General features: G+C 36.6%; 10 protein-coding genes and 1 pseudogene across 11 annotated transcripts; 3 read left to right on the forward strand and 8 right to left on the reverse strand.

Moving 5' to 3' along the window:
* The first annotated feature begins 12,531 nt into the window (after positions 1 to 12,531).
* On the forward strand, positions 12,532 to 24,384 carry LOC110727932 (guanylate-binding protein 2-like). Its single transcript, XM_021907524.1, has 14 exons — positions 12,532 to 12,864; positions 14,569 to 14,730; positions 14,925 to 14,990; positions 15,126 to 15,269; positions 15,338 to 15,451; positions 15,649 to 15,750; positions 15,845 to 16,030; positions 18,876 to 18,965; positions 19,049 to 19,183; positions 19,351 to 19,473; positions 20,253 to 20,338; positions 20,413 to 21,025; positions 21,675 to 21,752; positions 22,680 to 24,384. The coding sequence occupies exons 1-14, from the start codon at positions 12,610 to 12,612 to the stop codon at positions 23,712 to 23,714; spliced, it is 3,189 nt and encodes a 1,062-aa protein (XP_021763216.1). The 5' UTR covers positions 12,532 to 12,609; the 3' UTR covers positions 23,715 to 24,384.
* Positions 24,385 to 24,707: 323 nt separating this feature from the next.
* LOC110727652 lies at positions 24,708 to 25,500 on the reverse strand. The gene is made up of 2 exons (XM_021907231.1): positions 25,311 to 25,500; positions 24,708 to 24,970 (listed from the first exon to the last, which is right to left on the reverse strand). The coding sequence occupies exons 1-2, from the start codon at positions 25,498 to 25,500 to the stop codon at positions 24,708 to 24,710; spliced, it is 453 nt and encodes a 150-aa protein (XP_021762923.1).
* An 8,526-nt stretch (positions 25,501 to 34,026) lies between these two features.
* Positions 34,027 to 37,346, reverse strand: LOC110727653. The gene is made up of 3 exons (XM_021907232.1): positions 36,652 to 37,346; positions 34,855 to 36,564; positions 34,027 to 34,756 (listed from the first exon to the last, which is right to left on the reverse strand). The coding sequence occupies exons 1-3, from the start codon at positions 37,344 to 37,346 to the stop codon at positions 34,027 to 34,029; spliced, it is 3,135 nt and encodes a 1,044-aa protein (XP_021762924.1).
* A 4,298-nt stretch (positions 37,347 to 41,644) lies between these two features.
* Positions 41,645 to 42,634, forward strand: LOC110727764. The gene is made up of 3 exons (XM_021907341.1): positions 41,645 to 41,870; positions 41,950 to 42,366; positions 42,451 to 42,634. The coding sequence occupies exons 1-3, from the start codon at positions 41,856 to 41,858 to the stop codon at positions 42,589 to 42,591; spliced, it is 573 nt and encodes a 190-aa protein (XP_021763033.1). The 5' UTR covers positions 41,645 to 41,855; the 3' UTR covers positions 42,592 to 42,634.
* Positions 42,635 to 42,712: 78 nt separating this feature from the next.
* Positions 42,713 to 43,876, reverse strand: LOC110727933. The gene is made up of 2 exons (XM_021907526.1): positions 43,514 to 43,876; positions 42,713 to 43,425 (listed from the first exon to the last, which is right to left on the reverse strand). The coding sequence occupies exons 1-2, from the start codon at positions 43,761 to 43,763 to the stop codon at positions 42,809 to 42,811; spliced, it is 867 nt and encodes a 288-aa protein (XP_021763218.1). The 5' UTR covers positions 43,764 to 43,876; the 3' UTR covers positions 42,713 to 42,808.
* A 3,536-nt stretch (positions 43,877 to 47,412) lies between these two features.
* On the reverse strand, positions 47,413 to 57,006 carry LOC110727934. The gene is made up of 2 exons (XM_021907527.1): positions 56,540 to 57,006; positions 47,413 to 48,164 (listed from the first exon to the last, which is right to left on the reverse strand). The coding sequence occupies exons 1-2, from the start codon at positions 56,736 to 56,738 to the stop codon at positions 47,899 to 47,901; spliced, it is 465 nt and encodes a 154-aa protein (XP_021763219.1). The 5' UTR covers positions 56,739 to 57,006; the 3' UTR covers positions 47,413 to 47,898.
* Positions 57,007 to 64,219: 7,213 nt separating this feature from the next.
* On the reverse strand, positions 64,220 to 65,722 carry LOC110727935 (proline-rich protein 1-like). Its single transcript, XM_021907528.1, has 2 exons — positions 65,444 to 65,722; positions 64,220 to 64,693 (listed from the first exon to the last, which is right to left on the reverse strand). Exons 1-2 carry the CDS (start codon positions 65,637 to 65,639, stop codon positions 64,407 to 64,409), a joined length of 483 nt encoding a protein of 160 aa, XP_021763220.1. The 5' UTR covers positions 65,640 to 65,722; the 3' UTR covers positions 64,220 to 64,406.
* Positions 65,723 to 68,535: 2,813 nt separating this feature from the next.
* Positions 68,536 to 72,711, reverse strand: LOC110727936 (cell division protein FtsY homolog, chloroplastic-like). Of its 2 annotated transcripts, none has more exons than XR_002512602.1 (4): positions 72,601 to 72,711; positions 69,740 to 71,739; positions 69,344 to 69,381; positions 68,536 to 69,045 (listed from the first exon to the last, which is right to left on the reverse strand). XR_002512602.1 is itself a non-coding variant. In XM_021907529.1 (4 exons), exons 2-4 carry the CDS (start codon positions 71,726 to 71,728, stop codon positions 68,911 to 68,913), a joined length of 306 nt encoding a protein of 101 aa, XP_021763221.1. In that variant the 5' UTR covers positions 71,729 to 71,739; positions 72,601 to 72,711; the 3' UTR covers positions 68,536 to 68,910. The 2 variants fall into 2 exon arrangements, 1 of the variants encoding a protein (XP_021763221.1); XM_021907529.1 differs by having other exon boundaries at positions 71,596 to 71,739.
* Positions 72,712 to 75,518: 2,807 nt separating this feature from the next.
* Positions 75,519 to 77,794, reverse strand: LOC110727654 (transcription termination factor MTERF9, chloroplastic-like). The gene is made up of 2 exons (XM_021907234.1): positions 77,623 to 77,794; positions 75,519 to 76,000 (listed from the first exon to the last, which is right to left on the reverse strand). Exons 1-2 carry the CDS (start codon positions 77,792 to 77,794, stop codon positions 75,519 to 75,521), a joined length of 654 nt encoding a protein of 217 aa, XP_021762926.1.
* A 7,073-nt stretch (positions 77,795 to 84,867) lies between these two features.
* LOC110727655 lies at positions 84,868 to 93,606 on the forward strand (annotated as a pseudogene).
* Positions 93,607 to 101,900: 8,294 nt separating this feature from the next.
* On the reverse strand, positions 101,901 to 102,732 carry LOC110727656 (proline-rich protein 1-like). Its single transcript, XM_021907235.1, has 2 exons — positions 102,438 to 102,732; positions 101,901 to 102,214 (listed from the first exon to the last, which is right to left on the reverse strand). The coding sequence occupies exons 1-2, from the start codon at positions 102,730 to 102,732 to the stop codon at positions 101,901 to 101,903; spliced, it is 609 nt and encodes a 202-aa protein (XP_021762927.1).
* Between the last annotated feature and the right edge of the window lie 2,789 nt (positions 102,733 to 105,521).

Below are 105,521 nucleotides of genomic sequence, written 5' to 3' on the forward strand. Positions count from 1 at the left end.
TTTTTGATGGGGATATTTATGGGATCATGCAATGTCTTGTGTTAGGATTGTGGGTATTAAGCATCGGCATAACATTATTCGTGACACCCTGGTTGATATATGTTTTCGGTATGGGATTTCTGCTCGAAAGGAGGTTAACGTTGGGTTGACTGGAGGGAACGACGGGGCTCTTCGACCAGCAGATGTGTTGCTTTATTCCTGGGATAGAGGCCTTGATGTATGTGTTGACTTGACGGGGTATTCACCTTCAACGCAATTGGGGTTGTCTGACTTCGTTTCTGGTCGTGTTGTGTCGGCAGCGGCTCAGCGGAAGCGGGACAAGTATGGGGCGCGTTGCAGAGCTATTGACTATGGTTTTCTTCCTTTCTCCTTTTCTTCGTTGGGGGAATTAGAGAAGGATGTTATTGCGTTGCTGAAGCGGGTTCAGGCGTTTGCTAAGGCTCAAGATATTGGTGCTCGTGCAGCTGCTCACATCTTAGAGGGGTGGGGGCCCAGATTGTATCTCGGCTCCCCACCAATTTCTTGTAAATTTATTGACTTTGTAGGCTTTTTGCAATTTTTATAATAATAATAATAATAATAATAATAATAATAATAATAATAATAATAATAATAATAATAATAATAATTTTCCAATTACTACCGCGAGTTAATACCACTTTGTAAATTACTACCGCAAATTAAAAAAGTTGTGGATTACTACCGCAAAAAATTTTAAGATGTTGCGATTACTACCAAACCCCCATTAAACCCAACTTTGGCGTCATTATATCCCTTTAACCCGTGTTTGACCATGGTTAAGGGCTTTAACCAGCCCCTCCCCCCCCCCCCAAAAAAAAAAAGAAAATGGATTAGGGATATAATGACGTCATGGTTAAGGGCTTTAACCATGGGTTAAAGTGATATAATGACGTCATAGTTGGGTTTAATGGAGGTTTGGTAGTAATCGCAATATCTTAAAATTTTTTGCGGTAGTAATTCACAACTTTTTTTAATTTGCGGTAGTAATTTACAAAGTAGTATTAACTTGCGGTAGTAATTGGCAAATTTTAATAATAATAATAGTAGTAATAATAAACATATTTTACAAACTTTAATAATAATTAAGTGTGTAAATAAGAGAGAGAATATATGGTGGGGTATATGTAAATAGGAGAGAGTAAATGGGAAAGGATACTCATTGATGTTGGAAATATTTAAGAAAGAGGATAAGTAAAAGGATGGAGATAGTAGGAAGTGATGTGAAAGAAAGAGAGTGTGATGTGTCAAGTGGAGGAAAGGAGAGAGAAATTGGGAAATGATTCTAGCTTTCTCTTGAATGTTGGTGCTCTTATACTTATTAAAGAAAGAGGAAAAATAGATCCCTCCCTCTCCTTTTCCTTCCTTCCCTCAATCCTTTACCCAAACAAGAGAGTTTGTCCCCCTCTCTTTCGCTTCCCTTCTTTCTATCCAAACAATGTATAAATAGAAACGAAGGAAGTATAATATCCTATTAAAACAAAATTAAATTCCATTACACATCTGTACTATTATTTTAAAGTAGGAATCCGGAAGGACACATTCCTTTTTTTTTTAGAATATTTAACAAAATAATAATAATTATAATAATCTCATGCCTTTACAAAGATCTTAATTTTCAAACTAACTTTATACATGAAAATTGATCATGCCTTTACAAAACAAAACAAAAAAAAAAAAAAAAGTACACTTTTATTTTAAAAAAAAATTGTGTGGAAAAATAAAGTGTCATCTAACCTACAAAGTGTCACTTCAGTTCGTTTTAAAAATGTAAATATGGGGATGTTAAGCCTAAAATTAGTTTTTTATTATTATTATTATTATTATTATTATTATTATTATTATTATTATTATTATTATTTTTTAATGAAAGATTAATGTTTTTTTATAAAGCGAAGTTAATTGTTTATAAACTGACCCTATTGAAATAGTAAGTTCCTTTCTATTTTTCATTCCACTATATATGTATGCATATTTTAAGACTCTTTATGTTATTATGTATGATCAATTTATCAAATTTAACAAAATTGTTTTTTTTTTAATTTTCATAAATGTGATTGTGGTTCAACAATGAAAGTGAATATTAAAGCAGGCTACAAATTATGTGAAAATTATACCCTACATCCTAGTGTAGGATGGTCTACCTACACCCCCTGATGCTACGTCGTTTTGTAGCTTGCGGGGAATACTCACGAGCTACTTCATGCTTCAATTCTTTCCTTTTTTTTAATTTTTTAATTATTTCCTTGTTTCTTATTATTCAAGCTATGTATATAAATGATTTTAAACCCAATATTTTCTCTCTCCTCAATTGATCAATTTCCATTTTTGTACCTACATTCTCTCTGGTTAATTGATCTTCTTCATTTGATTTTATAATAATTTTGCAGTTTATTTTTCCTACGATTTTGATAATTGTTGTTGATCATCAATGGCTGATTCTTCCTCTGCTAATTTCGATCGTGATTACGAAAGTGTGTTTCCATCTTCTAGAGTTCGATTGATTGATTCGTTTGTTCATCAACAATGTGAGTAATTACCATCATAATTTTGTAATTTTTATCATCAATACATTGTTGTGTTATAATGCTCTGTTTTTTTTTTGAAAGAAACGGGGTAGTGGCATTTTATTAATATAGCAAAAATTACATAACATCGATATCCGCCAAGGCTAGAAAACCTTGCGGAATATAGTCCAGGAAAATCTGATCATAACCATTACTAGGCTCTAATCTAGCTGCTAAATGTGCCACTGTATTCCCACATCTCTTAACATGATAGAAATTGAAGGCATCAAAACTCTTGCCAACATCGCGAACATCATCAATTATAAGGTCGAGAGGAGCCCTTCCACCTGCTGCCTGCTTGATCAACTTAACCACTCCACTAGCGTCACATTCCAGTTCCACATTGTGGTACCCCAGTGTCTTTGCCATATCAACCCCAAACCTTGCTGCCATTGCTTCCCCTTCCTTCACCGACAAACCACCAGCAACACGGCATACACCTGCTGCCATAATCTTCCCCTCATTGTTGCGCGCTACAACCCCCAGTCCAATCATAAACTCCGATAACATAGCCACATCCGTGTTAACCCGCATCCACCCAGCCCTTGGTTTTTGCCACGAGCTACGTGATCCCACCTCTCTACGCGTAATCAAACCCCCTGTAGCAGCATTGTACAATTTATAATCTTCCACCAGCTTAACATAGCCCATAGTACTCACCACACAACAGCTCCACGGTTGATCAAACACAACTGAATTTCTATATGCCCACGCTGCCCATGCAATAGCTGCAAATTTGCACAAATCACTCTTGTCAATCTTCGATTTCATCCATAGAAGAAGCTCAGCAAAGGATGTAAGTGGTGCATCCTTCAAAATATCCTTGAAAGGAGAGCAGCTCCAGATTTGCTCGACATTGGGGCATCCAATGATTGCGTGGCAGATGGTTTCAGGGCCAGCATTGCATAAAGAGCATCTATTCTCATCACGAATATGCCTATTGTACAATCTCTCCAGAGAAGCTAAAGATCCAGAACAGGCTCTCCAGAGAAACTGGCGCAGCTTCGGAAGGCCTTCCATGCTCCACACCGTCCTCCAAACCTCTTCACCTTCTCCCCCAAAACGTTCCTCCCACCCTCGAACATGGCCTAACTGTCCTAGCCAGTACCCTAACTTGGTGGTGTAATTACCATCATCTGCAAGCCACCAGTAACGGATGTCTTCTGGGCGTCTAGAGCTGAGAGGGATCCCACCAATACGGTTAGCATCCCCCTCACTTAAGTGCAGCCGGATCTGATCCCAGTCCCATTCACCCCTATCATTGTGCATTAAATCCGATAGCCTCATAGGCTCTGTACTCTCCAAATTAGGATTATGAACCGCCATGGAATAGCTTCCCGGCAGCCACACATCGTCCCAAACACTAATACTCTCACCATTACCCACCCTCCACTTCAACCCCTCTAAAAGAAGAGATTTTGCTCCCCAAATGCTTCTCCATACATAGCTTGGGTCATGGCCTCTCAGAGAAGAAACAAAATCACCATTTTTAAAATACCGCGCTTTCAAAATATGGTGTGCCAGGGAATTAGTGTCACAAAGCAACCTCCAACCTTGCTTGGCAAGTAGTGCTTGGTTAAAAATTTTTAGGTCCCGAAAACCCATCCCCCCAAGAGATTTAGGGAGACATAGCTTCTCCCAACTTAGCCAATGCATCTTCCTCCTATCCCCATTCGAACCCCACCAAAACCGGGCAAACATTGAGTGAATTTCATCCAAAATCCCATCAGGAATTCTAAATACACCCATCATATATGTCGGTATTGCTTGAGCTACCGATTTGATCAACACCTCGCGACCCGCTTGTGACAAGAGTTTCCCCTTCCACCCTTGCATTTTCTTCCAAATCCTCTCTTTAATGCAATTAAACACCACTCTCTTCGACCTCCCAATAATTGCCGGCAACCCAAGGTATTTTTCATGTTTATCGACCTCTCGAACATCCAAGATAGCCAAAATGTCATCACGTCGTCCCTGTTCCACACTCTTGCTAAAAGCAACCTCAGATTTCTCAAAATTAATCTTTTGTCCCGATGCTCTCTCATAAACACTAATTATGTTAGCAATTTTAGAGCATTCCTGAGTCGTCGCCCTAGCAAACAGAATACTGTCATCCGCAAAAAACAAGTGTGAAACCCGTGGAGCTCCTCTACATACTCTAGCCCCATGGATCTACCGTTCATCCGCAGCTTTCCTCAATAGGCTAGAAAAAGCCTCCGCACATAACAAAAACAGGTACGGGGAGATAGGATCTCCTTGTCTGAGCCCCCTAGACGGCACAACACAACCATCAACAACCCCATTCCATTTGTAAGTGTATTCAACACTCGATAGACACATCATAATTCTCCTCACCTAATCATCACAAAAACCAAACTTACGCATCACCACATCAACAAAGCTCCATTCCACCCTATCATAGGCCTTGCTCATATCAAGTTTGAGCGCCAGAGTCCCCATTTTGCCTTCCCCTCTACGTTTCATGGCATGAAAGATTTCAAACGCAACAATAGAATTATCTGTAATTAATCTACCCGGTACAAAAGCACTCTGGTGATGGGAAATAATGTCTTGAAAAATTATTTTGAGCCTATTTGCAAGCATTTTCGAAATAATTTTATAGGCAACATTACAGAGACTAATGGGGCGGAACTCACTCAAACGACGCGGTTCATTGCATTTGGGAATGAGAACTATGCAAGTCTTATTGATATTTGATATATCAACATTGCCATGCCACCATCCTTGCACAAATCTGACAAGATCCGGACCTACTATACTCCAGCATTTTTGGTAGAAGAGTGCGTGCATTCCATCGATCCCAGAGCCTTGTTTGGGTGCATATTTGAAAGGGCGTCAAAAATTTCCTCTAAGCTAGGCACTCTAGTCAGCTCGACATTCATTTCATCCGACACAACATTCTCAATGCCAGACATCGCCTCTTCAAATTCCGTGGGCTGACTTGAAGTAAAAATATTCTGGAAATACTCACAAATGACCTCTTGAATCTCATCATCATTATCCCGCACCACCCCGTCCGAATTTTCCAGGCTATCGATCCGGTTTCGTTGCTTTCTCTGACTAGCTTTGTGCTGAAAATAGGATGTATTTTTGTCACCATCCTTCAGTTCATTAGCTCTCGCACGAGCATGCCAAAAGGTCTCATCCAGACGGTGTAATTCGTCTAGCTCAGCAACAATCTTCTTACACGCATTAAGCATAGCCACATCAGGTTCACAACACTGCCACTCACCCAGCTCTTTCTCCTTCTCACCTATTTTCTTTCTTATATCTCCAAAGGATTTTCTTGCCCAAACCCGCAAATTTGACACACAACCCTCAATCCTGTCTTCCATCATAAGACCCGCACTTTCCTCCCACGCTTTCTTAATAACCATATGGCACTCCGGCTTAGCTAGCCATAACGCTTCAAAGTGAAATCTTTTTTTCCTCCCTCTTCTACGAATTTCATCCCTCTCTTGCAACAAAATGGGAGCGTGATCTGACAGATACAGCGGTAGGACCTGCACATAGTGATTTGGGAAAAGATCCAACCATCCTTCACAAGCAAAAAACCTGTCCAGCCTTTCTCTAATTACCCTCCCCGGTTCATTACCCCGCTGCCATGTGAACCTACATCCTTTGTACCCCAAGTCAAGAATATTACAAGTATCCACCGCCTCACAAAATAAATCCATTTTCCTTTCACTTCGAACCGCACCACCATACTTCTCTTCCTCGGTCAATATCTCATTGAAATCACCAAAAAATTGATAGGCACATTAATACTCTCCTTTAACGACTGCATTAACTCAAAGGTAAGATGTTTTTATCCATTCTCCGGCCACCCATACACCCCCGCCGCTGCCCAAAGAGGCACATCTAATTCATTCCGAATAACTACTGCAATGTGATGATTAGAATAAGAAGATATATGAGCATACACACCACTCCACCAAAGACCCACACCTCACGAATTACCATTGCTACTCACACACAAACCATCCTCAAAACCACACCTTCCTCGTATCGTCTCAAGTCTATTCGAATCTATCATGGTTTCCATCACAAAAACTATATTTGGGCGGTCTCTCCAACACCATGATTGGAGTTTACGAACTTTCCGGGGATTGCCCAAGCCCTGGCAGTTCCAACTTAAGATTTTCATCTTTATTCGCGGGGTTGGGTGTTGCCAACCTCTGCTACTTTAAGATTTGTGAACATGTCCTTCCCATCTCCCTCCACCCTTAATCTCTTACTGCCCTCTGACATCATATCCCCCTCTTCCCCCTCTCCTTCCTTTCTTTTTTCCCCCAACCGAGTATAATTTGAGACATCCCCAATCATAGCAGCATCCTCATTGTGACGAATAGTCACTTTCTTTAACTTCCTCATCAGTTTCCCCACCTCTTTACTCTTAGTATTACTCCCCTTCGCACCCACCACAAAGCTGCCAGGGCCACTCCCCTCCACATCCCCAAGATGAAACACACCACCTTGCAAAGCTGCCTCCAATGCAGGTAGTATCGGCATATTCAACCCTTCATCACACACCACACTCCGCACCGTCCCTACACTCAAAGTCTCCTCATCTGCACCAGGGATATTTGCTGTCATGTCTCAACATTATCCTCCACAGGGTTAGCTCTCGGTTCCCTCTTCGTCATGGTTTTTGCAATAAAAAGTTTTCGTGCACAGGATTTACTTCCCCCTTTCTCCCCCTCACTCGCTAACCCTTGCACCTTCCACTGAGAAGCCACTCGCACAACATCACTTAACCTTCTCTGAGCCGTCACCTCACCCACATTTTCATCACAAACTTTCTCACCATGACCAAGCATACCACAACAATAACAGAACAGTGGCAATTTTTCATATCTCACAGTCACCTGCTCCTTAACACCACCCCTCATCTTCAATAAAATTTTATCCTTTAACGGCTTTCGGGCATCCAACAACACCCTAAGCCTTAAAGATTTGGTAATTCCTTCAGTAACATCATCACCTAGGCTCATAAAAGTGCCTAATTTGTTTCCAATTGCTTTCGCATTCTCAGCATTACTCCTCCCACTAAAAGGCAGATCATAAATCCTAACCCAGAAGGGGATGAAATTCAGCGGTATCTCAGACGGTTTTACATCCCCCTGCGCATCATTAAGAATAAGGGCATGTCTATCAAAGTGCCATGGTTATGCGTCCATAACCTGTGCTTTGTCTCTCCAATGGTGAAATTGGAAAAAGAAAATATTTTTGTCAATACAATTCGCCTCCATACCATGCTTAGGGTTCCAAACTTGTCTCATCATAGTCATAAGGGCGTTCGCATTCACATGTCTATCAGTCCACACTCGACCAACCACACCAAGCGCAACCTTTGCCTCCTCTTCATCCCCACCATCAACCACCCAGTCGACCTCATCTCCATCATCAGAATCTAGTATCTCGTTGACAATTTTATCATTATTATCATTAATTTGAGCCATAGTTAGCCTCGGAAAATCAAGATCACAACCCCCTAAAGAGGAAGAAACCCTAGCAGAAAACTAGAAGAACCCTCCCAAGATTCGGCGCTCTAGAGGGAAAAAAGCTATATTGTATGGCTTTTTTATAATGCTCTGTTTATTTCAACTTAATTTATGTATTATTATTCTTTTCGTTGCTTCAATTTTCAAATTTTGATTATGATTATGATGAACGTTTTTGGACTGTTCATACTTTGTTATGAATATTTCGTTGCTTCAATTTATTTCATTGCTCTATGTTTGAAAATTGCGTGATTTTGTTTGTATGCTTTTAATTTTTTTTATTTTTTTGGATCATTTTTATATTTTAAATTAATCAATTATGTTTTATCATTTGTACTTATTAATTTTTTATGTCATATATGATTATTTGTTTTTACCATTTTTTCTTGATAATATTATGATTGTTATGTGTCAAAAATTTCCATATTGATCATGTGTAGTTTTGTTATTGAACATTGTATTTGTTAATTATTGTTCAATTTTGAAACTTGTTATGTTCATTTATAATTGAATATTAAAACTTTGTGCAGTGGGAAAAAAAGTTGATATTTCATATCTTGCTAAGGTTTTGATCTTATCTGTTTATTTAAGTGTTTGTAATTGAACATTTATATAATTTAATATGATCATTTAACTTTTATTTGGAGGCGAAGGATTTAGTGTTTAAAGGATTTAGTATGATCATTTTTTAAACTTGTTATGTTCATCTATAATTGTATATTAAAACTTTGTGTAGTGGGAAAAAAAGCTGATATTTCATATCTTGCTAAAGTTTTGTTTTTCTTATCTGTTTATTTAAGTGTTGGTAATTGAACATTTATATATTTTAATATGATCATTTAATTTTTTTTGCAGTCGAAGGATTTAAACATTCCTATAAATAAAAGTGTTGCTGGTGTTTCTGCTGCTCAAGCTCAATGTAATGTTCCTATAAATAATGGTGGTACTGGTGTTAAAAATGATGCTCAAGTTAATCCAAGAGTACTAGTGCGTCTACAAAATCTCAAACTAGATATTTTGTTCCACCCGTAGTTCTTGGCATTGTTCAAACTTCAACTCAGGATTGTTCAAACTTCGATCCAGAAATGTTTAAACCCCATTCCAGAAATGTTCAATCAACTAATGTTTAAGTTATTCCTCCCACAATTCCAATAAATGATCAAGGTGCTCTTGTTCAAAGTTCTTCAAGTGTTAAAGACATAAGAATTTGTTTCTATATAGTACCTTTTTTAGTATATTGTTTTTTTAAAATTCAACATATGTAAATGATTATTTATCAATTTGAAAATGAACAAAAGTAAAGAACCAACAACCAATTTATAAAATCTAAAAAATATATATTTTTTTTCATACAAATAAAGATTAAAATGAAATATCAATTACAATAATTTTTTTAACAAATAAAATCTATAAGTCTATTTTCCTCCAAAAAAAAACATCTATAAAACTATATATAAGATATGATCATATACACATTCATAAATGAACATATACACATTCATAAATGAACATATAACATGTACTATTCCTTTGCAAACTTCCTTGCTTATCTTCTATTTAACCTATATTTAGTGTTTTCCTTCAAATAGCATCAGTTCCGCATCCTTGCTTCCCAATTTGGTCCACCTGTTGAACAAAATGAATTAACAAATGTTAATTATTATATACAGTACTTTATAAATGAACAACATATCTTACATTATTGAACATTTATCACTTTTACACTATTTGGTTTCAAATCACAAATCTAACTCTCATTAAGTTTAGTAGTGAAGGTTTCTATATGCTTCATAATGTATACTCTGCAGTTTGTATAATCAGCGTTGTTAAGCCATTTTATCTTCTCCAAAACAACTACATATTCTTCAATTCCATGTGCAAATTTATATCAAATGTGTAACTTTGGACATCACTACAATATAGCTAGATTGGTTGTAAGATATTAGTTTTAATGCATACAAATGAACATTATCAATATTATACATGAGCATAGTGTATAAAAGAAATGAACATTTGTTATTTAGGCATATAAATATATATGTAAACTGAAATGAACCAATATTAACATATATTTTAAAATGAACATTACTTTATATGTAAATGAACATTATGAATTTCATAAATGATCAAAAGATTTGATAGAATGAATAAGTCAGTTTCTCAACTCAAATGAATGATTATTTATGCATTTCATAAATGTGCATAACGTATCATAAAAATGAACATTTTTTATTTAGGCATATAAAGTCAAATATAAAGTCAAATAAATTCAAATATACAAATGAACATTTATAATTTTATATATGTTCATATATTAACTCGGAATCGTAGAAATGTTAACATTTATACCATAAGACTAATTTTTAATATCTTTTAAAAGTTCTAGATCTACAACTTGAGACTTTTGTTCGCTGTTTTTTTTTTAAAAAAAATTTCTACTCTTGTTTAAATAGGTTTTTGAAATAATACTTACGTTTCTTTAGAATCTGCCTTGTTGTGTTCAACGAACAAGATTCTTCTCTGAATCATCATTCTCTTTATCTCTCTACTTCAAAACATATTTTTCGATTCTACAAAAACAACACAAAACATAGTAGATTTTAATGATTTTTGCATAAAATAGTTCTAATCAAGTTAGATTATGTTTCTGAACATGTAATTTCAAAATGAAATACGTAGTAGAAAAAATAGGGTTCGTACAAAAAATTGTAGTAAAATTACTTACTCTTTCTGTGAATGTTGTTGCGATTGTTGAATTTCTTCACAAATGTAGACTTTTGAAGCAATTTCGTAGTATTTTGAAGCAATTTCGTAGTATTTTGAAGCAATTTTGGTTCATATTTTCTGGTTTTGATGAGAGAGAAAGTCTAGAGCAATGAAGAAGAAGGTTTTAAAGAGAATGGTGGGTAGTTACCGCAGGTTAGTGGGTTATGGGATGTGGGTAACATAATAAACGCATCGTTTAGGGGGAGGGGGTGTAGGTATCCCTACCTACCCTAGGGTCTAGTGTATACCAATTAATTATGTTTAGGTGGGCTTGTTTCTTTAATTTGAAGTAATTTTTTTTTGAAATTTTTTAATTTGTAGCCCTCTTAGGTATATTGTACTAGGGTATACATGTTTGTTAATTTATTTATTTTTGCATGGTGTAGAAGAACGATATAGTTAGAGGCTCGAAACTTATATGCCCTTATAAGTCACAATATTGCTTATGATAGAAGAAAAAGAAAGTTAAAAGAAACGTTACATATATGCAATGCATATTATACGATACTAATAATTAGAAAAACTTAAAGAATGTTACTATTGAAAAATAAAATTTGCAATAATTTGCAATTTTGGCTAAACAGCTAGAAGATGCAGTTTTAAAATATTGAATAATTATTTAACACTACTATTAAAATATTTTTTTACAAGTACTATTCTTGTATGAAATTGAAAAAAAAAACAATTATTATAAAATGTTAAATAAATGTGCATCACACGGGTTTAAAGCTAGTTTTTTTTTTTTTTTTTTTTTAAAAAAAAAAAAAAAAATCCCTAAATAGCCATGTAGGAATGTAGGATTGGTGTTGGGCTTTAATTTTTATTTATTTATTTTCTAAACCGCTAAGACCATTATTGTTTTAGACCGCACCTAACTAATAATAGATCTCTTTGCGTCCTTGGTTGATTAATAAGTTTTAGCCTAGAGCAAGAAAAGTGAGCATTGACAATTATACTAACAAGTTCAAAGAGACTGCCTAAAATTGCAGATTCGCTAATGTTGTAAGCGGTTATAAGCTGAACCTAAAAACAAATCTTACTTCCTACATGAGAGAGGTTGTTATATACATTCAGGTGTACCGTACACCCCTAAATATTTGTTCTCATTTTGATGATTGTTTTTCATTTTATTATCAAATAAAGATAAAAAAAACTAACCTTAGGTGAGGTGGGTGTACGATACACCCGAGTATACATAATAAATTCTGCTCACGGTATTGAAAATTTTAAGTAATTTTTCCAAAAAAAAAAAAAAAAATTAAAAAAATCCCAATTGATTAGTTTAGGGAGTTGTACACTTGTACTTCCATAACCGCAATGTTGAGACCCCACAAAAGTGTCTATGCTAGAGTCTCTCTTATTATAACAAGCTAAGAGACGCACACAATGCGTGCGTGTGCAACATAAATAATCTATCAAGCTCTATATTGATGGTGTCATGTAGGCTAAATAATAAAATTAGATTTTCCTTGAAAAATATTTAAAAAAAAAAAGATGGAAGATTTTTATTTTTTTTTAAACTAAGATGGTAGTTACATTTAAAAAAAAAATTGATCTTTTTCCCTCCTCAAAATACTTATTTAATTCCTTCTTTTTCTTATTCTCCATTTCCAAAAAGCGACTTATAAAAAGCACCAAAAACAATCATTATTTACTCTTTAATTCCACCACACCAATTCTAAGTTTCTAACCCCCCAAACTCCAAAATACGCTCCATTTCTAAATCCCAAATTATGAGATTATTCCGAGGCAAAGAAACCGCCGATTCCTCCCCGTCGCCGGAAAATCCTCCACAACCGTCGCCACCACCGCCGGCGCCGTCGGTTACCGGACCAGCGCGGCCGATTAGGTTCGTTTACAGCGATGAAGATGGCAAGTTTCGCATTGATCCAGAAGCTTTGGCTGTTCTTCAGCTTGTTAAGGAACCAATTGGAGTCGTCGCAGTTTGTGGTCGTGCTCGTCAGGGCAAGAGCTTTATTCTTAATCAGGTTTCACTTTCTCTCTCCTCTTGAATTTTGGATTGTTAAAGTGGTCTGAAAATTTGAGCTTTTTATTTTGAAGTGGATTTTACTAGGGTTTTGTAATTGTTGTTGGTTGAATTTTTGTTGACCTTTTCTTTTTTGTGAGTGATTTGATTATTGATGTAGAATGTAGTTTGTAAATTGTGATTTAGTAGCATGCAATTTGACAATGTGATAGTTTATATGTGCTTTAAGAACTGAATTCGACAGTTAGTTGTAGACTAATTTTCTTGAATTGATGCTGTGGATTTCTAGTTTAATTCACGCGATTATAATGGATTGATTTTGACTAAATGCTATGTACCTTGACACCGTTTGACTTTTACACTATTCACACACTTTGACTCGCTTTGTGATTTATAAATATGATAACTATAATCATGTATGATCTTGTTTGAATCGTATCCACTTTTTATAATTTTACAATGTTGATAATTAGAGATATTAAGCGTTAAAAATATGCGTTGGAAAGTATGATAATAGAAAGGTATCAACTAAAAATAACAGAGCTAGTATATGTTAGCAATATAGGATCTTGAAATTGAAATTCTAGATTATTTTTTTAGCTTGGAATCAATGTTCACTGTTCAGGGTCTTGCTACCAATATATCACAATTTTCTGTACTTTACAAAAGAACTTATAATTATAGGTTTTCCCCAGACCTGATTATTGGGCGTGTCGCGTCAGGTCACGTCAGTGGCGTATTCAGGAATTCAGAAGTGTGGGTTCGGAATCGTCAAAAAATAACATATAGGTTTGCGTTTGTTTTAATTACAATATTGGTGATTTCACGCTTGCCAATACACATTCTAGAAGCTAAATATCTTAAGTTGTATCAATTTTGTAAAAATTATAAATAGTTGATATTATAAAAATACTTTTTGAGACGAATCTGATAGGATCCCACTTGACTCTATATATTTTTTCCAATGTATGAATCACAAAAAAAAAAAAAAAAAAAAAAAAAAAAAAAAAAAAAACAATCAAAGGAGTATGTGTATATATTATAAAATTATAAACGTTGCCAAAAAAAAAAAAAATGAAGTATAAATTAAATTTTAATAGATACTTTTGAACTTCTGATTACAATGGATGACATATAACTTAATACAATACAATACAATTAGAAAAAGGATGTATAAAAGCATTTGGATTTTTATATACTTTGGAGAAGAAAGTTAGGGGAAAATAAGTTAGGGTAAAGGGGTTTGATGTTTGAGTCTTTGAATGAGTGTTTGGGATATTGGGAGTTTGGAGGAGAAATTTAAACAAAAGGGAGAAAAAAAAAAAGGCTAAAATAAAATTAATGTTGCTGGGATTCGAACCCACGACCTTGAAGGTCAAGCGCACAAAGTAAACTCCATCCTACCACTGGGCTATGCTACTTGTCCTATCTTCACTTATGCGGACAAATTGGTTTTATACATTTTTTTTTTTGCTTTTTTGTTTTTTAAATTTTTTTTTCAAAAGATCAGTGGGTTCAATGAACTCACTTGAACCCACAGTGGATCTGCCACTGGTCAAGTCAGGTCAATGTTGGTCATAAGTGGCAGAGAATGGTCCTGTTTCTTGTTAATAAAAATCTTTTGAAAGAATGATTTCTTCATATGTGTGGTGCTGTATTATGATACTGTATAAGTGAAGCTTACAGTATTTATAAATGGTTCTAGCTTCTTGGGAGGAGCAGTGGATTTCAAGTTGCATCAACGCATCGGCCATGTACAAAAGGACTTTGGTTGTGGAGTACGCCTTTGAAGAAGACTGCTCTTGATGGAACAGAATATAATCTTATACTGCTGGATACTGAAGGAATTGATGCTTATGATCAGACTGTCAGTGCTACTTCTGTTTTTGATTCATTCTCTATATTTATTTTACTTAACCATTACTGCATGGCATCTTTTTTGCTGTCTGCATGTTCCATGCTTTTCAGTGAGGGTGTCAATAATGGATGACTTATTTATGATTTATGAGTAATTGTGTTTAGTTCACTTCCTTGCATTTTATTTACACAATATTTGTACAGGGAACATACAGCACACAAATATTTTCTTTGGCTGTTCTCTTATCCAGCCTGTTCATCTTCAACCAGGTAGGAAAACTTTTTAGAGATTGGTCGTTGTTCTTGGATTGCATTATCAATGTTTATGCAGCTTTATTTGTTTTTTGAGTATTGTGTTAGCGTCGTTGTAATAGTGGCTATTGGTGATTTCTTTTCTTAATATAGATGGGTGGAATTGATGAGGCTGCATTGGATCAACTTTCCCTTGTGACTGAAATGACTAAACATATACGTGTTAGGGCCCCTGGAGGAAGGACCACAGCTTCTGAACTTGGGCAATTTTCGCCAATATTTGTTTGGCTGTTGAGGGTAAATTGCTTTGTGTCCTTGAACGTAGGCTCTTGGTTTCTTTGATTTACATGTATATTATCATGCAGGACTTCTATCTGGATTTGGTTGAGGATGGTCGAAAGATAACACCTCGTGATTATTTGGAGCTTGCGCTGAGGCCAGTTCAAGGTAGTGGGAAGGATATAGTTGCAAAAAATGAGGTATGTGTGGCAAGGTTCTTCTTGTTGGCAGTGAAAAATGGTTGATATTTTATTTTTCTATTCTAGAGAATAAAAAATGATATTTGCTTTAATATATTTATGTCAACTTAATCATTAGAGAATTGGTTTATCATGTTTATGATGCAAATTATACTAGTGTATTTGGCTGCACTGATATAATACCTCATGACTATTAGATTCGGGAATCAATTCGTGCTCTTTTCCCTGATCGTGAATGTTTCACCCTTGTTCGGCCATTGAATAGTGAGACTGAACTTCAGCATCTTGATCAAACACCAGTAAGTATCTTTTTTTTTCCAATAAACTTTTGAGTGGACTATTCTTGCTCTCTCTCTCTCACTAACATTTGCAGATTATGTTTATTGTACACAGCTGCACAACTTTAGACCAGAATTTAGATCTGGTTTGGATGCATTAACGAGGTTTGCATTTGAAAGAACGAGGCCCAAGCAAATTGGCGCAACTGTAATGAATGGACCGATGCTTGCTGGTTTGACACAATCATTTCTTGATGCATTGAATAATGGTGCAGTTCCAACAATAAGTTCCTCTTGGCAGGCAAGTCTTCCACAGGATACTCTTGAGCAATTATCTTATAATTTTAGTTATGATGCTTGTTAAATTGATGATGCATTGATGTGTAAGAGGGGAGAGGATCCTCTTAAGGAGAGGAAATGGTAGTTTCCTCGTAATGGAAAGGATCCTCTTCTTTGGCTCTTGTGCAAAAAGTTTTATTATTTTTAGTTTTTGTTTTTAAAAAACCACTATATTAAAAACTAATCATATTTATAGGAAAGAGAATATGTGGTGGGGTATATGTAAATAAGAGAAAGAAAATGGGAAAGGATCCTCGTTGTTGTTGGAAAAATTAAAGAAAGAGAAGGAGGGAAAGGATAGAGATAGTGGGAAGTGATATGGAAAAAAGAGAACATGATGTGTCAATTGGAGGAAAAAAAGAAAGAAAATGGGAAAGGATATATTCATCCTCTCCATTGCTGATGCTCTTAACCCACCATACACACTAAGGATTTTAATTTATTATTTATTACGTGATTAAGATTACAGTGTAGTGTAATTACCAAAGTATTGTTCTCAGTTTACATCCTATCTAGTAGCACACAGCCACTAAGACTATAGAACTAAAATGCTGAGCCTAAAGCTTGCCAACCATTATAAATGCATCAGTATGTCAAGATCTCCACCATACAAGAAGAATTAAAGCAAGGCACCCTTCATGTGCTCAGGTTCAGCTTAACACAAAAGAGACAGCTCCTTTCGTCAATACCTCCAAGCCTTCCTTCCCTAATTTTGTTGACTCAATTTGAATGACACAAAGATTTAGGCAATTCTAATGTTGTTGTGTGTTGTGTCAAAAAAAAAAAAATGTTGTGTGATGAATAGTAGTGGTATCTTTATTATTATAGTTAGTGGGTATCGGGAATTCTTTATTATAGTTATTAAGTAGTGGGTAAAAACTAAAAAGTGAGGTGAGAGAAATATTTTTACAACAAGTGTGGATCCATGCCATTTTTATGAAAAAAAAAGAGAGCAATTTGTCAATTAAACAGGGATTATTTTTATAAGGAAAGTGTGACAACTTAAGGGACGGAAGGAATATGTTTTCTTTAGATTTACATTTCTAAATTGTTTTCCCTCCCTCCACCCCCGCCCCCCCTGAAAGAAGTCACTGAGCATCTTAATAGCAAAAGAAATTACTAAGACATGGAAGGATACAGGAAATTAAATAACTACTTCTTTTTTGTATAAAGTTTTTCATCAGTCTGTAATGCTCTGTGAAATTCTATTAGACACTTTTGTTGCGCCAATAACCAACCCCATGAAGTTTGTATACTACACAGTAAACCCCCACTCAACAATTAAGTAGAATTTTGATAGTTTACGGAGTTTTACCCAATGTGAAGTTACTTTGAGCATTTCCTCATGGTAGTTAACATTAGGTTTAGCCTATAACACAAGTCCAGTTTGTCAAATATATTACAAAATTATCATCATCATAAAGAAGATTTATAATGTGATTCCAATCCTTATGGCAGCTGCTATAGTGGTTTTTCAACACATGACAATTTGTGTATCAAGACTATCAACTTCAGGTTTCTAGAGTTAAGACCTTTCCCAATCAACTTTGAGTTGGTAAAGAAAGTAGCCTATTGATTACACTAATTGCCCCCATCATTAGAAGTTAATGAATAAGTTAAATCACAGATTGAGCTTTAAGAACACCAATGCAAGTAGGGCTTTTTTATTTATTTATTTATTTAATTTTTTTTTTTTTTGTGAGGGAGTAGGCCTATTGGTTAGAATCCCTCAAGTAATCTTTTTTGTCTTTTGTGCCCTGTATGCATACTTGTTGGGTACCTCATGCATTTTAGGTTTTTAGGATGCTTGCTTGCGCTTCTCTCAACTCTGATTCTTCTTCCTTCCCATTTTGTAAAGATGGTGCACTATAGCAAATAATAATTTGCAATGCACCTAAAATTGTGTCCCTATTGCTATGGAAGAAAGCTTTCTTATTTGGATAATTTGAAAAAAATGGTCTATATAAGCTACGTTGTCTGTCTGTCTGTGTGTCTGTCTTTTTTTTTAAAATTTTTTTTTAAATAGAGGACACAATTTCCTTAAACCTCTCTTTTTTTCTTTTTTTATTATTATAAGAAAAGTGATACTTTCCATTTTTGGAAGCGTCCTACTATTTTTATTTTATTTTATTTATTATATCTGTCTCTCTTTTGGTCCCTACAGCTACATATCAAATATTTTCTCCACATGGCCCCCATTCCTACACGCTTTATTATTTCTCTCATCTAACATCTAAATTTTTAATTCTCTAACAAACAACCCTACCTTTATATCCTATACATATCTCATTAAACTCTGCATAGAAGCTAGTTTTTCACTTAAAAAATCCGGAGGGAGTACTTAGTAGTTGCATTGCTACCATTAATTTTTAATCAGCATATATTGAATAGTAATAATGCATTAATGCATATAACTAGGAATAATAATATTGGGTTAAGCCGAAGGACGTTGAGGAATGGTGAAAGTAATAACAAGAAACTGAATGAAATTTCATTTGTGTTCAGGCTGATAAAAATGGTAATGGCCTGGACTCGGTATACACACTATATTCTTTGTTGGTGAGAATTGGGTAAAATCCAGAATAGATACTCGTTTATCTCAAGATATATGCTTTAGGAACAAGGAAATTGGGGAATTATCTAAAGTTCTTTTCCTGTCTTTGAGTTGCCTGGTTTAGTTACATTTCTGCTGGATTTAAACCTTTATAATTCGACTTTGTTTCGTGCGAAAGATTAATTTCTTTCTTTCTTTTTTTCTTTTTTTATTTATTTATTTATTTTATTTAAATTTTTTCCCTTTTTTTCAGAGTGTTGAAGAAACTGAATGCAGAAAAGCATTCAACAGAGCTTCTGAAGAATATACATCTTCCTTTGACAAGTCAAAGCCACCTGAGGAAGTAAGGGTCTTTCCTGTATTGTACTTTTGTATTATTGTTTTATTTCTATTTATATTCTTATGCCTCATTGCCTTGTTTTGTAGGCAGCACTTAGAGAGGCCCATGAAGATACAGTGCAAAATGCTTTGAGCATATATAATTCAAATGCTGTAGGAGCTGGTTCAGCTAGGCAGAAATATGAGATGCTTCTGCAGAATTATTGTAGGAAGGAATTTGAGGTAGTTAACGTTTGTTTTGGTTCATTGATATTTGCAGAATTAAAGTTTTACTCCGTTGAATGCAGGGTTTGAGTTCTCAATGTTTTAATATTTCTCAGTTTTCAGTTACTAACTTACCAGGATTGCTTTCCTTCACATAGCTCTTTGTTATATATTTTCTAATGCAGAATTATAGGAAAAATACTTACATGGAGGCAGATATACAATGTTCAACTGCAATTCAAAATATGGAAAAACAACTTAGAACAGCTTGCCTTGTCCCTAATGCAGAACTAGTTCAAGTGCTTAAGGTTAGAAATCTTTCCTTAAATTCTTGTTATTGTAAGGTCCATTTGCAAATTTCCAGAGCTTTAGGAACAAGGATATTGGGAAAATTTCCAGAAAGATGTTTCTTTGAGACTTTGACCATAGATGCCATTTCTGAACTGTGGTCATAGAAACATCTTTCCGTAAAAGGAGTTACAATGACATGAATATAGTGGCTTTGCGAGAGCATGTAGAATTGGTTAGACGTAAATGGAGGAAGAAATTCTTTGTGGATGATCATAGCAGACCTCCTCCCCCCCCCCCCCCCCCCTACATACCTAGGTTACTGAGTAATTGATTGACTTGAGGAGAGAAGCTTATGGGAGAAGCACTAGCAATTATAGGGCTTCCATCTAGCAATTTTTTTTTTTTTTGGCTATGGATGCTGACAGTTATTCTGTTTTAAGAATTGCTAAACAGAAAACAATGACATAATGGTCAACAGTAATACCTAGTATTTGTGTCTCTTCAGTATTAATTGTGATCTGAACTGATATATATAACCAATATTATCATAAATACTCTAATCTTGTTCAACGTATCTTTCTTTATATTTAAATTGGTATATGATAGGCATTGCTTGTTCTGACTAATGCTTAACTAATAAATGTTAATGTACACGAATCACTATGCGACAAATCAACAAATATCTTGGGCAATGTACTCCTTTTCATGGTAGATATATATGGATAACTCAATAAATCCAAAATAAACAGAACTGCAAGTCCGGTTATTTCTTGAACATTGTGGCTTATGGGCGCAGGTGCTTGATGATCTTTTGTCTGAGTATGAAGCATCATGTTATGGCCCTGGGAAGGAAGAAAAGAAGGCTGTTTTTCTTCAGAGAAGGTCAGTGTTGGTTTTTGGTTATGCTTTCTTCTCCCGTGGTAATGATTTATCTAATGGTGTGTAAATTTTCCCAGTTTTGAAGATCTAATAGCTGAAGTTGCTAGAAAGCAACTTGATAAGGTTGGAACGGAGCGAAGTGCCCTTAAACTGAAGTGCCAGTCCCTTGAAGAAAATGTGGTTTTGCTCACCAAGAAATTAGAAGCAAGTGAGAAGCAAAAGTCTGAGTACCTGAAGCGCTATGATGATGCTCTAAGTGACAAGAGGAAAATTGCTGATGATTATGCAAACCAAGTATCTAACTTACAAAGTAAATATAGCTCTTTGGACGAGAGGTATTCCAGCGTATCAAAAACGCTGGATTCAGTCAAGAAGGAATCTTCTGGATGGAAAAAGAAATATGAAGATATCTTATTGAAGCAGAAGGCTGAAGAGGATGAAGCTTCTGCAGAAATAGGTGTTCTTAAGTCTAGGGCTAGCGCTGCTGAAGCAAGTCTGGCTGCTCTTCGGGAACAAGCTCAGTCTGCAAAAGAAGAAGCTGAGGAGTGGAAACGGAAGTATGATATTGCTGCCAAAGACGCAAAATCAGCCCTTGGAAAGACAGCTGTTGTGCAAGAAACAACAAATAAGAATATGCAATTAAGGGAAGATATGTTAAGAGCTGAATTTGTCAAGACTTTGGCTGTAAAGGTATGAGATACTCTGCAACTCTTTATTTAAATTTGTTAACCTCCTTTCTATCTTAGCTCTGGCTTTAGAGTCTGTCACATAGGAGTTGTCACAAATTCCTTTGCTCATAGTTATGAGCTATGTTACTTGGACTCGGATGAAGTGTCAAATTAGACACGGGTGTCCAAGCATCGGACTCGTCCATTTTCTTGGAAAAAGTTGTGTTTTTAGTTAAAAATGAAGTGTCCAAGTGGCGGTGTCGGTGTCCAAGTGTCGTGTCGACACGGACACATGAGGTAAATGAAAGAGTCCGAGTAACATAGGTTATGAGATTCCTGTACTAGAGATATACTACCTCACCTCTGTTCCCAAAGGATCTTTAACATTACTATTTCCAAACAAATCAAGGTAATTGGAGAAACAGTGTTGATATGGTGAGTGGTTGGAAGCAAAAAGTGGATAAAGTAAGTGTTAGGGTAAGGAAATAGTAGGAAAAAACTAGGAAAGAGATGGAATCGTGTAAATATGGTTATGTTGTTTAAAGCAGAAGTGTAAACAACTGTCGGGAACGAACTAGAATGGAAAGCCTAAAGGTTTTGCAGGAATGGAGGTAGTGCAAAGGAGGTTTTTTGTTATTTTATTTATTTATTTATTTGCAAATAAAATTCAGGAGGAAGAGCTCAAGGAAAAGATGGCGAAGGTGGACCAGGTTGAACAACAGCTAACAACTTTACAGCTGGGGTTAAAGGTGAGTATCTGCCTTGCTGTGTGATCATAGAAATTTTTTCAGCCTTCAGTAGATATCAAGTATAAGTGGCCACAATAATAGAATCAATTAATACTCGTGCAGTTTCAATGTGTAGTGTTAGCATTTCAAACCTTGATATTCTTGTTTGTTTTGCTTTCATATTTAGCATATTATTTGTGAATGATGATGGGCCATGGATTTAAACCTAATGATTGAAGTATTATTATTGTACCTAAATAAGGTTTTAATTTTCATTACTACTATGAAAAGAGTACTGATAGCTGTTTAAGTTTTACATCCCAGATATCACCTCTTTACTTTGTTTGTTTGTGTTGACTTTTTCCTTCAAGGGATTGATAATGGACTAAATCTGGCTTGTAATGAAGCTAATTTCTATTGACCAAGACTCACTTTAAATTTGAAGTGAAGGATGAGTGAAAATTACAAGAATCAGAGCAACAAATACCTTTCTGCTGGCTTTTCTTTGTCAGATACAGTCTAACTTCACATGAATAGTTAGAAGAAATTTTATAGTGAAGCAAAAATAAGTCGCTGATAAGTAGGTTTTTTTTTTCTTTTTTCTTTTTCTCTTTTGGTAGAAAGAGCTGCAAGGGCAACAATGTAGATTGGATTTGATCTCAAGTCTTGGGTATCACCCCCCCAAGACTTTTACCAACTAAGCTATTTGATATCCACGCTTAGCTTGTGAAACACAATGCTCATTAAAAACCTACCATTGTGATGATTTATAAAGTGTAATGGAGCACTTGATGAATCCTCTGTTCTAGACTGAACTGGGCACGCCTTTCATGGCCTCAATCTTTCTTTTCTCCTTTAAATTATTGTAATTTTGTGCAATTGTATTGACATGTAGCTTACATTTTTAATTTTTAATAGTTTGATTTATTGTTTTCTCAACTTTTGTAGGCTGCTGAGTCAAGAGTCATCAACTATGATATGGAAGTATCAGATTTAAAAAACAAGATAAAGGTGCTGGAAGAGGAGTTAGAAGCTGCAAATGCGAGAGCAAAGTCATTTGAGAGACAGTCAAAGATACTTGAGCAGGAAAAAACTTATCTGGAGGAGAAATATCAACCTGAATTCATGATGATTGATGAGCTACAAGAGAGATGTAAAGCTGCTGAAATAGAATCGAGGAAAGCTGTTGAGGTTGCTGATCAAGCACGTGCAGAAGCAGAAATTGCTCTAAAGGAAAAAAGTGATATTCAGAAAATGTACATGGAAAGATTGGCTCATATTGAGAAGGCAGAGAGGCAGATTGAGAATTTGGAGAGGCAGAAAAAGGATCTAGCTGATGAACTTAGTAGAATACGTGCATCAGAAATGGATGCAAAATCTAAAGTGATATTGCTGGAGGCTAGAGTTGAAGAAAGAGAGAAGGAGATAGAATCTCGAATGAAATTAAACAATGCTGAAAGATCCAGCACTGTTCAAGTACTTAATGAATTACTTGAAACAGAGCGTAGTGCTCGAGCAGAAGCCAATCGTAGGGCTGAAGCTCTCTCTGTTCAGCTGCAGACCACCCAGGGTAAGCTTGATCTAGTACAACAGGAATTGGCTTCTGTTCGTTTTAATGAATCAGCCTTGGAAGCTAAGCTTGAGGCTAGTAAATCTAATGGAAAACGTTCAAATGTGGAGGCCACTGAAATGAAGGTTGATTCTGCTGAGGATGATAGACTTATTACTCGAGTCAAGAAGAAGCTTAAGAGCATTGGCAGCCCTTTTCGGCAAACAGCATCACCAGAAGATGTCCATCTGGTTTTTGGGAGTGATGAAGATGTTGAACAAATAAATTCAGAAGATTATACCAAGTTCACCGTTCAGAAACTAAAGCAAGAACTAGTAAAACATAATTTTGGTGCTGAGCTGCTGAAGCTGGCAAATCCTAGCAAGAACCAAGTCCTTGCATTATATGAACGATGTGTCCTTCATAAGTATTGATCAGCTGGCTCACTGACAAGTAGTTATGGTAGCTTATGATTTACATGCCCTCAGCTACCATGTTCAAAAGGCAACTACATGACTTACCTTGCATATTAATCTTCATTTTGATTGGTTGGTTCATTGTCTCAGTGTCCTGGAGTTGGATGCCGTTCTACTGGGACTGGGTTTTTCGGTAACATAATCCTTTCTTGAATTTCTTGCTGTGAATATAATTTGGTAGGCTTGCCATAAAGAATCTTCTGCAACTTTTTTGGCAGTTTGTTCCTTCAATGGCATAGGTGAAATGCTATTTAAGTCTAGCTGTGTGAATGTGAGTTTGAATTGTCTAATCTCTGTCAACTGTATAAATATTCTTGCAAGGGTGTTAATCTTTTGAAGGTCATGTTTTGGGATTGCATATTGATTTAGGATTTTAAGATAGATCGGAGAGATTTATATAAAATCGTGCTAATAGCTTGTTGGTGTGGAAGTTCTTCCTGTACCGTACATCTACTTTCTAACAATGTGGAGTTTTGTGAAGGCTTTGTATTTGCCTCTAACACGATGTTTGTATTAGCTTTATTTGAGTTTGCTCTCTTGTATAAAATTTTAATCAAGTCTTGTCATATCACCAAATTAGGTACAATATTTCATTATAAATATTACAGTGATATTTTATTTATTTCAACCAAGCTAGTAGGAAAGATTGTATTGTCCAACCTTGACGTTAAGGTTTAATCCCCTCGCTTTCGAAGTGTCTAACTTGCAAATACCGTCAAGGTTGAGGATGAGGTACATTATGGAATAGAACATTTGTCTCACATTCTTGATAGGTGCCTAGAATGCCTCATTGAAACATTGTCCAAAAAAGTACAATCCAAGAAACAGGAAGATAAACTTCATTAATCTCAATATATTAAAAGGGATGATCATTGGAAGAACGGACTTAAAATCGGGATCATAATCCCTATTAGAAATCTTGTTGCAATTACTTGAGCCAATAAATTAAACTTATAGGGTGTTTACGTAGACAAAAGGTCCAACTTCGAAGAGGCCAGGGTGCTCATTAGATTTAGCTATAGGAGCACCAGAGGTGCCATTGTTAGTATCAGTTGGGAAGATACAGTCATGTACGCCACGACCGGGGCTGTCAAGGTACACTTTGCAGTCATCGCTGAAACGTTTGTATGGCAAGTCGACGAGAAAGAAACCTTCATTATCTGTCACTGTTGACTTGATACGGAACCAGGGACAGTAGACCTCTACTCTAGCCCCTGTCAATTTTCCACAATTCTTATGTATCATCAATTTTAATAATTGGAAATCTATCTTACAACGTTATGTGTTGAAGTATAGCGTTCTCAAACAACACATTCGAGTGTCTAGCTCCCATTAAGATTTTGAGATGGACCTCCTCGGACTAGTGAAATGACTTGAATATTATTAATTAGCAAACAATAGAATTGATTTTAAAAATACTTTTTCATATAACGTGCATCAAATAAGAATAAACATATCGATTATTGTTAACGCTACATGCATATATATAGTAAGAAGATTAACATAAACATTGTGAATAAGTTATGGCGTTATGCAAGAATTCGCGTTATTTACCTTGAAGCGGAATCCAATGATTCCAATCATTGTTATTTACGCAGAAGATGGTGCCTCGAACCTTAATATCATCTCTTTCTGGGGCAAATACAGGCATATCTACGCTAATGTCGCCGTTAATAGACGCAATAATACCTAGAAATGCAATAACAACAATGGTGTCTAAGAAGATATTAGAATAAGAAGTCATTGCATGCTGTGAGATTTTTAAACCCTTGTTTTTCAACCTTAAAAATTTTATATACTTCGTTTATTTCGTACACTACATACAATATTCTTTGACTTGTTATTTATAAGACTTGTACAAAGCTAATATGTTAACGTTTTTTCGGGTTATACGTGTATTTTATGATGTGCATGTTTACATTTTATTTAATAATAATGTACTTTTGTATGTGCTGGATTTTTTTTTTTTTTTTTTTTTTTTTGCTGCTCTTAGCCACGGCCTGCGGGCGACTAGTTAAGTTCACGTTTGTTGCCGGCGCAACTAAATTATTTGCACAGCACTGAATTTTCATGCCAACTCTGATCACGTACTCATCGACCAACTAATATGCTAAAGTTGTCGCTTTAATACTATGAACGATGTGTCCTTCAGAAGTACCGATCAATAATAGATGGTTATGGACACGTAGTTAGTCGTCGTAGCAAACAAAAATTATGCTTAGGCCCGGCCTCTCAAGGAGTAAGGTGAGGCGCGTAACTGTGATAGAAATATCACAGTACCAAACAAGCACATTTTTATATCAAAGTTACATATTTTGGTGTAAATCTATCATATTTTGGTGTAAATCTTAAAAAAAAAATAGTAATAATAATAATAATGATCTTAGACATCAACTATCTCCTTAAACTTTTGATTGAGTTAGTATTTTAACACAAAGGTCACGGGTTCAAGTCTCATTAATCCCACACTTTAAAGTAGGATATTTTGCGCTGGGAATGAAGGGGGTCATGATGCATTCACACTTCAAGCCCAAAGGGCTCTCATGTAGGGAGGAGGGAGGAGGCGTGATAGAGTATATATATCGATCATGGCTTAAACCATCAGCTTAACTTTTGGTTGAGCGGTTGCTCTGCCTTTAACATACACGTCTTTCTTTATTAAATATTCTTTACTCGAAGCATAACAAACTTCTAAGGGAATAATATCATAATTCCTCTGTTGTTGTTTTTTTATTTGACTTGTTTCATTTATCACAGTTGTCAACGCAAAACTTTAACCATCAATAACTTTAATTATTTATAAGTAAAAATTATAAAAGTTATATATTATGATAATATTTAATGAGACGATTCTAACAAAATCTCACGTGAATAAGTTTTTCCTTATATATAATTTACAAAAGATGACAAATAAGGGATACGGAGTAGTGAATAGTGTAAAAGTCAAATTAAGTCAAGTAAAAAAGAATGGAGGAAATATGTGACATAACTATTATGATACTAGGAGAGAGCCAGACCCATGCAATCAGGTTGATCGACTAAATTTTGTCAATCACTCGGTTAAGTGGGCCATACTTCGTACCTGATATTATTATGACATTCATGTGTACGTGTTTTGCTAACGGATGGAATTGTGCCGTTATTGTGCCATACAACTAGCAATTAACGTCGTTAGGATCATAAAGAAACGGAAAATTGGCTACTTTTTCTTTATCGTTTAGCTAAAGAGTGGACGCCATTGTCATCCCATTTCTAATTTCATTCTTTATCGTTGATGTTTCTGTCTGGATCTGATTCCCCAAGAACTCGGACCTGAGATCCTGATACTCCTATCGGCAAGCTGAGAACCTACACAATGAGAAGAAGTTAGCTAACCCCGGGGTGGTCCGGGGATAACCACTCCGATGACAAAGTCAGAAAATGTTTTAGAGAAGAAGATAAGTATGAGAGAGAAAGTAGAGAGAGAGAGAGTAATTAATGCCCTCATAAATGAGGTTTTACCTACTATTTATAATGATCCACTTTGACAGGTGGCTCTCATCCATGCAAAGCCTCCTGCGCCAAGTGTCGAGCTTCTGTTGCCACGTGCCGAATTCCGACAAGCCGATATGTCTGCTTTCTGGTGCATATCGGCGCCTTTTCACAATTATTCAGAGTTTGGTCACGTGCTTTTACAAGATATCGGTCCTACCTTGATATCATCCCATACAATTAGCCCCCCAAGTGAGGACGCATGATCACACATCATCGTTCTCAGTTAATGTAGCCGACAAACCTAACCTAACTAAACAAACTTTGGGTTCCACTTCTCATTCTTCGAATTTTACCTCATCTTGGAAGTTTCATGTGATAACGTTTCTTGTACTCTGTCAACAAAACTTTATTGTTATCCCTGCCGTTGCTGCAGTTCATTATACCCGTTTGGCTTATGCTCAAACAATCTTTTGCTGAGAAGATTTGCTTCTATGTTCTTTTAAGCTCTATATTCTTTTGCTGGGAAGATTTATTTTTATTATTTATTTATTATTATTATTATTATTTATTTATTTTTGCAATTTTCAGGACAACTTTTGTATAGTGTTATAATCCCATAGTGTATTCATTTGCATTATCTTTGGTGTTATCTCCCAAATTTATACTTTTATACTTCCTCGACACATTAATCTATTGACTCCTTTTTTCCCCCCAAGTGACCTTGTGTGCCGATAGCAGACAAGGTTCACTTACTACAAAATATATGGGAGCGAAAAACTCCGTTTTCCTCCCCAAGTGACCTTGTGTGCCGATAGCAGACAAGGTTCACTTATTACAACATGGAAATGTAACCTTTTTTTTTTTTTGAAGCGGGAAAATTAGTACACGTGTCGCAAATCCTACCGCTGCTTTTGAAATTGATTGTCGATTCAGGGCCGTTGGATCTCTGAACCGTCTTTCACTTCAACTGACTTTTCAGTTTCTTCTTTTAGATCAAAATTCCGCTATTTTTCATTTTATTTTTCATTTTCCCAAAGTTTTCTCTCAGTGTTAATTTTTAATTTTTTTTTTAATCAAAGGTTTACTCTTCTTACTTTTCTCGATTTCGGTCTGCGCTTCTCAGTATATTCGGCGTGTTTTTTAAGTACATCGTATCAGCGACTTTCGTCGAAGGTATTGACGCTCCTTAACCCCTGATTTTGAATGTTTGTTTTATTTTCTCATTTTTAAATTAAATGTCTGAAAATAGTATCGAAGAGAATTTCTCTAATTTTAGTACTGCCAGGCGTCGTTTAATTAGGCAATCCTTATGCAAAGAAACCGGTAGTAATCAGGGTAATTCATCTTCCCTTTCTGATAATATTGATTATCCATTTGAGTCGTTATCTTCTGAAGAAGAAAAACGTGCTTTTATGCTACATAGGACTATTGCGTACTGCGAACGTGCCTATTATCCCACTAATCCTGATATTCTTGCCGATACTGAAATTCTTGACGTTGATCCTGTTAGTGTTCGTTATCAATTACGCGGCTTTGCTGGGAAACGCTATTTTAATCAATATGGCACTAACGTTGGCAATATAGGTATAAACACCATGCCGAGGGTAAAGAGTACCAGTTATCAGCCTCGAGCTGCTGCCCGTGAGGCTGCTGAGGCCGCTAAAGCAGCTAAGGCAGCCGAGGCTGCTAAGGCAGCTGAATCCAGCAAAAGACCTGGGCAAGGTCAAGTTGTGAGTTCTTCTGAAGAAGAACAAGTTGCTGATATCCCTGTAAACCCCCAGGAAGGTCCGTCATCTCCCGTTCATGATTCAGCCGTCAATTTAGGTCCCGTTTGCTGTCTTCCAGAGCGCGAATGCGGCGCTGGATCCGTAGCATGGCTGCAGCCACAAGCGCTGGATCGATGAGAGGCAGGTGCTCCCAGATTTTGGCCTTTCGTTGATGGATCGTTTCCTTGCCCCCCTCCATTTTTCCCTTCTTATGATGGCAAAACAATGAATCTCAACCCATCTTATACTTCATGGGTTCGGTCTTAGGAGATGACGAGACTCAAGAAGGTAGTATTAACAATGAGAGTAGGGAAGACATTGTTGACATGACGGCAGAGGTTATCCAGGAAGAGAACCTGGACGAGGGCTATAACTCTGAAACTGACGGAGCTGAATTCCGACAACCTATTACTCTTCCCAGAGGTGGAAAAGTGGCTAAGGCAAAAATAAATGACGATTTTAGGAAAATGGCAATTGAAAAAGATTATTGCCGTCGTGCTAAGAAATTTTTCAACTTACCTGACGGGTATGAGCTGTCAATTCCCCTTTCTGGAACCTCGGTATTAGATTGCCCGGCAGGTTCCGTGGCCGTTTATATGAAGCATTTAGACTTCGGCCTCCGCTTTCCTTTACATCCCTTTGTGGCAAAAATTCTGAAGGCCTGGAACGTCTGTTTAGTTCAGGTGACTCCTCCCACTATTCGGGCCGTTATTGCCACCATCTGGGTTATGCTGTATCGAAACTATCCCCTAACCCTTAACGTTTTTAGACGACTGATTACTCTGAAGAGAGATGGTCAGTCAGATGGGTGGTGGTCTTTGTATACCCAACCTCGCAAATATACCGTCCACCCTAAACTAACAAGTTGCAAGGGTTGGCAAGTCAGGTTCTTTTTCATGTCGGTTCCTGAGGACTTTCCTTTGAGACGAACCTTTTTCCAGCCTCATCCTCGTTTTGACTCAATTCCCGAGAGAGATCTCGGTAAACATGAGGAGAGAGCCGTCAATCATTTTGACGTCTCAGAATTTGATGAAGGTGACGGCAAGGTCCGCATAGTTCCTAAGGTGTGGGTGCCGAATGTGAGTTACATTCTAGGTAACGCGCTGTTATCTCGTGTCGGTCTCTGTTGGACTGACCATTATGGTACTGTTTATTTTATCGACCTCTTTCTTTTGTTGTTTTGTTTTTTTTTTTTTTTTACAAAATTGTTTGCACCTGGCTGATTGAATTTTCATTTTTTACTCTCAGGTATTGATAAGTTGGACAACAGGCAACTTGGCTTATCTTCTGACGGGAAAAGGGTTCTCAGACGTTGCCTAAAGCTTCAATCCCCTACGATACTCTTGCTACCGTTTGCGGCCGCGCTCCGGCTATCAGTGCCAAAAGAAGAGCTGAGATCATGGCTGATGATAATGCAAAAAAGAGAAAGACGACATCCCTGGCCAATCGGCGAGGTGGAGTCGTTGTGATCTCCAGCCCCAGACAATCTGAAGGGCGCGGTGGGAAGAAGAAGGACCAGTCGGAGTCCGAGAAGACTCCGCCCACCACCAAAACTAAGAGCCCTGAGGCCATTGTAAAGAAGGTTATTCAGGGGATTGAGATTGAAGATCTCACTACTGCCGAGTCCCCTCGTCAGCTTCAGCCAACCGTCACAATTGCCCCTACTACGGTTGGCTCTGATTCAAGAATTTCGGCCCTGACTTATCGGTCCAATCAATGGATTGAACGAGTCTGTGGAAGGTTTCCAGACGAAGTTCTGAAGGGTTTCGCTGTCCCTGCTGGCCATTCCGGAGACCGTTGGCAACCCAGGATGGATGTCGGCCGGAATGAATCTATGATTACCGATGACCCAATGCAAGGTGGGAATCTTGGTTATCGGCTTATGAGAAATCTTACTCTGCCGATGGACAGACCTGCTGGTCCAATCGGTCCCCTTGCTGCTATTCACATGCACAACATGATGAAGGTATTCTAACTTTTCCTTTACATATTTTTATGTTTGGCATACAGCTTTGCTATAGACTTATAATGTTTATCTTATTCTTAACTATGCATATATTTATTTATTTACATTTTTTTTAGGCCATCATGTCTGGTACAGAGCTCATTGAGATGTACCGTTATTATCAAGAGAAGCATTATCAAGCCTCCTCCAGCCAAAGTGTCATGCAGGAAATCATCAATAATGCTGAAAGAGACTTAGATGACTTGAAGAAAATAAAAGAAAGAGACGACAAGGAGATGTCAGAACTGAAAGTTAAGGCTGAGAAGGTTGCTGGTCTAGAATTGGAAGTGCAGAGTCTGAAGACTCAAATTGCTGAAAAAGATAAAGCCATTGAGCGCCTTCCTTCAGTTGAAAAGGATCTCGGCGACGCCAGAGCTAAAATAAAAAACCTTGAGGAGAAGGTTAAACAAATGGAAGCTGATAAGCTTGGTATTTGTCAGAGAGCCGTGGGCCGTTATTTAGCGTCGAACGAGTTCTGCTCCAAACTCCAAGATTGTTTCGATGGAGGTTGGACTGCTGCTCAGAGATGTGTTGCCCATGCTGCCGGTTGGAAGAAGGAAGATTGGGCCAAAGTTGAAAAAGCTTTCAACGAGGAAGCTTACAAGATCCCTTCCGGCTTCGAGACACAGCAATTCTCTAAAGAGGACTTGTATAATTTGGTGCCCAGCGCTGATGACGACCCTAAATATCCCAGCATTTTAAACTCTCCAGTGTCTGAGAACGCACAAGCTTGAAGGGGCGGGCAGTCATCACCGACATCTTCTTGTGGGTCTTGTATTATTGGGCCTTATCAGCCGTAACTCTCTTTTTATTGCCTTTTGTATGTCTTAACATTTATTTTGACAATGCTGTTTTATCGGCATATACCCCTTTTTTGTGGTGATGCCTATCGATTGTCAACTTTACTGTCATGTAAACCTAACTCATTTTCATTTTCGTTGTTTATCAACTACTTGCAAATTTAAACACCTCTTATCGTAACTAAGTTGTTTTTGCTTATCACTTGCTAATTTGCTTAATTAAACAATGTTATCGTAACTACATTGCCTTGTAATTCACAATATGCAAAAGACAGAGATATGCAAAAGACAGTTCACAAAAAACAAAGATTTATCTAATGATTTGTCTGATATCCGACAACTTTCAACAATTATCAAATTATGAAGATATCATATCATAACAACCTGTCATTTAAAAACTATCAATGCACGATATTTATCTCATTCTTTACTCCCCCCAGTGTACATAGTTCGTGTTAGAACTATGTATACTTGGCAATTATCATTCGTTGCTGGTCCAGATTATAACATTGGTCACCTACTGCTTTGTTGTTTCAGCCAGTTAGGTACCCTCTCGGCGATCACTCTCTAAGCTACGCCTCATATCGGCGTATACTCGAATTGATTTGGCCGGTATTATATTTTGAACCAGCAACCTCGTGAGTTAACGTATACAGATAATCAGGTTGTATATCTATTAACTTCACGGAAGCGGTTTTGAGTTGTCCGTCCCATTTAACGGTGTTCCGTTAAATGGAGGATGCCTATTCCAATATACGTTGTCTGAATATTTCTTTATTCATCACTGATACCCTTTTTCAATATCAGCTTCACATGAAAATTGTACATTATACGTAGTATTTCTTCAGCACAGCCGTGTTCCATACATTCTTTAGGGGTGTCCCATCCAAAGTTTCCAGATAATACGATCCTTGGATGACGACATCTCTAATCCGATAAGGTCCTTCCCAACTTGCAGTCAGCTTTCCATCTTCATTTCCCTTACCGGTCGCCGCTGTTCTTCGCAGTACTAAATCCCCCACACTTAACGGCCGATGAGATACTCTTCTGTTGTAGGCCCTCGACATTCTTTCCTTATATACATCTGACTTAACTGCTGCTTTTTCTCTGAGCTCTGGCAAAAATTCTAACTGTTGTCGTAGGAGTAAATCGTTTTGGTCTTCACAGTAATGCTGAATCCTAAATGTCGGCAACCCAACCTCTGCTGGTATGACTGCCTCTGTTCCAAACACTAAAGTATAAGGTGATTCACCTGTGGCCTCTCTAATCGTCGTCCTGTTTGCCCACAATATCTCCAGTATCAAATCTGCCCACAAACCTTTTGCATCTTCGATCTTCTTTTTAATTGCCGTTATAATTTGCTTATTTGCTGCTTCTGCCTGGCCGTTAGACTGTGGATGGCATACTGCTGCATAAGCAAATTTCACCTTGTACATCGTTAAGAGATCTTTGACTGGCTTACAATCAAATTAGGTTCCTTGATCAAAAATCATCGCCATCGGCAACCCAAATCTTGTGAAGATACCCTTCCATATAAACTTCTTCACTTCTGATGTCGTTATCTTCATTACTAGTTCTGCCTCAATCCATTTTGTGAAATAGTCTATCCCCACTATCATAAATTTCCTTCCACCCGTGGCCGATGGGAACGGGCCAACTATATCCATTCCCCATTGGGCAAAAGGAATTGGATTTAATATCGGAGTCAGATCATTAGGAGGAAAGTTGATAACTGGGGCAAACTTTTGACACTTCTCGCATCTTTTAACATAAGCTATTGCATCTGCATTCATCGTCGGCCAGTAATATCCCCTTCTCATTGCTTCTCTGGACAAGGCTCTTGCTCTGAGATGGTTACCACAGCTACCTTCATGCAATTCTTCTAACAACCTTGCTGACTCAAAATCCGTTATACACCTTTGCAATGGCAATGAAAACCCCCTTTTGTATAACTGACCTTGGTACATGACAAACTACACGCTATCTTTCCTTAATCTTTTCAACTCCCCCTTATCTGCCGGCCCTGCACCATGGATGAGGTATGCCAGTATTTTATCATACCACTGGTTCCCAACATCAATACACAAAACCTCTGTCGACATCTCATCTATACTTCTCTGCTTTAAATACTCCACCATGACCGTCCTTTCCAAGTTATTAAAACTTGAACTTGCTAATCTTGCCAACGCATCTGCTTGAGCATTTTTCAGTCTCGGAACCAGTTTTTATTCAAAATATTGTAACTGCGCTGCTAACTGTTTCATCTTCTCCAAATACTTCACCATTGCTGGCTCTCGAGTTTCATACTCTCCACTATACTGACTTGATACCAGTTGGGAGTCAGTTGTTAAAACCAGCCGCTTTGCTTCTGCTGCGATTGACAATTGCATTCCGGCTATTGCAGCTTCATACTCGGCTTCATTATTTGTTGCCTTAAACTTAAACTTCATGGCATATTCAAACATTTTCCCATCTGGAGCCGTTATCACAATTCCAGCCCCTGCCCCCGTTGCCGTAGCTGAACCATCAACTGATACCCGCCATGTGCCCAATTCTTCCTCTTCGTCCGTGTATGTGGTTTCAACAATGAAATCCGACATTGCTTGAGCCTTAATTGACGTTATCGGCCTGTAGCTTATTTCATACTCCGACAACTCAACTGCCCATGCCAATAATCTACCAGATGTATCCATTTTATGCAATGATTTCTCCAAAGGGTGGTTGGTTAACACCTCTATTGGATGTGCATCAAAGTAAGGCCTTAACTTTCTAGCCGCCACTACTACTATTAACGCCATCTTCTCTATCACTGGATATTTGCGTTCTGGCGCATTCAATACATGACTGACAAAGTATATCGGCTTCTGCTGTTTCTTCCTTTCCACTATCAAAACGGCCGCTACCGTTTTTGGTGATGCTGAAATATACAACTGTATCACTTCTCCCTTCTTGGGCCTGGCAATCGTGGGAAGAGATCTGAGATGATTCCTTACTACTTCCAAGGCATCACTCTGTTCCTTTCCCCACTCGAATGCCTTGTTCTTTCTTAGTACCATGAAAACGGAAGCGCCTTGTCGGCTGACTTGCTGATAAATCTGGTCAATCCTGCCATCCTTCCAGTCAATCTCTGTATATCACGAATGGTTTTTGGTTGTTTCATTTGGAGTACCGCATTCACCTTATCTGGATTTGCATCTATCCCCCGTTTACTGACCATAAAGCCCAAGAATTTCCCTGATCTGACCCCAAACATACACTTCTCCGTATTCAACTTCATCTGATATCTCCTTAACGTCTCAAATGTTTCCCTCAGATCCGCTATATGGTCCTCTTTTTCTTTACTCTTTACTATCGTATCATCTACATATACCTCGACATTCCGGCCTTTCTGATTCTTAAATATCTTGTCCACCAACTTTTGATATGTTGCTCCTGCATTTTTCAACCCAAACGGCATTGCCTTATAACAGTACACACCGACATATGTTATAAAAGTCGTTTTCTTCCTGTCAGCCTTATGCATGCTGACCTGATGATATCCCGAAAACGCATCCAGAAAACTGAGCATAGCATGACCAGAGGTTGAGTCTACCAGCCTATCTATCCGGGGTAATGGGTAGCAATCCTTAGGGCAAGCCTTATTTAGATCTGTTAAATCCACACACATTCGCCACTTCCCTGTCGGCTTTCTCATCATTACTACATTCGCCAACCATTCCGGATATGTGCAAGGCTCAATGAACCCTACCGCTAAGAGCTTATTTACCTCAGCCTGAATTGCTTCTATTTTCTCAGTTGAGAAATTGCGCTTCTTTTGCCTTATCGGCCTGAATTTTCTATCAACATTCAACTTATGCTCCATCACCTCTGGATGTATCCCCGGCATCTCACTTGCCGAAAATGAAAAGACATCTGCATTCTCACGCAATAGGCTTATCAGATTACACCTTGTATCCACATCCATATCAGTTCCAACCTTCACTGTTCTACTCGGGTCGCCTGGTTGCAATTCAACTTGGACGGTTTCTCCCCCTGGTAACGACCTTGGTGTTTCCTCAGGCCTTGAATCAAAGTTTTTCATGGTTAAATCTTGAACTGTTGGCTCACCTTCCCTTATCGGATTGCATGGTATTGGAGCACTGCCAACTGGGTTCTTCAAAGCTGTCACGTAACAAGCTTTTGACATCACCTGACCTCCATATACCTTCTCCACAGCTCCTAAATTTGACACATAAGCTATTGCCAGATGGTAAGTTGATACGACGGCCTGCATATCATGTATTATCGGTATGCCGATAATTGCGTTGTAGGCTGACTTAACATCCACCACCAGAAACTCTGCCATCACATCTCTTGCTTGTGGCCCATCACCCAGCTTAACCGGTAACACAATGCTCCCTTCCGGCCTCACTGTTGATCCATTGAACTCGATTACGGGATATGATACCGGTTTCAGGTACTGCCTTCCTATATTCATCTCATTAAAAGCTTGCACAAACAACACATTTGCTGAACTACCTCCATCCACCAGCACTCTTTTGATGTCAGCCCCGTTTATCTTAGTTATTAGGACTAACGGGTCATCATGCGGGAACACTACACCCCTTGCATCTTCTTCTGTGAACACTACCTGAGGTATTGATGCTGGCCGAGGACGATTGTCCACATCCAAGGCGCAAACTAGGTGACGATGCTCAGCCAAATGCTTCTTTGCTCCACTAATCGTCCCTCCATGAATCGGTCCCCCTGTTATCACATCTACCCTTCCAGTAGACAGCGGTGGTATTCCTACATCCCCTTATCCGACTATTCCTCCTTGAGTCCTTTCAGGCCTTGCCTATATCCGTTGCCTCTCAACTGTTTGTGCCGATTGTTGATTCCTGCTTGTGTTCAGCCGATATTGTGTCAAATACCCTTTCCTGATCAACTCCTCAATGTTATCCTTCAATTGCGTACACTCCTCTGTATAATGTCCCACATCCCTATGGAACATACAATACTTCTTCACATCCCTTGGCCTTGCCTTCATGGGAATCGACCTTGACCAATCTTCTCTATTCTGATTCACTGAGTAGATTTCTGCCCTTGGTGTATTCAGGGGAGTGTAAGTGTTATATCTCATTGGCAGCCTTGTTGGCCTTGAATCTTGCCGGCTTCCTCCTCCCCTTCCTGGGGCAGGAGCTCTCAGCCTACTTCCTCCAGACGATGTCCCTTCATACTGGCTTTGCCCCTTTCCGGCAACGACATGTGTGCTACTTGTCTTCATCAATTCTTCACTCTTAATGTAATCATGAGCTTTACTAAATGCCGCTGCTAACGTGGGCATGTTTTTCCTTGTAAGGTATCGTTTGAAATCAGAATCAACCAAGCCATTCATTAAAGCCATCACAGCTATTTCTTGTTGCAGTTTTGGGATTGTATTTGCCTCATTGTTAAATCGTCTAATATAATCCCTCAAGGATTCATCCGGTTTCTGCTCCACGGCCATCAATTCTCCAGAGGTTCTCTGCCTCACACTATTGCTGACATACTGACCCACAAACATCTCGGTCAATCCTTCAAAACTATCTACTGACCCAACTTCAAGGTTGTTGAACCAATCGGCTGCAGCCCCAATCAGAGTAGTCGGAAAGACCTTACACTAGACTGCATCTGAGTTGGTATACAACATCATGTGCCCCTCATAGGACGTTATAAATCTTTCCGGATCCCCTCTTCCATCATACCTGCAAGTCGGCATTTTCACCTTTTCCATTAGCTGTTCCAAGATATGCTGGGCAAAAGGAGATGCCCTTAACTGCACCACTGCCCGCACTACCTGCCCATCCACTTGCGAACTCCTCTGCTGTTGGGTTCTCGTACTCACAGTGTGACTTGAGGATTGTTCAACCCGCCGTGACATTGTGTGCGATCTTATCGGCGACTCATGTCGGGATCTCCTAGGCGAGTTCATCAACTGATTATGTTGCTCTTCCCGGTTACGGTGCGGTGTTCCTCTATCGGCCTGAGCGGCCCCCCTTTCAGCCTGTGCCGCCTCAGCCTCCTTTCTCTTCCTACTCATTGCACTCATCACCCTTGCTGCTGTCTCCAATTCATCTGGTGTGAATGCCGCCATAGGATCCTCTGTCTCCCCTCCGCCTGCAGGGGAGGTTATCGGCATGTGAAACTGATTATCCTCTAAGGTGTGGGTTTCATCCACTATCTCCACCTGAGGCTGTTCTACCAAATTGTTTCCGGCCATGATTGTTTTTATTATGTATATATTTTTTTTTTGTGTGAGGTTCTTAGGCGATAGAAGTGATCAAGGCCCCCTCCTTCTAGCGCCAAATTGTTTCTGTCTGGATCTGATTCCCCAAGAATTCGGACCTGAGATCCTGATACTCCTATCGGCAAGCTAAGAACCTACACAATGAGAAGAAGTTAGCTAACCCCGGGGTGGTCCGGGGATAACCACTCCGATGACAAAGTCAGAAAATGTTTTAGAGAAGAAGATAAGTATGAGAGAGAAAGTAGAGAGAGAGAGAGTAATTAATGCCCTCATAAATGAGGTCTTACCTACTATTTATAATGATCCACTTTGACAGGTGGCTCTCATCCATGCAAAGCCTCCTGCGCCAAGTGTCGAGCTTCTGTTGCCACGTGCCGAATTCCGACAAGCCGATATGTCTGCTTTCTGGTGCATATCGGCGCCTTTTCACAATTATTCAGAGTTTGGTCACGTGCTTTTACAAGATATCGGTCCTACCTTGATATCATCCCATACAGTTGCAATTGGGATCGCAGACATCGCAGAAAATGAAAATAAACATAATCGTTAAGAGCCAACAACTTACACTGATTCCACCCCGGCAAATACGCAGCAGAGATGGCTGGGAGTTTATTTCTGACTCAATAGGTCGGAGAAGATCGATATTGCAGTGTTGCGATCCCAATTGCAGTTTAAATGCGAAATTTAATTGACTTCAGCAAAGTGCGACTCCGTAACTGCAATGAAGACAATATTCAATTGGAAATTGGGTCCGAGAAGAACCCAATTGCATGAAACGGCAGCTTAATTTGTCGTGTATAATCAAAATCTGAAATTCCAAATTTTGGTTATGTTGGAGAAGATGATCCTAGGTCAAAATGTAAATGGGGGATATTCAGATTGGGAAAGTGAAGTAAAGAAACGGCAGGACTTTACGTTAGAGCTTTGACTAAGTTCACCGTTAGTCAACAAATTTACGTATAAACTACCGTGTGAGACCCATCCACGTATATTTACACATATTCCCCAACCCGTTTCAAGTTTTTACCGAAAATGCCACCTGATGTACATAATAAGTTTGATTGACTAGTATTTGCTCTACTAGGAGATATCTAGAATCATAGACTTTCTTTGTTCCTTATTTTTTAAGTTTTGAATTTAACGATTTCCAAGAGGATACCCCCATTTATCCCACGGATAAACAAAATGGGTTTATCTCAAGAGACAAGAGTGAAATATTAATAAAAAAAATCTAGTAAGCTTAAAAAAGTAAGCTAATGGTGGGCCTTGTGCTGTTAGGTAACGCCGTTTACTATGACCATCTTTCATCTTCCTCCTTAGTAATAGTGAACTGTTAAACATCGCCCGCAAATTCCTACATAAAGCCCACAAAATAAGAGTGAAATTACACTTTTGCCCTCATACTAAAAAACACACAATTTCTCTCTCTACTCTCTACTTCCACTTTCTCTCTCTAAATTATTTCCAGAGCTATGTCAAGGCGGCCCGGCAAGGAAGTGGCGGCACCGGCGGTGGGCGGAAGGCGGTTTGCCGGCCAGAAGGTAATTTTTTTAATTTTTATAATTTTTTTTAAAAAAAAAAAAACCTCCGGCGACGGTGGGGCGCCAAGGCGAGACGCCACCACCACGGAGGAAGCGCCTAGGCAAGACGCCCGTACGGTGGTGGCGGCGCCTAGCCCAGACGCCACTACCACGGCGGCGGCGCAGAGGCTAGGCGCCACGGCCGTGGTATTGGCGTCTGGGCTAGGCGCCGCCACCACCGTACGGGCGTCTTGCCTAGGCGCCTCCTTCCTTTTTATTTTTTTTTAATTTTTTTTTTGTTTTTTTTTAATTTTAAATTTTATTTTCGAATTTTTTTTTTTTTTTTTTTAAAAAATTTGTTTTTCTTTTTTTTAAATTGTATGTTCCCTTTTTTTTTTTATCTTTTTTTTTTAAATTTTGTTTTTTTATTTGTTTTAATTTTATGTTCTATTTTTTTTTAAAAAAAAAAAAATTGTATCTGGTTTTAATTTTTAATTTTATGTTCCTATGTATTTTTTTTTTTTTTGAATTATATTTTATAAATTTTCTTTAAAATTTTGATGTTCTTCTTTTTTTAAGTTTTTGCAATTTTAAATTTTTTAAGTTTTGTTAGTTTTTTGTTTTTGGTTTTTTCTTTGCATTTTTGATTTTTTGTTTTTGTTTATGTTTTTCATTTTTTAGTTTGTTGTTTATATTTTTTTTTTTTGGTTATATATTTTGTTTTTGGTATATTGTTTTGTTCATATTTATATTTTGTTTTTATGTTTATATGTATATTGTCTTGTATATATTTATATTTTTTATGTTTATAATTTTATTTCCGTGACTTGTTTATTTGCTTTTGTGTTTATTTTCGACTTTTTTTAATTTGTTTTCGTTATTATGTTTCGTTATTTACTTGGAGTTAGGCATCGCAATTTAGACCTGGTGCGGGGAAGAGTATTGACGTCGTGAGGAGTACGATCTACTCAATGGAGAGCTCGGGGCCCAGACACGTTAGATCCCGTGGTATTTCGGCCTCGGCCCGCAGAGAACGGGTGCACTGTTCTGCGGACGATCAAGATGATGATGATGATGAGGAGGAGGAGGAGGAGGAGGTCGAGGAGGAGGAGGTCGAGGACGAGGATGATGCAGATGAGGATGTCGACGATCAGAGTGGACCATATGATGATTACGGTCCATTCAGTCAGAGGCTTGATGATACGTATGAGACGCATAGGGTAGATGTGCGTAAGGGTCGAGATGGTAGGTTTGTTAGTAGATCTGGCACATCATCTGCGTCCACTGTGTCTGCGGGTAGCAGAAAACGGTCGAGAGGGCCTTTAATGATTCTTGGATGGTGAGGGGTGAGGTGGCCGGGGGACCTATAGACGGGAGTGTGATTCCTAGCTTTTTAGGACACATCGCTACCCGTATTTGGGAGGACCAGGAGAGGGCTTTGGATACAGGCATTTTGAAATGCCAAACCCGGGAAAAGACTTGTAGGTTTTTGTGTAGCTGGGCTGATGCTTGGCCGGAGGAGAGCGAGATGGTCGGGCGATTGAGGGCCACTAGAGTGAGTCACCTTCCTGCCACCATGCACGACAGGATTGACTGGACGCTGATCACGGCTTTCGTTGAGCGATGGCAGCCGGATACGAACTCGTTCCACCTTCCGTTCGGTGAGATGACGATCATGTTGCATGACGTCGAGGCCATCCTTGGGATTCCCGTGGAGGGAAACCGAGCATCTGTCGTCACTGATGCGGATCAGGCAGATTTACTAGCGGAGCTGTTGGCGGTGGATAGGGCTGCGCTGTACACATCGGCACTTGGTGTGTGGGATCACGGCGGCGTTAAGATCGCAACCGTCTTGCAGCGATGTTTGCACCCTACGGCACGTAGGACGCAGGACACACAGCTGGCTGCATATGTTTTTCTTCTTCTCGGGTGTACCTTGTTTCCGGATAAGAGCGGGAACAAGCTCAGGCCACGCGACATAGTTGACGCGTGTGAGCCCGACAGAGTAGGCCAGTTTTCTTGGGGGTCGGCTACGCTGGCGTATCTGTATCGCCAGTTAGGATTCTCGAGCCGGGCTGATGCAGCAGGTATCACTGGATGTCTGACGTTGTTACAGACCTGGATATACGAGTATTTTCCTGCGTTTCGACCACACCGCGACCCGGTTCCCATTGGTGATGGCCAGCCACGTGCCTGTGCGTGGAGTCCGCGTGTCGAGAAGAAGTCCGTTGACCGCCAGCGCTCCATACGGTTATCGCTTGACAGGATGTCCCCCTTAGAGGTACAGTGATTAAATTATTTCTACTTTTACAATCTGATGCTTTATTTTATGACTGTTACTGATTTTAAATAATGTGCAGGTGAACTGGATGCCTTTCGGCCAGAACCCTAGTAATAGGGTACCCAGGACCCTCTACACTGGACTGATTCAGTATCGCGAGATCGTAGACGCGTACATGCCGCAGCGCTGTCTTCGCCAGCTTGGATTTGTCCAAGTTGTCCCACCTCCACCGGCATGGCCCAGTAAGGCGGTACGATCTGCGTCGTCGAAGGAGTACGTCGTCCAATGGCCGTCAAACATGATATCCATGTGGGAGCAGTTTCCGATGGTTGCCCGCCTATGGACGGCGGAGCTGCAGCGGCCGCCAAGTGGGGTGACTGCCATGTGTGACCAGCACTACATGGAATGGTACATCCGGCACTCGCACCCGAGGTTGATCAAAGACATCGACGACGCAGATGATGACGATGTGCCACCTGCCACTGCCTCTTATGCGGTACGTCTCATCTTTTATTTGTTGTTCTCTTATTTTAATATATATATGTATAATACGTCGTATCATGTTTTTTGTTTTGTGTAGTGGATGGGCAAGATTATGCAGTTGGGACACCGACTTTTTGAGGAAAGGGACTGCATGACGAGTGCATCAGGCAGAGCTGTTATAGACGATCTGGAACGGACCCTTGAGCAGTGGCAGTGGGCGTCACAGAGGGATTACTGATATTTGAAATTAGACATTATCTTTTTAGTTTGTAATATTTGAAATTATTGTTCTTAGTTTTTAAAATTCAATATTATCTTTTTAGTTTGTAATATTTGAAATTATTGTTGTTAGTTTTTAGAATGAAACATTATCTTTTAAAAATGAACACATAGAAATGACATAGTATTGACAATACAAGGCCTCATAGTAAAAGGTAGGTGTACATCAACAAAAACTACATGGCAATTAAATTGTTCCACTGTTGCACGCGAGCATGGTACAAAGCATCCCAACCCTCCACGCTTGCTCTACGAATTTCATACCACTTCGGTATGATATTTGGGACCGGAAAATCGGGTGACATGTCTAATCGGATAAAATGTCTGTATGACGGCCCAAGAAATCCAATAGCAACGTCCCTTACCGGTCTGGTGACGGTCTCGCGCGAACACCAGGGCAGAACCGTTGTACATGGATAATAGGCTCGACTATGTAAACCAAGGCCGAAATGCATGACTGCACACTTGTAGATGTTTGCAACGGCAAAAAGATCAAGTGGCGCATCGAACCAATGATTTTGACCGCAAGGTCCCCCTCCCCACCGGATACGCTGCAGAGACCTATCCAAGTCCTCGCCGTACACATGGCCATACACATCTCGGTTTGATGCGATTTCACTGTACATCAACTGCCGCACTAAACCGTAGTTGTCTTCACCCATTTGAAACACATCCGCCACAACCCGAAATCCGCAGTTACCATCTGCAATGACATCATTCCACCCGTCCAAGAATGGCATCATGATATTAGGGATCCTGTCCTTATATGGAAAATGTTCAATGTCCATTCTCCCTGTTACACACATCAATAAACACAATAAACAAGTCAACAGTAAACTAATCAAACAGTCAACAAAAGAAATTGAAGTCGAATGTCTTACCGGTGCCGGGCATATTCACCGACGACGATGATTGGCTGCCACTTGATGAGGATGTACGACCACGGCCACGGCCACGACCGCGAATGTACTCAAACGCACTCTTGTTCCGCCGTGGTTGTCGACCCCTAGGTCGCTCGACCCCTTCCGGTTCCTCGGTATCCAAACACGATGTATTGAACATGTCATGAAGTATGTGTGTAGCACTACGAATGATCGAAGGGTGACTGGAGGACACTTGGTCAAACATCATCTGAAACTGCTCCAACTCCTCCTGTTCACGGTGAACCGTATGCGGAACAGCATGCTCTCCGATAACGAGCGTCCGCCAGAATGGATGAACCTGATCGACATGTAACGACGCCTTGTCTTGCGTAATTACGCGGTGAATGGTGCATGCACAAGGTAATCCATGAGTCATTGATATAGCACATCCGCACCGAATAGCCACTTCATCGCCCAACTCCCTCATCCTGGTATACTCGCTCAGAATCAACCCCAAACAGTGGTGTGACACACGACCGTGGAGAATCTTAAATATGAAATGGCCATACAACATGCCATGTCGTCGTCTGGAGTCCTCGAGATAGTTCTTGATGCCGTTCCTCTGAGTATCAATAGCCTTATTTATTCTCTCGAACAGTGTATCCAGAGCAGCCGTGGAAGAATCAATCCAGTCCTTCAAAGCTCTATGAGCGCCCTCGACTCTGCATGTCGTAATGTTCCCAAAATGAAGAACTTGGTTCGTCCAATATTTGACAAACTTTTCCCTCTGAGGTACCCACTGATGCATCACATAGTCTACGATTGGCGGGCACCACTTGTACGCATCCTTGAAGTTTTCCAAGGCTCGATCGTATTTTGCCTCTGTGGTAGCTTGCATGATCTTCCGCCACTTACCATTTACCAATGTCTCTGCTGTTACTAAATTCTTGTTGAAAAGATTGTAGGCTTTGACTTTCACGCAGTTGTTGATGTGCCATGTGCACAGTAAATGGCTCGACTCCGGAAACAGCTCCGCTATAGGGGCAAAAAGACCTCCCTCACAATCACTTACGATGGCCGATGGCTGTACATTTGGGCCGATGTAGTTTCTCAACTTTTCCAACACCCAATGGTAACTCGCAGCCGTCTCATCCTTCATGACTGCATAACCAATCAGAAAGTTCTGGTTCGTTGGAGCCATCCCAACCATCTCAACCAGTGGGAACTTGTACTTGTTTGTCTTGTACGTTGAATCGATCTAAATCACAGATGGCCAAGACGAAATCATATCAGCACAATCAGGATGGACAAGGAACAAATGAGTTACCTCCGATGTGTCTTCGTCAGATTCAAACCAGTAAAGGTAACCACGTGCTTGTGCCTGGTGCAGAAGCTGCTGTATAGGGTTCCTTCCCTCTGACCGTTCAAACCTCAATTTCTGTCTGACGTTGTAGATGTGTCTTCGGTTTGGCTGGTCTTCGGGGAATTTCTCTAACACAGACGCTAATATTTTAGCGGGCTTCACTTGAGCATCACTCATTTCTTTTACAACTAGTTTCGCAGCTGGACTTAGGCCGCTTAACTGCCGATGCCCCACTTTGTATGCTATCAGCTCATGGTTGTGATATCCCCATTTGCCGTAACCCTTCACTTCCCAACCGTCACGCCTTTGATGTTGTCGAACCTTAACTCGGAACTGACACCCACAACCTTTCCGCTTTGAGTCAAACCGAATCGCTTTACTGAAATCTCGTTCTTCTCTTTTGCGATAACGGTCGCATCTCAAAATGCGATCCATTCTACCATCCCGTTGAGATTTATGAGTTGCTACTACTAAACAAAAGCCTGATCTAATTGCAACCTGTTTTGCCCAATCAATCGCTTGTTGAGCATCTTCGAACAGGCCATCATGTACAAAAATCCCACTGTAATCATTTCCGTCTCCACCATAATCCTGTAACAATAACATATAACGTATAAATATAATTACATTAAGATTAAATTAACAAAAAAAAAAAAAAAAAAAAAAGGGGATTAAATTAAAAAATAAAAAAAAAAAATAAAAAAAAAAAAATATTCCCCTACTGGCGCCTGGCCAGGACGCCGGAGCCACGGCCGGGGCGCCTGGTCAGGACGCCGGAGCCACGGCCGGGGCGCCTTGACCGTGGCTGCGGCGTCCTGGCCACGCGCCACTACTATGGTCGAGGCTTCTCCACCAGGCGCCGTGACCACGGTGGCGGCGTCCTGGCTAGGCGCCACAACCACGGCATGGCCTTTTGGCTAGGCGCCAGCCACCATTTCGTCCTTACGATGCGTTACGAACCTCGTTTTCCGATGACGACGGCGATTCTCCGGTGATCCTCGGCGATCCGGTGCTGCTCCACATTTTTTTAGTGCGAAAAATTTATCTTCGGTTAAAATTATAAAAAGGGCAAATTTGTCAAAAAATTATAAAATGTGGGCTTTATGTAGAGATTTGCGGGCGATGAATAACAAGTCCCTAGTAATAAGCCTGATAGGAGCTGAAAGAGGAAGATTAAAAGACGAAGACGCATCAGTGCATCACCATTAACGGAACCAAAAACCATCACCAACTTCCTCTTTCATCTCCTTACTCCTTTAATTAACAACCGGAATTCAATCATCATCTTATCTTCTTCTTCTACGAACTATACAACCACCGTACCAACACCGACATCAACCCTAACAGAAATTGAGTAATACATGGCACGGTGAACCCCAAAGGCTAAGTTTGCTTCCCCTCTTCCATTATTTTGTCCATTGAAAGCTTAAAATTGAGCTTTGATTTCCCTCTGCCATTGAAGCTACGAGATTTCCATTTTCCACCATTGAAGCTACAATAGTTAACTCACGAATTGACATAATTCTCCATTGTGAAGGTGTGGACTCACAAATCTACCTAAGGTTAACCAACCCATGGTTACCAACCATTAATTGACGTCAAGTAATAATTAATTGAAAAATACAATTATACCCTCTCATTTAAGTGGTAAAATTACGAAATTAACTCGAGATAAACGCATCTTGTTTATCTAGGGATAAACTTGAATTTCCTCGATTTCCAATACACATCTTTGATGATGAATTTATTTGATATGATTTGAGTAAAATAACTAAAATAATTATTAGGAAAATTTGTAAATATTAACTCAATTTTTTGACCGTCTGTTTTTATATATTGTGTCACAACCTTCTGCTTAATTCTGAACACGTCAACCTTATAAACGCATTAATTTTTATTATGTTAAAATAAAAAATGACTAGTAAAAACAGGTTAAATACTTATGTGGACTATTACCTGGGTTTGCTAGTGTGAAGTGTGAGCATGTGTTGTAACGACTAACGAGTAAGCAGTGGTGGAGGCTGGGCCGTAGTTTTAGAGTAAGAGGAAGAAATCAGTATGTTTAATGGAGTTAGGAGTATGAAGATGAAAGGAAGAATGGAGACAAGAAGGCCGGAGATGATTTACCTGGTTATCCTGTTTTCGAAAAAAAAAAAAAAAAAAAGAACGTAATGAAAATTATTGTTATGGAGTAATACAAGATTGACGTGTTTAGAAATAATTAAAAGGCTGACTTAATATTAACAAATTTTCCTAATTAATTATATATTATTTTGAAAATATATTTCAAGTCGAGTCTAATAAGATCCCACGTGATATGGTTTGATGTTTATAATAATGGTGAGTATTTATGGTCAAAGTTTTAAAAGTTGGCTCTAAAAGTTGTAACGTAAAGAATGAAAAGAAATTGAAGGAAGGACATAATCGACATTATTAAGGAATACACCCTTCATTCTCTTTTATCCATCGTTTTTTTTTTTCGATTTTCACAATTGCTAATGTACTCTAATTATAATTTTAAGCGTTTTATATCTCTAATTATATATAGAAAAAAAAAAAAAAAAAAACTTGGCTAGAAGCCTAGAATCATAGACCGTCTTTGTTCCTATTTAGTACTTTCCATGTCAGTGTTCATTATGACATTCATTGTAGTTGTCATGATGTCATCGTCTATTTCAATAAAACACAAGTTCGAGAATTTGGGGAATGTAACCAAATATAAAAAATCAATCAAATTATACGGAGTATTACTTTATATATATGATCTCCATCAAATGACAAAAATACAGGGTAATTAATTGATCAAATGACACTTTGACGAACTAAGCATCATCCTAAAACGATAAAAAAAAAAAAAAAAAAAAAAAAAAAAAAAAAAAAAAAACAGAACTTCAAACCCAAAAAAAAAAGTTGCAACTACCCACAACACTCAATTTTAATCATTATTAATCTCAGCATATTGAAAGAGATAAATGATCATCAAAACTCGAAAGAACAGGCTGAAAATTGCGATCAAATCCTTTCCCAATAAAGAAACACATCAAAGTTGAGGATTTGTGTAGAAGAAAGGTCCAACTTGGTAGAGTTCAGGGTGCTCTTTAGTTGGAGTTATAGGATCACCAAAGATGCCATGGTTTTCATCACTTGGCACAATGCAGTCGTTTGCGTCAGGGCCGGGGCTGTCAAGGTACACTCTGCAGTCATTGCTGAAACGATCGGATGGCAATTTGACGAGGAAGAAACCATTTTTATCTGCAAATGTTGACTTTGTCTGGAACAAGGGGCAGTACAGCTTTGCTGTTGCACCTGTCATTTTTATTGTCCACAATCTTATGCATCATTATTTTTTTTTCTTTTATGATCACATTAATAGGAAGTATAATTCAATAATAAATTAGGAAAAACAATGAAAAAAGTTTTTAAAAAATAGTGAGGGTATAATGATCTTTACATACTATCTAAAAATAGAAACAGGAACAATATTATGGGATAGAGAGAGTATTACATATAGCACTGTCAAAACGGTTTGACAGTTCGGTTTCGGTTCGGTTTGAAATCGGTTCGGTTTGAAATCGGGTCGGTTTGAAATCGGTTCAAATGTCTTACGGGTCGGTTTCGGTTCGGTTTAAATAATTATCGGTTCGGTTCGGTTTCGGTTTATTCTTGAACGGTTTAAATTCGGTTCGGGTTATAAACGGTTCGGTTAGTAAACGATTCGGTGCAAACGGGTTGCGGTTTGTTAACGGTTCGGTGTAAACGGTTTTTAACCCGGTTTAAATTCGGTTCGGGTTGTAAACGGTCCGGGTTGTAAACGGTCCGGGTAGTAAATGGTTCGGTGCAAACGGGTTGCGGTTTGTTAACGGTTCGGTGTAAACGGTTTTTAACCCGGTTTAAATTTGGTTCGGGTTGTAAACGGTTCGGTGCAGACGGGTTGCGGTTTGTTAACGGTTCGGTGTAAATGGTTTTTAACCCGGTTTAAATTCGGTTCGGTTTGTAAACGGTGCGGGTTGTAAAAATTCCAGGTAGTAAACGGTTCGGTGCAGACGGGTTGCGGTTTGTTAACGGTTCGGTGTAAATGGTTATTATCCCGGTTCAAACAGTTTCAGGTTGGAAACGGTTCGGTTGTTTTTTGGTTTAGTTTTATTTTAGTTCGGTTATAACTGGTTCGGTTCGTTCACGGGTTTGGTTCTTCTACGATTTAACATTATTTAGATCGGTTTTATTTCAGATTTACTAAATTACGGTTCGAGTCTGTTTTTGATTTCAAAAAATTTTGTACTACTTTCTAACTTTTTGCTAGTTAACAAGTTTTATATCAAGCCGAGACTTCATCACTTCATATTGAGGCATCATATTATATGCAAATTCTCATTAATTTTATAAATACATATCATGTTATGATTTAAGTTTAGCTATACTGATCTTACTAGTTTATTATGAAGTAGATTATAAAAGTTTAGTGCATTAATGTATTATTGTTTTACTATCAGATTATTATCTGCTTCTGATTTGATCATTTAGTTAATAGTGTCATAATCATGATTTGATGAGTTGTTGTGACATCGAAATTTGCAATTTGGTATTCGATACTTAATTAGTCAACAAGACTGATAATTAAGACTCGTTTATCATTATATATTTGCATAAAGTTATACATGAAGATATTACAGAGTAGTTTGATTTGTATAATGAAAGAAAACATTAATGAAGAATAAGGTAATGTTGATTCCTTCAATCGATTATACAGATACATAACATATAACCATCTCATATTCTCATAGTTAGATATTATTAGTATAAAGGGATGAGAAACATAAGATTATTATATTTTTGTATATCCTTTACTGGTTTACCCTTAAGGCTTAAGTCACTAATTAGTAATTAGTAATTACTTAATTAGACTAACAAGTTAATCAGAAAGAGTAACTTTTAACTTGAGTCTAGTAGATCAAATACTGAAATGGTATTAGTATATTACCGAGTATGATAGTCTAGTACGCTGCTAATCTGTTATGCAGCTATGCTAAATTGACAATTGCTCATATAGTCATATTAGTCAATCACTCATGTAGACATAACTCATATCTAATTAAGTAATTTGTATTTATGTACTAATCTACTAGTCAACTATATCATTTATAAGTTTACACGATTACAAGTGTATTGCTTATAGGTACAGCTAAACTGATATAAATATAACCATATAACAAATCCGTAGTACTTCTAACTCTCTAAGATATGACATCATTATTTATTGAACAATTTTCGATTTTTTATTAATCGCAACGCCTAGAAATTACACGCTAACCGATTCACATTTTATAATTTAAAGAACTTAATATTTTAATGTGTGTGTTAAAAAAAATTATAAAAGCTGATATTATGAAGGTGAATATCGTTTTATCGGGATCCGAGAAATGTAATTATTTTTTTTTAAGTCATGTAATTAATTAATTGTATAAAAGTTTGTTTAATGTTATTAAAATAAAATTAAAAATTTTGATTTTTACAAAGTGGAAAATTAATTTCATTTTTTTGGTTGACAATTTCAACAAAATATGGTGGGAAATTTCCCTCCAAAAACCAAAAGGAAAACCACATTTTAGATTTAGAATTTAGATATTTTGATTCTTTAATAATTAAATAAACATGTGGTTCATATATTATGCAAAAGAGAAAAAAAAAAAAAAGTGAAACGTGAAACTGTGAAAGACTGAAAGGCAATTAGGTTCTTCATTCATCCTCTTCATTCATCCTCTTCATTCCACAGCATTCACCGTTCTTCTTCTTCATCCTCAAATCGAAGCGTTGAATCCTCACTCACTCTCAAGTTCTCAACTCTCAAGCTCTGAACTCTTAGCCTTCAATAGCTCAAAGGTAAATTTTAGTTAATTGTTTTTGTTTTCGTTTCGTTTTTTTCGATTTTTTTTTCGATCTCTCCATTCTCGTTTTTTTTTTCATTCTCCAGTTCTCCATCTTCAAATCTTCCTCTCCTTCAAGCCGTCACTGCTCAAAGGTAATTTTATGTTAATTTTTTTGTTTTCATTTCGGTTTTATGTTGCTGATTCGTTGTTTGCAGGATTTGCATGTCTTTATTTTTTGATTTTTAATTCTGATTTGTTCATATAATTTCATATAATTTCTGATTTGTTCATATAATTTCTGATTTTTTGATGTTGTTCATGTAATTTTTAATTTTATTGTTCTTGTTGTTCATTTAATTTCTGATTTTTTAATTTTATTGTTCTTGTTGTTCATTTTTTGTTATATCTATTTGTGAGGTGTTCTGGCCTTACCAGCTTTGGCTATGCTCAGTTCTGATCAGGGTTGTGGTTGTAGTACCATGAGCAACAATTGAGTTGATTTGGTTACCTTATTCATGCTCGTGGTTTCTTTTCGTGTTATTAATTGTGCTTGGTTTTTTTCAGGCTGTTGTGTTGTTGCTGGTCTGCCTTTGTGACTGTTTGCTGTTTGTTGAGCATTTAAAATGTATGGCTTTGTCTATAATGCTCTATTAGTCTTCAAATATACTGAATGCTATCCTTTGTTCTATCAGCTGCATTGTTCTCTCATTAGTGTTTCTGTTTATGTGGGTTAATGCTGAATGCTAGCAGGATTTTTTGATTTAAGTTTGGGTTTTGTTTTGTTGCAAAAGTGCAAGTGCATTCAGATAGGAGTTGTCTAATAGTGTTTAGTATATTTTAGGACTGAATTGTAGATGGACTACCTCAGCTTAGAGCATGTAGTACTAGCTAGGGTCTGTCCTGTGCTGCTGCTGTTCTAATGTCTGGCCAGATCTGCTAGATGTACAAGGCTAGATTGTAGGATCTGCTGGGTGTTTTCTGCCCTGTTCAGAGCAGAGTCTTTCTGGCCATGGTTTGTGCTGTCCTAGTTGATGTCTCTGCTGCAGGCTGGGTGCTGGGGTTGGTTGCTGCTGGTTTTCTAGGGTATTGCAGCTGTGGTTTTGCTGTCGTCTTGTGTTAGCTGGGCTGTATTGTCTGTCTGTTGCTGGGCTAGGTTGCTGGTGTGCTTTGCTTGAAGCAAGCAGGTCCGGAGCTGCTGTGTTAATTTGCCTATTTTTTTTTATTTCCCCTTAATTTGCCTTTTTTTTCACTTGATTTATACTGTTGTGTTTTTGTTTTTTCAGCAATGGAGCAAGAGTTTATTGGTTTTGATGAGGATTCTACTGTAAAGAATCAAGATTCTACTGTTCAGAATCAAGATTCTACTCAACGTACCACTAGTGGTAGTAAGCGTGGACGAACATCAGATGTTTGGAGGTATTACACCTTTTTTGATAAGATGGTTGGTCTTGCTCCGATAAAATATGCTCGATGCAATGTTTGCGGTAATGAATATAAAACTCCAGGTAATGCTGGTACTTCAACTTGTAAAGCTCATACTAAGACATGCATGAATAAAAATCCACACCATCCTGGAAATCATGAAAGTGGTGTTGAGCTCCTGTTTAATCAAACACGTCATTTACAATTGCTTGCTAGAGCTATAATTTTGCATTCCTATCCTTTAAGTATTGTGGAGCATCATGGCCTTAGGGAAGTTTTTACGAATTTGAACCCCAACGTGAATCATGTGTGTAGAAACACTATTTTGAAACATTGTATTGATGAGCATGATAAGTTTAAGTCTTTGTTGTTGCAATCTTTTTCGGGAATTGAAGGTAAAGTTAGCTTCACTTGTGACTTGTGGACAGCATGTACTAATCGAGGTTATCTTACTTTAACGGCACATTATGTTGATAAAAATTGGTGTCTTAGGTCTAAAATTCTGAATTTTAGATATTGTGGTCCTCCTCATACTGGTGTTGAGGTAGAAAAATTTGTGTTAAAACTTATTGGGGAGTGGAACCTTCAGGGTAAAGCTTTTGCAATGACTGTTGATAATGCTCGATCCATGGATGTTATGGTTAACCTTTTGAAGAAAGATTTAATGTTGACTTCTCCTCTTCCTTGTAATGGTAAATTTTTTCATATTCGATGTTCAGCTCATGTCTTGAACATTATTGTTCAAAGAGGTTTAAAAGAAGTTGATAGTAGTGTTCAAAAATTGCGTGAGGTTTGTAAATATATTGATTCTTCAGATTCTAGACTCACTCAATTTGAGCATGCTCTTCATGAGGTTAACTGTGTGTTTAATGGAAAGTTACGTCTTGATGTTGTGACTCGTTGGAATGCCACATATACGATGATTCGAAAAGCTTTGGAAGCAAAGGAAGCCTTGAAATTGATATTGATAGGTTTATAGGTTATGAATTCAAACTTTCGAATGATGAATGGGATACCCTTACTAAAATATGTAATTTCCTAAAGCCATTTCATGAAATCACTGTGTTATTTTCTGGTTCAGAATATCCTACTGCAAATTTGTATTTTGCTAGTGTTTTAAAAATTGAGCACACAATAAGTAAAGCCCATATAGATCCTAAACTTGCACCCATGGAAAAAGTTATGCTTGAAAAGTTTGAGGGCTATTGGGATGAATATAGTTTGATCCTATCAATTGCTATTGTTCTTGATCCTCGTTATAAGCTTGTTCGAGTGATGAAGATGTTAAAAGTGCTATATGTTGATGAGGCATGTGTTGAAAAGGCGAAGGTGATTAAAGATGCTCTTTTGGAGTTGTATAACTTTTATTCTTCTTTGTCTTCCGGTTTTACATCAAGTACAAATGCTCCACCCTCCATCCCAGCTGTTATCGAAAATTCAAATAGTCACTTGGATGATGATATATTCAAGGTAATCAATTTCTGATTATTGTGGTTTACAAAATTAATAATTTTATGTTTTAATTTTATTATTTAATAAAAGCATTTTGTTTGAACTTTTCTAGTATGTTGATAATGATGATGATGAGGAGGATGACACATCAAATCGGCCATCGATGGAGATTGATTCTTATTTGTGTACTCCTCGACAACCAATTTATGAAGGGCAGAAGTACGATGTTCTTAAGTATTGGGAATCTCAAAGTAGTGTGTACCCCATATTAGCTGTTATGGCTAGGGATGTTTTGGCCATTCCTATTACATCGGTAGCCTCAGAGTCTTCTTTTAGCATGGGTGGTCGTATTTTAAACAAGTATAGGAGTGCGCTTTTGCCTAAGAATGTTGAGGCGTTGGTGACTACACAAAATTGGTTACGTGGTTATGATTGTGATATTGAAGAAGACGTCCTTGAAATTGGTAAAGAAGTTATAGATGAAAGTTTTGCATCTAATTAAGAAGACATGGATGTTGTATTGTAGTGAACTAGTGATGCTTAATATATATTGTGTTGCTTCATTGCTAAAATGTTTTAATCTCATAGAACAAGTATTAATAGTTTTAGTCACATTACATATTGATATGTTGTTCCTTTTTTTATCTCGAGTTATTGGTTATTATTTATGTCCCGCTAAATATTCATCTTGACCTGCAACCGACTCACTTCGTAAATGATCTGCATCAACCCACACTGACCCACCCAATAACCACTCCTAGTAGTAAGTAGTTTGTAAACGGTTCGATTTATAAGGATTCGGTTCATAAACAGTTCGGTTTATAAATGGTTCGGTTTATAAACGGTCCGGTTTATAAACGGTTCGGTTTGTAAACGGTTCGGTTTGTAAACGGTTCGGTTTGTAAACGGTTCGGTTTATAACGGTTTTTATGCCAGTTTAAACGGTTTCGGGTTAGAAACGGTTCGATTTATTTTCGGTTCGGTTTCTTTTCCAGTTCGGTTTAGATTTGGTTCGGTTCTAAAACAGTTTAACATTACTCGGATCGGTTCGGTTTCGGGTTTACTAAAATGCGGTTCGGGTCGGTTTTCGGTTTTAAAAAATCGGTTTTTAATCGGTTCGGTTCTCATTCGGATCAGTTTGAATCGGTTCGGTTCGGTTTTTGACAGTGCTAATTACATATGTCAATGTCTGTTATTTTGAAAACTTAACACCTCCTCACTATGCTACGTCACTAACTCAATTCATTTTTATGTCATGTAATCTACTCAATTAGTACTTCCTCCGTTATGTGTACCAAATGTTGCACGTTTCCCAAGACAAATTTTGTTAATAGGTGATTAATAAAGTAAAGGGTTTGTGATTAAGGGTATGAGAGAGAAAGAGGAAAAATTAATCAACCACCACTACCACCCACAAGTAGCGACATCCACCACGCCCACCACCCACCAGCAGCAACATCCACCACGCCCAACGCCCACCACCCACCACGCCCAATACCCAACAGCAGCAACATCCACCACCACTCACATCTACCCACACCCCGAAACCACCACCACCTCATCTCGTAATCACCATCTCACCACCACCACCCTATCCCGTCTCATCACCATAACCACCCAAAACCCACTCCAGACAACTCGTATCAACACCGCAACTCGTAACCCAGTCACCACCGCCAAGATCCGAAACCCCAACCCACCCAAATCGCAGCAACAACTAAGATCTGAAACCCCTCCATAACCAACCTCAACAAATTCGCAGCCACAACCTCCATAACCACCGAAAACCAACCTCAATCGATTTTTAGGTTTCAATTTTGAGGATGATCGGCGGCTATAAAAAGGGGGAAAAGAGTCGGCGACGACTTTGACGGGGGAAAAGAAGCCTAGTGACTCGATCGGTGGTGGTTTTCGAAGAAGAATAAAGAAAGAGAAGCAGCTTTTGGGTTCCGTGTGGCTGGTCGAAAATTTTCTAGGAATTTCAGGGTAGCAGCGATGGACCCGTTCAAGGTTATAGGTGGCTGGCTGGGTGGGAGATTTCGGCCAGGGGCTGGGGTCGTGGCAGTGAGAGAAGAGAGTGAAAAGTAGTTGTGGTTGTACGTGGTGGTGATGGTTGCTGTGGTGGTGGTTGTGGTGGAGGTGAGAGAACACTTGGTGATGATGGCAGTGGATAGGTTGTGAGGGAGGAGAGAGATTAAGATTAGGGATTAAATCATAAATAAATTAATTTGGTTTAATATAATAATAACATATAATCTTATTAATTTAATGTGTGTTATTGAACTTAAGTAAGGGTACATGGGTCATTTTACACAAAAATATTTACCATAAATGGAAATTTTTACTTTGTTGCACATAATGTGTAACATCCGTTTTTGGAAATTGTTGCACATAATGCGTAACGGAGAAAGTACTTTGGATGAGAAGGTTTAAACACTTGAGCTCTTGGAAAGAGCGTTATTATTTGACCAGTTAGGCTAATAGCTAATTATGATTTAATGTTGCACACTAAATAATATTATACTGTACGTAAAAGAATTGAAAATATATACTACATAAATACTATTAAATGCTTTTAAAAATTAACAGTTTCACAACTATATAAAGTAGTATTTTGGGCAACGTTCGGACTACTCACTAGTTGTTTTCAAAAAGTTGTGACATAGTGGTAAAGCATTGTCTTTGGAAATTGAACAAAGTTAGGAGATCAAACTTTGGTCCCTAACTTTTTGGCCCAATATTCGTCATTGGCTATAGAATCACAATTTTTCTCTCAAAAACAGTATTTTAGACCCATCATTATTATCTACAATTCACCTCATGCAGCCAAAATTAATTAAGTATAGTAAACATACACTTACCGGAGCTATAGGGCAAAAATAAGGGGACGGAGGGAGTAGTATATATTATAAAATATGCAATACAAGAAATTGTGTTGTTTACCTTCCAATGGAATCCATTTACTCTTATCATTATCCCTTATGCAGGAGATGAGACCTCGAACAACAATATCACTTTTCTTTTGGGTTACAAATGGTACAGTTACGCTAATGTCGACGGTAACGGGGTTGTTAACAGCAGACGCAATACCAAGAAATGCAATAACAACAATGGTGGCTAATAAGACTTTAGAATAAGCCATTGCTGTAAAATTAAAATTTTTGTTTTTCAACCTTAATATTTTATAAAATCTTCTCTATTTTTTTTTTTTTTTTTTGGGTGCTAAAAATGTTATATCTGTCTTGTTATTTATACTACGAAGTAGTATGCATGTATTCTCTTATTTGCATGATTAGTTATTAGTATAACAATTATTTAATATACTTGGTATTTGCTGGATTTATTTTGACGGCCTGCGGGCGTTTTAGTTAAGCTCACGTTTTATAGCCGGCCCAAATATATGATTTGCACAGCACTAAATATAATTAGGGGTGGGACTTTTCAAACCGAACCGTAAAACCGTCCGTTACCGAACCGAACCATCACGGACCGAACCGTTTATAACCCGCTAATTTTAAACCGAAAACCGAACTGAACCGTATAATGTCAAACCGAAACCGAACCGAACCAATTAATGTTAACCCGTTACGAACCGTAAACCAATAACAAACCAAACCGTTTATAAACCGAAACCGTTTGAACCGATTAATGTTAACCCGCTAACTAATTAAACCGAACCGTTTATAAACCGAAACTGTTTAAACCGTAGGAAAAAACCGTTTAAATCGAATCATTTACAACCCGCTAACCGTTTTAAACCGAACTGTTATAACCCATTAAACCGTTTAAACCGAACTATTTTCAAACCGCAACCCGTTTAAACCGATCCGATTACAAACTATTTAAACCGAACCGTTTACAACCCGTTCCATTCAAATTGAACTATTTACAGCCTTTAACAATTTGTTAGAATTCCACGAAATATATTTGATGTTTAATGTAATTTAACAGTACAATTTTTTTTACATATAATTATTGATTTAAATTTGTAAATTTTTTTGCTATTATAAAATTAAAATTATATTCTTGTATAACTAAATTAGGAGTTATAAATTAAATAAAAAAATGAAAAAATTTGGCCACCCACCCAATCCAACCACCCTCCACCCACCCACCACCGTAACCCACCCTAACACCACCCCCGCCGTCACCCCAGACCCACCCTAACACTACCCCCACCCACCACCGTTACCGTAACCCACCCCCACCCCACCACCGTTACCGTAACCCACCCCCACCCCACCAACGTCAACCCAGACCCACCCTAACACCACCCCCGCACCCACCATAATTACCGTAACCCACCCCACCCCACCCCACCACCCACCGTAAATAAAAAAACCCAGACCCAAACCTTACCCAACCCCATCCACCACCGTCACCGTAAATAATAAAAACCCAGACCCATACCCCACCCCACCTACCACCATCACCAAAACGTACTCCACCCCACCCCCTTAACAAACCCCACCCCACCCCACCCACCACCGTCACTGTAAAAAAAAAAAAAAAAAAAAAAGACCCAACCCCAACCACACCTACCACCGTCACCGTAACACACCCCACCCCACCCCATACAAAAAAATCGAAAAAAAAACCCAAACCCACCATAACCCCACCCCACCCACCCCCACGAAACCCAACATCCTCGAAACCCCCCAACTCACTCTAATTGCTCACCCACCATAAAACTCCCTCCCTCGAAAAATCCTCCCTCCCCACCCACCCGAACCCAGTCTAACCGCCGCCGCACCCACCCTAACTCGGCCCCCTCCGTTGCCCACAACTTGAAAAAAAATTAAAAAGAAAAACAGAAAATAAAAAAAGGAAGAACGAAAACACCTTATATATTAATCCTGAATTTGGCCTCGAATTTGGTTTGAAAAGGCCAAATTCGATCATGAAACAACTAGATCTAGAGTTTCGTGGTCGAATTTGACCATAAAAACCGTCGTGCGTGGTGCCGGTGGACGGAGACAGAGAAACGAGATGGAAGAAAGGAGAACATAGACGGAAGAAGGGAGAAGAAGGAAGAATAAGAAAGGAAGAAGGAAGAGGAGATGAGAGAGAAAACGAGAGAGCAGTGAGCATATTATCAGCCATGGCTTCAAAAAATTGATAATATTACAGAAGAGGATTAAGAAAACGAGAGAGAAATCAAAAAGAGTACTAAAGAGACGATTGTAAGAGTGATCTGATTGGTGAAAAAGAAAACACACGGATCGTGAATTGGAATGTGTGCGATGATAGGTCGTTAGATGACATGCAAATCAATGGCTGATATTTAATATAAGACGGTGACACGGATCATGGGATAATGGATTTGGATAATATGTTTTTTTTTATTCATAGCTACGTACTAATAAAAACACTACTGTACTCTTAACTTTATGTAACTTATAAATTGTAAGAAACACAAATGTTTGGAAATTGGAATTGATTCAATATGACATATTTAATGTATATTAGTTATATGTATATCAGTATATGTAATAAATAATAATGTATGGTACGATTGGTATCATACTATCATTGGTATGTATAGATAATCGATAAATGTATCTGATTATTAAAACTTAAAACAGTTGATGATCGATCTAATTGAATACTTCTACTTCCCCACCCGTTTTCTTTAACTTGCAAGTTGCAACATATATATGTTGCAGCCTTGTAGGCACGTAATCTTAAAAGGTGATTAGAGAGGGTAAGACAACAAAGTAATTCAACAATATAACTTTAACACCAAAATTATGGAATAGTTACAAACAATTGTCAATTATTACTTTATTAGACTAATGGGAAATTGAATAATCGTGATTTTAATTAAACATCCAAATATAGTTCCGTAACATTAAATTATTAGTTTATTACAATATCAATTATCGATTTATCGTATTCAAAGTACCAATTCATCAAATCATGGTTATGACGCGATCTTTAAAACAAGAAGCTGATAGCCTGATAATATTTGATAATGAAACAATAATACATTAATACCTTATAAATTTGTAATAGACTAATATTTAATAAACAACAACAAGACTATAACCAAATTTGAAACATAACACATTAACATGATATAGAATGAATGAGAATTTCTGTAATTCTATATAATCTGATATCTGAATCGATTTATCGTATTCAAAGTAGCAACTCATCAAAACATGGTCATGACACGATATCTAAAACAATCCAACAAGAAGCTGATAACCTAAAAATATATATTTAATAATGAAACAATAATACATTATAAATTTGTAATAGACTAATATGATAATATCGAATAAACAACAACAAGAGTATAACCAAACTTGAAACATAACATATTAACATGATATAGAATAATTGAATAAATGAAGATTTGTGTAATTGTATATAATCCGATGTCTGAAAATAAAGTGACGAAGTCCCAACTTTATATAAAACGAAAATAGCTAACCGGTCAAAAATCTCTTAAAACCCAATTTCTACTCGATCCATTATTTTTTTCACCAACCTATGCCGACCCGCTAATGAAATGGAAATACTAGTCCCAACTTGATATAAAACAAAACGCGCTAACCGGTCAAAACCACTTTTTAGAACTCGATTTCAATCCGATCCAATTTAACCGATTACCAAACTAACCCGAACGATTTTAGCACCAAACCGAGTATAAACCGAACCGATATGAATCGAACTAGCATTAAACCGGGTAAACCCGCCCCTGAACCGACCCATTTTAAAATAATCCGTTCATGACCCGAACCGATATGAACCCGGACCGACGTTGACCCGGTAAAACCGCCCCTGAACCGATCCGTTTCAAACCGGTCAGATCATGACCCGATCCGTTTCAAACCGGTCAGATCATGACCCGAACCGTTTATAAACCGAACGGGCATTGACCCGGGTAAACCCGCCCCTGAACCGACTTGTTTCAAACCGACCCGATTATTAACCGAACCGTTTAAAAACCGAACCGGCATTGACCCGAGTAAATCCGCCCCTGAAGCAACCCGTTTCTAACCAATCTGATTATGACCCGAACTGTTTATAAACCGAACCGTTTATGACCCGAACCGAATTGAAATCGTACAAAAATAAACCGAAACCGAACCGACCTGTGACTAATCAAAACCGAACTGAACCGACCCGCCGTCTAAATGAAACCGTTTTAACCCGAACCGTTTCAAACCGAAACCGTATCAAACTGAGGTCAAACCGAACTGCCAGACCGAAGTCCCACCCCTAAATATAATACTTAATACTCGTATGTGTATGCCTGCTAATTTTCCAACTAAAAAATTTCATTTGAATCAGTGATTTGCTGATTAACATACTCTATCTCTATGTTTCAGGGTTTGACTTGTTTATTATCAGTTTAATTTCTAGGATTATTTATCATTAAGGGTCTGTTTTGATTTGTTAAATTAAATTGAATTGGACTGGACTAAATTAGACTAAATTGAGTTAAACTGAATTGTTTATGAGAGAAGGAAATTAGGAACATAACTGAATTGCTGAAGAGAACAAACCTTAAGTGGTTTTAAGGAATAAATGGATAAAGTAAGAAAGATTGTGAAAAAATTGAGTGAGTGTAATTAAGAAAAATGGTATGGTTGAAGGAAGTACTAATTTAAATAGGTTTTAAATCGCCAATGCTAACTCTATCTTCAATCATTAGTCTTTCAAGACAGAGGATATATATATATATATATATATATATATATATATATATATATATATATATATATATATATATATATATATATATATATATATATATATATATATATATATATATATATATATATATATATAGAACCAAGTTATAATGAGAATCAAGGCTAAAATAAGAACTAGGAACTAATCTAGGTCCTTAGATCATGTTAATCTGACGGCTCACATGCTTCTCGTGTCATTAATGACACTTTCGTAATATTTGAATGTTACAAACTTATTTACAGTTTTATTTCTAAAAAGTAAGTGAAAAGTTAGTAAAAATAAATTAAATCAGTCATAAAGTAAATGAAATTACCTTTAAAGTTAAAAAACTGGAAAAAAGTTTGAAAATCCGCAAAATTACGAAAATGTCATTAATGAAAGCGGGTGAGATGTGAGCCGTCAGATGGAGCACGATTAAAGGCTGAGATTGGTTCTTAGTTCCTATTATTCACCTTGGTTCTCACATGATCTCAACTATATATATATATATATATATATATATATATATAAATATATATATATATATATATATATATATATATATATATGTATGTATGTATGTATGTATGTATGTATGTATGTATGTATGTATGTATGTATGTATGTATATATATATATAAAGAAAACATTGGATCTATCTCCTTGTCTTATGCTACTAGAAGGTTTAAAACTTTCATAATTCTCTCCATTCCATAATTAAAACAAAAAACCGACTTTTATATGTGGACGACTATACTGTGTGGCCATCCATTTACGAAGTTACTTCGTTAGTATTATAAGAGTTACCCGATCAGCAGTGCTACACTGGTTACTTCGTCGGTGTTATGGGGGTTTACTCAGTCAATGTTACAAGAGTTATTATTTGAATCAGTATTATATATAAGGATTATTCGATCAGTATGATAAGTGTTACTTTGTTCTTCAGAAACGGTCACATGTATAACTAGCCGTACACTAAACACATTGACAATAATGACATTATCCTCGATCCCTCTACCCTTAATAAAACTCGATTGAATTAAAGAGGGTTATTAATGAGCTTGCTTAAGAAGGGTTTGAATTTATTAGAGATGAGCTTGGTGATAAATTTATAGAAGGTATTACACAACCCTATAAGCATGAATTCAAAAATTTTGCTAGGCACATCCATCTTAATTAGGTATGAGGGGGGATGAAAGAATTATTGATGGTCAAAAGAATTTTGTAATTCGTACAATACTGAATAATACATTCACCAACCTCGTATTTTAAATCCTCCCAAAAATTCTTGAAAAACTTTGGATATAATCAAGGAATACAAAGCCATTCAATTCTCTCTATCACCCTAAATTTTCATGTTAAATACGGATTTAGGCCATACCCGCAAACCTCATATTTATTTCCCTCCAATTACTCTCTCTCTCCTTTGTCACTGTTGTTTCCCCCTTCCCACATTAAACACAAAAACATCCTCTCCTCATTAACTCCTTCTCTGCCATGGCAGGAACGAATTGGATGCTTCAATTCGCGGTTCATTGCTGACCAAAGGTGAAAGTAAGCTCTGAGTTTCGCTCTCCTTTCATTTGTTATTGCATTAATACAAAATTTTAATTTTTCGAACAAAACCCTATGTTTCGCAATTTTAAGCAAATAACATCAATTATGTGCCAATTACCTAGCTCAATTGAAGTTCCTTGGAGAATTCACTGGGAAATTAAATATGGCCAACAATGGCTTCGATTTCGAGCAAGGAGGAAAGGGAAGAGAGTAGAGAGGGTAAAGAGGAGAGAGAAACATATAGAAAGAGAGAGTAATTGGAGGGAAAAGAGAGGGTGAGTGGTTTAAAGATGTCACGTGCGAGGCACGAGGTCAGGTCAACACTGGATTACAGGGTCAAACCCTCTTTTTCGGCCAAAGGTGTTGCCTTGCCAAAATAAAAAGATTAAAGTGTGTCATTGCACAAAAAAATTTCACAAACTTTTTATTAAATCGGGTGTTCACTATTTTAGTGAAAATCGAAAGGAAGCGTGAGTTTGGTGGCCCAATTTTGGCAAGTAAAAAATGAAATCTTATTTTCTCTCTCCTCTTTATTCTACAGATTCTCTTTCTTCTTCAATCTTCTTTTTCTCTGTTTTTTTCTCTCTCCTCTAGTTCTTATCTTCTTTTGTTTTTTCTCTCTCCTCTACTTCTCATCTTCTTTTGTTTTTCTCTCTCCTCTAATTTCTAGTGATAATCGATAATGTTGATGTTTCTGCTCTAGGTTAGTATTTGTACTTTTTTTTGTAAATTTTTCGTCGCTTTGCTTGGTGAGATGGTCGGAAATGGTAGAATCAACAATGGTTTCAACGCGATCGGCGTCGCTAACGGTGGTTCCGGCGGTGACTTTTGATTTGTTTGAGTGATTGTATAGATTTTTTTTCATGACTATTAATTTTTGTGTTTATTTCGTTAATTTTGATACTCTGTTTTGCATATGTAGTTTAATTACTTTTGTGAAAAAAGGTCACTTTTATGAAAAAAAGGTAACTTTTGTGAAAAAAGGGTCACTTTTGTGAAAAACAAAATCACTTTTGTGAAAAAAGGGTTATTTTTATGTAAAAAAGGGTCACTTTTGTGAAAATATGGAGCACTTTTGTACAAACAAAAAGGGTCACTTTTTGCAAAATGTTCGATGTGTAATAAAATTATTGTAAACCAGGGGCATGCAAAAGTTTTTGTAAAAATTTATAAGGTGGTTTGTTGTAAAAAAAAAATATTATAAATGGCAGTTTAATGCAAAATTTCCTTAAAAAAACAAGTAAGGTTAATAGAGGCAAATATACAAATATTTTAGAGGATATAATTATCAAACAGACAAACACTATTTATAAGTCTCATTTTTTAAAATTTATGGAATATCAAAGTTACTTATCTAAACCCAAGACTAAACCAAAAAAATGCTTGAAATCTAAAGAGAAATGTGCTTCATTTCTTCATTCTTAACGCATTTAACAGTAATTACATTCACAAATCATCAAACCAAAATCCTAACAAAAAGATCATACTCAATATCACGATCAATTCCTTTTCTCAAATCCAACTACAATTGCACAAACCCTTTTGTAAGCATAAATACAATTCATATTCATATATCCGATTCCAATATAGGTAAAACCGGATTGAAAACAAAAGGTCCGTAGGAGTAGAGGTTAACATTGTCCGGTTGGCGGACCGGGTTTACAAGAGGAGCACCGGCGAGGCCTTGATTGGTGTTTGTCGGTACACTGCAGTTGTTACCGTCGCCAGGTCTATCAAGGAACACCTTACAATCGCTGTAACGTTTAGCAGGCAAACTGATTGTGTAGTAACCATTTTCATTTGTCATTGTTGACTCTACTAAGTACCTTAGGCATGATACCCTTGCATATGCCCCTGCCAATTTTCAACAATTTTATGCTTCATTAATTTTACTAATCCATTTCTCAAAAAAAAAAAAAAAAAAAAAAAAAAAAAAAAAAAAAACTAATCCAAATCTTAACTTAGATTAAGCATTAAGGGCAACATAATATGTAGTTGTGTACATGAAAATATGTACTTCAATTACTTAATAGAATAACAAAAAAAAAAATGATTTATCATTGACAATTAATATAATTAGATGCCGTATTTTTAAAGGAACTATAAAAGGTTAATCTATATGAAACAATAAATCAAACAAAAATCCACATATATAAATAATAATCATCATCTTTTTTTGAAGAAAAATAATAATCATCATCTAAAACAAGAATTTTCATGGATAGTGAATTGAAACAAATGGATTACTTCTCTGTTCTTTATTCATCTAGTTTGACTTTTGTTTGTTTTTGGGAAAATAATTCAATTTCATCACTGATATTATGATATTATTGAATATTAAAATGATTTAAGCTGCAGAGATATTGTATTTGAAATTGTATCTCAAAAGCACTTAATTTTATAAATAATTAAAAATTCCATGATTTTGAATATTATGACAAATCTTAGTAGCGAAAAAGGAGTAAAAAAGAACGAAGGAAGTATTAATTAATCGACGATCTATTGGGTAAATAGCATCAAATACCAATAAATCTAAAAAATTATCATTACTACCAATTAATACTACTGCTAAATATAAAGAAATTAATGAAATCTAAATCTTACCTTTCATGGGAGTCCAATCATTTCCATCATAACTAACGCAGAAGATGGTGCCTTGTACCGTTGAAGGAACAATATTTTCTTGGGTGGTATTTTTGGATACATAGTTTTGTCGGTTAACATTTACTCTGTTTTTTGCAGAAGCAAAACCCAGAAATGCAAGAACAACAATAGTTGTTAAGATCTGAGATTGAGACATTTTACAACATAACAAATTATTGATTTTCAAGGTTACAACTTTAAGAAAACCTTTGGTCCAACAATAATAATATAATATAATATTATATAATATATGCTAATTGTATGATTTATAGTATTGATTATTTAACTAAAGTAGTTGCTTTAGGAAGGGGCAGTGGGGATAACTCGGTTAATTGCATGTTATTGTACAGCTCAGCACTAATTTTTAATGCCAAATTGCAAGCAAAGTTTAAAAAAGGCAGTGATTTTGATACTAACCAGCCAACCAATTCGGAATAAATCAAATTCATTTGACTTGTAGAATATTGGAACACTATTATAGAAATTTCACAAGATAATAAATGTGTTAGTTATGTGCATATTTAGGATCTGTTCAGAATTACTGAACTGAGCTAAACTAAACTAATTGGAGCTGAACTGAGCTGAACCGAACTGAGTAGAGGAAAACTGAACTGAAATGAAATTAAGCTGAAGAGAATCGGCCCTAAGTGAATAAGTTTATATTAATACTAGTTTTGTGCCCCGGCAATGCCCGGGTAGTTATGGACTTTTTTTTAAGATAAAATTATACTATTATAATTCAATTTGATTGAAAATAGAATTATAAATTAACTTTTTTTGCTACAAAGTCAATCTATATTTATCCAACTTGGTACGATACTTGGCGAAAAATTAAAACGCTAAATGATGTTGTCTTGTGGCCTAATTATAAATTTATTACTAGATGTAAGCCGTGCGATGCACGGTTCTAATAAATTATTTTATTTAATTTAAAATTTTGTATATTTATGAATATCATTCATTAAATATATGGATAAAATTTCTAATATCATAAGATAATTTTTTAATTTTAACACTAAAGTTATATTTTGTTATTTTATTAATTTTATGTGACACTTGAATTTAAAATCTCAAATCTTATTCACTAATTTTGCTTATGTGACAATTTAAATTTTTAATTCATAAAATAAATGACAAATCTAGTTTTTTTTATTGATCAAAATAAGTTTTTTGCCTATGTGTTTATGTAATATACTCATTCTGTTTAAAATGGTAGTCTCATTTATAATTGTTTAACTATTAAAAATTATGGGAAATTAGTCATGTGAGATTTAGTTTTATTCGTCTCGATGGGTACATTATTAAAATCAAACTTTTATAATATTTGCTAGGAAAAGATTAAAAATATTTGCGATAAAAAAATTGCATCCATATAGATAATTATTACTTAGTGTTTTTTTTTTGTTTTTTTTAAGAGAAGATAATTATTGGTTTTTTAAAATAATTTAAATTTTAATTATTCTCTATTCGTTGTTTTTACGTATGTGTCAAAATTCTTAAATATTATTCGTCACTTTTGCTTAGGTGGCGAGTAAATTTTTTAATTCTAAAATAAATTATTAATCTAATTTTTCATTGGACAAAATAATACCTTTTCTTATGTGGCGCGCCAAATGCTCCCGAAAAATGCCTACTTTATTTATATATATTAGATTTGGTATTTTATCGAAGAAATAACTCTAAACTAATAATCTTATTCTAAAATTCTATCCTAATTTGATTGAAAATAGGATTTTTATCTAATTTTTTTTTATCTTATGAAATCTATCCAAGGTGGCACGACACTTGATGGTTTTTTTTTTTTTTTTTTAATCATATGAAGTCTATCTAAGTATATTCAAGGTGGCGCGACACTCGACAAAAAGTTGGAATGCCAAGTGTTGTCGTCTCGTGGCCTGGCTAAAAGTTTAGCTTTATATATTAGTTATATGATTCAGGAATACAAATTATATAGGTTAGATTAAGAAATGGATTAATGTTCATATGAGGAGGTTATATATTACTTCCTCAAACAAATGGATTGGGCCTCTAAACTGATAATTGTAGCCCAACATTATAGACATCATAAGTTGAGGTCTCGAACTCCCAAATTGAGGCACATCGTTTCTAGGAACACCGACAGGGCACAAATTAGGCAATGAAACCCTCAATGATGGATCGTCACTTAAAGCAATAAACTGAATTACTGATTCAATACATGTACAAATCAAACAACCTCAGCTTTGTTCATAAGAAATTTTCACCAACACATAGACTCAAGTCAATGTGACTTATGTAAATCAAATGTAAGAAGAGTCCAAGTGTTTACCATAATATTCTCTATTATATATACAAAAAATGTCCATTTAAAATACTGTTGATTTTTACTTACTCTTTAAACATGAATGTAGTATAATTTAAAATAAGCACGCATCACGTGCACATAAATCTAGTAATAACATGATGCTAATGTTAAGTATTTATAGAGAATTGTGAGCAATGAGAAAAGGTGTGCACGAGCTATATCGTGTCAACATCCCTTTAATACTTCCTCCATTCTTTTATAGTTGACACTTTTGAATTTTAACAATATTTACAAACTCTACTTAAACTAACTTTGTGATTAATTAGTTATGATAAAACATAGTTATGTGGGGCTTTGTTATAACCATTTCAATGTTTATCTTTACAATATCAAACTTGACAAAAAAAATTTAGTAGATAGAGATATTAATTATTTGTCTTCAATTCCTTAATTAAGGGCACTTCAAGTCTTCAATACTAGGGAGTCATATATGGTAGTTGCTCGTTTTAAGCACGAACAAGGTTTAGATGAATCGGATACTAAATAGGACACCCAAAAACAATGATGTGTATCAAGATAAGGACCTTCAAAGAACTGGACCTTGTTCAACGGGCCGGGCCGGACAGGGCTTTATCTAGAATGGGCCGGGCCGGGCCAAGCCTAATCCAAAATGAGCCGATATTGACCATGGGTCATTAAGCCCGGCCCGGCCCATTTAAAATGTATAAACAATCCAAAACAACCATAAAGTAGACACAATATAAGAGAATTATAAAGGGCCTTGCAACCAGAAAACCATTTCTGTTAAATTAAATAGCAACTCTAATGATATGGAAGTTATTAAGCTTCTTACATTAGGAGCACCGGAAACTATTTTACCCACATCTTTTTTACAGGCTATCAACTCCTCCATGAGACTGTAATTTGTATGAAGACCTACGGAAATGAAGTTGCTTATAACAAAACCACCCAAAAAAAAAAGGTCTACAGCAGAAGTTTTCAGAGATGCAGAGCGCTTACGGCCAGATGTATCACATAGAACAATATCAAATTTGTCTTCTTTTCCTCTTTTAACAGCCTAAGTAAGAACTATTCAGAAAGCACAATCTTAAGGTCAGTTTGCACTGTCATCTGTCATCAGCCACTACAATTTCCCACCTGACGATGCTTTTGCCTTCTCTTTCTCTTCCACTACAATTTCACAATCTGTTCGCTCAGCCCAGATCTCAAGCTGATCGCTTGCAGCAGCTCGAAATGTATCACCTGCTGCCAATAGTATCTGGAACAATAGATAACATGAGGTCAAGCAAATATAGATTTAGCACTGTTAATGCCCCTTCCATAGCTGAAAAATATCCCTCTTATGATGTTAATAAAAAAATTTCTAAGAATTTTGTACTGTAGATTATTCATCAGTATTTGCACTACTCAGGTCTTTTATAAAGTATGAATGAGTATTTCTCACTATTTAGTAACTCCCATAGAAAAACAAGCTACTCACACAAAAGAAACAAAAAAAAAAAAAAATCACAGTTTAAGCACTAAGGCAAAGCTCGAGGGAAAGAATCCAAATTAACCTTAGCTCCTTCTTTCTTCAATCTATGAGCCAACTTCCCTGCAAAGAAAGATAGGATATAAGATACTCCGTAATAGTTATAACATGATTAAAAGCTCAGCAGCCCAGATAATTTTAACTATGCAAATAATTCCTCTGTATTGTATTTTTTTCTTTTTTTACTACACTGCTTTTTATTATAAAAGGGCCTTTAAAGGGCCTTGCTTTAGTAACAGTTGATCTCACAGGTGACAGTTCACCAACAAAGCGAGCCAATAAGGTAACATTCTCAGGCAACCAACTAAAACAAAAGAATAAGTTTAACAACCATGGTTCGTTCAAGTCAAAAGACCACAGAAATGCAGCCCTAGTCCAGCCCTTTTATAAAAGCAATAAAAAGCAAAATAAAAACAATTACCTAGTATAGGAAACTATCATCAACCTCATCATCATCATCTCCATCATCAACGGACTCATCATCATCCGAGCTAGAATCACAATCCAAATTTGAAGGGATGTTATATTCATCACGACGCCAATCTTGAACACAAACTAGGGCTTGAACCGTTGAGGGTTTCAATGAGCTACGATTAGGAGATATAGTTTTCCCCCTACACTAAAAGCCGACTCGGAAGCCACCGTACTAACCGGAATTGTTAGAAGATCTCGTGCCAATATTGCAAGCTCCGAAAATCTCACGGCATTTTGTTGCCAATACTCTAAAATATCTAGCTCCATGTCCAAATCAAGCTCCGATTCCTTCAAATATGACTCAAGTTGGGACTTTTTTGTTTGAGTCCTTGTAATTCTTGAACTATAGCTTTGATAATCATCAAAGAAGTTTTCATCTTCAATCCTACTACTTGTAGTAGAGGGAACAACAATTGGGGAAGTTGAAAATGTTGACTTATACTCATTATACAAAGATCTTAAAGTGTTCAACACTTTTTCAACTTTACACATAGCCTCATCCAAACCATATATCTTGTCAAAACAATACTCCACAAACTTTAACTTAAACCTTGGATCAAGAATTGCCGCACAAGCTAGATATATGTTATACTCGGACCAATATTTGTCAAATTTTTCCAACATAGGTAACACTATTTGAGCTAAAAATTCATGTGGACCTTTAGATGTCTCAAGTAAACGACGATGCACCATACATGCTCCCTTAAAATACATGTTAGAAGTTGGAGACTTATTGGCCGAGAACATACATGTAACATCATAAAAGAGTTTCAAAAACTTGTGAACAACACTCAAATTTTCCCATTCATCATCTAAAGGCACATTACTCTTGAAATATGCATGTAATGACCCCAAATGAATAAACACATCTTTATAGTAAAGCACATTATCATGCATCATATATGCAGAGTTCTAACGAACTTGCATGTCCATACGAAGTTTCCTCTTAGCCTCTAAATGAAAATGCTTTTGAGCGGTATCATAAAAGTCCTTGCTTCTAGAAGATGTTCTTGTAACAAATTTTACCAAGTTTCTAATCTTATCTAATATGTTCTCAATACAAGATAGACCGGATTGGACAATAAGATTGATGATATGAGCACAACATCTTATATGAAAAAAACAACCACCACTAACCAACATACCCCTTGATCCAAGACGATTTTTCATGTGTTTAACCATCACATCATTGTAACTTGCATTGTCAACCGTTAAGCTAAGTACTTTGTCATCTAAATGTCATTGATTAAGAAACATAAAAATCTCTTCGGAGATGCTTTGTCCATCAAAGGGGGGCGACAATGATGTGAACTTAATAATCCTTTTATGAAGTTTCCAATCATGATCAATAAAATGGGCGGTTATGCAAATGTAATGTTGCCAAGTATGTGATGACTTCCAATTATCAATTGTCAAACAAATTCGTCCGGGTGCATTCCTCAAATTTTTTTTTTTTTATTTTGTCTCTATTAGAGGCATACAAAGAAAAAAGGTCTCTTGTTAAAGTTGCTCGACTAAATGGTTTAAATTTAGAATTAGCCTTTAACATCATCCGCCTAAAACCTTTTTCTTTTACAGTCGAAAAAGAATGAGAGCCTTCAACAACATATAATAAAATCTCTTTTCTTAATTCACTCATATCAAAAACAAATTCTTCCTCATCCTCAACCGCCTCCCCAAGTGGAAGTCCACTAGTTCGTTTTTTACACACATCAAGCAAATGACGTATTAAATGAGATGTGCCACTATTATTGTGGGCAATTAACTCCACTTTACAATGCTTACAAATAGCGATTCGCTCACCTTTTGCATTCTTTCCTTCCGTCATTTCTCGCCAAACTTTAGATTTCCTACTCCTTTTACGCTTACGGGCGGCATTAGATTCATCAGCCTCATCATCTACCTGCATTGACATTGTAGTTGCTTCACTTTCCATGGTTAAAAAAACTGCAAAAGTAGGTATGGGAAAGTCAAAGACCGTAATAAAAACATATAAGGATAGCACTTAAATGGGAGAGAGACATAATTAATTAGACATGAATTTTAATAATGAAAGTTGAGCTTTAAACTAATGGTTTGGTTAAATTTTGGGCCCATTCTAAAGCCCAACTTTCATGCTACAACAACAATACATCATTAGTCACAGAATGATTTGGAGTCGGGTAACATGAATCATCGTAAGCCAAAAGGAACCATTTGAAAAGAACAATAGCATGACGAGGTAATCATAATAAATAAAGAAAAATTAATACTACAAAATTGACAATTTCTTATGGTTGATGAATGAATGAACAGGTGACAAAGTTCAAGTGTGGAGGGTTTGCACTAGGCCTATGCATGAACCATTGTATGTTTGATGGAATAACAGCCATGGAATTCGTAAACTCATGGGGCGAAACAGCCCGAGGACTATCCCTTAACATACCACCCTTCCTAGACAGGGAAATCCTAAACATGCGAGACCCCCCTAAGGTTGAGTTCAAGCACCAAGAATTCGAGGAAATTGAGGACATCTCTGGCACCAGTAACTTGTACAATGAGGAAATGCAATACCGGTCATTCTGTTTTGAACCAAAATACTTAGAGAAGCTTAAGTTTATAACGGTAAAGTTTATGACTCAATCATATATCAAATTAGTCAATTTCAATGAGAAAATTGCATAGGAAACTACATTAATCTTCTCATTAACAATGAAAATCGAGCAGAATTGAGCAGAAGGTGATAAATTGCATAAATGTGCGAAATCGAACAAACAAATTGAACAAACAAACTGATCGAGAAGAATTGAGCGAAATCGAACAACATACCTTGGTAATTGAAGTGATATGACGGAATCAAGGATTGAAAGCGGCAAGCAAGAAGGTGATAAATTGAAGATTTAGAATTTGGGAATTTTTTTAGGGTTCATCATTTGGGGGAAATAGGGGATTTTTAAAGGAATTTTTTTTTTTTTTTGAAACTGACGTTAGAAAGTTTTAGAAATAAACAGAAAATTTAGGATAAAAAAGCCTCATAAGTGTTATCTAATTTCAGTCCTTTTTAAGTTAGAGCCAACCATTTAAAGCCCATTATTTAATAGCCCTTTAAAAGCCCGCCCCATTTAAATGTTGGATGGGTAAAACCCTTTTATAAAAGGGCTGGACTAGGGCTTTAAATGGGCCCCTAACCCATTAAACAGGTTTACTGAAAACTAACCAGGACATCCAAGAGTAGTCAGTCTTATGCACAGAAAGAGGTTGAATTCTGGTTAACAACCACGAGATAAAAACAGAGGTCCCAAATCCCAAACATAGTAAAGAACGCTAACGAAAGACTAAAGTTTATTTCAATTACTAGGTAAGATCCCGTGTCATGCACAAAATTTTTTAATTATTATTTTAAATTAACAATGTATTACGATGTAGTAAATTTAATACGGAGTATAATAATGGATTTATAATAAAAGAGCCTTGCCAAACGGATATTTTAAGAATACGCATTTGACTATATACATCCTTTGAGATGCTCGGTTCGAGTTATCTCGGATTGGCCTTCCGGCTCGGTCTCTCCAATATTGCGAGAATGACACGTGTAATTGCTGGTGTGCCTTTTAGTATATAGTTATTGATTAATTGATTTCAATTATAATAAGCATTTTTTCCCTATTATCACTAGCTTCACAGCAATAAGAACAAGCTAATCCATAACATTTGAAATTGGTCATCAAACACACCTCTAGATCAAGCAATAAAGCTCTTCAAGTCCTCTTCAACAGTGCATCTGTATCATATACTTTGGATAAAAGACTTGCTTCGGCTTGGAAAAGAAATTACAACTAAAATTGAGAAATCATGGGACTTTGTAGCTGTGATGAATATCAGAGCAATTGCATCACCAAAAACTCCCTTCCGGAGTGAGGCATACAAGCAGGCCACCTCCGTGAAACAATATTCAAGTTGGTGCACTTAGCCATTCAAAACGAAGAACACAATCACACATCTCTGCTGCGAAACTTCTGATAGAAATTCTAATGATAGGAGCAGTATTATTCTTGAGCTGACATTGGTAAATGACAGTCATAAGCAAACTCCTAACATGGTAACACCTCCACTCCCCCCCTCCTCGGAAAAAAAGACCATGTGTAGCACTTAACATAATTTTTACAACAGCTATAAAGACCATGGAGTACATCAAGTCAAAAGGTGCTGCCACTAGAAAGTGATCAGAAGCAGTGTAGACTTTACAGGTTTCAAGGTTTGCTAAGCTAAGCCAATACTCAAATTTTGAATTGCACTTAAATCACACAAGAGTATTTAGAAGAAATCACTCTTTCTGGTAACATCATAGCACTTCACAACTAGTAGGGAAAGAAAACAGAAAACAAGAGATAACAGATAAGTACCTCGTATTACTAATAAGTCGACACCAACTTCCACCAAGAAATACCCATCACAGTCCACATATTATAATAATCATCTATTGTTGAAAGTTAGAACCGATTTGCATAGGTCATGATCTCAAAAGAGTTTCCAAGTCCGTCCAAACCTTTAAGAATAAATCTCTAAATACCCTGGTTTTTTTTTCCAATACATTAAACTTAACTTCTACTCAATGCAAAGCAACAAAGTAAGGGCATTGCAATGAAACCTTCCCAATCACATTGACCTATAAGTCCTACAACCTTTTCTGGTTCATTTTGAAGGGGAATTAAAGTTTGAGAATATTGGAAATTGTTTTGATGAAAAAAGGAAAAATTGTAAAAAAAATCACCTTTTATAACAACCTTTTTTTTTTTTTTGTAAAAAAACACCTTATAATTTTTTTTTGTAAAAGAACACCTAAAGGCGCTTTTTTTTTGTGATATCACACCTTAATCCGGTTTCCGTCCTTTGACTTGGTTTTCAGGCATTGACTTGCACGTGAGAAGCACGTGTTGTTCCGGGGAGTTCCCCCTTTTCTTTTTTTTTTTCCCCCTAATTTACCCATTTCTCCAATTTAACTTTCTCTCTCATCCCTTCTTCTTCAACAAAATCCTAATTATTCACCATTGATGAAGAAATCTGCATTTTAAAGCATGAATTGTTGCAATTAACCTAAATTCAAGTAGGGTAAGTTGTTGTAATGACTGAAATTTCTTGTAAATTATGTTGGGTTTTTGAATTTTCATAAATTAGGGTTTGTAATTGAAAATTAGGGTTCTTCGTTTTTGCCCACAAATGATGAAATTAGGAGTAATTTTGAGAGGCCAATGTACACCAATCGTGTTTTCTCTATTGGGCTTTAATGGAAGAAGGGGATGAAGAGGTGAAGTGGGGTTTTTGGGTGGATGGGGCTGAATAAATGGGGTGCAATTTTCATGGGAGCATATTGGTTGAGATGGTGTTGGTGAGAGTGGTAGTGAATTAGTGGTGGCGGTGAGGTGGTGTTGGTGGGGGTGACAGTGAGGTGGCGGTGAGGGAAAAGAGAAAAAAATAAAGGAAGAAGATCACGTGACCCACATGTGCAAAGTCAATGTCGGAAAACCAAGTCAAAAACCGGAAACCGGGTTAAGGTGTTACTTCGCAAAAAAAAAAAAAGTGGTTTTAGGTGCGTTTTTACAAGAAAATTTTTATAAGGTGTTTTTTCGCAAAAAAGGTGTTATAAAAGGTGGTTTTTTGCAATTTTTCCTTGAAAATAACAGTATTAACATTGTCTGATACCTTATGCACTGACTAACATAAAGAAGCATTAGAACTTGGCAACACCTTTAAGATTGGCATTTGCATCTTTCTACATTGAGCGACTCCACTGTAGAACCAGTCAATTGAGCATAAACTTCATGGACTTCCTTAAATGGCAGAACAAACCTTTTCAAGAACACAGACTCAGACAAGGAAACAACAGAAGAAAGAAGATAATCCATCCTTAAAAGCCCTTTCTCCTTCAAAATCTGTAAGACTCGATGTCTTGGCAATAATCTCTTCTCCATGCTACATATAAATAATTTAGTCTGCATTGCTAAATAATCGGGCTTGTAACCCATTTGGTTCATCAGATAGTGTAGTCTTTCCTTGATCATCGCCTCTGAACCAGTGAAACACATAGGATTTTGCCTGATCAATTTCATGATATCAGAATGTGTCCATCCAAAACTCTTAAATACTTCAAATTTATCCTTGATATTCTTCTCACCAAAGCAAAGAAGAAAAGTGACACCATACAAGAACATCGAAGAGTCTCGAGGCATCCCTAAGTTTAGTTCAACCTTAATTAAGGTATCTCAAAGCAAATCAGTTGTCACTATTGTTTCTGCAAGGATCCAAGGACCCAACTCCAAGATTCAAAGCCTGAGTATATGACCCACTTTGCTCCTATCGGCCGGACGAGAACCTACACACAGAAAAGAGGTCAGCTAACCCCGGGGTGAATCCGGGGATAACCACTCCGATGACTAAGTCGACAAGTGTTTATAAAAAGAGGATAGAAATTTTATAGAGAGAAAGAAGAGAGAGAAAGAGAGAGAAATTAATGCTCTCCTTTGTTATGGGGTAAAACCGGATTATTTATATCTTGATTAAGCGACAGGTGGCAGCATGATACGCAAAGTAGTTTTCGCCACGTGTCAAATGTGAGGGCGACACGTGTCAGCCGCCGACAAGCCGATACGTATACTTTTTCCATAAACGCCGATATGAGTGAAATTGCCGATGACCCGGATTCGGGCAATATATCGGCCTACCACACAATATCGGTCCGAGTGTAAATATCTCCCCATACAACTAGCCCCCCAAGTGAGGACGTTGAATATATAGTGAACGTTCTCACTTGTATACATTATATATTTGAGATTTTCTTTTAACGGGAGTAATATAGCGTTTTCTTGCACTCTGTTGAGCATTTTTGTTTTTATAGTGTATATGAATATTTAGGATGACTTCTGGTATATTGTTCTGCATTTGAAGGGTAAAAAGTATGGGTATGTAGTATCAAGTAAGATGGGAGAAGCAAACAAGGTTTACTTTAAATATAACCGGGTTGGGAGCGAAAAAACTCCGTTTTCCCCCTAAGTAACCTTGTTTGCCGTTAGCAAACAAGGTTTACTTTAAGTATAACCAGGCTGGGAGCGAAAAAACTCCGTTTTCCCCCCTAAGTAACCTTGTTTGCCGTTAGCAAACAAGGTTTACTCTAAGTATAACCAGGCTGGGAGCGAAAAAACTTCGTTTTCCCCCCTAAGTAACTTGTTTGCCGTTAGAAAACAAGGTTTACTTTAAGTATACGATTGGAAGCTAAATGTTTGTATATGGGTGACTTAAAATTTTAGCGGGAAAATTACATAAATATATGGCACGTGTCGATGATCTAATGAATTATTTTTCAAATTCCCATTTTATTTTAACCGTTGGATTTTTGACAGTGTGTCGCATCAAACGTCACCTTTTAACCTTCCTTATTAACTCTTTTCTTTCAGTTTTTTTTTTTTTTTTTTTTTTTTTTTGTTTTTTTTTGTTTTTTTTACTTTTTACTTTTCACATTCTCACATTCTTCTCATAAAAAATTAGTTTCTTTAATTTGAGCGATATTTGTTAGAGAAAACTGCGATATTTATTGGGGAAAACTGCAATTGGACTTTGCCGGAGCCTTTATCAGAGAAAGAACTATAAATAATTAGGCTGCCGAATAATGTGTTTCTGGATTGTTTCACTAGAAATGCCACAATACTTTTGCAATAGTTATAATTAGCTGCACATTGATAATTCCGACCTGATTTCTTGAGAACTGTAACAACATTCTCATCACTACCCAAAAAAATCTTAGGAGCAATATCCTTGGATTTCTTACAATAGTTTGAACCAGATTAGACTCGGACATACCCAGGTCATTAAGAAGCTGAATATTGGGTTTGAGAGTTGTATCAACCCTAGAGACTAAAATCAAGGGTTCACGATTAATGATTTTCTGAAAATCAGATTGCTGAAACCCAAGTTGTTTGAAGAATTGAACAACAGAATCAACTTTTTTTAAAGAAATTGAATTCAGCAGCATTGTTGGTCTCTCTCGGTTTCCAGATTTTAGCGAACTTAATTAGCGAAAAAGGAGAGAGATTGATGATTGGAGAAACCCAGATTAGTAACTAAGAAATTTGCTAATGAGGTAGAGAATGAAGAAGAAGAAGGAGGGTTACCTTGATTGGTTAGAGAAGTTGTTGTTTAGTAAAACAATGGATGGCGCAGGTAGAAGCAGAGGCTTCGGACGCTATAGGAGCAGCTCCGGAGCTTCAACATTTGCACATCTTTTTGGGAATTAAATGGGCAATATCCTATACTCATTAAGCATAAAGCTAGGCTTCGGAGGGCTGGTATTGCGACAGATCTTACTGCTATTCCTCGGATATGAAAAAAACTGCATTTGAATGAGGAAGAGGGTGCAATTGTGGACTTAGGAGCAATTGGATCGTCTCAATCCTCGGACAAATACCATCTTATGCTGATTGGAAAATTGATAACTGATAGACCTTACGATGTTGAGGCATTCAAATCTACAATGACAAAGTCTTGGAAATTGAAAAACAGAGTAGTGATTAGGGTTCTTGTCCCTAATCTATTTGTGTTCCAATTTTTTCATTGAAGAGATAAGGAAAAGGTTCTGGAATAAGGAAGGCCATGGTGCTTTGATAATCTTCTCCTTGTTCTGAAAGAAGTGGAGGGCGATGAGCAATCGGAAAAAATTATGATGGCTCATTCTCCATTCTGGGTTCGAATAAAGCATTTACCTTTCAACTGTCGATCGGATGAAGATGTAAAGGAGCTTGTGGCGAGTATGGGTGAGGTCCTTGAGATCGAGAAGGATTTGCTAGGCTTGGAATGTTTTCAAAGGGTTATAGTGATGATCAACATCACGAAACCCTTAAGACGCTGCCAGAGAATTCGAGACAAGGGAGGGAAAGAGATTCTGATTGAATTTGCTTATGAGAGGCTCCTTTTTTTATGTTTTGCGTGTGGGATTATTGGTCATGCTGAGAAAGACTGTGATTTGGTCTCGGAGGAGTCGAAGAAGAAGCAATTAGGGTGGGGAAGATGGCTTAAGGCGTCCCCAAGAAAGGGGCGTATGAAGGAGTTGGAAGAAATTGATGCGGTTATGGTGGTTAGAAAGAAACTCTTTATGTTGAAGGAGGATGAGGAGAGGGAAGTGAGTGAGGGTTCTAAGGAGTTGGAGGAGGTAGTGGTTGCTGAGAAGTGAGGGAGAGGGAGTGTGCTACAGCTGACTAATGCTCAGCTTAATGCGAACGAGGGAAGTGTTGCGGAGGTGACTGATGGGGTGTAACAGCAACAATTAATGGGTGATGTCCCTATCGTGTTTGCTATTGGGAAGGGGAACAGTGCTGAAAAGGAGGTAGGAAAGAAGAGAAGGAGGATTCCTAGAGGAGTGGGTAGTGGAGAGGGGAATGATATGGAGGTAGAAGTGAATAAAGATGATAAAAAGAGAGGTAGGGAGAGGGAGTTTGGTGTGGAACAGGAAGGTATTAATAAGAAGCTCGTTACTGAAGATGGTTGGCGATTGGCGGGGGTTGACTTGGAGCAACCCTGCCGAGCCCAATGAGAATTTTGAGCCTCAATTGTAGAGGGTTGGGCAACCCCTCTGCAGTGAGTAATCTCCGTGATTTAATTCGGAGAGAGGCCCCGTCTTTGATATTTTTATCGGAGACAAAATTAAGTAGTGTAGAATTTCGAAGAGTGCATGCAAATTTAGGTGATTTTGATGGTTTGTCAGTTGATTCTAGAGGGTGTTCGGGTGGTCTTGCTTTACTTTAGAGGAAAGGGGTGGATGTTCACTTACGTTCTATGTCTCTTCACCATATTGATGTTGAAATTCGTGGGGGTTTGGGTGAGGAAGTGTGGAGGTTAACGGGGTTCTATGGTTGGACGGAAGTTGGAAATAGACACTTATCATGGTCTTTGCTTCGTGATCTTCATTCCCAATCCCATCTTCCTTGGGCGTGCATTGGAGATTTCAATGAGATTTTGTTTGCCTCGGAAAAGAATGGTGGAAACGATAGGGCGGAATGGCAAATGGCCAACTTTAGAGCGGCGGTTGACTTTTGTGGACTCCGGAGTGCAGCCTTCTCGGGTTATGATATTACTTATGACAATGGGAGGGGTGAACATGAAAATACTCAATGTCGTTTGGATAGGGCATTGACTAATGATTCTTGGTTTGCGTCCTTCCCCGAAGCTCATGGTATTCACATTGACCGCGAGTGGTCGGACCACGCCCCCATTAAACTGGTCCTTTTCTCGCAGCCTTCATTTTCTCTCGGTGATAAACCCTTCAGGTTCGAGCAGTTTTGGCAGCAAGACGAGGGGTGTGCAAATGTAGTGGAGAGTTCTTGGGTTGGTGGGCTTAGTTTGGACTCCAAGTTGGCGATGTGTGCTGCTAATTTAAAGGAATGGAGCACAAATAAATTTGGTGCAACATTTCGTGAGGTTAGAAAGAAGAGAAAGAAGTTGCAAAAGCTGAATAGAGGGGGTTTGACAGCGGTACAGTTGGAGCAGCGAAGGTGTATCCTTCGTGACATTGAGGGGCTGATTAAGCATGAAGAAACGTATTGGAGACAGAGGTCAAGGGTGACATGGCTTGCGAAGGGAGACCGCAATACAAAGTTCTTCCATCAGAGAGCTTCAGGTAGAAAAAGAAAAAATATTATTCGTTCTTTGAAGGACTCCAATGGTGATCTTAAGTCAAGGGATGAGGAGATTGGGAGGATTACTGTGGATTACTTCACAAATTTATTTTCTTCTTCTAATCCTTCTATGATTGAATTAGCTCTGCAAGATTTTCAAAGTAGGGTGACGGACGATATGAATGTTGTATTAAGAATAGAGTTGTACACAGTTTGGTCTGAACCGTAACCAAACCAGACCAAACCGCATTTTAGCGGTTTGGTTTGGTTTACGGTTTGAAAAAATACGGTTTGGTTTCGATTTTTTGGGAAATACGGTTGCGGTTTGGTTTGGTTTTTCAAAAATTATAAACCAAACCAAACCGTAAACCAATAAACCGCATTTTAATATTTATATAATTTTTAAATAAATTAAAATAGTTATTATATAATATAAAAAAATAAAAAATGAAAAAAAATGAAAAATCATTAGAAGACTATAAGGTCAGTATACTACTATACTCTATACTCAATCTCAAATATCAATACTTAAAATTCAATAGGTCATATAACTATAATGTAGTATGAATTATTTTTTTGGACAAATGTATTATGTTTTTTTCCACTGTTAATTTGTTATGTATTATTTTTATTATGTGTTATTGTGTTAGCACTTAGCACTTGATTAGTTGGTTGTTATTTTTATTTAAAAATTTGTAGTATAATTCAATCCATTTGGGCTAATTATTTGAACTTTATTATAAGTTTATTAATATTTGACAATTTTTAGGAAAAAATGTCGTCTCATCGTAAACCGCAAACCAAACCGCACCAAACCGCATTATTACGGTTTGGTTTGGTTTGGTTTGGTTTCAATACTAATCTGGTTTGGTTTGGTTTGGTTTGAAAAATTTACCAAACCGTATTTTGCGGTTTGGTTTGGTTTAGACTCAAACCGCACCAAACCAGACCATGTCCACCCCTAATTAAGAAGGCCGTACTCTGCGGATGAGGTGAAATTTGCTCTTGATCAGATGCATCCTATCAAAGCCCCGGGTCCGGATGGAATGTGTCCATTATTTTTTCAAACTTATTGGCATATTGTTGGTCCGTCGGTTACTTGTTCGGTGCTTGCTATATTACAGGGTGAGCCTATTTCTGATTTTCTTAATAAAACTTTTATTGCTCTAATTCCGAAAAAAAACATTGTTGATCAAATGTCGGACTTTAGACCTATTTCATTGTGCAATGTGATCTATAAGCTAGTCTCAAAAGTTCTTGCTAATAGACTAAAAGTGTTTCTTGATAAAATTATTTCCGTTAATCAAAGTGCTTTTACTCCGGGTAGATTGATTATGGATAATATTTTAGTCGCTTTTGAGATGTTCCATCACATGAAAAATTTGAGTTCTAAGGAGGGTTGCATGGCAATGAAATTAGATATTTCAAAGGCTTATGATAGAATTGAATGGGATTTTTTGGAAACAGTTCTGAACAAGTTTGGTTTTGATCAGAGTTGGTCTAGGTGTGTGATAAATTGTGTGTGGTCTGTGTCTTTCTCGATGTTGATTAATGGTAAACTGTGGGGAATAATTTCAAGCGTTAACCCCCTTAGTTTGAACCCCACTGTGACCATACACTAAAGTACGGTGGCATCCAAAAGGGAAGAAGATAGAGCAAAAGAGTCGCCAACAAGTTTTAGGAACTTGTAAACCGCTCACGGGGTGAAGGTTACACCCCTTAACGATCCAAGAGATCGTCAAATCCATAAGGTCTTGAACCAAATAAGGGTTCGGGGATGAAGGTACAAATCCAACCTAAAAGAGATTGAACCTGCCCTAATAATAGGCCTCTACTTTATTCTGATCGTATTCATGTGCGCTTTCTGACTAACATGCAGTCAATAGGATTAAACCCTAAACATGTTTAACTATGTTGGTTTGAATTTAATGCATAAATAAATCTATTATTGGCGATCACTCGAATTATAATCATATTAACCCTAACAAGATTATTAATTATCTTATTAAGCGTGATTACAAATACTAATTCCCTTTAAACATGCATAAAAGGCGTGATCAAGCAATAACAATAAATATCAAGCAACATAATCATCATAATCATAATAACAAATTATAATTAAAATAATAATAATAATATTCATAATCATGTTAAAGCATAATAATAGCAAGATCCTAGGCATGATACTAACAAGATTAATAACAAACCCTAGCATGTCATTAAACATCAAAGATCAAATCTTTAGCCCTAACATGATACTAACAATCATAAATATTAGGAAGAACATAAAAGACATCATGACAATCATACTTAATATTGAAATTACCCTAGAGATGATACTAGGAATCAAAATAACAACCTAAGCATGATTCTATATCATAACATCAATAAAACCATTAAAGTACTTACTTTGATGCCTCGTATCTCTTTCTAATAACAAAATACACACGTTAGTAACTTCAAGGAAAATAATAAACAAAGAATTAAATTAAATAATTGAAAGAGAGATTTGGGACCAAACCCTCAGAAATTAAACCTTTCACATCTAGGGAGAAGGCAACTTCGAATATGTCTAGGTGTATCTAGATCTAATGAATGCGGAATTTTGTATTTGAGAAAAAGCTAGTTTAGAAAGAGAGAGAGAGAGAGAGAGAGAGAGAGCAATCAAGAAAATCTTGATGAGAGTTGGTGAATATTGGTTGTTGATGAAAAATGGTTATCAAAAACGGAGTTTTTACGACGTTATTTATAGAGAAAATCAGCCAAAAAGATAAAATATCAAAACAGAGTCTGGCGCACGTAAAATTGAACCAGCGCCAACGCTGGCTGTTGGCGCCAGGCGCCAAGCGCTACAACTGGCGTTTGGCGCTGATTTGGAAAATTACGTGTTTTCTCAAAATCAGATAAAAATTGCCGTACATGAGGATAAAATTGTATGTTTCCTCAAAAATGCTCTTTGATTTTTAATTAAAACTCTGAAAAGTCAACAAAAGTCAATTTATCAATGTTAATTGAATTAGGAATGAAAAGAACCTTCTAGAAGAATCTAGAAGACTAAAACCATTCCTAATTGCATTAGGAATGATAAATCTATATAAGGCCTTCCCCTAGATCATTGGGCCGCATATAAGGCTCAAACCGGGCCCAGTTTAGTAAATTGGCCATAACTTCCTCAATATTCATCGGAATTGGGCTTATAATATATCCTTGGAAAGGTCTTTGCAAGCCCCATCCAACTACACCACTATTGGACCCATATCATGGACCAACCAAACTGGATTGACTGTTTTTTTAAAAATAAGTTTTCAAAAACAGGGAGAAGAGAAAAGAAGTTAAAACTATCCGCAACACTAAACTTTCCACACTTTCGCTTCATTCGATTATGATTCGATGTGAAAGGTACTCATCATCGGGTTTGGTTTTGGGGAGACACAAATGGGTGTCTACATAAACCGTCTGATGTTTTTGCCCCAAGTAGAGGGATTAGACAAGGGGATCCTCTTTCCCCTTATTTGTTCATTTTGTGTGCGGATATTTTTTCTCACCTTCTTAGAAGGGCGGAGAAATTTGGTACTCTTCATGGTATTAGAATTGCTCCGACGGCATCGGTTGTTAGTCGTTTTTTGTTTGCGGATGATTGCGTTATTTTCTCGAGAGCAAATATGCAAGACTTAGAGGCTATTGTTGATGTGTTGGATGTTTAAGAGAAGTCGTCGGGTCAAAAAATTAATTTTGACAAGAGTACTATTTCTTTTAGTAAGGGTGTTGGAGAGGGCAAACGACAAGAGTTGGCTAGTAGGTGTAATGTTAGAGTGGTTGATATCCACGACTGCTACTTGGGCTTCCTACGGTGGTGGGGCATTCGAAGAAAGTTATCACGAAAGGGGTTAAGGAAAAATTGTGGAAAAAACTCCAAGGATGGAAGGGGATGGTTCTTTCAAAAGCGAGTAGGGAAATTATGATAAAGTTGGTGGCCCAATCTCTCCCTACCTATGCGATGAGCGTGTTCAAGTTTCCATCTTCGTTTTGTGATGAGTTAAAATCCTTGGTGGCACAATTTTGGTGGGGACAAAAGCAAGGAGAGAGGAAGGCGCATTGGCTAGCTTGGAAGAAATTATGTCGATCAAATAAAGAAGGGGGCTTGGGATTTCGAGACTTCAAGTTGTTCAATTGGGCTCTTCTTGGGAAACGAGCATGGAGGTTGGTGACTTAAGATGGCAGCTTGTTAGAACGTGTCTTACGCAGTAAATACTATCCAAATTCATCTTATCTTGAGGCGGAGTTGGGTTTAAACCCGAGTTATACTTGGCGTGGCATTTGGGAGGCAAAGTGGGTGGTTAATAGGGGAATGAGATGGAGAGTAGGAAATGGAGAAAATATTAACTTTTGGTCTGATTTTTGGGTGCCAAATACTCAGACTAGGAAAATTATTTCGCCTATGGGGGATAATGCTGCTGGTTTAAAAGTGGTGGAGATTATTGATCACCAAGCAAAGTGTTGGAAGGTGGATCAAATCTCTGAGCTTCTACTACCTTTTGAAAGGGATCGGATTCTTAGCATCCCTATTAGTATGAGATTGCCTAGTGATAGCTTGTGTTGGGACTTGGAGAAAGATGGGTCCTATTCGGTGAAATCGGCTTATAAAGCTATCTTTGATGATGATTGGCAGCGGGATTAGGAAGCTCCTTCCAATGTTCGAAATTTTTGGACGAAGATATGGGGTCTTAATGTGCTGCCGCGCATTAGGGTGTTTGCTTGGAGAGCCTGTCAAAATGCTATTCCCACGAGAAGTTGTATCAACCATAGAATACACACGTACGGGGCTGCCTGTGGGATTTGTTCCATAGAGGATGAGACAGTTCTTCATGCCCTGAAGGAGTGTCATGTAGCTAAGGCTATTTGGAGTAGTACATCATATGAGCAAGTTGCTTCTCGTGTGTTTTGTAGCCTGATGGATTGGTGGGAATTTTGTTTTAATTCTCTGGAAGAGGAGGATGTCGAGAATGTTATTTCTCTTTGTTGGGCTGTGTGGAATGCAAGGAATAAGTTGGTGATGGAAGGTGAATCTCCCAAGATCGAGCAGATTGTAACCTATGCCTTGAAGGTTAATGCTGATGCTCGTGCTGCTGGGCAGCAAGCTAGTGCGAATGGTGCTGCTGGTGGAGTGTCGTATGCCTTAGTGTGGAGTGCTCTAGCTGTGGGTGAGTTGAAGATTAATGTTGATGCTGGTTGTTTGGGGGATGTTGGTACTGGACTGGGTGTGGTGTGCAGGGATGCGTTGGGTAAGGTTTTGTGGGCTGCGGTGTCTCAGGTGCAGGATACATGGGAAGCAAATGTAGCCGAGGCTAAGGCTATCTTGTTGGGGCTTGAATTGGCGAAGGATAAAGGGATGAGCAATGTGGTGATCGAGAGTGATTGCCTTGGAGTTATTGAAGCTCTGCACAAGCGTGCTAGAGGTTCTAATTCCGTTCACTTAATTATTGATGATATTTTAGATTTTTGCTCTAATTTTGCTAGTATCACTTGGTCTTTTGTTAAGAGGGGGGGTGATAAAGTAGCTCATTATATTGTCCATTTTCAACCATGGCATGTTGGTTTGAGAGTGTGGAATGATGTAATCCCCGATTGTATTTTGGATGTTTCGTTAAGTGATATAGCAATATAATATATCCCTGTTCCACGGGTTCTTTCGAAAAAAAAAAGAATACTTTTCATCAAGGTTTTAAATTTAAAAAAAAAATCACAAGAATAATCCATTTACCTCAGTTCTCTAAAAATAATCCAACCATTTAATTATCCCTGAATAATCCTAAGTTTATTACTTATTTCGGAAATTTCACCAAATGCCACTGACAAATTTAAAAATTCACCAAATGCCATCGAACTTTTCAGAATTCACCAAATGCCAATCAGTTTTTAAATAATTCACCGAGTGCCATTAATGACTAACGGATGCTTAATCATGACACATGGAAATTGATTATTGGTTTAAAAAATATAAATAAAATAAAATTAAAAAAACTCTAAATTCTAACCCAACCCAACCCCACCACCGTAACCACCTGCCCAAGCCAACCGACAGCCCAAATCCAACTGCCGGAACTCCTTAACCTCCTGCCGGAACCCTCTAACCTTCCGTCGGAACCCATGACGTTCCGCTGGAACCCCTTGACCCCATTAAAACCGTCGACTCCTCTTAATCCCCCGAAAAACCACCCCAACCACCGCAACCATCTCACACAATGACCAAAAACTCTAGCACCCACACACTGACCCACAAAACTCCGTTTACCCGACGACCTTGCGCTGATGCCCACCCCAATCCCCGCAACCACCTCACACACCAACACGACGCATCACATAGCCACCACAACCGACCTGGAAACCCAGAAATCCAAAATAGAACCCGACTGTGGAAACCCTTTACCCTCAAACGACCGAAATCAACCATGGAAGTCTACAGTGGTCGATTTCTATGGCCGATTTCATCGTTTCAAGGGTGGAGGATAGGAGGAGTGGTTTTGTGCGGTGGTTGGAAACGATGGGTGTTTAAATCAAAGTTCATGTTGGTGGCATTTGGGGTCAGGGCAGGTTGTGTGGGTGGTTTTGGGGCTCGACGGTGGGTCAGGTGGAGTGTTTAAGGGCCGATCGATCGTTTTTTGGTGGTTAATGGTAGGGCTGAGCAAAACAACCCGAAAAACCGAAAAATCGATCCGTAACCGTTCCGAAAATTAGGGTACCCGATTCGATAATCATAACGGTTCGGGTACCCATTCCGATAATTTGTTATCGGGTATGGTTATTGGGTATCATTTTAAAATTAACGGTTACCCGATCCGTTCCGATGAGCATTTTTTTGCCTTTTCCCCCTACTTAAATTTTTTTTTTAAAATCTAAACTCTTACTTTACTATATAATTATTTTATAATATCAATGATTTGTAATATTATTAATAATTTGGTCAAAATTATATGATATTGTTGTTAATTAGTGGTAAATTATATTATAATAACTACATAATTAAGTTTAATTATCATTATTGTATATCTTATTTGGTACCCGATAACCGATCCGAAAATCCGGGTACCCGAAGTCCGGGTACCCGAACTTATCGGTTCGGGATACGAATATCACTTTTAGGGATTTTAGGTATCGGGTACCCGAACCGTTAGTACTAACGGTACGGTTACCCGTCCCATGCTCATCCCTAGTTAAGGGGGTGGCCAACTGTTTTCCGGCGAGAAAAGGGGAGGGGGCTATGGTTTGGCGGTGGTGGGAAGGTGTCTGGGAAAATTTGGGGTTTTTTTTTGTTTTTTTATTTAATTTTTTTATTTTCTTTTAATTTTTAAGAATTAAAATAAATAGACTAATCATATCATGACATGTGTCATGATTAGACCCTAATGACTAACGGCTGTTAGCCGTTAGTCATTAATGGCACTCGGTGAATTATTTAAAAACTGAGTGTCATTTGGTGAATTCTGAAAAGTCCGATAACATTTGGTGGATTTTTAAATTTGTCAGTGGCATTAGGTGAAATAGCCGTACTTATTTTCTCCTAGAAACCCTAACAGGTCACACAATGCAACCATTTACTACAGGTTACCATCCACGTGGCATTTCCTTATTAACCAAATTTTACTTTTTTTTTAATTCTGAAAATTAGAAAAAAAAAATAATAAAATAAAAACCTAAATATTTTTCTATCCTTCCCCTTCACTCTCCTTTCCCAACCTCCATTATCACCCACTAACACCACTCAACACACCATCCATGACCACCACCACCACCTACCACAACCTTAATGCACAACATCACCACTCAATTTAACAACCATGACCAACCCACAACACAACCGCAAACAATATCCACAACATCAACGATTTACAACCACCGACAACCCACAACAGCGCGTCGCAATCAACACCAACCAAAAAATAACCCCTACTTATTCCAGCCCATAATTGAAGATGCCCAATTTAGCCCCAAATTCAATTGAAAGAGAGACAAGAGAAGAAATATTAAGGTTTGACGGGGAGGTGTATGTAGTAAGAGGATTTTGATAAGGGAGGGGATCAGAAGGAGTGACGTGAAGGTTCAGGGAGGTGAGGTTGGAATTTCGAGCTGGGTAGGTGGGGTTGGGGTTTCGGGGTATGGGTGGGGCTGGTGGTTTCAGCTAGGTGGGGTTGGTGGGTTTTGAGTCTGGGTAGAAGTAGGGAAAGGGTTTTGGGTCTGGGTTTGGGTGGGGTAAGTTGAGGCAGAGATCCTGGTGGCGCAGGCCGTGGTGGCTGAAGTTCAGGTGGTGGTTGTAATGGAGTTGAAGAAGAGATAAGGAAGGAAGGAAAAAAAATTAACAATTTACCTGAAGTTCAGGTAACCTGTCAAATAGGCTTGGTATAAGAGAATAAGTAGTAAACTTAGGATTATTCCAAGTTAATCAAAAGGTTGGATTATTTTGGGAGAACGAGACAAAGGTTGGATTATTCTTGTGAAATTTTCCCAAAAAAAAAATCAAAACATATTTGGCCTTGTAGAGTTCGTTTTCATGTTCAAATTTGGGCTTTTTAGCCATATTTAAGTTGAAATTTGAAGCCGTAGCCGATTTTTAAGGTATAAGTTCGATTTTTAGTGTATTTTTCAATTTTTAATTTAATTTTTAGTTTTATTTTTTAATTTAATGTTACTTCGATTTTAATGTATTGTAGTAGTGGAAGGCAGTAGCAGCTAGTGTAGTGGCTAAAGGCGAAGTGACAAAAGACGAAGTTGTTGGGAGCGTGGGCAAGCTCAAGGATCCCAGGCCAATGGTTATTTCTGGGTGATCTCAACTCCTCCTGCTCCTGCTAAGGGCCTGTTTTGAACTGAACAGAGCTGAACTGAAATGAAATGAATATTTTAAAAGAGAAGGAAATTAGGAGCTGAACTGAAAATAAACGTATGACAACAGGCCCTAAGTCTTTTGAGTTGGAAGCCTAATCAACTGTCACATCTTGATCTATGCTAATTGTTAAGTTATCTTTTAATATTAGTGGTTAATTAGCAATTAAAAAAATAAGTAGTAGATGAAGAAGTTGTTGAGATGACTGAGGGATTGCGGTGGTGGTAGTGTAAGGTGGGGGGCTTGCGGTGGGCGCTGTGGCGTGGTGCACCGGGTCGGTTTTGGGCCTGTGCAACCAGACCTACTGCACAGGGCCCCAAAACCAAAGGGCCCATTTTTTTTAAGTATTAAAATAAATCTGGAAACTTCTTCTTCTTAGCTATCTTTAATGGATCAACATTCAACAATTACTCCTAGTTTACTCCGTCAATTTGCTTCCTAGTTTTTAACAAAAAGATCCAATTTTCCATTTACAACTATTTTTCTTCCTTTAATTTTTCCATTTTTTAAAAGAAAAAAACCCTCTAATTACTCTCTTTTCTTGCAATTCCCACAAAAATATCAAACCTTCCATATTCTTCATTTTAATTTCTGCAATTATACTCTATAATTGATATGGAGCAATTAAATCGATTTTTGCCTCATTTAATTTTCATTTCAACGGTTAAAATTTTCAGTCCAATATATACTCCTACCAATTTTTTATCTTTTCATAAAAAAATATTGATTAATTTTGTTCTTAAGGATAAAAAGGTTAGATTGATTTGGCCTTACAAATCGGCAAAATTTTATAATTGTCCGAAAGATTGATACAATGTTATTGATGGAGTCTTTAAGAGGATTAATGGAAGCTTTCATCTTCATTATTCAATTGCTCAAAATCTGGAAAAAGCAATAAGGTATGCGTTTTTTTGTTTTTTGTTTTTTTTTCTGAATTAATAAATCAGTTTTTTTTTTCTTATTCTTTTTTTATTTAAAATAAGTAATTTTTCGCTAATTAGTGACAATTTTTGTGTTACAGATTTTTTACAGTAGATAAATGACCTTCAATTGGGCAATTACAGGTTGAGATGTTCTGATTTCTGAATTTTAGTTTGAAGATTTAATTAGCTAAAAACCATGTTGTTTCTTGCCTTGTTGTTTATTAAATCATAGCATACCATTGACTTTTAATTGTTAAATTATGCCTATTAAAAGAAAACAAGAGTCTGGATATGCTAAGCGTAATAAAAAATAAAAAATAAAAAAAAAAGAAAGAAAGAAAGAAAATTGAAGAGTTACTTCAATCCCAAGTAGGATCTCTTGATAAATTTATTATCAAAGAACCCCAAGTTTCTGTTGAAAATCAGAATGTTGATAATAATGATGTTGAAATTACTTAGAATGTGTCTGTTAATGATGATGTTCAAATTCCTGAGAATGTGCCTATTAATGTAGATGATGTTGAAATTCCTGAGAATGTGGCTTTTAATGATGATGTTGAAATTCCTCATAATGTGATTATTGATGAGAATGTTAGTATTGAGAATAGAGATGTTGATGTTGAAAACAGGGAGTTTGATAATGTGCATAATGAAAATGTGAATTATCATCAAAATGTTGACACTGAAAATGGCAATGATGATAATTTGAATAAATCACTTGATAATGAAGATGATATTGATGATAATGGCAATGCTGAACAAACTACCCCATTTGTGCATTTGTTTGATATATTTGATCCAAGGAATTGGGATGCTCTTGATTCAAAAATGATTGATTTTTTAGTGACAAAATGTCCTAAAAGAGATTGTTCCATTGTTACCGGTCCCTAAGATAAATTCTCTAGACGATTTACCACTAATTTGTATACTAGAGTTTTATCGAATGAAGAGAAATGTGATAGAGATTGGTTTGTTTATTCAAAAGAGCTTGATAGAGTATTTTGTTTTGTTGTAAAGTTTTTAGAAAAGGGATTGGTAGAGGTCTATTAACAAATGAGGGCTATAGTAATTAGGCACATATTGGTGAAAGACTTAGAAAGCATGAGACAGGTATGGAACATGTTAAGAATATGACCACTTGGTATGAATTCCGTCTAAGGCTCCAAAAGAATGAAACTATTGACAAAACGACCCAAAGAATGATTGAGAAAGAAAAAGATCATTGGAAAAAGGTTTTACTAAGAATTATTTTAATTGTGAAATTTTTTGCTAAACATAATTTGGCCTTTCGTGGTTCTAATGAAAAATTGTATCAAAATAGCAATGGCAATGGCTTAATTGAATGTTAGCAGAGTTTGATCCTATTGTCCAAGAACATGTTAGACGTATAACAAATGATGATATTCACGTTCATTATCTTGGACATAACATCCAAAATGAGCTAATACTTTTGCTTGCTTCTGCAATTAAAACTGAAATAATTAAAAAAATAAAGTTAGCAAAGTATTTCTCTGTGATACTTGATTGTAATCCCGATGTTAGTCATCAAGAGCAAATGTCCTTGATTATAAGATATGTGGATGTTTCTTCAAATACAGTTAATATTGAAGTATCTTTTTTAGGATTTTTGAATGTGAATGACACAACTGGCCAAGAACTTTTTGATGTATTACAAAAGGAATTAAAAAATCTTGACCTTGACATATTTGATGTGCGTGGACAAGGTTATGATAATGGGTCAAATATGGAAGGAAAACATCAAGGTGTGCAAAAGAAATTTTTAGATGTAAATTCGAGAGCTTTTTATACGCCTTGTGGTTGTCATAGTCTTAATTTGGCATTGTGTGATATGGCTAAATCATGTAGTAAAACTAGAGATTTTTTTTGGAGTTATTCAACGCATTTATACAATTTTTGCCAAATCTACAAAAAAAATGGCAAATCTTGAAAGATAATGTAAAAGGTTTGACTCCAAAATCATTGTCATCTACTCGTTGGGAGAGTCGTGTGGATAGTGCAAAGCTATAAGATTTCAAATGTCTGAATTTAGAGAAGCTCTACTTGAAATGTCGGACAATAATGAATTTGAATCGAATATAAGAAATGAAGCTAAATCCTGAGCAACAAACGAGCTTGGTGATTTTGAGTTTTTAATTGCAATTATTATTTGGTTTGAAATATTATCTTCAATTAATTTGGCTAGTAAGCTTTTACAATCAAAAGATATGCTTATTGATGTTGCTATGGAAAAAATAAAGGGGTTGATTTCCTTTTTTGAGAGTTATAGAGAATCTGGTTTTTCTAATGCATTGAATAAAGCCAAGGAAATTGCTATTGAAATGAATATTGATCCAATATTTCCCCAAAGGCGAATAATTAAAAGGGGCAGTTTGATGAGAATTCTAGTACCCCATCAGTTATCTGAGGAAGAATCGTTTAGAATCAATTATTTTCTTTACCTTGTTGATCAAGCCATTGTTTCTCTTAATAAGAGATTTGAGCAATATCAAGAATATGAACATATTTTTGGTTTTTTGTTAAATTCTGATAAGTTGCAATCTTTAGATGATGCATGCTTAAAGTCTTGTTGTAGTCATTTTGAAAATGCATTGAAACATAATGAGAAATCTGATATTGATAGGCATGAATTATTTGTGGAATTGAAGCTACTAAGAGATGTTTATCCGAATAGAAGAATGGGAGCAATTGATATATTAATGTTTCTGAAAGATTTTGATTGTTTTCCCAATACAAATATTGCATATAGAATTTTATTGACTATTCCTGTGACCGTTGCTTCTGCAGAACGAAGTTTTTCGAAATTGAAGTTGTTGAAATCCTACTTGCGGTCTACGATGTTACAAGAGAGACTTAATGGATTAACAATGATAGCAATTGAAAATGATATTTTGGAGACTATACAATATAAAGATCTGGTGGATGAATTTGCTTCAAGGAGTGTTAGAAGGATGGCTCTTTTTAAGTAGTAGTTTGATACTAAGATGTAGTAGTCTGATACTAAGCTGTAGTAGTTTAGTAAAGGATTTTGATTTACTTTAATAAGTTTGTTTAATAAAATAGTTTGATATATATATAAATAAAATATAAATAAATTTTTTTTATATGAGTATTAGGGCCCCACTTTTCATACTAGAACAGGGAATCAAAATTGTTCAAGACGGCCCTGGTGGTGCATGATTAGGTGAGGGAGTGGTGTAGGTTTAAGTGGCGTTGTACTGTATATAATTGTTTAAAAGAATAATGAGTCTAATATTCGTGAGTATGTTTTCCTTATGTGTTTTGTATAAATTTCTTGCAAGTGTAAATTACTTGTATTAGAGCAATTGTGCGTATTTTTTGGTTTAATTGATATTATAATATGGGCAAATATAAATTTATCTACCAAATAAACGAATTTTTGTTAATCTGATGTCATTTTTGTAAATATATTGAAAAAACGAGGTCATTTATTCAGTATTTTTGATGAGCTGTCCAATTACTGTTTGCAACTTGCTTTTACTGTTTGGTGAGAAAATTACACATGTACCCCTCATATAGTACATGAAAAGACGCATGTACCCCTCCACTAATACTTGAAAAGGCGATTATACCCCTAGATAAACAATTTTTTTATATGGGGAGTTAACTGGGTACCGCTCTTATAATATTATATATATTAAAATACGAATAATTTTTTTTTTTTTAAAAAAGACAGAAAGAGGCCATCTATTTGAAGTAGGTGGTCTCAGTTTTTGGAAAACTAAGACCATCTATTTGAAATAACTGGTCTAAAAAACTAAGACCATCTATTTTAAATAAGTGGTCTCTTAGGCCAAAGAGACCTGTGAGCTAGAGACCACCCCTAAAGTAGTCTCTTTGACCATTTTGATATGATCTCTTTGGCCAATTTTATAGTAGTGTGACTTGGCTGTTTTCTCTATCTTGGCATTCTACCTCATTTCAATGTATTCCCTCCGTTTTTAAATACTTGTTCCACTTTCCTTTTTCGTCCGTTTTTAAATACTTGCTCCATTTCCTTATTTGGTAAACTTTTACAATATTTAATTCATTTATCTCACTAGTGGACCTAATATGAATAATATTTTATGAATTTCATATTCTCACTCCTCCCATTCTCTCCACTACTTTTGCTTTTTATAATTTTATATTCTTCCACCTACCCCACTACCTCCATATTTTATTAATTTCTCCAATTTCTCCTAAAACTCCGGAATTCCGGACATGGAGAAATGGAGCAAGTATTTAAAAACGGAGGGAGTATTTTTTTTCCTGGCTAAGTGAATCCTCCACCCGTATAATTTTCTATTTATCTTTCACCCTAATAATATCCAAAAAAAAAAAAAAATCCTTCAAATCTCTTGTCTTATCTTTGTAATACGCTTTTATATCTTGATGATGCAACCCAATTAGCCGCCAACATTAAGAGAGAGTTTACCTTAATCATGTCATTCATCTGAAAGTTTCAGCTGAATGCAACATTTAAAATCCATATAAAAATAACCAATTGGAATTTAAGCTAGTACGGGTATAGATTATAACCATTACTACATCTTTCAGAAATTGAAAGGGAAAGCAAACAAACACGTACTCTAGACAACAGAAATGAACATTTTGAGCACATTGAGCATGCCTTTAGACAACACAAACACGTATACTAATCCTATCTGTTGAAGCATAAAGGTTTTGATGATGAGGAACTTAAACTAAAGCAAACTCAACTAATAAAGGTTTTCAAGTGTGTGATTAGTTTAGGTGAAGTTGATCTTGGTGATGGAAGAAGTATCTGGAACTAAGAAGACATGAAGAGATCTTTATTGAAAGAGTTAAACAAATCAGAAGAAGAGTTCTCTAACAAGAACTAAGTTACCTAACAGGAACTTGAAGACAGCAAGCTTAAGTTCTTTGGTGGAACTTAATAAGCTTGGAGCCCAAGTAACCTACCTAATCAAAAGCGCGGCGCAGCAATAATATTTACTTAAGGTTTTTATCTTATAAATTATTGTTAATATGTTAAGTAGGTTAATGCACGAAATTTATTAGAAGCATGACAAGTTTGCTTGGTAAATAAAATAATATGGAAAATTATAAAAGATAGATTTTAGGAAAAGATTTTCTAAAAAGATTATTTTCTTTAAATCAGTTTGTTAAAAAGATAAATCTGTTTAACAAATATCTTTTTAATCTTATTTTCCGGAAAAGATTTTATTCCACTTGATTTACATAAAACCGTGTTTAAGGATAAGTTAAGTTAACTTATTTATCTTTTAGAAAATTAAACCTACTTTCTATACGAGTAATACTTGTATAAATAGTAGAGAGCAAAATGGTTTTAGGTTTTTTTGTGAGTTTATGCGTGGAGAAATCACAGTGCTATAATTGAGTAAGTTTACCAAGCTTCTAACTTGTCATATTAGTTTCGGATTTCGTGCATTGCTTACCTATCATACTAGGTGTCATACATTTGTATTGGTTGGGTTATTTGGGTGAGTTTGTAGTTTGCTTTATATACAGTTTTGTGTTGGCTTCTAGGTGAAGCTGTGAGTTTTATAATTAGGTGGTACAAGTAGTTGTACTTTGGCGGTACGTGTAGTACTTTGGTGGTACGAGTGAATCTAAGTGTGGTACTTAGATTGGGTAGGATAGAGTCCTATCAAGTAGCAAGTCCAGTGAGGAACTTGTGAAATAAAGGTCCGTGTCTAATAGGTTGTAACTTGGTGTTTGCCCTATTATAGTGAAGTTTGTGTGTTTGAAATCCCTAAGGTAGGGTCGAGGTTTTACTTCCAGCTGGGCCCTGGAAGGTTTCCTCGTAAAATCTGTGTGTTTTAGCAAGTTTCTATATGCATTATTTATTAATCCGCAAAAAGTAGTCATTAGGAACTCCATACAATTCACCTTCCCCTCTTGTATTAATCGTCTCAACTAACACTATCGAGCACATTGATCACACCTTCCCTCTTTTCTAAGAATGTGTTGTGTTCCCAAATTTCAAACAGATGTTGTCTTTGCTAGACTCCTACTTCAATCTCCTAGTTAAATCTTATGGGCAAAACAGAAAGCTTCAGGTTAATGATTAGAGGAATTGCAGGGTTAAATAACAATCTAAAATACTCAATAAATTAAATAAAAATAATAAAAGCACTACACCAATTAAAAAATAATTCTATCAACATTCGGGATCCTAGAAAATATATATTTCAGCAATATCAACTTCTAAATAGATTTAAATTAAAATGAATCTCTTCTCTTTTCCACACCAACATACAGGGGCGGATCCAAGATGGTGAGTCTCCATTAATTATTGATCACTCGTGAAAGTACAATTCTTTTATTTCCCGGAACTAGTTCATAATTAATTTCACTACTAAAATTCGGCTAAATTGCGACCGTTTTTCTACGACTGTCTAAAAAACGGTCGCAAAATATGAAATTTGCGACCGTTTTTATGCGGTCGCAATATTACGACTGCTTTGACAACGGTCGCAAATTTATGACCGTTTTCAGCCTTTTAGACGGTCGCTAGGATGTTTGAACAATTAAAAATAATTCTAAATTAAAATAAATCATTTGCGACCGTCAAAGACGGTCGTAAATGTCATAATCTGCGACCGTCAAAGAGACGGTCGTAAATATCATAATCTGCGACCGTCAAAGACGGTCGTAAATGTCATAATCTGCGATCGTCAAAGAGACGGTCGTAAATATCATAATCTACGACCGTCAAAGACGGTCGTAAATGTCATAATCTGCGACCGTCAAAGAGACGGTCGTAAATGTCATAATCTGCGACCGTCAAACACGGTCGCAAATGTCATAATCTGCGACCGTCAAAGAGACGGTCGTAAATGTCATAATTTGCGACCGTCAAAGACGGTCGTAATTTTTAGAATCTGCGACCGTCAAAGAGACGGTCGTAAATGTCATAATCTGTAACCGTCAAAGACGGTCGTAATTTTCAGAATCTGCGACCGCTTTTACGGTCGCAAAAGGACTTTTTTATTTTGTATAAAAGGAGCCCATTCTCCAAACCCTAAGTTTCTCAGCTCTTCTCCTCCTCCTCTTTCTTTTCTCTCTGCTCCTCTTCTTTTTGCTTTCTCACGCATGTTCACTTTCCTCCATGGCTCCATCTCCTTCTCTTCCTTCTTCTCTTTCCATTCTATCTCCTCACTCCCCTTCTCCTTTCTCTTTTTCTCATTCCTTTCTCTAAATCGATCAAATTCAAGTATTAAACTAATGGGAGGGATTTCTGGATTTTGTATTCCCTTCTCTTTTCTCACGCCTCTCCTCCTCCCTTTGTTCCTTTCGGATTTTGGTATAACGGTTTGAGCAACAAATGAATTTGGTGTTCATGGTCAAATTTGACCCTAAAAATTCCAGATCTAGAGTTTTCATGGTCAAATTTGACCCTAAAAATTCCAGATCTAGAGTTTTCATGGTCAAATTTGACCATATAACCCCAAAGAGGAAGAAATTTTGGCTAAGGTGCGTTGTTTTTTCTGAAAATGTAGTTTGTTTTAATATATTTTCGATTTTTGTTGTTTTATTTCGTTTTTATTCAAAATTTGTTTGAGTTTTTTTTCGAATTTCGTTGATTTTAAGTAGTTTTTGTTGGTTTTGTTCCATTTTTAGGGTGGGTGAAGGGTGTTTTCGTTGATTTTGTTTTCGAATTTGCTTGTTTATGATGTTTAAGATTTTCGTTCAATTTGTTCGAATTTTTAGGGTGGAATCGAATTTCCTGATTTTGTTCGAATTTCACTGAGTTTGTTTGACTTTAATTTTTTTTTTCTGGGTTTGTTGGAATTTTATTTTTTTCTGGGTTTGTTCGATTTTTTTTTGTGAGTTTGTTCGAATTTAATTTTTTTCTGAGTTTGTTCGAATTTATGTTTTTTCTGAGTTTTTTTGAATTTAATTTTTTTTTGGGTTTGTTCGAATCTAATTTTTTATTCTGAGTTTAATCTAAATTTAATTTTATTCTAAGTTTGTTCGAATTAATTTTTTTTTTTTTTAAGTTTGTGGTTTTTTTTTCCGTTTGATTTTTGGTTTGTTTTGTTATTTGGTTTTTGTTTGATTTTCGGTTTGATTTGTGATTTGAATTTGGTTGTTTTTTTTTTCTAAAACCTGAATTTTGTTATTTGTTTTTGGGCTGATTAAATTTCGATTTGATTTAGATCTATTGGGTTTCATATATGGTTGATTTCTACTGGGTTTATTTAATTATTTTTTTTGATAAAAAAAACCTGCAGGGTTCATTTGTGTACAATTTTTTTTTATTTTTAATTACCTTTAGCGACCGCCTATAGCCGTCGCAAAACTCAATTTTTGCGACCGCCTGTAATCGTCTCAAAATTCTGTTTTTGTGACCGCTAATATGCCGGTCGTAATTAATAGCATTTGCGACCGTTTTCTTAACGGTCGTTGAAAATAGTAAAAACAGTCGCAAAAAATCTGCGACCGTCAAACGGTCGTAATATTGTTTTTTTGCGACCAAGAGAATAACGACCACCATGTTACAACCGTTGACGATCGCAATTATTTTTTGCGACCGTTTTTGCTATTTTTGCGACTATTTAAGGCGGTCGCAATTTGGTCGAATTTTAGTAGTGTTTCAATCCAAAAATTATATTACTACCAAATTGATTTCAATCTAAAAATAGGACACAAAAATCTATACTACAACCGAATAATAATAAGTAAAAATTACATTTTACAAGCCAAAATTACTACTCAAATAACATATTACAAACAAATGGTACTATAAAACTATTATTTAACTTCATGATTTTTTTTAACTTATTAATTGAAAAGCTTTAGAAAAAAATCATAAAATTAGTTGCACACATATAAAGATATAAATAGAAGCAAGAAAAAAAGAAAAAAAAAAGGAGATAACTTGAGAGACCGGTTATAAAAGATAATCACTCTCTTTAAATATAAACAATCAAGAGTAAGAGCATGTTCTCATTGACTGAACTCAGCTGAACTGAACTGAACTGAGCTGAGCTGAACTAAACTGAACTGAAGTGGAATGAATATTTTATAAGAGAAGGAAATTAGGAGTTGAACTGAACTGAACTGAACTGAACTGAACTGAGCTGAACTGAACTGAACTGAACTGAACTGAAGTGAGCTGAATTGAACTGAACTGAACTGAACTGAATTGAATTTCAACGTAAGAGAACATGCCCTAAATCTTGTATGGAGATAGCCACACGATGTGGTCACATTGATTAATAAGAATAATCCTTATTTATGTATATTAGATACCCTATTTATTCATAAGAGTAAAGTAACTCCAATTCATGATATGAGTAATATCTCAACTAATTTAGAAATGGTAATCTTATTTGTTTATTCGAGTAATCCCTATTTTTCGTGTTAAAAGTTGAAAGCTGATTCCACTTTTGTAAGAGGGTAACCCCTTTTTTCATTTAAGTAACCCACATACAAACTTCAAGATAACCCCGTTTTATCATCATCGTAACCCCTATTACTTAATTAATTGTCTTATTGTGAAGTGGTCATACCATGTGGCTAGCCACATATAAGACTTCTTGAACAATAAAAAAGACCGATTATTATAGTTGATCGGTCTCTTTAATATTACAGAGCTAGCTTCACGCTCAGTAACGTAGCAGTATCAAAGAGACTCATTATCTATAATAACCAGTTTTTTTTTTCAAAGGCTGAACTTCATTTTTTTTAACCGATGATGCACGTACGTACATCTAGAGCTGTGCATCGGTCCAAAACCGGACCGGAACTTGAAATTGACTTTTTTTGGGGACCGGACCGTAATCAATCTGTCCGCCCTGTTTATTCCGGTCCCATCTGGTTCTGGACCGGAATGGACCTTTTTTTTTTTTTCATTTTAGTATCTTAATATATACATACATTTTTTAACGTCTTGTTTTTGTTTGCGTTCTTTCCTATTTTGCACCTAGAATTTATAAATTACAAATTTTGTACCTAAATTTTTTAGAAGAATAAACATTAAATTTATATTTTTATCCAAAAATTAAAAAATACACTTTTCGGTCCATTTCGGTTCGGACCATAATATTTCCGGTTTTTACCCGAACCGGACCGAAAACCCGGAATTGCAAATTTGTGAGGACCGAAGACCAACCCGGAGTCCCCCGATCCGGTCCCGGTCGGTTTTCCGGTCTAGGTCCATTTATGATTTATGCACACCCCTACGTACACCAATGTGCACACACATAGATCCGCCAATGCCAACATAGCATAATTTTGAATAATTACTCTCCTAAATGACTAATATCAAAACTAATAAAATTGATACCTTAATTTGCTAAAAAGGCAGACTAAGCAAGGAACTTCTTGAATAGCTGCTTAACTTAGCTAAGCTATAAGCATTAAGCAACACCATTCCCAAATCTTTTGACAAAAGAAAAAGCACAAGAAAGACATTGCCTAGACAGCCAGAGGATTTCTTTAATCACATTTCCAATGCGTTATGTTGCCTTTCTCGTTGGTAAAGTTATACTATGTAATGAGTTATAAATTACGGAGTGCGTTCCTTCAAAAAAAAAAAAAAAAAAAAAAAAAAAATTTACGGAGTGCGAGTAGTATTGTTGAACCCAAGACTAAGGTGTTGTTCACTTAATCTTATTTTGGTTGAAACGAAATTACTTAAGTGAATATTTTTGCTAAACTTAAATATTTTTATTGAACTGGATTTAATTTTGGTAATCTATAATTTGTAAAACTAATTCAATAGTAACGTTAGTTAAGCATTTTAAATAAATATTAACCATGGTTAATTTTTTAAAAAGGGAGAGAAAAGAAAAATGCCTAAAACACACGTATTAAAAAAAAAAAAAAAGGGTTGGCTTATAATCGAGGAAAGAGAGGGTCAGCGGGGCCAAGCTAGGGAAGGGAAGGAGAGGGTCGTCGGCTACAGCTGGCAGGGTTGGGGGGGCTCACAGTGGGTTGAAGTTGCGGTGGCTGGGGTTTTAATTTTTAACTTAATTATATAATAGGGTTATATTAGTCATTATGCCTTTAGGCTTTAGTTAACAAGGATTAGCTTCTAATTATAATTGCATATTTATATCATTAATATCACAGTTGAATTAGAAATGGTAATTAGCTAGTGAGTACCAAAGACAATTTCAAAACCTTATTAGAGAGTACCACTGAGAATTTCCCTATTATTTCTACAGGCGTAAACTTATTTTACTGAAGTAAAATTATATATATTCAACTCTAGTTTATTTCTTCTCTTCTTCTCACTCATCAAATACTCAAAGTTGATATTAAATAACCTTCAAACTTAAGAAAACTACTTCTCTCTACGTAACAATATATCTGATTTTGATACAACATAACTCAATAATTCTCAATAATCAGAATTAAATGACAGTTTTGATGCTACAAAAGAAAGATTTATCTCTTTTTCTCCCAAATATCACCCAATAACATTCAAACTACACTTATATTAACTAATTTAACAATCATCCCAGTTATGGCGATTGATGATCAATTAAACATAAAAGAAAATTTAAAGGTCAAAGACCAAAGAGAAATTAAAAGGGCTACTTTTGAACAACCCTATTTGGTAAAACATAAATTAAATAAGGTTATATTAAAAGACCAAAGAGGAAAGAGCTTCAATTCCTCTCAACCCAATTACTATTACTTTGAGGATAATTTGAAGACAAAAGGTGCAACAGAGTAGATGATAGCATTGTCCGAAAGGCGTCTAGGTTTGGAAGGATGAGCACCAGAAAGGCCATCGTTAGTATCAGTTGGGACATTGCAGTCACAGTAATCGGCGGGTTCATTAAGGAACACCCTGCAGCTGCCGAGGGTGTAGCCTGGAGGTGTGTAATTGGCTAAATTGATAAGGAAGTAACCCTTTTTATCTGTGACTGGTGTCTTTACTGAGAAAGGTGCCTTTTCATCTCCATATTTGTCCTTTAACATGCATGTAACCCTTGCTGTTGCCCCTGTAATGAATTGTCGTACATATTAATGGTCAAAGTAAAGTATTGACATATGTGTTGATCAAAGTGTTGTGATTATTATGAAATAGACGGAGTATTCTTTTTTCTTTCTCATCACCCTATAGTTATTTCTTGCTATAGTTGTGAATTCGTAGAAAAATTTGTGATATTAATGGCAATACAAAAGATTATGCTATCAATTGCTATGCATGAGACTATATATTACCTTGCATGGGAATCAAATCCTTGGATTCTCTACAATAGATCATTCCTTGAATATTTATAGCATCATCACTTTTTTCAAGGGGTTTGTATGAATGTAGGCTATGACCAGACTTGTAACTTGGAGCATTTTCTTCCGGTTCGTAAGTCTCTAAGCTACGCCCAGCCTTGTAGGATGGACGATCATCGGATCGGTACGGCTTCAGGCTACGGCCGGACCTGTATTCTGCTGAAGCAATGCTTAGTAAGGCAAAAACAACAATGGTTGCTAATAAGAAGAAATGAGAACAATAAGCCATTTATTTTTTTTTTCAATTTTGTTTTATTTTTAAGTTCCACTTCTTATATTATGCCTCCTTTATATTTATAACATCATTTAAGCTTATCTATTTCAATGTTTCTTTAGCTTCGTGCGGTAAGTCGATCGCACGTTTGCTGCCGATGAGACTTTAAGATTTGCACCGCACTAATAAAATTGAATTGGTGTATATTTTGACAAAATGATCAATTAAATATTTGTTATATTTGTTTTGCTTACTTTAGTCAAATTAAATTAATAGCATTTAATTATGTTCATGTACTCCGTAGTTGTGCATTGTTATTAACCTTTGACTTACCACTATATTTATTGTTTGAGTATTAAATGGTTATATCCTAAGGTAATCCTACTCGTACTAGTCTAAGGACTCATTATTGTCCATTCATATTTTATTATTACTATATATATATATATATACATACTAAAAGGCTCACAAGGCCCAAATAAGCCAAATACACTAATAGGACTCATTATTGTCCATTCATATTTTATTATTACTATATATATATATACTAGTTTTGTGCCCCGTGCGATGCCCGGGTTGTTTATTGAAGATAAAATTTTAATCTATATGTCAAAATTTTAATTTTATCATTGATACAAAATTAGTTAGGAATTGATGTGCTTTTATGACGATTTGATATATTTAATCGAAAATTTTTAACAAAATTATAATTCAATTTGTACCTCTGAAATATTGGTATTTTATTGAAAATAAAACTCTAAACTAACAATTTTATCCTAAAATTATATCCAAATAGAATTTTAAATTAACTTTTAAAACGTCTGTTTAAATCTATCCAACATGGCGCGACACTTGGCGAAAAGTTGAAACGCCAAGTGTCGATGCCTCGTGACCTGGCTAAAAGTTTAGCTTTATATATTAGTTATATGATATACACAACGCATATAAATATACTCGGACATGGTAAAAGGAGGTCACTCTTATCATCTAAGAAGACCAAATCTAGTATCTCTCTAAATATATTAAAATTATACATTGTTTGACGCCTAATTTAAGCGTTAGAGGATTCACCCTCGGCTAAGGGTTATCTTACAGGTTTACTATTTGAAATCATAATAAAATGTAATTAAATAAAATCAATATAAAATGTAATTTTGAGAAGTATATTTTTTTTTTGGTTTTTATTTTTTTTATTTGGTAAACTTGAGAAGTATGGGTATAAAATTATTACAATTTGCTAAATATTTCTATTAAAGAGCCAAATTTGACAGCTTTTTTTTTTGTCTATACTATCTCCTTTGAATCACTGAATGTATAACCCTCTTTTATTTTTAGGAAAAATTAGAAATAATGATCCCAACTTTCATCAATTTTGGTAGAATAATCCCAACTTTAAATTATACTGGAGTAATTCGAACTTTGGGGGTCTTTTTTTCTTCAATCTCAAACCGGTTAACAAAATTCAATGACCTACTATTACAGGTTATGTGCTACGTGTCAAGTTAAAATTGGTCCAAAAAAAAATAAAAAAATTAATTTTTTTTTTTTGAAAAAAAAAACCAGAAAGCCCTTATCCTCTAGATGACCACTGTAACCACCACCACCTGCCATCGCCGCCCGCGCCTACCCCTCCCTTCCTTTGCCCCAACAGTGTACCGCTTTCCCCTCGAACCTCATGTGCCGTCGTTGCGACCCACCTCCACCCCTAATCCCCTCCTTTCCCAATTTGGATTTCCGCCCTCCATAACTGGAACTCCCTTTAAACCCCTCCAACCATTCGAAACACACTCAAAACCCCTCCTCCACTCTCGAAACCCCGACAACCACTTCCTCACCGTCAAAAACCCTAGCCGCTAGGGTTTTGGGGTAAGTGGAGTGGTGGTTGGAAGTTTTCGAAACGGGGGATGGATGGGTTTTATATGTGGTTATGTGGGGGGGGGGGGGGGTTGGGGGGGCTGTGGCTTAGGAGAAGCGCCAGAGCGGCGAGTCTAGTGGTGGGGGAGGGACGACGGGCCAGCTAGCGAGGTGGCAGGTTGCCAGAGTTCTAAGGGTGGTTGAGGTTTTGCCTGTTTTTTTTTTAATATTTTTTAACCAATTACTTTGCAACACGTGTCATTTTAACAAACAAACAAAAATTAACTCATTAAACCGGTAACTGGTATTTGGGATTGAAGAAAAAAACAAGACCCCCTAAAGTTCGGATTATTCCAGTATAATCCAAAGTTGGGATTATTCTACCAAAATTGACAGAAGTTGGGATTATTATTTCTAATTTTTCCTTATTTTTATTTATTTATTTATTTATTTTTACCAAAATCACATCAATTCTTCCATTAAATCATTTTGAAACAAAACTAGTATAAAATATATTTCCTTACTGTATAACTAAGGTCCAATTCATTTTACCTTATTTTTGCTAGACTGAAATTATTTTTACTATGTTGAAATTATTTTTATTGAACTGGAATTATATTTTCTGAACTTAAATTAGTTTTACTGAATTAAAATTATTTTTGCTAAACTGAAATTATTTTTGTTGATTTTATGTTATATTTCTTTCTAAAAGCTAAGTTATTGATTATTACTTAACTAAACTTATTTTTACTTAACTAAACTTATTTTTGAATTTAAATTAATTATACTAAACTCAAATTAAATATTAATTTTGTAAAGTGAAGTTAATAAGGTGTAAATATGATCAGTCCGCACAAAATATAAATAAAGAAAAATATTACACAAAATTGTCAATACGTCAATTTAAAGATAAATTTTTTTAAAAAAGATTAATAATTCTATCCTATATA

Source organism: Chenopodium quinoa, unplaced genomic scaffold, assembly GCF_001683475.1.
Source record: "Chenopodium quinoa cultivar QQ74 unplaced genomic scaffold, ASM168347v1, whole genome shotgun sequence".
Taxonomy (NCBI): domain Eukaryota; kingdom Viridiplantae; phylum Streptophyta; class Magnoliopsida; order Caryophyllales; family Amaranthaceae; genus Chenopodium; species Chenopodium quinoa.

What these genes read in the sequence shown, in the direction of transcription:
- LOC110727653 (XM_021907232.1), bottom strand. Translation starts at nt 37,346, where the DNA reads ATGTTTGTGGGTCAGTATGTCAGCAATAGTGTGAGGCAGAGAACCTCT. An exon ending in TCGGCACAAACAGTTGAGAG is followed by an intron (nt 36,565 to 36,651) that starts GCAACGGATATA and finishes GTCTACTGGAAG; the next exon opens with GGTAGATGTGATAACAGGGG. An exon ending in AAGGCGCTTCCGTTTTCATG is followed by an intron (nt 34,757 to 34,854) that starts GTACTAAGAAAG and finishes CACGATTGCCAG; the next exon opens with GCCCAAGAAGGGAGAAGTGA.
- LOC110727652 (XM_021907231.1), bottom strand. Translation starts at nt 25,500, where the DNA reads ATGACTTCTTATTCTAATATCTTCTTAGACACCATTGTTGTTATTGCA. An exon ending in TCATTGGATTCCGCTTCAAG is followed by an intron (nt 24,971 to 25,310) that starts GTAAATAACGCG and finishes GAAAATTGACAG; the next exon opens with GGGCTAGAGTAGAGGTCTAC.
- LOC110727932 (XM_021907524.1), top strand. Translation starts at nt 12,610, where the DNA reads ATGAGATTATTCCGAGGCAAAGAAACCGCCGATTCCTCCCCGTCGCCG. An exon ending in AGAGCTTTATTCTTAATCAG is followed by an intron (nt 12,865 to 14,568) that starts GTTTCACTTTCT and finishes AAATGGTTCTAG; the next exon opens with CTTCTTGGGAGGAGCAGTGG. An exon ending in GCCTGTTCATCTTCAACCAG is followed by an intron (nt 14,991 to 15,125) that starts GTAGGAAAACTT and finishes TTCTTAATATAG; the next exon opens with ATGGGTGGAATTGATGAGGC.
- LOC110727934 (XM_021907527.1), bottom strand. Translation starts at nt 56,738, where the DNA reads ATGGCTTATTCTAAAGTCTTATTAGCCACCATTGTTGTTATTGCATTT. An exon ending in TAAATGGATTCCATTGGAAG is followed by an intron (nt 48,165 to 56,539) that starts GTAAACAACACA and finishes TAAAAATGACAG; the next exon opens with GTGCAACAGCAAAGCTGTAC.
- LOC110727764 (XM_021907341.1), top strand. An exon ending in CTGCCACTGCCTCTTATGCG is followed by an intron (nt 42,367 to 42,450) that starts GTACGTCTCATC and finishes TGTTTTGTGTAG; the next exon opens with TGGATGGGCAAGATTATGCA.
- LOC110727935 (XM_021907528.1), bottom strand. Translation starts at nt 65,639, where the DNA reads ATGTCTCAATCTCAGATCTTAACAACTATTGTTGTTCTTGCATTTCTG. An exon ending in TGATTGGACTCCCATGAAAG is followed by an intron (nt 64,694 to 65,443) that starts GTAAGATTTAGA and finishes GAAAATTGGCAG; the next exon opens with GGGCATATGCAAGGGTATCA.
- LOC110727933 (XM_021907526.1), bottom strand. Translation starts at nt 43,763, where the DNA reads ATGATGTTTGACCAAGTGTCCTCCAGTCACCCTTCGATCATTCGTAGT. An exon ending in GGTGAATATGCCCGGCACCG is followed by an intron (nt 43,426 to 43,513) that starts GTAAGACATTCG and finishes TGTGTGTAACAG; the next exon opens with GGAGAATGGACATTGAACAT.
- LOC110727656 (XM_021907235.1), bottom strand. Translation starts at nt 102,732, where the DNA reads ATGGCTTATTGTTCTCATTTCTTCTTATTAGCAACCATTGTTGTTTTT. An exon ending in GGATTTGATTCCCATGCAAG is followed by an intron (nt 102,215 to 102,437) that starts GTAATATATAGT and finishes AATTCATTACAG; the next exon opens with GGGCAACAGCAAGGGTTACA.
- LOC110727936 (XM_021907529.1), bottom strand. Translation starts at nt 71,728, where the DNA reads ATGGAAAGTGAAGCAACTACAATGTCAATGCAGGTAGATGATGAGGCT. An exon ending in GGAAGGAAAGAATGCAAAAG is followed by an intron (nt 69,382 to 71,595) that starts GTGAGCGAATCG and finishes CTTTCTTTGCAG; the next exon opens with GGAAGTTGGCTCATAGATTG. An exon ending in TGAAGAAAGAAGGAGCTAAG is followed by an intron (nt 69,046 to 69,343) that starts GTTAATTTGGAT and finishes CTATTGTTCCAG; the next exon opens with ATACTATTGGCAGCAGGTGA.
- LOC110727654 (XM_021907234.1), bottom strand. Translation starts at nt 77,794, where the DNA reads ATGCTGCTGAATTCAATTTCTTTAAAAAAAGTTGATTCTGTTGTTCAA. An exon ending in TCAGCTTCTTAATGACCTGG is followed by an intron (nt 76,001 to 77,622) that starts GTATGTCCGAGT and finishes AACTAAACTTAG; the next exon opens with GGATGCCTCGAGACTCTTCG.